At 36.3% G+C, this 102,630-nt stretch overlaps 8 protein-coding genes and 1 long non-coding RNA gene across 20 annotated transcripts; 5 read left to right on the forward strand and 4 right to left on the reverse strand.

Annotated features, from left to right (window-relative positions):
- The first annotated feature begins 20,755 nt into the window (after positions 1–20,755).
- Positions 20,756–21,760, forward strand: LOC113693453 (probable serine/threonine-protein kinase PBL1). Its single transcript, XM_027211990.2, has 3 exons — positions 20,756–20,897; positions 21,269–21,396; positions 21,499–21,760. The coding sequence occupies exons 1-3, from the start codon at positions 20,807–20,809 to the stop codon at positions 21,706–21,708; spliced, it is 429 nt and encodes a 142-aa protein (XP_027067791.2). The 5' UTR covers positions 20,756–20,806; the 3' UTR covers positions 21,709–21,760.
- Positions 21,761–24,089: 2,329 nt separating this feature from the next.
- Positions 24,090–26,476, forward strand: LOC113691801 (3-ketoacyl-CoA synthase 15-like). Its single transcript, XM_027210100.2, has 3 exons — positions 24,090–24,546; positions 24,762–25,346; positions 25,756–26,476. The coding sequence occupies exons 1-3, from the start codon at positions 24,151–24,153 to the stop codon at positions 26,302–26,304; spliced, it is 1,530 nt and encodes a 509-aa protein (XP_027065901.1). The 5' UTR covers positions 24,090–24,150; the 3' UTR covers positions 26,305–26,476.
- A 10,987-nt stretch (positions 26,477–37,463) lies between these two features.
- LOC113692647 (glucan endo-1,3-beta-glucosidase 6) lies at positions 37,464–43,557 on the reverse strand. Of its 2 annotated transcripts, XM_072055964.1 has the most exons (3): positions 43,280–43,557; positions 42,558–42,831; positions 37,464–38,874 (listed from the first exon to the last, which is right to left on the reverse strand). In XM_072055964.1, exons 2-3 carry the CDS (start codon positions 42,761–42,763, stop codon positions 37,761–37,763), a joined length of 1,320 nt encoding a protein of 439 aa, XP_071912065.1. In that variant the 5' UTR covers positions 42,764–42,831; positions 43,280–43,557; the 3' UTR covers positions 37,464–37,760. The 2 variants fall into 2 exon arrangements, with proteins under 2 accessions (XP_071912065.1, XP_027066913.1); XM_027211112.2 differs by having other exon boundaries at positions 42,558–43,557.
- Positions 43,558–48,165: 4,608 nt separating this feature from the next.
- LOC113696949 (uncharacterized) lies at positions 48,166–64,242 on the forward strand. Of its 2 annotated transcripts, XM_072055966.1 has the most exons (25): positions 48,166–48,405; positions 48,967–49,090; positions 49,197–49,259; positions 50,565–50,666; positions 50,765–50,933; positions 51,048–51,146; positions 51,259–51,408; positions 51,792–51,831; positions 52,047–52,104; positions 52,215–52,297; positions 53,842–53,940; positions 54,124–54,239; positions 54,314–54,432; positions 55,096–55,166; positions 56,910–57,015; positions 57,302–57,441; positions 57,598–57,756; positions 57,842–57,945; positions 58,219–58,394; positions 59,726–59,915; positions 61,120–61,219; positions 62,643–62,811; positions 63,170–63,252; positions 63,367–63,443; positions 63,751–64,242. In XM_072055966.1, exons 1-25 carry the CDS (start codon positions 48,352–48,354, stop codon positions 63,920–63,922), a joined length of 2,823 nt encoding a protein of 940 aa, XP_071912067.1. In that variant the 5' UTR covers positions 48,166–48,351; the 3' UTR covers positions 63,923–64,242. The 2 variants fall into 2 exon arrangements, with proteins under 2 accessions (XP_071912067.1, XP_071912068.1); XM_072055967.1 differs by lacking the exon at positions 48,166–48,405 and having other exon boundaries at positions 49,011–49,090; positions 49,197–49,255.
- A 194-nt stretch (positions 64,243–64,436) lies between these two features.
- LOC113695631 (organic cation/carnitine transporter 7-like) lies at positions 64,437–69,506 on the reverse strand. 6 transcript variants are annotated; one of them, XM_072055971.1, is made up of 8 exons: positions 69,355–69,506; positions 68,476–68,549; positions 68,059–68,206; positions 67,443–67,711; positions 66,948–67,185; positions 65,668–66,187; positions 65,372–65,574; positions 64,437–64,895 (listed from the first exon to the last, which is right to left on the reverse strand). In XM_072055971.1, exons 4-8 carry the CDS (start codon positions 67,709–67,711, stop codon positions 64,659–64,661), a joined length of 1,467 nt encoding a protein of 488 aa, XP_071912072.1. In that variant the 5' UTR covers positions 68,059–68,206; positions 68,476–68,549; positions 69,355–69,506; the 3' UTR covers positions 64,437–64,658. The 6 variants fall into 6 exon arrangements, with proteins under 6 accessions (XP_071912072.1, XP_071912070.1, XP_071912071.1 ...); XM_072055969.1 differs by having other exon boundaries at positions 68,059–68,351; XM_072055970.1 differs by having other exon boundaries at positions 69,077–69,501.
- A 2,441-nt stretch (positions 69,507–71,947) lies between these two features.
- Positions 71,948–74,431, forward strand: LOC140009707 (uncharacterized). Its single transcript, XR_011817232.1, has 2 exons — positions 71,948–72,692; positions 73,746–74,431. It is a non-coding gene; the product is annotated as an uncharacterized lncRNA (long non-coding RNA).
- LOC113696988 (organic cation/carnitine transporter 7) lies at positions 73,492–79,437 on the reverse strand. 4 transcript variants are annotated; one of them, XM_072055973.1, is made up of 8 exons: positions 79,337–79,437; positions 79,041–79,212; positions 78,842–78,927; positions 77,718–77,986; positions 75,709–75,946; positions 74,929–75,439; positions 74,572–74,774; positions 73,492–73,999 (listed from the first exon to the last, which is right to left on the reverse strand). In XM_072055973.1, exons 4-8 carry the CDS (start codon positions 77,984–77,986, stop codon positions 73,763–73,765), a joined length of 1,458 nt encoding a protein of 485 aa, XP_071912074.1. In that variant the 5' UTR covers positions 78,842–78,927; positions 79,041–79,212; positions 79,337–79,437; the 3' UTR covers positions 73,492–73,762. The 4 variants fall into 4 exon arrangements, with proteins under 4 accessions (XP_071912074.1, XP_027072177.1, XP_027072179.1 ...); XM_027216376.2 differs by having other exon boundaries at positions 78,842–78,938; XM_027216378.2 differs by lacking the exon at positions 78,842–78,927.
- Positions 79,438–84,813: 5,376 nt separating this feature from the next.
- On the forward strand, positions 84,814–85,704 carry LOC140009221 (uncharacterized). Its single transcript, XM_072054105.1, has 3 exons — positions 84,814–85,270; positions 85,367–85,486; positions 85,620–85,704. The coding sequence occupies exons 1-3, from the start codon at positions 84,827–84,829 to the stop codon at positions 85,683–85,685; spliced, it is 630 nt and encodes a 209-aa protein (XP_071910206.1). The 5' UTR covers positions 84,814–84,826; the 3' UTR covers positions 85,686–85,704.
- A 2,808-nt stretch (positions 85,705–88,512) lies between these two features.
- Positions 88,513–94,043, reverse strand: LOC113696987 (organic cation/carnitine transporter 7-like). Of its 2 annotated transcripts, XM_027216375.2 has the most exons (7): positions 93,908–94,043; positions 93,717–93,790; positions 92,583–92,851; positions 90,577–90,814; positions 89,819–90,332; positions 89,496–89,698; positions 88,513–88,936 (listed from the first exon to the last, which is right to left on the reverse strand). In XM_027216375.2, the coding sequence occupies exons 3-7, from the start codon at positions 92,849–92,851 to the stop codon at positions 88,700–88,702; spliced, it is 1,461 nt and encodes a 486-aa protein (XP_027072176.1). In that variant the 5' UTR covers positions 93,717–93,790; positions 93,908–94,043; the 3' UTR covers positions 88,513–88,699. The 2 variants fall into 2 exon arrangements, with proteins under 2 accessions (XP_027072176.1, XP_071912075.1); XM_072055974.1 differs by lacking the exon at positions 93,908–94,043 and having other exon boundaries at positions 93,717–93,854.
- Between the last annotated feature and the right edge of the window lie 8,587 nt (positions 94,044–102,630).

The following is a 102,630-nucleotide window of genomic DNA, read 5'->3' on the forward strand; positions in this document are numbered from 1 at the left end:
GCTCATTCGGTGGATATTTTATAAACGAGTACTCGCTGATATACGTGGCAAGTAAGCATTAGAAAATTATTGACTCGTAAGGTGCAGATCGGATTAACCAAATAATGGACGAAACGGGTACCCGACCCGCGCCCATTCCTATACAGATTTAGACCCTTTTTTTGATATATGAGAGAGGGAAAGAAGCAGCTTTACTCTTCTCCGGGTAACTCTCTCCAATACAAAGCTGATGACAGCTACAGGCAATGATCCTCTGTTTTTATATTTTTAATTACTTAAATTTACAGTGATTATTTAGGAAAAAAAATCCTATTGTTACTTTAAGGGGAGAAAAAAACTCTTTCGCTAATAGGTCCAATTTCATCGATTATCGCGGGAATGGACTGAAAATGTTTCGTCTTTTCTTTGATCAGTAAAGGAGCTTTACGTTTACAGGTACTTGTCCTTTTTCGCCTTCGTCCCGTCTTCATAATATTCAATTCCGTTTTCGTCCCGAATATTCATTTCTCATTGACTGCTGAAGCAAGTAATATGATGTGGGTCCGTACAGGAAAAATAAAACCCTCTAAATTTTTAATGACATCGATTTGGACTAATTTCGGCTAAAAAAATGTATCTTATTTTTTTCTTGACACTACACAACAAGACAGGTGTAGGGAAAGGGATATGAGGAAGGTCATTCCGACTCGGATGAACCAAGGCCGCATCCTACTCCGGAACATTGGTCCCATCCGTCGTGACCACCTCGGCCTTACCCGGCATCTTGATGACCGAGGTGTCTCTGCCATCCTGCGGTCACCTCGGGGCAGTGTTATGATCAACTACAACCGAGGTCCTGTCCAAGGACCTGACAACTGAACAGTAGTGGACGTGACCTCTGACACATTGTCCGCTGCCCTCTGTCCTTCCCTCCAAATTGTCCTCTATAAATAGCAGATTATTCCACTGAGAAAGGGGATGAATCTTTGGTAACAAAAGCTTGCTCATTCGATGGATATTTTATAATCGAGTACTCGCTGATATACGGGGCAAGTAAGCATTAGAAAATGATTGACTCGTAAGGTGCAGATCGGATTAACCAAATAATGGACGAAACGGGTACCCAACCCGCTCCTATTCCTATACAGATTTAGACCCTTTTTTGGATATATGAGAGACGGAAAGAAGCAGCTTTACTCTTCTCCGGGTAATCCTCTCCAATACAAAGCTGATGACAGCTACAGGCAATGATCCTCTGTTTTTTATTTTTAATTACTTAAATTTACAGTGATTATTTAGGAAAAAAAAAGTCTATTGTTACTGTATGGGGAGAAAAAAACTATTTCGCTAATGGGTCGTATTTCATCGATTATCGTGCGGGAATGGACTGAAAATGCTTCGTCTTTTCTTTGATCAGTAAAGGAGCTTGACGTTTACAAGTACTTGTCCATTTCCGTCTTCGTCCCGTTTTCGTAGTATTCAATTCCGTCTTCGTCCCGAATATTCATTTCTCATTGACTGCTGAAGCAAGTAACATGATGTGGGTCCGTACAGGAAAAATAAAACCTTCTAAATTTTTAATGACTTCGATTTGGACTAATCTCGGCTAAAAAAATGTATCTTATTTTTTTCTTGACACTACACAACACGACAGGTATAGGGAAAGGGATATGAGGATGGTCATTCCGACTCGGATGAACCGAGGCCGCATCTTACTCCGGAACATTGGTCCCATCCGTCGTGACCACCTCGGCCTTACCCGGCATCTTGATGACCGAGGTGTCTCTGCCAACCTGCGGTCACCTCGGGCCAGTGTTATGATCAACTACAACCGAGGTCCTGTCCAAGGACCTGACAACTGAACAGTATTGGACGTGAACTCTGACACATTGTTCGCTGCCCTCTGTCATTCCCTCCAAATTGTCCTCTATAAATAGCAGAATATTTCACTGAGAAAGGGGATGAATCTTTGGTAACAAAAGCTTGCTCATTCGGTGGATATTTTATAATCGAGTACTCGCTGATATACGGGGCAAGTAAGCATTAGAAAATGATTGACTCGTAAGGTGCAGATCGGATTAACCAAATAATGGACGAAACGGGTACCCAACCCGCTCCTATTCCTATACAGATTTAGACCCTTTTTTGGATATATGAGAGACGGAAAGAAGCAGCTTTACTCTTCTCCGGGTAATCCTCTCCAATACAAAGCTGATGACAGCTACAGGCAATGATCCTCTGTTTTTTATTTTTAATTACTTAAATTTACAGTGATTATTTAGGAAAAAAAAGTCTATTGTTACTGTATGGGGAGAAAAAAACTATTTCGCTAATGGGTCGTATTTCATCGATTATCGTGCGGGAATGGACTGAAAATGCTTCGTCTTTTCTTTGATCAGTAAAGGAGCTTGACGTTTACAAGTACTTGTCCATTTCCGTCTTCGTCCCGTCTTCGTAGTATTCAATTCCGTCTTCGTCCCGAATATTCATTTCTCATTGACTGCTGAAGCAAGTAACATGATGTGGGTCCGTACAGGAAAAATAAAACCCTCTAAATTTTTAATGACATCGATTTGGACTAATCTCGGCTAAAAAAATGTATCTTATTTTTTTCTTGACACTACACAACACGACAGGTATAGGGAAAGGGATATGAGGATGGTCATTCCGACTCGGATGAACCGAGCCCGCATCTTACTCCGGAACATTGGTCCCATCCGTCGTGACCACCTCGGCCTTACCCGGCATCTTGATGACCGAGGTGTCTCTGCCAACCTGCGGTCACCTCGGGCCAGTGTTATGATCAACTACAACCGAGGTCCTGTCCAAGGACCTGACAACTGAACAGTATTGGACGTGAACTCTGACACATTGTTCGCTGCCCTCTGTCATTCCCTCCAAATTGTCCTCTATAAATAGCAGAATATTTCACTGAGAAAGGGGATGAATCTTTGGTAACAAAAGCTTGCTCATTCGGTGGATATTTTATAATCGAGTACTCGCTGATATACGGGGCAAGTAAGCATTAGAAAATGATTGACTCGTAAAGTGCAGATCGGATTAACCAAATAATGGACGAAACGGGTACCTAACCCGCGCCTATTCCTATACAGATTTAGACCCTTTTTTGGATATATGAGAGACGGAAAGAAGCAGCTTTACTCTTCTCCGGGTAACCCTCTCCAATACAAAGCTGATGACAGCTACAGGCAATGATCCTCCGTTTTTTTATTTTTAATTACTTAAATTTACAGTGATTATTTAGGAAAAAAAAGCCTATTGTTACTTTAAGGGGAGAAAAAAAATCTTTCGCTAATAGGTCCAATTTCATCGATTATCGCGGGAATGGACTGAAAATGTTTCGTCTTTTCTTTGATCAGTAAAGGAGCTTTACGTTTACAGGTACTTGTCCTTTTTCGCCTTCGTCCCGTCTTCATAATATTCAATTCCGTTTTCGTCCCGAATATTCATTTCTCATTGACTGCTGAAGCAAGTAACATGATGTGGGTCCGTACAGGAAAAATAAAACCCTCTAAATTTTTAATGACATCGATTTGGACTAATTTCGGCTAAAAAAATGTATCTTATTTTTTTCTTGACACTACACAACACGACAGGTATAGGGAAAGGGATATGAGGATGGTCATTCCGGCTCGGATGAACCGAGGCCGCATCCTTCTCCGGAACATTGGTCCCATCCGTCGTGACCACCTCAGCCTTACCCGGCATCTTGATTACCGAGGTGTTTCTGCCATCCTGTGGTCACCTCGGAGCAGTGTTATGATCAACTACAACCGAGGTCCTGTTCAAGGACCTGACAACCGAACAATAGTGGACGTGACCTCTGACACATTGTCCGCTGCCCTCTGTCCTTCCCTCCAAATTGTCCTCTATAAATAGCAGAATATTCCCCTGAGAAAGGGGATGAATCTTTGGTAACAAAAGCTTGCTCATTTGGTGGATATTTTATAATCGAGTACTCGCTGATATACGTGGCAAGTAAGCATTAGAAAATGATTGACTCGTAAGGTGCAGATCGGATTAACCAAATAATGGACGAAACGGGTACCCGACCCGCGCCCATTCCTATACAGATTTAGACCCTTTTTTGGATATATGAGAGAGGGAAAGAAGCAGCTTTACTCTTCTCCTGGTAACTCTCTCCAATACAAAGCTGATGACAGCTACAGGCAATGATCCTCTGTTTTTTTATTTTTAATTACTTAAATTTACAGTGATTATTTAGGAAAAAAAAGCCTATTGTTACTTTAAGGGGAGAAAAAAACTCTTTCGCTAATAGGTCCAATTTCATCAATTATTGTGCGGGAATGGACTGAAAATGTTTCGTCTTTTCTTTGATCAGTAAAGGAGCTTTACGTTTACAGGTACTTGTTCTTATTCGTCTTCGTCCTGTCTTCATAATATTCAATTCCGTTTTCGTCCCGAATATTCATTTCTCATTGACTGCTGAAGCAAGTAACATGATGTGGGTCCGTACAGGAAAAATAAAACCCTCTAAATTTTTAATGACATCGATTTGGACTAATTTCGGCTAAAAAAATGTATCTTATTTTTTTCTTGACACTACACAACACGACAGGTATAGGGAAAGGGATATGAGGATGGTCATTCCGACTCGGATGAACCGAGGCCGCATCCTACTCCGGAACATTGGTCCCATCCGTCGTGACCACCTCGGCCTTACCCGGCATCTTGATGACCGAGGTGTCTCTGCCATCCTGCGGTCACCTCGGGGCAGTGTTATGATCAACTACAACCGAGATCCTGTCCAAGGACCTGACAACCGAACAGTAGTAGACGTGACCTCTGACACATTGTCCGCTGCCCTCTGTCCTTCCCTCCAAATTGTCCTCTACAAATAGCAGAATATTTCACTGAGAAATGGGATGAATCTTTGGTAACAAAAGCTTGCTCATTCGGTGGATATTTTATAAACGAGTACTCGCTGATATACGTGGCAAGTAAGCATTAGAAAATTATTGACTCGTAAGGTGCAGATCGAATTAACCAAATAATGGACGAAACGGGTACCCGACCCGCGCCCATTCCTATACAGATTTAGACCCTTTTTTTGATATATGAGAGAGGGAAAGAAGCAGCTTTACTCTTCTCCGGGTAACTCTCTCCAATACAAAGCTGATGACAGCTACAGGCAATGATCCTCTGTTTTTATATTTTTAATTACTTAAATTTACAGTGATTATTTAGGAAAAAAAATCCTATTGTTACTTTAAGGGGAGAAAAAAACTCTTTCGCTAATAGGTCCAATTTCATCGATTATCGCGGGAATGGACTGAAAATGTTTCGTCTTTTCTTTGATCAGTAAAGGAGCTTTACGTTTACAGGTACTTGTCATTTTTCGCCTTCGTCCCGTCTTCATAATATTCAATTCCGTTTTCGTCCCGAATATTCATTTCTCATTGACTGCTGAAGCAAGTAACATGATGTGGGTCCGTACAGGAAAAATAAAACCCTCTAAATTTTTAATGACATCGATTTGGACTAATTTCGGCTAAAAAAATGTATCTTATTTTTTTCTTGACACTACACAACAAGACAGGTGTAGGGAAAGGGATATGAGGATGGTCATTCCGACTCGAATGAACCAAGGCCGCATCCTACTCCGGAACATTGGTCCCATCCGTCGTGACCACCTCGGCCTTACCCGGCATCTTGATGACCGAGGTGTCTCTGCCATCCTGCGGTCACCTCGGGGCAGTGTTATGATCAACTACAACCGAGGTCCTGTCCAAGGACCTGACAACTGAACAGTAGTGGACGTGACCTCTGACACATTGTCCGCTGCCCTCTGTCCTTCCCTCCAAATTGTCCTCTATAAATAGCAGATTATTCCACTGAGAAAGGGGATGAATCTTTGGTAACAAAAGCTTGCTCATTCGGTGGATATTTTATAATCGAGTACTCGCTGATATACGGGGCAAGTAAGCATTAGAAAATGATTGACTCGTAAGGTGCAGATCGGATTAACCAAATAATGGACGAAACGGGTACCCAACCCGCTCCTATTCCTATACAGATTTAGACCCTTTTTTGGATATATGAGAGACGGAAAGAAGCAGCTTTACTCTTCTCCGGGTAATCCTCTCCAATACAAAGCTGATGACAGCTACAGGCAATGATCCTCTGTTTTTTATTTTTAATTACTTAAATTTACAGTGATTATTTAGGAAAAAAAAAGTCTATTGTTACTGTATGGGGAGAAAAAAACTATTTCGCTAATGGGTCGTATTTCATCGATTATCGTGCGGGAATGGACTGAAAATGCTTCGTCTTTTCTTTGATCAGTAAAGGAGATTGACGTTTACAAGTACTTGTCCATTTCCGTCTTCGTCCCGTCTTCGTAGTATTCAATTCCGTCTTCATCCCGAATATTCATTTCTCATTGACTGCTGAAGCAAGTAACATGATGTGGGTCCGTACAGGAAAAATAAAACCTTCTAAATTTTTAATGACATCGATTTGGACTAATCTCGGCTAAAAAAATGTATCTTATTTTTTTCTTGACACTACACAACACGACAGGTATAGGGAAAGGGATATGAGGATGGTCATTCCGACTCGGATGAACCGAGGCCGCATCTTACTCCGGAACATTGGTCCCATCCGTCGTGACCACCTCGGCCTTACCCGGCATCTTGATGACCGAGGTGTCTCTGCCAACCTGCGGTCACCTCGGGCCAGTGTTATGATCAACTACAACCGAGGTCTTGTCCAAGGACCTGACAACTGAACAGTATTGGACGTGAACTCTGACACATTGTTCGCTGCCCTCTGTCATTCCCTCCAAATTGTCCTCTATAAATAGCAGAATATTTCACTGAGAAAGGGGATGAATCTTTGGTAACAAAAGCTTGCTCATTCGGTGGATATTTTATAATCGAGTACTCGCTGATATACGGGGCAAGTAAGCATTAGAAAATGATTGACTCGTAAGGTGCAGATCGGATTAACCAAATAATGGACGAAACGGGTACCCAACCCGCGCCTATTCCTATACAGATTTAGACCCTTTTTTGGATATATGAGAGACGGAAAGAAGCAGCTTTACTCTTCTCCGGGTAACCCTCTCCAATACAAAGCTGATGACAGCTACAGGAAATGATCCTCCATTTTTTTATTTTTAATTACTTAAATTTACAGTGATTATTTAGGAAAAAAAAGCCTATTGTTACTTTAAGGGGAGAAAAAAAATCTTTCGCTAATAGGTCCAATTTCATCGATTATCGCGGGAATGGACTGAAAATGTTTCATCTTTTCTTTGATCAGTAAAGGAGCTTTACGTTTACAGGTACTTGTCCTTTTTCGCCTTCGTCCCGTCTTCATAATATTCAATTCCGTTTTCGTCCCGAATATTCATTTCTCATTGACTGCTGAAGCAAGTAACATGATGTGGGTCCGTACAGGAAAAATAAAACCCTCTAAATTTTTAATGACATCGATTTGGACTAATTTCGGCTAAAAAAATGTATCTTATTTTTTTCTTGACACTACACAACACGACAGGTATAGTGAAAGGGATATGAGGATGGTCATTCCGACTCGGATGAACCGAGGCCGCATCCTACTCCGGAACATTGGTCCCATCCGTCGTGACCACCTCGACCTTACCCGGCATCTTGATGACTGAGGTGTCTCTGCCATCCTGCGGTCACCTCGGGGCAGTGTTATGATCAACTACAACCGAGGTCCTGTCCAAGGACCTGACAACTGAACAGTAGTGCACGTGACCTCTGACACATTGTCCGCTGCCCTCTGTCCTTTCCTCCAAATTGTCCTCTATAAATAGCAGAATATTCCACTGAGAAAGGGGATGAATCTTTGGTAACAAATTCTTGCTCATTCGGTGGATATTTTATAATCGAGTACTCGCTGATATACGTGGCAAGTAAGCATTAGAAAATGATTGACTCGTAATGTGCAGATCGGATTAACCAAATAATGGACGAAACGGGTACCCGACCCGCGCCCATTCCTATACAGATTTAGACCCTTTTTTTGATATATGAGAGAGGGAAAGAAGCAGCTTTACTCTTCTCCGGGTAACTCTCTCCAATACAAAGCTGATGACAGCTACAGGCAATGATCCTCTGTTTTTTTATTTTTAATTACTTAAATTGACAGTGATTATTTAGGAAAAAAAAAGTCTATTGTTACTGTAAGGGGAGAAAAAAACTATTTCGCTAATGGGTCGTATTTCATCGATTATTGTGCGGGAATGGACTGAAAATGTTTCGTCTTTTCTTTGATCAGTAAAGGAGCTTGACGTTTACAGGTACTTGTCCATTTTCGTCTTCGTCCTGTCTTCATAATATTCAATTCCGTCTTCGTCCCGAATATTCATTTCTCATTGACTGCTGAAGCAAGTAACATGATGTGGGTCCGTACAGGAAAAATAAAACCCTCTAAATTTTTAATGACATCGATTTGGACTAATTTCGGCTAAAAAAATGTATCTTATTTTTTTCTTGACACTACACAACACGACAGGTATAGGGAAAGGGATATGAGGATGGTCATTCCGGCTCGGATGAACCGAGGCCGCATCCTACTCCGGAACATTGGTCCCATCCGTCGTGACCACCTCGGCCTTACCCGGCATCTTGATTACCGAGGTGTTTCTGCCATCCTGTGGTCACCTCGGAGCAGTGTTATGATCAACTACAACCGAGGTCCTGTTCAAGGACCTGACAACCGAACAATAGTGGACGTGACCTCTGACACATTGTCCGCTGCCCTCTGTCCTTCCCTCCAAATTGTCCTCTATAAATAGCAGAATATTCCCCTGAGAAAGGGGATGAATCTTTGGTAACAAAAGCTTGCTCATTTGGTGGATATTTTATAATCGAGTACTCGCTGATATACGTGGCAAGTAAGCATTAGAAAATGATTGACTCGTAAGGTGCAGATCGGATTAACCAAATAATGGACGAAACGGGTACCCGACCCGCGCCCATTCCTATACAGATTTAGACCCTTTTTTGGATATATGAGAGAGGGAAAGAAGCAGCTTTGCTCTTCTCCGGGTAACTCTCTCCAATACAAAGCTGATGACAGCTACAGGCAATGATCCTCTGTTTTTTTATTTTTAATTACTTAAATTTACAGTGATTATTTAGGAAAAAAAAGTCTATTGTTACTGTAAGGGGAGAAAAAAACTCTTTCGCTAATAGGTCCTATTTAATCGATTATCGTGCGAGAATGGACTGAAAATGCTTCGTCTTTTCTTTGATCGGTAAAGGAGCTTGACGTTTACAGGTACTTGTCCATTTCCGTTTTCGTCCCGTCTTCGTAATATTCAATTCCGTCTTCGTCCCGAATATTCATTTCTCATTGACTGCTGAAGCAAGTAACATGATGTGGGTCCGTACAGGAAAAATAAAATCTTCTAAATTTTTAATGACATCGAGTTGGACTGATCTCGGCTAAAAAAATGTATCTTTTTTTTCTTGACACTACACAACACGACAGGTATAGGGAAAGGGATATGAGAATGGTCATTCCGACTCGGATGAACCGAGGTCGCATCCTACTCCGGAACATTGGTCCCATCCGTCATGACCACCTCGGCCCTAACCGGCATCTTGATGACCGAGGTGTCCCTATCATCCTGCGGTCACCTCGGGGCAGTGTTATGATCAACTACAATCGAAGTCCTGTCCAAGGACCTGACAACAGAACAGTAGTGGACGTGACCTCTGACGCACTGTCTGCTGCCCTCTGTCCTTCCCTCCAAATTGTCCTCTATAAATAGCAGAATATTTCACTGAGAAAAGGAACGAATCTCTGGTAACAAAAGCTTGCTCACTCCTACATAATTCTCACATTTTACCCTAGACTAACTTAATTTTCGGAGGAAAACCGGGAGACCTAGCCCCACCTCTAACAATCCAAGCAGGTGATCCTGGTGTAGGTACCTCTTCAAGTAAGGGTACACTCCAGTTATCCGAGGCAGCTCATCGGTTCGGAAATCACCTCTTCAGGATACAAATTCAAGTGAACTATTCGAATCGATGGAAATTGAACCACTATTGGACTAGTGATCGAAGCACTTGTTGAATTTAGAAGAAATCATGTATTAAGTGATAAATGATGGGAATCAAGGTTCAAACCCTTGAACTTCCCCTGACAAATAAATTTAAGGCCTTTATGGTGGCTAACGGCGGCCATTGGTTACACCAAATATACCTACACTAGTTTTTTTTGCTAATTGCTCCATGTTAGATTATCAATTTGTGTAAAATAGGATTGGCTATAGGCTTGTAGCTGAAGTTTAAGGGACTTTTAGCTGAGTGAGTTTGTTATAGCAAACTCATGTAAGAGAACTTAGGCATGGATAAAGTATTTCTGAAGCCAATCTGGAAATAAAGTAGACAGTGGAATTTGAAGCCCAGAAGTGGAAAACTGAATTCTTTTTTTTTTTTTTTGTGTTTTAACTCGAGCTCGATGTCCATACACAGTGCTCGAGCTCGAGGTTGACTCGAAGCATTGTATTTCAAGCTCGAGCTCGGCTCGTTGGAGATCGAGCAGTACTCGAGCTCGATTATTTAAATGACTCATTCAACCTTCACAAATTTTATAACGAAGCTAGTTATGGTCGTAATTATTTCAAACAAGCAACCCAAAAAAGTTAGTTGTTTATTCCTAAAATAATAATTAAATATTTGCGCGAGTACTCTTTAGAGCTCATCGAGCTCATGAGCACATATTATTCCTGCTCGAGCTCGACTTGAGCTCGGTCCTCGAGTTTGGTATTGTTCGACCTCGAGTCGAGCAGCTGACCGAGCTACTCGTGAGCTCGAGTCGAGCAGCTCGCATGTGCTGCAACCCTAGTTTAACTTGTAAAAAATATTTCTCAAGAATAACATAGTGCAAATTATTGATCCCATGTGAGAAGACTAAAAGAATGGTGAAAAATGGTGAAGTGCATTGAAACTTCTAGCAAACTCCTTTGAGAATCTGAACTTTCAGTTCAAAACCCCAAAATCCTTATCTCCTATTTGGCATATGTCTGCTTAAGAACTCACTCCCCATTTTCATTGTCCAGTTTAGTCCTCTAGAGCCTCTATGTTGATGACTATCATGACTATCAGAATTGTGTACTAGTTTTCTTTCTTAACTATGGCTTTTCTTTTTTCACACTTCACAGTAATTTAAGCTACATTTATATTTGAGTTTTATGTTTGGTTAAAAGTTTCAACACTAGTGATTAATGCTGCAAATACTTAGACAATTGAAGATTTGGTGTGGTTAACAAATCCCATTCCAGGAGCAAAAGTAAAAAAATCAGGGCAACATGATCAACTTCACCAAAGAAGAACTGAATGCCTATACTGGCAATTTTGAAGTCTACTTAGGGGAGGGGAAAAACGGACGAGTCTACAGAGGACATGTCCCTACCAATAATAATCATGAGTTGAACGAAATGTCAATTGCAGTAAAGCTCTCAAAGAATCATGATTCATACACAATCACCCAATTGGTATCCACGTAATTTAGTCACACATGCAAACTACTAATACATAAAATCTAAATTCTTTACCCTACAACTTGTCTGAATGAAGTCGAATGGATGCCTCAGTTGAACCATCCAAATATTGTTCAAATGGTGGGGTTATGCAGATCCCCAGAAGGAATCTATATCGTCTACGAATGGATTTTATGTATAGAGTCCATTTATTTGCTGTTTTGGAACTTGTAATTTCATTTGCTTGCTTTTAACTCTTTGATGCAGCTACTAGTATTTTCTTCCTTCTTCCTTCAATAGTTACTCTCAAGGAAATTCTTTTAAGGGATTTGGACTTATCATGATTGTGACGAGATGCACATTTAGTATAAAAATTATTCACAAAAATAAATATATTGTGTCTTACATAATCATTCGTTATTTGTTTTGCAAAAAATATATTTTAAACTCATTTTAGAATACATTGATATCCATTAATTAAATATTTCTGTAGGTCTCAAATATCACCAGGTAAAGAATTGTTACAAGTTTCTAATTTTTTCCCTTATTTTTAACTATAGGATGTTAATTTGATATTTAAATAATTACTCTGAATCTCAAACCACATCAATTATCAGGTAAGCATACTTTTGTATGTGCCATGTAGTTATAATCAAAATTGTAAGAGGAGCTCATAAATATATTTTAAAATATTTAAGGGTCATGACATAATATTTAAAAAGTTTTAGTTTTCATAGTCAATTCTTTTATATTTCTTACTTTTGTTCTAATTCGTACATATTCTACTTTTGTTGCCGGAGTCCAAAAATTCAACTAATTCAAATATCAATATGGTACTATGTCAAACACAAAAGGACATTAATATAAAATTTAAATTTGTTTGTGTATAACCAATATGTCTTTAATCTTCATGGCATTAACTACGATTGAAATATCTTTATCAACAAGTAATCTAGTTATGGAGTATAATATATTTTGATTTTTTAGTTTCTTACATATTTATCTCTAATTTAGAAATTTTTTTCCTTTTTGTTGTTATATTAAACATTATTTTATATATCTTAAAGCGTAGAAGAATTATGAATGGTGAAATTCAATTGATTGATCCAGTTATTTTGCAATTCTTGGTCATTTGTGTCCCTTCTTATGTTTTCTTAATTTAAAAATTTTCTTTGAGGCCGCTTTGACTTGTTTTGTCTCATCCAACATGATTATATTTGAGCTTTTTTCCCTTTTTACCTTTTCATCCTAGTTATCACGTTATTTGTACATTTATTTTACTGAACTTTTTATGCATCAAATAGCTTGGTTTAGGATTAGACTTGGATGGCATTTGATAAGTTTTCCGCCCTATTTAAGTCTTTTGACATATGTAATATATGTTTTTTGGGTATTTAGAGGCTATTTATATTCCATCGATGCCATCTTCAAATATTCGACGTGAATATTCTAACATTTTCTAGTTTCTTTCTTAAAGGTGAAAAAGAAGAAAATAAACTTCATCTATTTCTTTTATCCTTTGAAAATATTCATTCTAATTTGTTCTTCCAAATTTTTGCCTACCATCATCTCCATCTGTTGTGATAATCACGACTATTGTCATTTTTTATGCTTTATTTTGGTTTTAATGTTAGATAAATCTCCTACTAATTCTTATTTTGTTCATTTTTTGTTCTCTTTTATTTAGTCTATAAATTTGATTAGGGATCAACAAAAATTTAGAAAAAATAATATCCAATGTCTGATTGTCTTTATGTATAGTTTTAGACATTGTTTTGAAAACTGGACAAGACCAATCGATTCGACCGATCGAATCGTAAGCTGTTCATAGCTCTGGTTTGATTCATACTTTGGGTTGATTGGATTTAAAAAGTGGTACGAATCATTCGAACCGTGCGAACCGGCAGTTTTTTTTGTCTATTAAATTGAAAAATAAAATTTAAAAAAAGAATGGATTTTCCTTAACCCTAAAGACTAATTATTAAATGCCACAAACCACATACTTTCCTCTCATTTTTTGCCTCTTATTAAGTTTGCATCTATATTTTCTATTTTCCTGACTTCCTTCTAACTCCTAACTTCTTTTTTTTTTAAGTTGCAATCTCTAAATCTCAAAAACGTGAATTAAAATTTAAACTCACAATGTCTAATTACCATAGACGTGAATTTTGTATAATTTCATAATATTATGGTATTTTTTGGGTGGATTTAAAATTATTTTTTTGGTAGATACAATTGAGATTGAGATGAAATTTATTTGTTTCAACTTATAATTAAAAAAAATATTTGTGAAAATCCAACTTCTTTGAAAATATTAAAATTTTCATCATTTAAAGTTTTAAATTAATCCATTACATGTCTTATTTTGTGCATATATATTTATATAAATTATTTTTAAAAAAATTCATTGGACTAATCGGTCCAATCGATTGAAACTCAATCTGAACATCTTACCGGTTCAATTAACGGTCTGAGTTTCAAAACATTGGTTTCAAATAGCTTTATATGCTGGACTTTTGGTATTCTTAGAGTGGTTTTCTCTAATTTCATTTACAATTGATTCAATTTTGTAGGATGTACTATTCATCATCATCGAACTTTAACTTCTTCTTCCTATGATAACTTCGTTGCTGTCGAAATGCTTGTGATTATATTATAATTTTATTACTATTTGTATTGAAGTTTTTAATAACTGTTTTCTTGTAACTAACATGTTAATCACGGTTTTGATTGTCCTTCACTGTTTTCATTGAATAAGAATTTGCATGTATTCTTTCCAATGTTGACTAAGGGTCTGTTTGATAACATAAAAAAGTGCAAAATCTGAATTTTTTCAGACATTCGGATGTTTTGAGTGTTTGATAAATGAAAATCTATTTGCTGAATTTGTTAAGCAGTGCTGAACCTGTGTGTATTTTTTTCAGCACAAGAATCCTAACTGAATGCTTAATTCTGATAAGAATCAATAGAATTACTTCAGCTACCTTATCTTATCTACCAAATCTACCCTTGTTTGTTAATTATGTTCAAAATTCTTATCTAATTAAACAATATAATATTCTCTATCTAACGATTTTTAGTTTCCATTTTCTCCCTTTTTAATGACTTTCACATCTTCTCTATACTCCTCATATAATATATTTCACATTTTATATTAATTTGATTTAAAAATAAATATTGTCATTTTCATACCTAACAATTTTAAACTAATTAAATCATAGATTCTATTTCTTTTTTGAATGAAAGGATATAAGGGTAAAATTGTCAAATTAAATTTATTAAGCATTCAGCTATAAATATTTATCAAACAATATAAATAGGTTTAGCATTAAAATTCAGACATTCATATATTTTTTTCTGTGCTTAAAATTCAGCAAATTAATTGTTTCAGTATTTAGATTTCAGAATTCAGACTTCAGAATTCAGATTCAGTTTTATCAAACGGAACCTAAGTCCAACTTTACATTTTTACCAAATTTATCTATCCGGATGAATGATCGTCTTAACTCTTGAAATACAATAAAAACTTTATACACTAGTACTCGATGAATTAATTATTTCTACTAAATAATAATTTTTCTCGATCTCAACTTCGGATAATGAGCTAAATCAATAATTTTAATAGAAACAATATGATAATAAATTTTTTGAAAACCTTACATAAACTTTGATCCCATTCATAGCATAAATTAATAATTCACTAATATTACATATAATATCTTTTTAAAATGTGAGTCAGTTTGTTATTGTTTGTACACATAATATTGTGAATCTGATTCACTGTATCAATATAATAAAATGAAAATGGACATTTATCATTTATTGTTTGTGTATATATTATTGTTAATCTCATATAATGTGAGTCAGTCTGTTATTGTTTGTGCACATAATAATGTTAATTTGATTCATGGTATCGATTTAATAAAATGAAGTAGACATTTATCATTTGTTGCTTGTGCATATAATATTGTTATTCTCATTCATTTAATAAAATGAAAGTGGATATTTATCATTTAATAGTATAATTTATTCTGTTATAGTTTGTGTACGTAAAATTGTTAATTTGATTCCTTGCAAGCCCTCTTATACGCATACGCACGGAAGAACGCACATAAACAAACCAACGCGCACACAAGAATGTAACTTAGTTTACCAGTAAAGAAGGGATTGATTCATTGCGAATTTCTTGTTTCCTCTCAGGGTTAGGGTTTCCTTTTAGTTCTTTACTTCTTTTGATTATCCTCTTGTTATGAGAAACTAATGTACTTCTGCCAGTATTACTGGGTTCGAATTGAAAGAAACACTGACAAAATTTGACCTGAAATTGCCATGATTGGGATTCTTATCGGACTCCTTGAAACTTGTCAACGTTGTTATTAATCCATATTGAGAAATTTTGGGTTTTCTGATGCATTTTATAGTACTCTGTTTTTGTTCTTGGTGTTTTTGTGTCTGTAGGTTTGTAGTACCATGTGAAGCATAGTCCATGTGTTGGGTATTAGAGCAGAAAAAGGTAGAGCAAGAGTGAATACGTATTGCAGAAGTCTGATTTTATTGAGGCATAAGCCATGCTTTTATATAGCATAAAGAAAACAGAATTAGAGAAAATCTGGAAAAAAATCTGCTAGAGATAAGATCCTACAATCAGAATCATATCACGTACTTGACTTATCTATTGCCTAAGAATAGCAAAGTGAATAACTAACTGCTGCAATCTGTTAGCAGTTCCACAAATCATGCTTCTCAACACTCCTCCTTGGTTTTGGAACTGCATACTCCTAGTTTTTGCCTCAAGAACTCAAATCTTTCCTTGGGAAGAGCCTTTGTGAAGATATCAGCACTTTGATCTTCTGTTTTGCAGAAAATCAGCTGCACTTCTCCCTCCTTTTGCACTTCTCTCAAAAAATAAAGCTTTATCTTGAAATGTTTCGTTTTGCCATGGAACACTGGATTGTTGGAAATAGAAATTGCAGCCTCGTTGTCAACAAATATCTGAGTGCAATCTTCCTGTTTCATGTGTAGATCAGTCATGAGTTTTCTTATCCATAGTGCTTGATTCACAGCAGCAGCGGCAGCTACATATTCTGCTTCTGCAGTGGATTGAGCTATGACATCCTGCTTCTTTGAACACCATGAAAAAATTCTAGACCCAAAAGTAAAACAGTAACCTGAGGTGCTCCTCATATCATCAGCACATCCAGCCCAATCACTATCAGAAAAACCATGAAAATTGAAATCTTTAACTTGACTGTACCTTATTCCATAATCAACAGTACCTTTAACGTATCTCAAAATCCTTTTTGCTGCTTGAAAATGAATTTCACTAGCACAGTGCATGTATCTTGATAACAGACTCACTGCCTGCATGATATCTGGCCTGGTTGCAGTCAAATACATTAGACAGCCTATTAAGCTTCTATACAGCCCTTCATCAATTTTTCCAGCTCCATCTTCTTTGCAAAACTTCTCCTTTTGATTCATTGGAGTCGCAGTTGATTTGCACCCTTCCATGTTAAATTTTTTCAGGACCTCCTTTGCATACTTTTGCTGGCATATAAACACTTCATTTTGCTTCTGTTGTATCTCCATACCAAGAAAGAATGACATCATACCAATATCAGTCATTTCAAAGACATCTTCCATCTCCTTCTTGAACTTATCAATCAACTCCTTGCTGCTTCCTGTAACAAGAAGGTCATCAACATATAAAGATATCACAAGTATTTCACCATCAACCTTTTTGATATATAAGGTAAATTCACTCAAACTTTTTTCAAAGCCTAAGTTCATCAAGTGTGCATCAATTCTGCTGTACCAAGACCTCGGTGCCTGTTTTAAACCATACAATGCCTTTTTTAGACGATACACCTTATTTTCTTTTCCTTGAACAGCAAATCCTTCAGGTTGCTCCACAAAGATTTCTTCCTCCAGGTATCCATTTAGAAAAGCTGACTTAACATCTAATTGATGTATAAGCCAGCCCTTTTGTGCAGCAAGAGCCAACAACATTCGTATGGTATCCAATCTGGCAACTGGAGCAAATGTTTCGGAGAAATCTACTCCAAACATCTGAGCATATCCCTTAACGACGAGTCTTGCCTTGTGCTTGTTTATAGAACCATCAGAATTTAATTTGGTTCTATAAACCCATTTGACACCTATCACCTTTTTGTGTGTAGGTCTGTCCACCAACTCCCAAGTTTGATTTTTATCTATCATTTTGAGCTCCTCCTTCATTGCAACTATCCATTTCTGATCAGTTGTAGCTTCTTTAAATCCTGCAGGTTCCATAACAGCAACATTACATCTCTGATAAATATCAGAGAGTAATCTGGTTCCTCTAACAGGTTCTTCATCGACATCATCATTCTCTACCTGCATTTCAAATTTATCTTCATTTTCCCAACTCCAGCTGTCTGACTCAAGGAATTTAACATCCCTGCTCACAATTATTTTGTTGCTTTGTGGTGAGTAGATTCTGTAGGCCTTTGAAGATGAGCAATAGCCTACAAAAATCCCCGACTCTGCTTTCTTGTCTAACTTGTCTCTTTTAACCTGAGGAATATAAGAGTAACACAAACAACCAAAGGTCTTTAGATAAAGCAATTTTTGCTTGTAGCCATGCCATGCTTCAAATGGCGTCTTTTTCAATAGAGCTTTTGTTGGCAATCTGTTTAGTAAAAAAATTGCCTTGTTCATAGCCTCTGCCCAAAATTTCTTTGGCAGCCCTTTATCATGCAACAAGCATCTTGTCATCTCCATAAGAGTCCTATTTTTACGCTCTACCACTCCATTTTGCTGGGGAGTGTAAGGGGCTGTCAGTTGGTGCTCTATGCCTGCATCTTCACAAAATTTGTTGAATTTTTTTGAGGTATATTCAGTTCCATTATCAGACCTGATCACCTGCATGCTGCAACTACTTTGATTTTCAACCCACGCTTTAAACTTCCAAAAGATGTCAGCAACCTCAGATTTGAATTTCATGAAATAAATCCAACACATTCTAGTGTAATCATCAATGAAGAGAATATAAAACTTACTACCATTCAAAGATGGTGTTTTTTGAGGTCCTCCAACATCTGTATGTATCAATTGCAGCTTATGTGTAGCTCTCCAAGTTGTACTTTGGGGAAAAGAAAGCCTTGATTGCTTCCCGTATTGACAAGCAGCACATGTAGGAAGCTCTTCATCTAACTCTGGCATACCTTCTACTAAGTTGTTTTTCTTCATTGACAGCAGAGCAGCATGATGAAAATGGCCCAATCTCTTATGCCAAAGCGTTGCATCGTTAATTTCTTTGTGTACAGCCGCTTGCTCCTCTCCCATCAGATCCAAAACAAAACTTTTGCCTTTCATTTGAATTCTGAACATTTCTCTTCCTTCTGGATCTTTAATTATGCAGCTTTTATCTTCAAATAGCACCTTATAATCTTTTTCCAACAACTGAGCAATACTCAAAAGATTTTGATCAATTTCTGGAACATATAAAACATCAGAAATTAATTTCAAACCTGTGTACCCTTCAATTGCCACTGTTCCTATGCCTTTTACAGCAAGGTAAGCTCCATTTCCAATCCGGACTCTAGTGGTAGTAGTTTTATCAAGCTTTCTGAAAAGTTCTCGATCATAAGTCATGTGGTTTGTAGAACCACTATCTATAAGCCAGCTTTCCATGGAGCTATTAGTAGCAAAACATGAAGCTGCAAACAATTGCTCTTCCTGAGGTTGATTTTCAGCAGCCTTGGCTTCTTCTTGTTGCTGTTGAGACTTGCATATCTTTTCCACATGCCCTAACTGACCACATTTGTGACATCTTACATTTGGGTTCCACCAACACCTTTTCTGCGGATGATTGGTTTTTTTGCAATAAGGGCAAAGTGGATATACTTGAGATTTGTTATTTCCAGGCACCTTTTTGTTGTTTTTCTTGTTCTTGCCCCTGTTGTTGTATTGTGATATGGCTTGAAAGGCACCTTCCACCGATCCTTCTTGCCTCATCAGCCTTCTTTGTTCTTGTGCCTGTAGTGCATTTAACAACTCTGCCAAGGTGATACTTGACAAATCTTTTGAGTTTTCCAAGGCCGCGATTGTAGCCTCGTACTTTTCAGGGATTGTAACTAGAATTTTTTGAACTATTCTAGAATCAGAAAAATCAGTACCAAGGAGTCTTACTTTATTGACTATGTCAAGGAGTCTGTCGGAATAGACCTTGATAGTTTCTGAATCTTTCATCTTCTGCATCTCAAATTCACGAATCAAGTTCAACACTCGCATCCCTTTGATTTTTTCATCTCCTTCATATTCTTTCTTCAAGAAATTCCAGATCTCATGCGCCGTTTTCAACGTCATGATTCTGGTAAAGATTGTGGATGTGACAGCTGCATATAGACTTGCTCTGGCTTTCGATTTCCTTTGTCTCCTCTCATTATGGTGTTTCATTTGAGCAACTGTTGGATTGTTTGGAAGAGGAAGTACTTCATAATCATCCTCTACAGCCTCCCACAAATCATTTCCACCAAGATACGCTTCCATTCTGACAGCCCACATTTGATAATTTGTTCCATCAAATATGGGAGGTCCAAGTTGATAAGTAGAGGAAAATTCTGGATTCATCGTAATAAGGGTAAGTGTTTAAACTCTCTCAATCCTCACAGATCCCTCAAGATGAGAGCTCTGGTACCACTTTGTTGGGTATTAGAGCAGAAAAAGGTAGAGCAAGAGTGAATACGTATTGCAGAAGTCTGATTTTATTGAGGCATAAGCCATGCTTTTATATAGCATAAAGAAAACAGAATTAGAGAAAATCTGGAAAAAAATCTGCTAGAGATAAGATCCTACAATCAGAATCATATCACGTACTTGACTTATCTATTGCCTAAGAATAGCAAAGTGAATAACTAACTGCTGCAATCTGTTAGCAGTTCCACAAATCATGCTTCTCAACACCATGACCTGGAATTGTTCACGGATAATTTTAGTCATTATAACAATCACATTGCCAAGGCCCAATACTGCGAACTGTATCATGGAAGGATTCCTCAAGATTGGAAAGGGTTTGAAGCCCGTGATGTTACGGTTAAGGTGTGGGTAAAAGCTGCTGAAATGAATTTTAAGTATCGGGTGGAAGCTTTGTATCAAGATCTTCTCGGGAATTTTAATGTATGTTACTCTGCTTTCTATTCTTCATCAATTTCCTTTCAATATCAGCTGTTTGACAATGTGTCAACTTCTGGAAAATTTCACAAGTTACTGTGCTTTTAGCACTACGAGATAACTCTTCTGAAGCATCATAATTCGACCACTTCCAACTTGCCAGTGTTGATGGCATTTTGTCAGGTTGATGAAAAGGAGATGCTGGGCGTTGTTTATGATCTTAAGTCCATGAATACACTTCGCAACTTTGTTGATAAAGGTATACATTTGCCTTTATTTGGACCCTATCTTAGTATTTGTGTTGATATTTTAAAAATGTGATACCTTGGGGAGTGGTCATACGGGGAAAATCTAACCATCGATTCTTTTTGAAGCTACGTGAGCTAAGCCTCAAAAGTTATAACTGGGGACTTTTAGTGCTCAAAAGTTGAAGATAGGATATTGAAAAAAAATCATTTTAATGCCGTTAAATAGCATACCTGAACTACCTAAAAATTGCATAATTTTGAACTAGGCTCATGTAGCTTATTGCATTTGACATAGGAGCAATAGAACAGGGATCTGTGCATTTTTTTGGCCACAACTTGTGCATTTTGACTCATGTCACAATCTCTTTGCATACGCTCCTAGGAGAGTTTAAATGGCTTGACAGAATCAAAGTAGCTGTTCGACTTGCTCATCTTCTGGAACTTTTGCATGGTTATCAGCCTACATATTTGGTCCGTGATCTTTCAGCAGCCCACATCATGCTTGACCAGGTTAGTAAATTCTTGAGACACGAACTACTTCGACCATAAGTTCCCTGAGTAGTATGGCTGTTTGGTTGCTATTTTGATGTTTACGTCTCTTTTGGCAACTAGGATTTGAACCCTGTCTTGTTCAATTTTTTCATGCTGACTGGTGGAGTTATTGGTGAGAAGAAGGATGACACGCCGTTTCAACAGAATCGTACTCTTTTTGGATCTTATGGCTACATTGATTTTGCTTATGTTATGACAGGTATGCTCATTTGGGTCTTAAAAGTAGTCGATGAGTTTGAATTTTACTGTAGATTATGGAAGGACAGATGAGGATTTTAAACACAGGATTAACCAATTCTTTACTGCTAATGTAGTTGTCTAGGTTTGAAAAGAATTGGTACCAGTTATTGATCAGCCTTTGTAAATAATCACTTGAAAGCATAGAAATGGAGGTTGCAACTAAGTGAAGCTCTGTCTACGTCCTTAGGAGCTTATTATTATTTTTCTTTGCCTTTTTTTAACATTTTTTTTTTTCAAAAATTAACATTTCTTTGCATACGCTCCAAGATTGCCTTGTCATACTGTGATTTGAATGTTTCATTCTGTTTTTGCTTTGTGGTTGAACTGTACCCTTGGAGAGTTTGTAGGATCACGACATTTCCTTCAATGAGCTTTTAGAGGAAAGAGTGCATGCTTTCTTCTTCTTGAGAAACTATTGCTTAAATGTTTGTGAGATTAAAACTTCATATTATCCTTCTCTGCATTGGACTTTAGATATGTAGGAACTTAATATTAGTCTTATATTGAAAAAGTTCAGGCTATTCGATATCAAATCAGAAGTTGTCTTCTTCCCTCCATGCAAAAGCTGGTTTTCATGCAAATCTGGAAAAGGCTAGGTGTTTTGAGGATCTGTTGAATTAATTAATGAATCATATCGATCTCCCCTACATTTTCCCCCCATATTATGTTCATTTCTCTCAACATTATGTGCATGGGAAGTTTCAATCCCTTCTTCCTGACTAAAGCCACTCTTCTTTTTCTTGAAGTGAAGACTTGAATCTACCTTTCTATCTTCGACGTGGTTCCGTCTGAGCCCAGAGGTTCGGAACTAAACCCAAATGACTTGTATTTGCACCATAAAGTATTTGATCATGTTTCGAGAATCTAACTTTTTAAAAATAATGATTTAATTGTGATGTTCATATTTTTTTTTATTTTTATGCATGTTTACCCTCATAAATTTAAAATTTGAATTTAAATGATAATATGCATATGATTAGAGGGTCTAATATCCATATGATTGAGGCCATAAAATCTTCTACCAATATGCAGTAAGCGGGTCTAAGAGCTATATAGTTTTTTGAGGTGTAGAATGCTAATAATACTACCACGTATCATTGGTAAGTGGTTAATTACGTGGAGGGAGCAATGTTCTATGACTTGATCACATCCACCAATTGTACTAAAACTGATCATCAAGAAAAGGCAAAAACTCGCAACGGATCTTCTGTTCCACACTCTGTGTCATTCTCTGTCCCATTTTTTATTATATTATTATTTCTTCTTCATAAATATCATGTTTTAGTTCTTTTTTGTTTCTTTAAGATCCAATAACTATTAATTTAGTAATACACAAAATTTAACAAACTCAAAAAATCAAAATGCATAAAAAATGAGATCTTTTATGCATTTTCTGCTGTATTTTTTAATTTTCTATTATACATTGCTTTTTTGAAGCTGTTAGATTTATTTTTTACTGAATTAATAGTTATTGAATCATAAGGAAACAAAAAAGAACTAAAACATGATGTTTATGAAGGAGAAATAGCAATATAATAAAAAGTGAGACAGATAATGACACAGAGTGTGGAACAGAAGATCCGTTGCGGCAAAAACTTCATGAGTCATGGTGTTCACAATCAAGATTTCACAAAAAAAAAAAAAAAAAAATAGAATCTTAGCATCTAAAAGATGTTATATCTTGGCTAATAGTCACGTACGTGATGTATTATTAGTAGATTTAGAAGTGGTGAAGAAATATTAGTTACAAACCAAAATTAAAATTTTCAAGTAAAAGTAAACATTTTGTTAAAACCAGAATAATATTAATAATTAATAGTTCCACGCAGTTAACAATCTGAACTGGAAGCCATATTAACTGTCAGCACAACCAAAAACTAACTACAAGAATCTATCCTACCTACAGTGCATTAAGAAATTCCAATGTATACTCTTGATATGGATGAAAAAAAAATTTACAGTGATTAGAAAAGAAAGACAGAAAAACCAAAAAAAGAAAAAGAGTAACAGAGAGGAAACAGAATGAGCTTTTCGTCCATTACACCTTGGATATCCTGTCCATGAATATGGTTGCCTGATTAATGTCTTCGTGGCATCTCTGATCAGATCCTAAAATCAGGAGACATTTTACCCAAAAGGGAAATCCACTAGATCATTCATTCGATTCAACACGTAAATTACAAAGGGAGTGCAACTCGAATTTCAATTTCCTTTCCATGCAATCCAGCCAGCAAAAGTTTTGCTCTGCAATAAATCCGCTGCTCCCACGCTTTCATGCAGACAAACACACTTTTTTTTCTGTTATACCACAGAAATTTAGAATTAAACGCCATTCTCATGAATTCTCTTCTATATATCTTTATTTGAGTTTTCTTGGACTTTCCCTACTTAATCAACCTGGTTGGTGCCAGTACTTCTTTGGCTTTGAACAAAATTAATGCATTATCATTTTTAAGTACTCAAATACTATATATGGCGAGGAACGCAGAGTATCTTTCGCCGGAAATCGTGAACTGGGGTGTCGAGGATTCCGGTCCGTATGCTGGTTCTCCTAGTTTTCGTGTCAAAGTCAGGAGAGGGCTGCCGGATTTTCTTAATTCTGTGAACTTGAAATATGTGAAGCTTGGTTACGGCTATCTTCTAAGCCATGGCATATATTGTGTGGCTGCTCCTGTTCTTTTAGCCACATTTGGAACTCAAATCTGGAAGTTAACTTGGACCACCTCATTCCTGGATTTTACTAACTTCTTGAATTTAATTGCTCTCTTAGTATTCTTCTGCTCAGTTCTGTATGTCTATCTTGATTTAACACCTCGTGCAACTTATCTAGTCGATTTTGCGTGTTATCGTCCTCCAAATGAACTCAAGGTAATTTTCTAATCCTCTGGTGACAATTTCTTCAGCATTTCAAGTATGTTCTTAGCAGGCTTTATGATAGCTGATTATTGGTTATTTCATTCACTTAATGTTCCTCAAAAAGACTAGAAAAGGTTAAATTTAATTTTTTTTCAATCATATCATTGTACATGATAATAGAATAATGAAATGGTAACATGTGGTACTACTTCCTTGACCATTGGCAGATATCTAAGGAGGAATTCACTGATTTGGCGAAAAGATCAGGAAAATTCAGTGATGCAGCAATAGAATTTCAGCAGCGTGTGCTCAAGAATTCGGGCTTAGGCGATGAGACATACCTGCCAAGAATAATATTCCAACCTGATCATAAAATAACCTTAAGGGATGGTAGGGAAGAGGCATCGATGTTAATGTTTGGAGCAGTGGATAATCTCCTTGCTGCAACAAGAATTCGCCCAGAGGACATCAGGATCCTTATCGTAAACTGCGGAGTTTTAAATCCCACCCCATCTCTCTCAGCCATGATAATCAATCACTACAAGCTGAGCTATAAGATTCAAAGCTTCAATCTTGGTGGAATGGGCTGTGCTGCTGGTGTTACAGCTATAGATCTTGCCAAAGACCTCTTGAGTGCCTATCCTGGATCATATGCATTGGTAGTCAGCATTGAAGCTACGACCTTCACTTGGTATGCTGGAAGAGAACTCGATATGCTTCTCCCTAATTGCTTCTTTCGTATGGGATCTGCCGCAATTTTGCTTTCCAATCATCTTACTGATAGATGGCGTTCTAAGTATGAACTAAAACAGGTAATTCGTCAAGTTCTCCCAGTCAAATTGAGTCTTTTGTGGCCCTCAATCACCTCAAGTCAAATGCATCTAGTCCTTTCTAGCCTAAGTCCTAACCATTTGCCATGTTGATCTGCCATCAGTGTTGAAATCAACAAAATTAATTACCGTTTCTGGTCATTATGGATGCCATTTTTAGTTGGTATCAATTTGCATCACAGCATAATATTATAGAGCAGCAGATGACATGATTACCATAAAATTAGTCAAGGTTTAGTTTCAATTTTATTAAAGGCTGCCTTGTGTACTTATTTCCAAAAATGAATTTTGATCTTGATTCCAAATTCCCAATCCTGCTTGACAATTACCGAAAAAACGATATACTTTGGACGTTCAAAAGTTGTTTTGATGAGATTACTGAACATTGCAGCTGGTCCGGACTCATAAAGCAATGGATAGCAGAAGCTTTAAAAGCATACATCTCAAGGAAGATGCAGAGGGTAAGAAAGGACTCTCAGTGAGCAAAGATGTGATTGAAGTTGGAGGTCATGCACTCAAAGCAAACATAACTACCCTTGGCCCTTTAGTCCTTCCTGTGTCTGAACAATTCCATTTCTTCACATCTTTGCTGTTCAAGAAGAAGTCCAAGCCTTATATCCCTGACTACAAGCGGGCATTTGAGCACGTTTGCATACTCGCCACAAGCAAGAAAGTTCTTGATGAAATACAGAAAAATTTGGATCTGACCAATGAATATATGGAAGCATCAAGAAGGACACTGGAGAGATTTGGTAACACTTCAAGCAGTAGTGTCTGGTATGAATTGGCTTACTTGGAGGCTAACAAGAAGATCAAAAGGGGTGATAGAATTTGGCAAATTGCTTTGGGTTCAGGTTTCAAATGCAACAGTGCTGTTTGGAAGGCTCTCAGAAATGTTAAGCAACAGAAAAGAAATCCATGGAATGATGCTGAGGATTAAGCCAGGACTAGAAAAATCAAGCAGACCATATCTTTTTCTGCTTTCTCTACTATTTGCTGAAATAGAATGTAACTTGTTGATTTTTTTTTTCTCTTTAAGAAAACAAAAACATTTCATGTAATTACCATAAAGAAGTTACTTGAAGAAGTAGATTACAACGTTTTTACTGTCATCCTCAATGCCAAATAAGTAGGTTAGCCAGTTCAGCCCTTTTCTCAAGAACTGGATATATGATTTAGAAAGCCACTTTAAAATTGCATGTCAAATGGAGTACTAGTTTTAAAGTAGGAAACAAGAATTCATTCAATTATTTTACTCGTGAGAAAATAAGCAACAAATATTTCATTTGGATCCCTCGTGAATAATACTCAAATAACTTCCCTGCGACAGATTAATTACACATTGATCAAGAAAACCAAGAAATTTAGGCCAAGAAAAAATGTTAAAGAAATTGTTTTCTTGCTTTGGCAATGGTCGAAAGCGTGTTGTTTATTAATCTGCGTAGTTTGTGGTGTAAGTATAATTAATGACTCTTCGATAGTTTCGCAATTAAAATATTTCCTGGCCCAGATTACATGGATCCACTTTTTTCTGGATAAAATTTTGGATAACGACAAGTTCCTCGATTCGACCATTCCGGTTTATGTAAAGTTGGATTTATCATGAGCTGATTTATGGGTTAAATGCAAAAAAATTCCCCACGAACTATTACACTAGTTGCTTTTACATCTAAAATATTTTAATAGGCACTTTACATCTTTGGTCAACTAAAAAATTCATCCAAGTAATTAATGAAATGATCAATTTATCCTCCATTAAAAAACTTAAATGGCAAAAATATCATTTTGATGGTAAAGTTTTCTACTTTAAATAGATTAATTTTTACTTTCATAGCAAAAGAGTCTATTTTGTTAACACATAAAACATATATATATATATATATATATACTACTTCGTTTTGAATGAGAATTAAGGCTATTGGGGTCAAAATAGGGGCAAAATATGGAAATATTGAGCAACTACTGTTGTAATTTTTAAAATCTAGAATCAGTAATGCGTTTGGAGTAGAATCCAAACGCATCATAATGCCAAAACTTCCTACAATCAGTAAAATTTCACTTGAAATCTTCACAAGAATAAATTGGAGTAGAACCCAAAAAACTTTCATATGAATTTAGCACAATAGCTGCAACAAAGATTCAATGCCGAACCGAAATCAAAACCCACATATTAGTAAAACAAAATATTGGACTTAGAATTTTCAATAAAATAGTAAAATAGGGTTGTAATTGTCAAGCAGGATTGGGAAATATGTAGTAATTGTCAAGCAAGAAAATTTCAAATTCTTACCTAGCCTAACTTGAAATATGTAGTATAGTATAGGGTTGTTGAGATTTTTGAATTGAATTTCTTCCCTCTCTTCTTTTTTTTCCCCTACTTTTGTTTTAATTGTCACTCAAAGTGATCATATATTTTATTGTTATATGTTTTTAATTAGAATTTTATTATGAATTCAAAATTAATCAATTTAAAATGACAATTTTTTTTTATCTAAAAGGTATGTTTTTTTGTCACTTATAAGCTTTTAATGAAGGATAAATTGATCATTTCTTCAATTATCTTGATGGAGTTAATGTTCTTATTATTTTCTAGTTGACTAAGTGGGCAAAGTGCCTATTAAAATAGTTTAAGGTGCAACGTGTAATTTTTGTAATGGTTCGTGAGATTTTCTGCATTTAACCCTTGATTTTCTGCATTTAAGGATGTCCAGTTACCCACTCAATGGCCATGAATTCATAAAATGGTAGCTTCTACAAGAGTAAATTTTGAACTTTAGTTTAGAAACTCATCTGTAATTACTCTAAGAGAGAGAGAAAGTCGCAAAAACTGGAAGAAAATTTACCTCTGCCAGGGCCTGTTTAGCTAACCCAATGAGCTTTTTTTCCAGTTCTTTGTCTCTCTTATGAGCGGTAGCCTGTAGCCCAGAGTAGGTCCCGGATTAGTAAAAACGTCAAAAGCCTGTTCACCAATCATCCATCCGAGTTATTAAGGCGTGGAAATTAGAACAGAAGAACACCTTTTGTGAACTGACTATCGAGAAGGCATAATTTATTATTTAGAAGGGAAAAAACAAAAAACGACAAAGCAGAAGGATTAGGACCCATCTACTAACCTCGCTTTCTTTAACCTCTTGCACGTACTTGTCCCATACTTGAGGGACGACATGGGGGACAACGTAACGCCTATTTTGTTCAAATTCGTTCAAGGAAGTACATAGCGCCCTCAGCTCATCTTCAGTGAAGGTCTCCAAAAGAAAAAGAAAGAAAGCAACGGGGAAACTCCAGAAACCAAAAATGTAGGTGAAAAACCAAAGAAAACACCAAAATTTGAGACAAAAAAGAAACGTTTGTGTGAGGTAGAGAGGAAAACAGCAAGAGATAAAGAAAGACAGATTTGAGGCGCACTTACTCTTCCAATCTCATCAGTATTGATTAGTACAAACTCATATTTGTTATGTGAACCAGCAATAAGCCTCCCTTTGGTATCCATAATAAAAAACACTACACACGTGTTAGGGTATCAGGCCAACTATTTGAAAAAAGAAAAAGACCAATAATTTAATAAAAAATAATATTTAGCACGAATGATAAGCAACGCACAAGAATTAACATGGTTCGGCTTAATCACCAAGCCTACATCCACGAAGAGAGAAACTTATTCTTATTATGAGAGGAAAAACACCATAAGATTACAACTTGATTCCCAAGCCCCAACTATTGTATAACCCTCTCACCCACTAAGAACTCTCTTACTCCTTTCTTGTGTGTCTTTGTAGTATGCCAACCTACCTATTTATAGAGAACATTACTTGGCCAAAAACCAAATAACAATTGGAAACCAATACTAATTCCTAAACTCAAATAGAGTAGGAAATAACATCTAATTCTAGCTAAATAGGACTTTACTTGACCACTATTTCAAGTAACTGAAACCAAGTAGGAAGCTAGTTACTTTCCACACCAAATAAGGATCTTGACTAAAAGAAATTAAGCCAATTTTCTAACAAATCTCCACCTTGGCGAATATTTCTTTTAGCAAACATAGCAAACCATCCAAAAACTCCATTTGCCTTTTCCCACCAAGTACCTTAATGCCTAACTACACACCCGAATCAATACAGTCTTGTTTTCAATTGATTCAATTGGCAAATAAACGTGTGTAGCTAACCGAGTCCAACATCTAGTTGACTCGCGAGAGGGGCCTCAATTCACCCTCTCCCATAGCAGGATTTTTCCTCTCACCACCATTTATAATTTGAGTCTTGGATCCCCTTCCGCTCCCAATCCATTGAGGTATTCAAATGGTACAGATTACCATACTTCTTCCCCATCAACAAGATCGTTTCGCCATGTATGATTTTCAAAAATCTACCTGCAGCGAAAAAATGGTAACCCTCGGAGTCCAACTGGCTCAAAGAAATTAGATTCCTTTGTAACTTTGGGACATAAGCCACACCACCCAAAGAACGAATCTCTCCATTCAACATTTTGATTTTCACCACTCCAACACCTTTGACTTGACAAGTAGATCCATCACCCAAGGACATAAAACCTGTCTTCTTTCTTTGGAGAGTATCAAAATAATCTAACCTGGAGCAAACTTGTGAAACACATCCAGAATCTAAAATCCAACCATTACGAGAAGAAGTATTATTACCTTTGGAGATTGTGAGAATATCTCCACCCGATGCATATCCAGCAATATTATCATAGTCATTCTCATCATTTTTCTTCCGATGAGGGCAATATCTTTTGATATGGCCAAACTCATGACAACCAAAACACTGAATTCCACCCTTTTTCTTGGCTTTTGAACCACCTACCTTAGATTCACCGCCAAATTATTTTTCTCTTTTATTCTCACATCGAGCAATTAAAGTAGCTTCTTGTGTCACATCTTGGTTTGTCTTCCTTTGTTTTTCATGATCCAACAAAGAAGACTGCACATTCTCGAATTCTAAAGTGTCCTTCCCATACAACAGGGTCGTCACGATACTTTCGTAAGAATCAAAGACTGAGGTAAGAAGTAACAAGGCCTTATCTTCTTCCTCAATATCCATGCCAACCTTTTGGAGTTGATCCAAAATTTCGTTGAACGTATTCATGTGATCCATGAGACTGCCACTCTCCTCCATCTTTAGTGCATAAAGTTGCCGCTTTAGATGCAACTTATTGGATAAGTTTTTAGTCAGATAAAGCTTTTTCAATTTTTTCCAGAGGTCTGATGCAGAATCTTCCTCATCTATCACATTATTTATGATGTTGTCCGCCACATAGAGCCGAATCGTGCTCGTACACCTTGCGTCCAACTCCTCAAACTCATCATCATTCATGCTCTCTGGCTTCTTGTTCTTTGCATTCAACTTTTTTGCCAAACCTTGTTAAACTAGAACATCTTTCGCTCTTCTTTGCCAAAGAGTGAAACTTGTAGTTTCATTAAACGGTTGAATTGAAAACTGTATAGTTCCAAACCCCATGGTATACCACCACCCACTCAATTTCAAATAATTAACCAAAACCCCAACGGAGCTCTGATACCACTTGTTAGGGTATCAGGCCAACTATTTGAAAAAAGAAAAAGACCAACAATTTAATAGAAAATAATATCTAGCACGAATGATGAGCAACGCATAAGAATTAACGTGGTTCGGCTTAATCACCAAGCCTACGTCCACGAAGAGAGAAACTTATTCTTATTATGAGAGGAAAAACACCACAAGATTACAACTTGATTCCCAAACCCCAACTATTGTATAACCCTCTTACCCACTAAGAACTCTCTCACTTCTTTCTTGTGTGTCTTTGTAGTATGCCAACCTACCTATTTATAAATAACATTACTTGGCCAAAAATCAAATAACAATTGGAAACCAATACTAATTCCTAAACTCATATAGAGTAGGAAATAACATCTAATTCTAGCTAAATAGGACTTTACTTGACCACTACTTCAAGTAACTGAAACTAAGTAGGAAGCTAGTTACTTTTCACACCAAGTAGAAAGACAGATTTGAGGGGCACTTACTCTTCCAATCTCATCAGTATTGATTATGTCAGGATCAAGCGCTTACCATTGCACCAAAAGCTATAGCTGTTAGTGAAGGCGCAACTTTATTTCCTTAACCACAATGGCAGCGCAAAGCACCGTACCACGCTCGGCCAGCATGAGGGTCTGCACTCCTGGGTGCCACGGGCTGGGCGGTTAGTCCCGTCGAACCGGGATCTGAGGGATGTTGCTGATTAGGCCAACAATCCCTCCCCCAGCAACAGCTAGGGAGATTCGAACCCGCGACCTCGCTCTGATACCACTTGTCAGGATCAAGCGCTTACCATTGCACCAAAAGCTATAGCTGTTAGTGAAGGCGCAACTTTATTTCCTTAACCACAATGGCAGCGCAAAGCACCGTACCACGCTCGGCCAGCATGAGGGTCTGCACCCCTGGGTGCCACGGGCTGGGCGGTTAGTCCCGTCGAACCGGGATCTGAGGGATGTTGCTGATTAGGCCAACAGATTAGTACAAACTCATTTCTGTTATGTGAACCAGCAATAAGCCTCCCTTTGGTATCCATAAAAAAAAACAGTACACACGCTTACACAAACAGTGAGAGCGTTCTAAAGCACCACCTCCTCCTCCTTCACAGTCAACAAGAAAGAAAGAGAAGACTATCACCTCTCTCTCTCTCTCTTTGTCTCTCACAGACTTCCACACACAGTGAGAGAGAGCAAAAAATCAATCACTCAAGAACAGAAGACGAAGAAGAAGAAGAACCATTTGCCTGGTTTTTTCTTTTTTTACCCTCTCTTCCTTCCCTCTTCTCCTGTCTGCCTCTCTATGCTCTTCTCTTAAAACTTAAGAACCCCATCAGAAGAAACACCAACCCCACATTAAAGAATCAGTGAAAATGATATATTAACACACACCTCTCACTCACTAATGTGCTCCTGCCATTAAAAAAAATGCAAATGTTACTGCTACAATACAAAAAAAAGGGATTTACTCTATTCAGTAAATAGAGTAAATTCTAGAATTTGTTTACAGTAAATTAACAATTTTTACATGTAAATAAGAAAACCAATGACAACCCTTTTATGGGTTTGGAAGTTTTAAAATTCTTTTCTTTGAGAGAAATCCCAAGTTTGGAATAAATATCAGTTCTCTGCCTCTTCTACCCCTTTTTCTATAGCTGTAGTCAGCAGTGGCTTTTAGTGAAAGAACTGTGAGATTAGGAATCAAAATACAACTAGTACTCTCCGGGGATATAGCGGTGAACCGAGCAGGGGGTAAAGCGGTGAACCGTGGAGTTGGAGCAGGGATTTGGACAAAGAAAAGAAAGATTACAAACCACTAGTTTTTTTTTTTTTTTTTTTTTGGATTTGGTTTTACAGAGAGAGAGAGAGAGAATCAAGGGGGTTGAAAGTTCAACGCGTAATACAGAAGGGACAGGGATCTAGGGGTGTGCATCGAATTTGAATTCGGTAATTTGGAAGTTTGAATTCGGAATTTTGATATAGCAATTACCGACCGATTTCGATTTCAAATTCACCAGTTCCGATTTCGATTTCGATTCCGAATTCAATTCGGAATTCGGTAAATTCCAAATTTATCGAATTCGGAAACCTTTTTTCCTTTTTTTTCTTTTTTGTTAGATGTATTGTTATATAATATAAATTTTATATTGCATATATTATAAAAATATTATTATATATAAATATATTATAAAAAATATTGTTATATATATAAATATATATTAATATACATAATATAAAACGAAATTGAAATAAAAAATATTATTATATATATAAATAAATAAATATTAATATATATATATTATAAAATGAAATTGAAATCGGAATTTCCGATTCCGATTTCAAATTATGAATTCGGAATCAGAAATTTCGATTTCAAAAACTCCATTATCGAATTCGAACCAAATTCACATAATTCGAAATCAGAAATTTCGATTTCAATGCCGAATTCCGAATTACCGATTTCAAAAATTTCAAATTCAATTCAAATTCGGTCAGTAAATTGGAATTTTTCGATTTTGCACACCCCTACAGGGATCGGTGTGATGAACGTTTTTTCTGTATTTTTATCCTTTTACGTTTTGGGGTATTTTGGGGATTTTACAGGTTATGTGATCAGTGAAGTAGGTCCAAGTGAGGTTGGACGTAAGCTGGGTTTAGATGTTTTTCTCTTAGAGTGGGGCCCCCTTGTGGCTGTTGGACAGTGACGGTGGTGGAAGCCTATTTTCACAACCAACTGCTACAGCGGGTTTAGGGTTTTAAGGTTTTAGGGTTTAGGTTAAGGGTTTGGAGATTGGGGATTTATGATTTAGGGTTTAGGGTTTTCTCTTGTATAATAATTTGGTGTTGTTTTACATCAAATATTGCAGCAGATACGAGAACTAGGTAAAACTGGACCAAAGCACCAGCAACGGTAGAATCAATCCAAGAGTGAAGTTACTACTTAACAGGCATAGCTTGGAAGGCTTACAAGTACCCTTTGAATTTGAACATTTATTTGTCCTACAATTCAATCTCTCAGCGAGCTTCCTTCAAACTTCCAATATTGGATTTTCAATATTTTCAAACGTGCATGTATGCATATGGTGTTCCAAAATACTATAGGTTATAGTTGGGGGACAGTTTCCAAATACTAATAGCTTGGCGGAAGGCCATTTAAATCAAGATTAGATTAGAACAAAACTGCAGTAGTATTTTATTTTTTATTTTTTTTTTTGGGAGGGGCTAAATCCACACCCCGCCATATTAAATTCACACCTTATACACTTATTAGACACTTGTGCCCTAAGATTTTAATTTCATTTGATGCTTCATGTAGCTTCAAGAAACATATAATTATATAAAAAAAAAGAAAAAACAAATGGTTAAATTGTAAAAGAAATTTTTTTTGAATATTTTACAAGGGCTTAAGAATATTTAGTAATTTAACATTTAATTTAGCAATCCAAAATTTTCAATTACTAATAAGCAAGTAAATAGAAATGTTCACATATTTCAATTTCCGTAAATTAAAATCAAGCAAGTTTCAGGGTGAAATATGCAATCAAATTGACTTCATACTAATATTTACTATTTGAGTACATTTAAGTACTAAAGAAAGTTAAATTAAAAAAAAATAGTAGGTCATAAGAGGGAAGAGAAAAAAAAATTAAAACAACTTTAGATAAACATAAATTTTGGAACTAGAGAAACAAGAGAAGAAATTTTTATATAAGGGTTAAACAAAGATTTAGGCGTGAATTTGTTATCTGACAAATGATGTTATTATTCCTTCTCTTTATTACATAGCAAGATAATTAAATATCATAAAAAAAGTGTTGATTTAATGTAGAAAAGTCAAGGGTATAAGAGTCTAATAAGTGTATAGGGTGTGGATTTAGTATGTAGGGTTGTTTGTATTTTTCTTACCCTTGTGCTAGATAGTTGGGTTTTACTCTCTTTTTTTTTTTTTGTAGTATTCTTTTATTACCTGAAATAAATTGTTTTGGTCCTTATTAGGAGTATGCAATGTTAGTATTAATGCTATGATATGGGGAAAAAAAGGATACTAATACTCAAAAACTTTATTAGGAAAAAATAATTTCTGTTTTTTTTTTTTTGGCGAAAAGTGTCAAAGAGGTTTCAAGCTTCTTGCATTCACGTCATCCCCTCTTTACTTTTTACAAATGGATTAAATTGAAAAAACTGGTTAACATTAACCAATGATAACTTGGTTTTCTAAAATAATTTTCAGTCATATGCTCTTAACTTTTATATTTGATAATGCATTAGTTTTCATGTAAAAACTATGAATAAAAGATCTTTTGTTTTCAAAAATATTATATCTTACAAAAATATTATTTTTAAATTATTTGACCAATTTTTAAATAAAAATTTCTTAGTTTTCTTGATCAATATGTATAATTATATGCCATCGAGAAGTTGTATGCGTATTAATCATATGTACAATTATACTTCGAGATGCGATTTTGAACTTACCCAAAAACAAAATGCAAATTTGAAACGGTTTTCTGAATCACATATCCAGTTCTTGAGAAAAGGGCTGAACTGGCTATAACCTATTTGGAGGATGATTATGAACATGTGGTGATCTACTTCAAGTAACTTCTTTATAGCAATTACAGGAAGCTGTTTTTATCTTTTAGAAAAAATAAAAATCAAGAAGTCATATTCTATTACAGAAAAAGATATCTTGCTTGATTTTTTATAGCATCATTCCATGGATTTCGGTTCTGTTGCTTAACATTCACAAGAGTGTACCAAACAGCACTGTTGCATTTGAAACCTGAATCCAAAGCAATTTTGCTAAATTCTATCACCCCTACTGATCTTATTACTGGCCTCCAAGTAAGCCAATTCATACCAAACACTTCTTGAACTGTCACCAAATCTCTCCAGTGTCCTACTTAATTGATGCTTCCATACATTCATCGGTCAGGTCCAAATTCTTCTGCATTCCATCAAGAAGTTTCTGGCTTCTTGCCAGTATGCAAACGTGCTCGAATGCGCACTGGTAGTCAGGAATATATTAGGCTTGGACTTGTTCTTGAACAGCAAAGATGTGAAGAAATGAAATTGTTCAGACACAGGAAGGATAAAAGAGCCAAGGGCACGTAGTTAGGTTTGCTTTCAGAGCGTGAACTCCAATTACATCTTTGCTCATGAGAGTCCTTTCTTACCTTCTGCATCTTCCATTCCATGAGATGTATGTATGCTTTTCAAGCTTCTTTATCCATTGCTTTATGAGTCAGGACCAGATGTGATGTCTGGCAATCTTATCAATACTGTTGTTGAATGACCATAATTTTGTTAATTGCAGATGTCTAGCAGGATCAAAGAAAACTTCATTTTGACAAAAATAAAGGCTGCCCCTTTAACAAAATAACTAAACCTTGACTCATTTTGTAGTAATCATGTCATCTGCTGCTCCATAATATGGCTTCATGCAAATTGATACTAACTAAAATAAGGGACATCTATAATGACTGGACATGGCAATTAATTTTGCCGACTTCAACACCGAGGGAGATCGACTTGGAAAACGGTTAGGACTGAGGCAAGAAAGGACTTGATGCATTTAATCTGAGGTAATTACGGGCCCAAAAAGACTCAAATTGAAAGGGAAAACTTGATGACGTGCATGTTTTAGTTCAAATCCAGCACGCCATCTATCAGTAGGATGACTGGAAAGCAAAATCGCAGCAGATCCCATACTAAAGAAGCAATTAGGGAGAAGCATGCCAAAGTTCTTTTCTAGCATACCAATGGTTGGTCATAGCTCCAACGCTCACTACCAATGCATATGATCCATGATAGGCACCATGCCTCTTCCATGCCTTTTCTTAAGGTTATTTTGTGATCAGGTTCAAATGTTTTTCCTCGCAGGTAGATTCAATGTCTTCTCGAATTCATCCATTAATGCAAAAGATTTCGTAGTAATTCAGTTTATGTACGTAATTAGACATTTTTGGTGAAATGAACGTTCAAATTCGGAGACTCGAATTTACAACTTTGATCTAGTTTTAAAATTTATTATTTTTTGGCCAATTTTATTATATCCAGAATATGGAAATACGCATCAAACTTTCTTTTCTTGCATATTAACGATTTTCACGTTCATTCTTATCTTTCGTAAGAAACAATGAACAATCTTTCGAGAAACACCTTTGTTTGGATTACCATTTTTCTCTAAAAAAAAAATTTGACGTTTTCAGTGAACACAGTTTTCAATTATTTTTTTTATTTCACATACATTAAATCATCTTTCATGTGCATCAAAGGCTAGTGTGAAGTAACTAATTCTTGTTTGCTATGTGCAAGACATGCTGAGCCTGTTGAGCATTTGTTTTTCTAGTGTAATTTTTCAGAATATGTCGTTTAGCACCATTGGGCCATACACAGGGGTGTCTATGGTTGGAGAGATAAATTGATTCATGGTGTCAATTTATTCAGTACCCCAAATATGAGTTCGAAATATAAAAGGCCATCAGCTAGAAGCACTGGATATTCCAGGAGAGTACAATCTAGGCAGTCTAGGTTACCACAATAAGGGAGAACAAGTAAAATAAGGATGCAAAGTAAAACATAACCTAGGCTGCATTAAGAAGAAATTCGGGAATGGATAAACATCTGTCATGGAAAGTAGACCCGAGAAAGCAGATAAGAAGTTGGAATCAATGCTAGCCTTCATGCATCTGCCCAAAACAATGATCTTCTTCTTAACAGTAGCTAGCTGGAATTTACTTCAAACTAGAAAAAGTGCACCAGAAAAAATTTACTTCTTAACGGTACATTTTTGCTGATTCGCCAACCAGCTTCAACATCTACTCCTAAGAAGTCAATAAGATTGCTAGAGATTAGGTTAGAGCTCACTGCGTCGTCCACAGAAAGAGAACTAGAAAAAGAATCGAACAGAGTGTTTTCTCAATGCTGCTTAATCTGTGTGCAGCAGCCCCATAATATGGCTTAATCTGTATGGAAAATTTGCAACTTCCAACTGATGGATCTGATCGTGTGACGGTCGCAAGACCTTGGAATTTGCAGGCACTATCAAGCTGGTTGTGTATCTGATAGTAGCTGTTATATGCATATGAAATGTTACCCTGAGAATCTAAACTTCCACAAGATGTCTGATATCCGAGGCTTGTGCAGTCTCCAAGTGAACATGCATAGCTCACCGTGGGAGCCACTTGTGGATCAGTAAGCTTGGCATCCGGCTTCAATATGCACCACTTCTTTTCCAGTTCCTGTACACCTCTTGCAGGGACCAAACCTGAATTTGTTGTCCCAAGGTTAAGAGAGTATTTTGGTTGACCATCAAAATAAAACACTCCCCAGTGACGTTCAAAGTTCCCTGGTTGAATACTCTTGGCGTCCTCATCAATCAAACTAAAGAGATATGCATCAATGGGTCCAGGCCTCATCGGCGTTCCTTTTCCACCTGACACATGAGACATGAAACCTTGGTTGAACCGTTGTGCATAATTTAGGTTAGCATTCCGGTCTCCGTCAGTGGGCCAACCAATTTCTCCAATTATAACAGGAAGGTTGCCAAACCCATTTTTCTGTAAAGCCCACACAAGAGTGTCATGATTTGCATCAAACATGTTGTAGTAGTTTGTGCCCCCATCATTCACAGGTGATGCATTTCCATCAAAGAAGGCATAGTCAACTGGGAAGTTGGGGTCAATGTAAAGGCTAATGAATGGATAAATGTTGACAGTAAAGGGGGCACCATTATCACTCAACAACTTGACTATCTGAAGCACAAAATCATGGATATCAGCTCGAAAATCACCAGCAGAAGGTAAGCCATTTGGACTTTCATAGACGTCAGCATTAAGGGGAACCGTGGCCTTCACTTGATTGCTAATACCTGCTTTTATCAGGGCAGCTTGAATATTTTGTAAAGCAGGGTAAGTTGTTCTTAGGAAGGTTCCATTATACGTGGACAAGAAAGGTTCATTTCCAACAGCAACATACCTGCAAAATCACCAAAATCGGTAAACAGCCCAAAAGACTATTACATTCAAAAGAGATACAAGGGTCAAAGTGGAGACTAGTCTACTCCTATGCTGAGCTGCCATATCATACCCTGTAATAATATACACTACAAAATCAAAACAGATTCCGTGAAATCAAAACAGGTCTTTTAAAAAGGCAACGTCATGACTTACAAGTCATGGAAAGTCAAGAATTTTCAGTTTAACACAACATGACCATGGTTAAGCAAATTGCAACTATGACTCAACAACACCAACTGAATGACAAACAGTAATAGGATGACAGTGGAATCTACTGTAATTTTCCACATCACTGGCATCGTGAAGCTATAAAGAACACAAAGATGCGCTGCAAATCGCAATTGTCCATCAGAACCAGATTCATCTCCAAGCAAGGATCCAAGCAGTCAGTCTGCAAGACTAGACATCATGATTCTTGAATGAGGGACGCAATAAACTTTTAACCACTTGGATGGCAAATTAGTCGAACCACGAGAAGAGAATGTAAAGTGCAAATTGCAGTCCTACCAAGGTGTGGCATTAATGCAATATTAGAAAGTCTTCTTTATCGCCTGCTTCAATTTTTGGTAGATAAGGGGAGTCAGAAACTTTCCCTGAGAATCTAAAACTCCAAAGATGGTATGATGTTCCCATTGCAATCATGTTTTTGAATTTTTATCAGTAGTAAACAGGCAGACAAATCAATAGCTCCACTGACAATTTTGTTAAAAATTAACAATCAAATTCAAAGCTCCCTTATAAGCTTCTAGTAGACAAGGTTCTGAAATCAGTTATTCATACAAAACCTTACTCCTACGGAAGGTTTTGAAGCACATAACATATCTTCAAGCAGGATAATCAGATCTCTCCACATAAATGTACATACAAGTGCGAATCTTAAGGCCCCTCCAAACGTGGAATTCGGTAGAAAAGAAAATCAAGCTTCGAGATGCAAGAAAATGATCTTCTCTTAGTGATTTCTTAAAACAGCAAGGACATCAAATTATGGAGAAAGGTGCTGAACTTAATCCTAGAATTTTTTTTGCTTGTCTTGAATTGGAATTGACACTTTTTAGTTGAGTGTCATTCCAGTCTAGCAAAGCAAGTAGACTGATCATTTTCTTTGTGTCACCTATTTTCATTCTTTCTGACTTTCCTTTATAAGATCAGTTTCCAGGCTACTTAAAGCGAGTAGAAAAGATTTAGCTTGTTGATGAACCAAAGGTCTTTGTTAAGTGGCAGTGTCAAGCTTTGCCTAGATAAGAACTATCTGGTTTGAAGCTCCTTCAGCCTTCCCCTCACCCCACCTTAGGGAACAAAAAGGGTTGTTGATGGCAGAAAAAATTCTTGGAATGAAGTGTGGGCAAAAATTTTCAGGTATCAAACTAAACCAGACAGTCAACTGAATGTTGAGCCTGAAGTTTTTGCTGTGCAAATTCAGGTAGACCCAAGTCAATTTGTCATGCCAACGCTTCACCCAGAGAGACCAAGCTCAGGGGTCAGAGAAACAAAGTCTTGAATATCTATGGTAGCCCAGGTTGACAATGTTGAATGACTTAAGCAGAGGGAAAAGGTACCAAGTATCGACAACAGATTCCAGCTCTCTGCACATCCCGAACAGAAAATAAACTTCATGTATGCAACAAATTTCTAAAGCAAACCAGAGCACAACTCTAGCCAGCTATTTGTCCAAGAGGCTGATTTGCTGGTAAAATCCAGTTATAAAACTATGAACTTAATAAAAGTATATGTCTATCTGCCTCTTTTTCTACAATTCAACTTACCACACATTCAGGAACCTATAATAATGCTATTTGCCTGTCAAGTTATTGAAAGTGCTAAACATGCTCATTGTACCATTCAAACATCTAGAAATATTCTCTTAAAATACTTCATAAAAACTTCTCAATCAATTAAACTTCTTCATTACAATGATCAACAAGCCTACCATTGCATTATTCACCAGAAAAGGTTTCAAGATGTTGGACTTCTTTTCTTTTGTGCATGACTTTGTCTGGGCTTATTTTTGGGGCTTGGTAAACGGCAGCTATGAATCCATTTAAGGATGATACTGAAACTAGCAATTTGAACTTGTCAATCAAACAGGAGTATCATCCTTAGCAACCTAATAGAGGATTATCCTTTTTTTACAAGTATAGTTCCCATGTCAAGAACACTAAACAAGATAGGGTTAACAGAAGGAGGGAACAGGTGACAAGATTTTCTTTGTCTTTTATCACATCTGAACCAATAACTGCTTCATTTTTAGAGCTCAATACTCTATAGTTTAGGAACAATATGCACCGTTTTTACGTACTTCAGTTACCATGAAAAGGCTTATAGTGGTATGACAGTTTTATTCAAATCATATTGTTCTTTCAATTATTTCCCTGTATATGTATTTCTTTTGTTCTTGAGTGACAATAATTCTCCACAATTTTCACAGCAATGATTCAACTATAATCCCCAAATGGCAACCTTCAAGGATTGAAGCATGAAAGCTTCACCCACATCTCCTCGAGGAAACGAAGAAATAAGTTGAACAGAGTCCAAAGCCTGTGCTAGTAGGCCTTTCATTAAGAAAGAGTTTTTCAAAAAGGCTTGCCTCCACCTTCAGGCAGTGACCAGTTCCACCCTAACTGCCATTTGCACCACGAATTGAACTCTGCATGAGCACTAAGTTGGAAAGTTCTACTTCATTCTTGAAAATCATTTCATTAAGGTTTACCTTTCATACAACATGGCAACTTTAACCAGATAACAAAAATGACATACCACAAACAAAAAGTTCCTTCAAAAAATTGTAACTTAAGTTCATCTGATATGAGTCACACTTCTGAAAAATGATAAATCTGAACAAGCAAATTACCTATCCTGAACATGAAAGCCAGATATACACCGACAAAAAGTCACATAAGCAAAAGCTTTGGAACACATAATGCTAGCTCTCTATCAATTCCAATTTCTCAAGGACTCAAATGAATCAAATAGAAGCACAAACGAATCATTGTGAGAACAAGTTCCTGAAGAAGATTCAATATTGTTATGTTACAACTTCTCATGAAATTTCCTTATCAGATTCCACAGGAACTTCTGGTAGCAAAGCAAAACTAGAACATACTCAAGCATACAGAAAGTACAGCAAAGAGAACATCGTTTGAGTGATTTAACTTGTTAACAAGCAACAACTATTGCTTTTTTGGAAGGACGCCCCACAACTTTTTTTTTCCTTTTTTGGGATATCTTGAGGTCATGTCCCCCAGTTTTCAACATTGAGCAATCAGAAAAGGATAAATGCTAAACCAACCTAGCACTGTCAGTGGCCAACATTTGGACCTTTAGATAGAAGACACAAAAGGCAAGTGATTTGGCGTCTTAATCTCGTACCTTTTTACCTCACCAATCAAATAGTAAGAATATGTGGAATAAAAAAAACTGAGTTGGTTTAGCATTGCTCACCGGACAGCTCCTCAACAAAAGCACCTTCAGTAATCAAAAACCTCATTTTTCTCTGGGGAACATTAATTTTCACAACAGAATCAGCATTCAACATGAGAAACACACAATTAAAGCACAAGCAATGTCTGAATCCAAGAAAAGATAAAAACTTTTCCACGTTGCTTCAGCAGAATCGAGCAATGCCAGGTATTAGCATAGGTCTACCTGATGTTAACATTGCTGGTGCTGAGATGGGATGAGACATTTTCTGATACCCATTTTTCAGCTGCCTTCATGCTACCAGCAATAGGTGCGAGCATGTCATTAGGCATGCCAACCATGACTTCAATCCCAGACTTACCCAAAGCTTTCAATGTATCATAATCAGCATCAAAAAGCTTCACTTTTTGAATTCCATTCTCTCTCAGCATCCTCACAACTATATCAGGTGGCAGCCTGTGAGTTGCCTGCGTGCCCCAGTTGGCACCTATCCCATTCACTGGAAAGACCATGGGAAGCAATGAAACCAGCAATACTAACATCGCACGTGCCCTAGAAAACCCCATTATTTCCTTTGAACCAGGTGTATAAAGAAGTAAAAACTGGAGTAGACTTAGTTTCTGCAGCTCAGATGACGGGGGATACTTGAAGCAGAACAACTGAGATTTAAAGCTCAAATCTTGACCCCCTAAATAGGGTGCTCAGATGGAGAAAGAGGTCAAATAATGGCAAGAAACACAATACATATCCAACATCTGATCTGAAAACTCTAGGATTCCAGAATAGTGACACAGTAGGAAAGAAAGGAATTTTACATCAACAAGAAATGAAATTAACCAGCTTGGTTAGAGCTAAATTACTTCATATACTAGCTTTAATCAGATAGAAACCAAGAGAATACGAAAAAAAAAAAAAAGAGTTCACAAGAAAGCTATAGAGGGCTTAACAAGTTCAAGAACCAGCTAAACAGCACGGTAAGTAGTAGTGATCCAGTCCAGATTTGAATTCTTGATATATGAAACTTTTTGGGAAAATGGAAAAATGGGTTTTGGAGCAGAGTATCTAAAAAGTGAAGTTAATGCCTCATTGGACCATTATGAGGATTACATAGAGTATTTATGCGAAAGGGAAAGTTAGTGCTAAAAGTGCTCTGCCTAGTGGTAACGGTATTAATATTTTAAAAGATTTCAGACCAAAACGAGACAGAGAAAAGAGATTTAGTGCCTACCTGTAGTAACATGAATGAGAAGTAATGAAGGGGGCTAATGAAGAAGGCGGTTTTGGTCATTATCAACTGCGCGATTTTGGTCATTATTAACTGCGCGTAACTTTTTTTTGCACATCGCGTAATTTTTTTGCACATCGCGTAATTTTAGAACAAATTTTTGTGAAACCCACACGTACCGTAGAAATCGAGTTACAACTTATAATCTCAAACGCACAAAATTTTGAGATCAAATCATGGCCATTAACCGCTGTTGCATCCCTGCCCCATTTCCGGAAGGATATGTTCTGGAGTACGACATGACGACGTCAAGAATCTAACTTATGTGCTGCAACTGTTCGGCTGTCTACTCAAAAGCACTTCTTGACAACAAGGACAGAAGAGAGAGAGAGAGAGACCGTGTGGGTACTACTGAGTATTTTCTTTTATGTTTTTCTTTTTGGGGCCACAAATAAACTGGAATAAGTTATAAGTCCGCATCTTTTAAGAAAGAAAGAAGAAAGAAAGAAACGTCAGCAGCTATCTCTTCGGTCATGGAGATCTCTGATGAGGATAAGTACACTATTTATTTCGAATAAAAAAAAAAAAGGAAAGCCAGGTTAGCTTGAGATTAACGAGCATGATGGAATATTCTCTGTAAAAATTTACTCGTTTGAATTAGCTTTTTTTTACATGTTTTTGAAATATTTTACTATTTGTTTATATTAACATTTTTAGGGATATTTTTAAAATATTTTACTGTAGTAATATAGTTGAAAAATTTTTACTGTAGATGAATTTAGGTTTTTTTTTTGTATTTTTGGTATTTTTTTAAGGTTTTTTTTTATGTTTTTGGTGTTTTTGAAGTTACTTTTTATATTTTTGAGACTGCTTTTTTTTTGTATTTTTGATATTTTTGAGATTGTTTTATTTGTAGTTCAAAAATTTGTTTCTCAAAAAATAACCAATCCAAACAGACAGGTTCTCTTTCTTCAAAAACTTGTTATTATGACCAATCCAAACTGTAGCATTTGTAGTTGAAAAACTTGCTTTTCAAAAAAACTGTTTTTTAAAATATTTGATATATTGTATGGATGAGATATTTTTTGAATTGTTTTCGTTTGTCTATTACTGTAACATTGTATTTGAAAAGCTTATTTTTAAAAAATAAGCCAATCCAAATAGAGCTATTTAATAAGTGTTCGGATCGCAAAATTTTTTTAAATATAGTTTTGCTTATCTCACGGACGCGTTTTTCAATCAATGCGTTAGATGTACAATTTATAGACATAAACCAGAATGTATACACACTAACGCAAAAAAAGTTTTACGAAATGATGAATGGAATCCATCAATATAAAGTATCATCAATGTATAACTTTCAACTTCGAATTTCAGCTTATGTAATCACACACTACTGGCCCCGCGTGAATGGTCCAACGGTAGCCTCCTCTCACAGGGACCGAGAGGTCCCGAGTTCGAGTCTCAACTCTGCTAGGGTCGGATTGGGGCACCGAGCCCGGGCCGCAGGGGATTAGTCGGGACCCGTAAGAATTGACCCGGACACTCCTGTATCGAAAAAAAAAAAAAAAATCACACACTACTGTTAGTTGTCTGGTGCAGGCCAAGCATCTATCCTCCACAACAGGTAACAGCAACCTATCTTTCTATTATTGTCATAAAAACAACAAAGTTGCTGAGATAAAGCAAAGTAAAGGTGGAGATGAAGAAATGAGAAAGAGGGTTGTGGGAGAAACAGATAAAAAGAAAATGTTTAAAGTTGGTATAAAAGAAAGTGAGAATAACGTAAAAACAGAAAGATGCTTTGTGCTGCAGAGTCTGAAGAAGACTGGTTGGAGCTTTCGCATGATTTTTCTTGACAGGTTTGATTGCTACCGCGACGTCGTTATTACGGAGTACTTTGCCTGATTATGATTTTTTTTTTTTTTTTTTTTTTCAGTTGGGGGTGTCCGGGCCTACACCCGACTAGTCCCCCAACCCCGAGGAGAGCGGGCCCCACCGATCCCCAGGAAGATACCCCGGTTGCTCAAACTCAGGGTCGAACCCCAGACCTGTCTCACCTAAAGAGGCTACACAGGCCACCCGAGCTAACCGAGGGGGGCCTTTGCCTGATTATGATTTGCGAAGCCTTCTTCGTCCCGTTACTGTTGGAGAACGGATGGCTTTTAGGTTTTATGCCAATTTATGATCCTATTCTGGAAAGAGTGTGTAACGGTAGATACGCTTTAAATCTCGCTTTGTTTTATACTCTCTCCGTCCCACTTTGATAGTCCTATTTCTTTTTCCACACAATTTAAGAAAAAGTAGTTAACTTTGTTAGAAAAGTAAATTTAGATTGCTATTTTCCTAAAATACCCTTACATTAAATAGAGTACAACTTTATGGGAACTTGAATTGATAGTAAAAAAAGAATCAACTCTCATTAAATGTGGTAGGTTTATAGTAACAACAACTTACATTGAATAAGGGCATTTTAGGAAAATTAAAATACAACTACATTCTTCAATTGGAAAGTAGACTACAATTTGGGACAGACGAAAAAGGAAAACAAGACTATCAAAGTGGGACGGAGAGAGTATAATTTTGTTTGTTTGGAATGAAAATTATTCAAGAAAATATTTTTTAGGATAATACTGTAAGGGATATTACAAAAAAAAAAAAAAAATGGTTGAACAGTTCAAAGATAAATACGCAAAACAAAGGATTCAAATCGTGATTCGAAATCTCTTTCTTTAGGCTTTATTTGTTCAATAATTGTGTACAATAGAACTTGGACAAATATGTTTAGGATAATTTGAAATTTGTTTTGTCTTTTACTCTTGCATTAAGTAATACAAACCCTGCTTGAACTAGAGTGTTTTTGTAGAGAATTCTAGAGTGTAATAAAGCGATTTTCTGTAACAAATCATCCTCTTACACGATTTTTTATAGATGGGACTGGCACGAACTAAGAGTTGCAACTTTTGTCCAAAGATTCCATGTTCATTCCTTGATTTGTGTTATCCAAAAGATTATTCTATACTAACACAAGTGTTCAAACATTATCTGATGTTTCAAACACCATTAGAAGGGGTGATACTAATCACCACCAAAAGAAACGAAAAAGTGCCAAGTAGCAAATTTTGAACATTTTGTTATTAAGGTTGATAGTTTCTCAATTCCCAATTTGCATGGAATTTGAGCTTCAACTCTATATATATATTCCAAAATGCTTCCACATTTGCTTTGATTATCAACCATTTTGATTGCAATAGGATTGCTGTGTCCTTTGTTCAAAGGTTCCTGCTTCCCTTCCCCTCAATCTTGCAGCAGCCGTGTTGATTTTTAGCTCACATGAGTGGAGGTAAATCCATCCTGCCTTGCCTGTTTCAGCCAGTGCTCAAGCTATAGTAGCGTTATCATCCGCTACCTGAATTCTGCTCATTCTTGTTTAGCCATCTGAGTGACCACTTGTAATACTCTCTTGTATTCATCTAAAATTCCATTCATTACAGTCTTTTTAAAATCTATGGTAAATGAGGATCTGTTGTAAATGCAATGTGATCTTGCAATTCCCATCTAATCTGTCTGTGGCTTCTCTAGTTCTTCCCAACAATTGCAAAAATTTATAGATTGAATTGAAGCTGTTAAAATGTCCATCATCAAGGCCAGACAACAGCATTGTTGCAGAAGGTTAAAGTTCATATCCCTATCACTGAGCTGTGGAAGGAGATAACTGAAAGCAAGACTAAGGGCATCAGAACGGCTACTATAATTGATGACATTAACGACCTGAGGTCCTTATTCCAGAAATGCTCCTTTTGTTTAGATAGGAGTCTAGATTCTAGATGTAAATTGATTAGTGATTACGCCATAGGTATCTGTCAAGATGAGGTATGGATCAATCCTCAGTGTGTCTAGCACTATTGTATAGAAATCACTCGAGCGTTTGCTCATATAAGTATACATCTTTTGTTCTTCAATACAAAGTCTATCATTGCTGAAAAAAAATGATTATAGCATCCCACTGAACTGGTGAGCACATCTAGATATCCTCCGCCCTTTTGCAGAGGCAAGAACACATGATTTCCTACGCTTATATCTCCTCTCGACACCATTTATAGTCTGAATGACCATTTTGTGCTAGCTAAAAAAACATATTTATAACTGTACGGCACATTTTTATAATGGTTTCATATAAATATCTCCTGTGAAGATCTTGTGAAAAATTAGATATGCTGGTCCACAAATTTTGCTCAAACTACTTCAAATGTGAAAGCAGAAATTTGGAATGCGCCTCTCTTTCTCAAACAAATTACCGCTTGATATGTAATTATCCTTCTGATTATCCAAAAAAACTAAAGAAAGAGCTTTGCTGAAGTCTTTTGTACAATCTTACATGCCTGTTTACTAGTAGGGCTGTATACGATCGCAAGCAGTTCGAGTCAAAAGTCGAATTCGATAAAATTAAGTTGAGACTTAGATCAAATTTCAGACTCGACTTGACTTGTTTGCAGTTTTATTTACTCATTTAAAAAAAATGCTCAATAATTTTTTTTTTCAAAAAAAGAGAATAGTTCAAATTGGGCACCTTATATGAGCCTTAGATTCCAAAACAACCCGTCCGGCTGTCTCCCGGAAGCCCAACCCAATCCTCCAAACTAACCCAAAAACAATAATAATTTTTTTTTCCCTTAATCTATTGCCGTTAGTCTCCGGTCGTCTTCAATAGTCTCTTCTCGCTTTTCCCTCTCACATTGACAGAAGCCGAGCACGCATTTCAGTGTAGCGGAGAGAGATCCACAGCCAAGCCTGATGTTTCGACGTCGTTTCAATCGATCATTCTCTTTCTTCTTCCTCTTGATTTTGGTATTAATCCAATTCCTTCGTCTCTTAATTTCGCTTTGAATTGCTGGCTTTTTCAGCTCCGTTTTGCTTGCCAAATCACTGATTTTCTGCGACCTTTTCTAATTCCGCCCGACCTATTTCTATTTTTGACTTTTATTAGTTTAATTCTGATTGAAAGTCTCATGTTTTAGAGTTTTTCTTTTTCTTTTTTGGTGATTGATGAAGTTGTATCTGTTTTGCTGCTTGTAGGGTGGTAATTAGGTTCCTGTTTTGCATTAGTTGAAAGCATGTATATTTTTTCCTCTGTTTTTTTAGAATAATTTCTGATTTTCACTTCATTTATTATTGGCGCCGTGCTCGACTTTGTATGTTGTTAAATATAGGATTATGGTGTTACTGATAGTTGATTATGGAAACTCTGGTTGAAAATCAATTTAAGTTTACATTGGAATTCAATTGATTTGAATTAACTTTACAACAGAATAGGATTTTGTTAAGATTTTAGAATGTTATAAGTTGAGAATTTTCTTCATCGTGTGTATGGGTTTTACTGATTGTTTGGGGAAACATTTTTATTCATAGTTACTGGGGAATGGATCCTATGGGTCACGAGTTGGGCAGCGTAAAAGTGGACGATCATCTGTGTTTTCATTGTTCAACCTCAAAGAGAAGAGTAGGTTTTGGAGCGAGTCTGTTTTACGTACTGGTATGTTGATGTTTCTCGGATTTTGTGTAATTTTAGTTCTGGAATTGGAAAATGGCCTTTTCTTGAATGCTCTTTTTTTTTTTTTTTTTTAATTTGATGAGCGCAGATTTTGATGATTTGGAATCATCTAAACCTGACAAAGAGAGTGCTGCTAATTACACCAAGGCAGGTACTTGTCTTTTCTTTTACCTTTTTTTTTTTCTCTTTTTGTCTGAACTTGGCTGTCTTTCTTTAGGGTTTATGTGATCGCATACCATCCTGTGTCCTGCACGGTTATTCTTTTGTCCTGTTTTACCGATTAACCGATTAACGTATCTCTTTCATGTTCTGCTACTCTTCCCTCATCCATAGGGTTATCAGTACAACCGGCTTCTTGTGGCTAGCGGAGTTTTTAGTTCATCTCAGTTGACTTGTGACCTTTTGTACAGTTACAGCTTTAGAGGTCGAGTAGTTTACATAGTATTTTTCTATAACTGGGAATGAGTAGAAATTTTTTGTTTTTCTATAACTGGGAATGAGTAGAGATTTTTTGCTTGATAACTAAATTCTCTTGTAATCTAATATCATTTAGAAGAATTTACATACCCACATAGATAAAATTTTAGGAGGCAACTATTCTAGCTGTAATTAAAATGCATGGAGTTTCAGTTTGAGGAAATACATTCTTTCATGTGTTATTCTAAGCTCTAGTGATCTTTCAGAGGTCAGAGTTGAGGCCTTTTTTAGTCAGATATGAGTAGTACTTTCCCCATCTTTCACATAGTGTTTGTATGATCTTTACTTAAAACCAATCTTAGAAAGATGGATTGCAGTTGTAGGAGAAACGAGAAGGATGCATGCTAAGTCTGTTTATTTAAGTTTGTAGACGCATCTATTATTTTCTATCTTTGTCTCATATAGGAGACTGATACATGCTGAACTTTGAGATATCAACACATAGGTCTTCCTGAACGTATGCCTTAGGCTATGCAAATTATTAATGAGTTCCTTGTGGTGCCTTAGAAAAGTTATTGAGCGCTAAACTGTTTTCTGACTGACTCTGTACCATTTGATCAATTTTTTTACTGTCAGCTGCAAATGTGGTGGGGGAGGGATGGGAAGTGATATGAAAGTTGGTTGTCAAGCAGTTTATTGCCTTATTAGTACAACTCTAGAACCTGTTTTTGGTCACTTTGCTTGCTTGATGGATTGAAAATTTGCAATACTTTGCTTGAAAGCGGCATGCTTTTTGGAATCTTTGCCAGCATTGGTTTCTCTGAAATTGTATTGCTATACAAAGTGAGTCTGTTGTCTTCGTAGTCCTGCAAAGTAATTTGTGTTTGCATCCTAACTGACAGTACTCTCTTTTTAGAGGGCATTTAAAATATGCAGCTACGATTTCTTACTGTGCATAGGACCAAATTTCACCTACGAATTGGTTATGCTGTACCAGTTGAATATATTTGGATAAGCTTCTTTCCTCTTTATACCTCAGGCACTATTGGACACTATCTGAAGCTTTTTGAGGTTGATGCAATGTACTTTCCTGTCCCTGTGAATTTCATTTTCATAGGGTTTGAAGGGAAGGGGAATCAAGGTAAATTTTATGAACAACTGATTATATTAACATGGTCTCATGGGTAATTTTTGCAAGAGCAGTGGTCTTATACATCAAATTTTGGTTTTCTAATGTAGCATTTAAGTTACATGCTGAAGAACTGGAGCGCTGGTTCACAAAAATTGATCACGTCTTTGAGCATTCGAGGATCCCTCAGATTGGTGAAGTTTTGACCCCATTTTACAAGATAAGCATAGATAGAGAACAACGGCATCATCTTCCTCTAGTCAGTCGTATAAACTACAAGTATAATTTCTTCTTAATTGTTCATTGAAATATTAGCACTTATAGGATGTAATTAAAAGATTTTAATTTCATGATGTTTAGAAAATCTAGTGATTCTTTTTGATTCTTGTGTAGCTTCTCTGTTCATGGCATTGAACTGGGTGAGAAAGTCACGTCTATATTTGAGCATGCAATAGATGTCTTTGGACGCAAGGATGATGTGCTGGATACAAGGTATCTATTCTTTTCTTCAAATTTAGGTACACTTAACATTACTTTTGGTTCCATAGTGATCTTTCGTCATGTCTATTCTTCTATAACCTTTTTGTTCTTATCTTTTCCATAGGGATGATGTAGCTGGTCTTTGGCAGGTCGATGTGGATATGATGGGTGTCCTCTTCACTAGTCTTGTGGAATATTTGCATTTAGGAGATGCTTACAACATATTTATCTTGAATCCTAAGCGCGAGGGAAAAAGAACTAAATATGGCTACAGGCATGTCTATTTCTGATTTGGAGATTATGATGGCTTTTGACAGTTTAGAAGGCTAGTAAATCCAGTTCTAAGTTTCCTCTACAAACTATGATGTAGCCAAACTGGCTCATACTATATCTTACTAAATATTTTTGAAACTCATGAGTCATGAACTTAAAATAATCTAAATTGACCATAGACGTATTGGCTTTTCCTGTTAGGTGTTGCATCTAGATGACCTTTGTACATAGAATGAAGTTACACTTGCTTAGTGATGTTAATTTCTGCTCATAATTTTCTTGACCTGAATATTGGTTACTCTGAGCTAAGTGTATTCCTCTTTTAGGAAATTAGAGCATGTTTAATATTCTTATCCTAGGTTATTTACTTTATTAATTATGCAGGAGAGGGTTATCCGAGACTGAGATAAACCTTCTTAAGGAGGTAATTTTAGCTCTGCTAGTTCTTATGAATCTATTTTTAAATTTTTTTCCAAAACTCCAAGTTCTGTAACTTATGGAGTAGAACTTGTTATTCTTTGTTGATAATTCTGCTGATGACTTTGTTTTAAATAATTTGAAATGTCATGGTTTTGTTCTCAGTCCTTTTTGTTGAGTAAATTTGTTGAAATGCATGCTGACAGTTATATGTTCTAACAGAATAAGGCCTTGCAATCAAGAATTTTTCAGTCAGGAAGTGTCCCAGATAGTGTTCTTGGTGCGTGGATCATGCACTCTACCACCTTCTTTGTTGTTTTGGAACCCGAGCTTTTAAGTTCCTACTCTTTTTTGTCCGTAATAATTGTGTTGTGTTTGAAAAATTTTCAGCTCTTGAAAAGATCGAAAGTCCTTCACATGAAAAGCGTACAATGGCAAAATTTTCCTGGACAATTACAGAAGATACCGATACGGTTTGTCTGCTTCTGCTTGAGTTTGTGAAGTTAATATTCTGTACTTTAACATATGCTTGCCTTATCAGTTAAAGGGAAATAATTGTCCTATATAATAACCTTGCCTATGATGGATGTGGTTTTCTCCGTCGCCTCCCTTTGATCAGAATGAGCTTGAGAGTTTATGTATCATCTTGAAATCAACAATAGTGCTTGTTGGAAATAGACCTACTGTTCATTATAACTTGTCTGTTGGTCGTTATGTGTCTGCCACTAGATTGAAAACAAGTTACCAGTACCTGTTCGAGTCAGAAGTCCTCCTAGAAATAATGTCATGGAGCTTAAGCAGATTGCTAGGAAATGTGGAGAGCTGACTTCTGTGGTGGAAAAGAAAAAGAATGGGGATATGACACCCTTTTTATTTTTGTAAACACTGGGCTTGTTACAGCAGATTCACCTATGATGATTTTTGCAGCTTAGTACTTGTGGATGTCGTTGACTTTTTTGGATGGTTGATTCCAATGAATATCGCATTCTTATTAGTACATGAAAAGATTAGTAGATCCTAGAGATGAGCCACTGTTCTGGCTGCACTAATCTGAATTTCTGGTGACCTAGGTTCCGTTTGATAAAATTGAATCTGAATATTGAAACAATAAATTTGCTGAAATTTAAGCACTGAAAAGAAATATATGAATGTCTGAATTTTAATGTTAAATATATTTATTCTATTTGATAAATATTTATAACTAAATGCTTAATAAGTTTAATTTGACAATTTTGCCCTTATATCTTTTCATTCAAAAAAGAAATAGAACCTATGATTTAATTTGTTTAAAATTGTTAGGTATGAAAATGACAATATTTATTTTTAAATCAAATAAATATAAAAGATGAAATATATTATATGAGGAGTATGAAGAAAATGTGAAAGTCATTAAAAAAGGAGAAAAGAGAAACAAAAAACCGTTAGATAGAAAATATCAGGTTATTTAATTAGATAAGAATTTTGAACATAATTAACAAACAAGGGTAGATTTGGTAGATAAAATAAAGTTGTTGAAGTAATTCTATTGATTCTTATCAGAATTAAGCATTCAGTTAGGATTCTTGTGCTGAAAAAAATACATACAAATTCAGCACTGCTTAACAAGTTTAGTAGATGGATTTTCATTTATCAAACACTCAAAACATCTGAATGTCTAAAAAGGTTCAGTTTCAGCACTTTTTTATGTTATCAAACAGACCCCTATTCTAGATTAGGGGATAAACATTGTAAAAAGGGTTACGAGTAAAATTGGTGCACATGGATTTATTGGTGCAACTGTATGCTGAATAGAAATGCTTTCACTAATAGAAGCCCATGTGTAGGTTTTATTCTTAACATGGCAACATGAAGTCGAGTCTTCGTGAAAAGTGTACAATATTAGACCTGGTAATTGTGTCAGCACAGTAGATATTCCTTTTGTCAATTGCTTATCCATTTTTTGTGGGCAAAACAACACATTCCTGGAGGGTAGTAAGCTTTTTAGTGATTCTTCCTTGGTTCTGCAACAAATTTTCAGGTGGAATGGTATAATCATTGCCTAGATGCACTCAACAATATTGAAAGGCAATATCAAGGGAAGGACGCGGCTGATATCATTCAGAGCAAAATTTTGCAGGTATTAAGTTTGTTGTCTTTAAAAATCATGAATTTTAAGAGAAATTGAAGCTGCATTGTTTCTTTGCAACATCTCATATCTTGGATGTTTCATGCCAAAAAGGAAAGCTGTTTGAAAACAGGTTTCAAACTTACTTCAAAAATTTTCTCCAACTGTTATTCTAACTAATATTGCTGTTTCTAGTCCTTGAGGGGTAAATATGAAGATTTGAAGCTTCTGTTTGAGAAGAATATTAAGTCTGGGGATTTTAATGGCTTTCATGCAGAATGCCTTACAGATGCGTGGATTGGAAAGGAGAGGTTTGTCCTTCCCCCTGCCTCTCTCTCTCTCTCTCTCTCTCTCAAGTCTTCTTATTGATTCATTTGCGTATCAGGTGGGCATTTATTGATTTAACTGCGGGTCCTTTTTCATGGGGTCCTGCTGTTGGTGGAGAAGGTGTGCGGACAGATTTGAGCCTACCCAATGTTGAAAAAACCATTGGCGCAGTTTTAGGTAAAAGTTGGAGACAATTATTTATGCAAATAGTCTCCAAGGTCTATTAAGTGGGTGTGATTAAAAGTTTAGAAAAAACCGTTGGTGGAGTTTTAGATAAAAGTTTGAGGCAATTATTTATGCAAATATTCTTCAAGGTCTACAAGTGGATGTGATTAATGATAAGTGCAACAGAAGCATTTTCGACAATTTTTTTTAAAATGTCATTCTTAACTTTGTAGTACTATTATTGCTGTAAGGCATGTGACATCGTGCACATGTTATTCCAAGTCATGGAAGGTCCCTGTTCTATTTTCTGTAGGATTTGGATATGGAAAACATAAACAAATATCGTTTTGAGCTATCTCCATGTTTAGCATCTTATGTGCGTCATATACTTGAGTGGCATGTGACGTTTGAGCACAGCATACGTGGTCATATATAAAGTCCCTGTCTTAACTTGCTGTAGGATTTGGAAATCCAAATCATAAAGGATAGATTTTGAAATGTTTCCATGTTTGTAGCAATTTACGTAATACAATAGGGTAGTTACCTGCGATGCTTTAATTGTCCACTTTGGTTTTGATGTGTCATCAAGCGACTATGTTTGCATAGTTGATTGTCAATCCTTCTATTTTTTAACTATTTTTAGGTTTCTTTGTTTTGTTCTTTTTTTTTCCCCAGAAATTTCTGAAGATGAAGCTGAAGATCGCTTGCAAGAGGCAATTCAGGAAAAGTTTGCTGTATTTGGTGATGTATGTGCTGTCAAAAGATCTTTCACTTTAGCATATTATCCTTTTCTTGCTTTAGTTCATCTAATCAACATTGCTAATTCCGCATGTTATTGTAAAATTTAAGTACAGATTGCCTGGATTAACTCTGGCCTGCAAAAACTGAGATCTAGAATTGTGCTGCATGATTTCATGCAAAGAAAAGATTGGCCGTTTTAAATCATATTTGAACTGAAGTACTCAAAGTGCCAGTTTTCGCTTCATGCTGCTGTTGTTCCATCTTAGTGGTTTCTTTTTGTTCATTGTAGCCATTGACAAACTAGTCAGTTCTTTAGTTTTTAAAGCTGCTTGATTTATGTGGTTTGACTGGATGCTTCTTAGTCAACAGGAGTACTGGTCCCTTTTTTCTACACTTTAGTGTCTCTATGACGTTCTGATTCAAGACATTCGCTAATAATTGGGGAATATATGACCTACTTTGGACAAGAATTGTGGTGTCTACTCTGGGGATGTGATGATGAACCAAGGTTGAATGATGGCTATATAGAGATGTTTATTGTAATGTGGTTATACAAATTGTTTAGGTTTTGTAGTTTAGTCTGTTATCTGATTGAAGACTTAGAAAGGTTGAAATTAGGATGAAAGGAGTTGGACAGACTCCTTTGTGGGCTGAAAGCTGTTTGGTCAACAGTGAATGATGTCTTGAAAGCTATGATCTTTTAATGAATTGAAGTGCAGGCAGCTTATGAGGATAGCCTAGATCTTTCCACTCCCATGGAAGTATGATGTCTCCTAAAAATTTAGTGGCACTAACAATGAAGTTAATTTAAAACTACCAAAATGTCAAACACAACTTCTGGAAATTAGAGAATGTCCTGGCAGTGACCAAATACCGCACAGGGAAAATTAGATCACAAGTAATTCTTAATGTACCTGGAGTAGTCCAATTTAACAGGTTAGGAGTTATCAGCATGATCTAGTGGCATGTGGAACTCATATAACCCGTATAAGTTGACCTCCTAGGAGAATAGATTGCTCATCTTATCTTGAAATAGGTGTTTATAGCCTATTGTACTTCCTATGTTGGCTAATGCAGCATAGTTCACATTGGACCCATTGTTTCTGAATTAGCCTATTGCATCATGCTTCGATTTGAGTTTTTAGACTCTACTTGTGGTCATTTAGCATGAACAAAATCCAGTCATCATTATTTTGATGCTTCCATCTGTTGGAGGTTGGATTTCATGGTTTATTTAAGTCATAGAGCATAGAAAATTGATACATGTGGTGCATGAACTTCTGTATAGATACTTATCTAATGCTTACTGGCAATTAATTTTCCTGTTATCTTCACCTTTGATCAGAATTCTAAAGGTCCAAGAGAATTATTTGCAGCATTCTTGTGGGTAGGAGAACAATTGTTATGTTATCAGTTAAAATGTAAACTGAATTTGAGTGGTTTTTATGTTGAACTAATTCTTCCTTATCCTCTTCTGAGAAATTGATCTTGACTTAAGAAGCTGATCAGTGGTTATTACCCCTAGCACTGGTGATCTGATGTTTTTGGATTGGTATTGGTGTTCTCTTTGGTGACTTCTTTTCTATCTCTGATTGAATATTGCTGCACTTGAAGGAAAATGTGCATCTGTGAGAATTTTTTTTGTATGCATGTGTGAGATTTATTTTGTCTTTCAAATTGTATGGTTGAATGGGATATTCTATCTTTGTCTTGAACTATTATACAATTTATTTCTGCAAATGTTTCAGAAAGACCATCACGCAATTGATATCCTTCTTGCGGAAATTGATATATATGAGCTGTTTGCATTCAAACATTGCAAGGGAAGGAGGGTTAAGCTTGCTCTTTGTGAAGGTAGCAAATCTGCTTCTTGCTCGTGCTAGTCCTTTACTGCGTGATTCTAGCTTCCCTTATTTTCACACCTAATTAGCATGGTGGATTGTTGGGATGTTATTTATTAGCGTCATCCTCATTCAATATTTTGGAGATTATCCTTGGTACTTTTATTGTTAGAAAATATCCATTGTTTTAGTTTCACAAATTGAAGATGTAACTTCGAACCTTATCCTGTAGCAGTGTTAGCTTTCCTGTTTGTGTATCTACTGTGTATGAACATTTGGCTGTTACATTGGCATGCCAGAGCTTGACGAGAGAATGCAAGACTTGAAAAATGAGCTCCAATCTTTTGAGGGAGAGGAATATGATGAAAGCCATAAGAAAAAGGCGATCGATGCCTTGAAGCGAATGGAGAACTGGAACTTGTTTAGTGAAACTTATGAGGTTTGTTCCATTTGCTTGTGACAAACTTTTCGATCATCTTTCCTTGTAGAAATTAAAATTACTTCTATAGTGAGGTAGAGTTGTTTTGGTAGTGCACTATTTCTCTTCCTTTTCATCTGAATACAGTTGGTTTAAAAAGTGATGTTTGGTTTTCAGGGTTCCCAGAATTACACAGTCGCGCGTGATACCTTCCTTGCACATTTAGGTGCCACTTTGTGGGGTTCCATGAGACACATAATATCTCCTTCCCTTGCAGATGGGGCTTTCCATTATTATGAGAAAATATCTTTTCAGTTATTTTTCATCACGCAGGAGGTATGAGATGCTCTAAGAAGGTTGAAATGTTGCAACTTTTTTTGAAACAAAAAATTCATCATTGTTTTGCAACTTCTTTATGCAGAAAACAAGGAACATCAAGCTGTTACCTGTTGATCTTAAAAGTCTTCAGGATGGCCTTTCCTCTCTGGTCGTGCCTTCTCAGAAAGTGATGTTCAGTCAGCAGATGTGAGGATTTTTTGTTACCTGTTATCTATTTTATGTTTTCTGTTGTTCATGTCTTTTTTTTTTCTTTTATTTGCATTGATCAATTTGTAAATCAGTGTTGTGACTCAACCACAATTACTGGTCTTTATTTTCTCCATTTTTATCCTCCCATTTCCACCTTCCTGTACCACCAACATGCATACAAGGTGAAACTTTCTCTTTGTCAAGTATGGTTGATTAGGTGTTTAGCGTGCTTCTCTTAAGTTTCAGTACTTTATTGTGGTGATTTCACAGGTTGCCACTGTCTGAGGATTCTGCATTGGCAATGGCCTTCTCTGTTGCTCGTAGAGCAGCTGCTGTCCCACTACTGCTTGTTAATGGAACCTACAGAAAAACTGTTCGCACCTACCTTGACTCTTCAATTCTTCAACATCAGTTGCAGAGGTTGAATGAACATGGTTCCTTGAAAGGTGTGGTTTCTTTTTGAGTTTTTTAAGCATCTTCATTTACATGTTCTATAGTAACCTAATTCATCATCTGAGGATCTGTTCTCGTGCAGTGTTTAAAAAGTTGAATCATTTGTAGGCTAAAAGTTATACTTTGGTTTTATCTTCTGTTTTATTCAATACATATTAAGTCTACTTAATAATCATTATAAAAATTCTTTTGCTACTTGCTATAGTGGTTATTCATGGGGGCTACTCATTTGATAGTTTAAATGTGATTTGCATTTTAACTTAGGCTATTCTTAGTGCTGAAGGGGTATTTTTTGGCACTGCATGCCAGTACTGACTGGTATCGAAAGCCAAGGGATGAGTACCCAAAAGTGTAAAATCATTGTTCCCTGAGGGCAAAATCAGTATTCCCTAGTGGTGTGTGCCCATGTGGTGAATGGTGGGTGATCTTCTGCATTGCCAAATTCGCAATATACTAGGACTCTTTAACCTAAAGTGACATGTTATGAAATGTTGTAAATTGCATTATGAATATCTGTGGGGTCCATTTGGATTAAGGAAATTTGAAATCCTCATCTACTGAAGTCGCTGTTTGGCCGGGTATCATCACAGGACAGAGAATTTACAATGAACAGAAACAGTGGTAAAATGGGAAACTGAAGATGTTCTGGTGTAACATCAGCTTTAATGTTTGAAGCATTAATGTACTTTGCTTCATATTCACAACGTCCGGATCACCTAACACAACCCAAGATTAAGAAAATATCTCTCTCTCTCGTTTATCATGCTCATCGGCACTCGGACAAAGCAGCAGGGTACACTCCAAAATACAATCCTTAGATGCATTACTCTGTAGACAACAGTTGATTCATACAGAAATAGGGAAGTAGATGTGAGGCAACGGTTGGAGAGGGGGAAAGAGCTAAAGTCAGAGAGGGTGTGAAATTAATGATTTGAAAAACTAGACAATTAGAGGGAATTTGAAATTCACTGGTTCTGATGCCTAAAATGCATCAATTCTGTAAAGTGATGTCAATTCGATATCTCTGCTAAGTCGTCCAAACATTTGAGGGGAATTGAGCTGAGGATTTCATTTCCATGTCAGCCTAAGTCCCTCAATTCAAATGGATACTTAAATAATGGGGAGACAAAGATCTTTACTGCATCCCGGGGTCGACTGTTCCATGGGGGTGTTTCTTAGCTGCAACAGAGGAATTTGTTATGTTTGAGTTCTGGTTGTCTTAACAAAAGGAAAGAAGTATAAGATTTGAGCTTTTGCTAAACACCCAATTCATGACCTGTTCTAGGATGGGTGAGTTTTAAGTGAAATAACTTTGGTGATGCAGGTTCACATGCACATAGCAGGTCCACACTGGAGGTTCCCATTTTTTGGTTTATCCATGGTGATCCAGTGTTGGTTGACAAATATTACCAGGCAAAGGCACTTTCTGATATGGTAATTGTTGTTCAGTCAGAAGAATCATCATGGGAAAGCCACCTACAATGCAATGGACAGTCCCTTCTATTGGACTTGAGGTAAATTATATAGCCCTTGCTGTTGATTATTGACAGATTATTGTTATGATGTTATCTCAAGGTTAAGGCAGTTATAACTGCAATTAAAATTCTTTCCTGGAGTGCTTACGTGAATAAGTCATTTTGATATGTTCTGAAAAACTTTGTTCCTCAATTTTTGAATACTGTGTTAAGTTTAGCCGTTGAATAGAAGTCTAGTTAACTAGAGTTGAAGTCGATTTCACATATCATTTCAACCATATTATTTTGTCAAAACCATCAGTAAAACTTTCCTCTCTCTTTATCTTCAACTATAAACAAAGAAGTTTCAGTAAATGAGGTTCTCCTCTTGCCAGCAATTGCGTGCTTTAACTGTTTCGTAATATCATCGCAATTGCAGCTTGTTCACTGTTCTTGCTAGCAGAAGCATCAGTCTTACTTTCCGGTCATCTCAAACTATCCTGAGATCTTCCCTCATCAATGATTGCTTTGCTTGTTCAACTCGGGTTGAAATGCTAGCTCTTCCTTGCTTTCTATTTCTGTGATATAAAGTCAGCTGTTGAAGCAAATTGGCATAAGCTCATCTCTTGCTTTGACTTTCTTTAGTTCTTGCCATGTGTCAACAATCTTTGATTAAGCATTTTGTAGATCATCGTACAGTATAGGACTATCTTCCACACTCTTTCAGATTCTCCAAAGAAAAATAGTTTGTGCTCTTGGAAGTTCTTGCAGAAAGTGATACTAAGAAGCTATTTCATATAAATTCAACAGGTTTCCTCTGAAAAGCTGCTATAAGTTAAAGTTGCACAAAGAACATGTACTAGCTTCATTTTTACAACCATTTTATTTTGCACTTAAGTGCATGGGTCAGGTGTCATGATATGTTTTGCTTAACAGTTTTAACTTCAACTCATTTGAAAAAAATGAGGAAAATGCCCTTGATCTGTGTAAAGAGACCACTAGGTGTATAGCTTGAGACACCTTTTTGTTGAGCATGGTTTTTGACAATAAAAGATTGTTGAATACATAAAAGTTCTCTTGGCTTTAAATGTTGATCTCGAAATTGTTAAAAACACAGCACTTATGAGCTTTGATTCTAATTAGAGACTCTGGGGAAGAAGAAAACTCCAATATTAGTTTCATTGCCTTTTTCTCACTGAGCAAAATGCTGGCTAGTTTCTGCACAGATGCTAACAGGACCTATGTTTGTACCTGTAATTGACAGGAGGCCCATAAAAGCTGCAATGGCATCTGTTGCTGAACATTTGTCTGGGTTACTTCCTCTTCATCTTGTATATAGTCAAGCACATGAAACTGCAGTGGAGGTATGTCACATGTGCTTTGAAGTTTGGGTCTCCACTTAATGGTTGGTCTTACCTGTGTCTTGTATATGAGATATGCTTGCTCTCTGTTCAATGCTCTACTATCCTATTTTGTTAGTGAAGTGAGTGTGTGCTCTTCATTTTCCAATGCCTTCCATGAAAATCTTATTGGGTTTGCCCATCTCCATGCCAGCTGCTGCAACTGATAAAGTAAGGGTGCATTTAAACCTCCAAATTTTCATGTTATTGTTTGATCATTATGTAAAGAAACCACTTTAAGTCAATTGCTTCTTCATGATTTTTTGGTTGTGCCAATGTTGAAGCTTTTGGCAATGTTTGAGGTTATTTTTTAAGAAATAACCTGACAAGACCATCACATCACTTGGAACTGTGACTTGCAACTAGTTTGTCAGAAGATCCTGGTATACGATTCATAATTTTATCTTTTAGTACTGTATCGTTTATTCAGGATGGCAGTATTTTGGCTAACTTAATGAGTTAAAACATGAGAGTTTTCAGTGTCTGGTGAATGAAAATAATGTGTTGTAATGTTCTGATGACCCGATTCCCAATGGTTATTTCCTTTTCTGTCGTTACATAAAATAGCCTTCCAAATGTAACATTCACAATACGCTGTTTTCTCAAAGTCCCATGATTTGGCAAAATTTCCAGTTAGTAATCAAGTTGTGCATCACTATATTGAATGTTGCCATGTAGTTCATTTTCCTGCTATAAAATTTTGTTTAACAAATAGTCGTGCAGTTAAGATACTAGTTGTGTCACTTGAATGACTTAGAACTTAGGAACACATTATCCGAGAAATGAATATTTTTTAAATTTTGCATAATGAAATTGTTGTCTGGAATAACAGAGGTGAACCATAGCATCTATATTTATTCTGTGATGAATATCCATAAAAATTTATGGAATGCTGAAGCTCTTCTAAGCTCAGTATTTGGTTGAAGAGGCCTGGATATTCACTCTTTTTTGCTAGGGAATAAACTTTTTCTGTCACATATGAACAGTTAAGAGGACTTAAAATTGTCAGCGATGAACAAGGAACTTGATCCAGATTATAATATGATTTTTGAAGTCGAATTGCTCTAAAGCTCTTGCCGCTATCTGAAATTCTTACCTTTGTTTGAGTTTGATTTTTGCCTAATGGTTGTTAACCTCTACTGCCTACTTGTGTTTACATGTTTATTTGCATTAGGGGATTGAGGTTTCCAACTATCGAATGTTTTAATCCTTGTGCTCAATAAAAGTAATTTGGCTGTGCAAGCATCAATTATATTTCCTCTTTAAGAAGTGGAAAGAAATTAAAACTACTTTTAAGGGGACATTTTTTCCATGACTCACGGATTTTAGTGTTGGAGCCGAGACTTATAAGACAGCCTGTATTCACATGTTTCCTTTTCTGCCACAGGACTGGATTTGGTCAGTAGGTTGCAATCCTTTATCCATCACCTCTCAAGGTTGGCATATTTCTAAGTTCCAGTCTGATACCATTGCTCGGAGCTATATACTCACAACTCTTGAGGAGTCAATACAAATTGTTAATTCTGCAATCCATCTTCTTGTTGTCGAGCGTACATGTATCCTTTCTTCATGGTAATGTTTAGTTCATATTAATCCAACAAAATAAATTCATTCGTTAAGATCTGCCTGGCAATAAGCTTTGTGAGTATAGCCCGCTATGCCTTCAGAGAATTTATTGAAAAAGTTTTTTTTTTTCTTCTGCTACACTGATGTCTTATTATTGCAAAACGGGACTGCTGGCTATAGTTTGCAGGTTCTTTTTTCTTCATTTTCGTGTCAGAATGGGCATTTTGGAACTTGACAAAAAAGCAGAAGCCCTGGAATTCTGCTCAAATAACTTTTTCCTTACTTTTAGTGTGAAAGATTCCTGTATTATCGGTTACCCAATTTGTTGAACACTTAACAAGCAACCAGCGGAACAGACTTTCAAGGCCTTTCAATCTATGGAGCGTGAGTTGGTGAACAAATATAACTATGTCGTTAGCCTATGGAGAAGAGTATGTGCCATGCAATTTAATTCAGCAATATCGTCAATTCTATTTCTAGTTTTCTCAAAGCCAAGTATTTAGGACCGTTCTCAAAGTTACACATAATTTTTTTTTTTTTTTCAGATTTCAACCGTCACTGCAGAACTACGGTATGACAATGCCATGGGACTACTTAATACACTGGAGGATGCATCAAAAGGGTGAGCATTGATGTTGAACGTCTTAATGATGAACTGTGAATGGTTGTTTGAGTACATACATTTCAGCTTTTGAAATTGAGATTTGCTTGAGGGAGGAAATGGGCTGCTGCTATGGATGGAATTCACTGAACACATAGATGTCACTGTTATAAACTTTTTCTCTTTCTAAGCTAGCAAAAGTTTTTGACAGCTAATGGATTTACACAAAGGAGGTTAAGAGTTTTCACCAGAACGTCGCACATTTAGATTTTCTCCTCTCTCGTTCATGTTCACTGATTCACTGAATATGATATTCCTCCTCTTGCAGTTTTGCCGATTACGTAAATTCAACTCTTGCCACTCTCCACCCAATTCATTGCACAAGGCAGAGGAAAGTTAAGGTTGAATTTGACGTGACAACCGTTCCTGCTTTTTTGATCGTCCTTGTCGTACTCTGGGTCATTTTAAGACCAAGAAGACCAAAGCCCAAGATCAACTGAGCTTTCTAGGATGTATCTTAACATTGTATTTCTCAGAGAGGGATTGCTCTACTACACCAGGTGGGATTGAGAGTATAGGCTTTTCTTGTACTTTCATTTTTCCTTAAGTACTTTTAGCCAGGCTTAGAAGTGTCTACACACTGTAAGAGATCAGGAAGAAACCAATTGCAGTAGAGCAGAGGCCGCAAGGTGATGCACATCTGCTGTTAAGAGCATCTGAAACGTGTATAATCTTTGTAAGATTAGATAATGATTTTTGAATAACAGTAGCTGCAAAATTTTGAACTTTCTTCTTTCTATGATAGCGCTTCTTATATGTTCTTCTGTTGTATGCTCAAATGATAACAGAAAATTTGCTCTTCTTTTTCGGTTTTGTTGTTTTTTGGAGGAAGGGGGGGGGGGGGGGGGGGGGGGGGGGTTGGGGTTTGGTCGTGGTCGTAGCTGGGCAGTGAGGATTTTGTACCAGGAATAAGAACATTTACCCTGTTTGAGAAGGAAAAGTACTGCAGACGTATGAATTCTGAACTGCTTTCAAGTCTCAACGTTATGGTAGTATAGAAAGACGAGAACAAACAGGGATCCAAAATCCTAAACTACTTTCAAGTCTGAAGTAATAGGAGCACAGGGAGATAACAGACAACAGGGACTTACTGATGGCAACTAAGAAAAACATATTTTGCCCAAATGAAAATTTATTGAGGCTACAACACCACACATTCTTAAAGAGTTCGGCCATCTATTCAACTACGGGCTGATGCACGGACTCAGACAAGTCTCTTCCCCCTGTTTCAAATGGCAAAAATGCGACAGAGAGTGCTGAAAGAAATATCATTGCCAAGATCAGAAAAACTGCTGCTGTTTGATGGCAATCACTGACCAACGCAACGGCAACAAGAGGGCATAGCATGCCACCAATTCTTCCCATAGAAGTTGTAAGCCCGACGGCACTTGCTCTGATATCAGTAGGATATACCTGCCAACAAAGAAGGATTGTGAACAATAATATGGATTGAACTGTAATCAGGATGTGAAAAGATGGCAATTAGAACCACCCAACTATTAACAAGAACTACCCAGGATTGTAGTGTTTATGTTGCAATGGCCAAGAACAGCATAGATTGACAAGAAGGGTATTAACAAAATGTATGAATCGAGAAACTTTATATCAAAATTTCACATGGATCCATGCAAAAATCACTACCAAATACTTGTTTCAATGTACCCTTCTGCGAAACGAGGAGTCGAAGACTCATATCAGATATCATCACCATGCCATGCCCCTCACAATGAAATGTTACTGATATGAAATCAAGAATAAGAGCGCCCTGAAAGGGCATTTGATTTGCTTGTGTGTTTCTTAGTGTGCTTAGCAGAACATTCAAGGGGACAGAGATACTTCACATGGAATAAATATGCATGTTTACAGAGGGAGGCTGGCCAAAGACTTACCTCCGGGGCATAAACACAAGCAACTTCAAAGGTAGCTGAAACAAACATGCGTGCTCCAAACAACAAAGCTGTAGTCAATACTCCATTTTGTTGGGCTACTAGTGGAAATAGGAGTATGAAACCTAGAGTAAACATGATCACCATGGAGACTTTGCGACCGACTCTGTCCACTATAAATGCTGCTAAAACAAGTCCAGGAACCTCTGAAGAACAGAACAACTTCAAGTCATGATAACCCCCAATTGCCAACTATTAAGCTAATCATAAAAAATGTGTGGTAAAATCAAAATTTCTACCTGCCAAACTTGTAAGAAAGACATTTATATAAAGGCGAGAATCCTGGCTTCCCACTGAAAGGAAGGTGATTGATCCGCATTTATTTGTCATGGAGCTGAGCTGAGAAGTCAGCAATATAACGCCATAATATGAGAATGTGTTTGCAAAATATAAAAACCACAGTAGAAGAGTTGTTCTGATATATTTTTGTGAAAAGAGTGAAAGTAGGGTTGGCGGCCGGCATCTATTTCTAGGTTCAAGTAGTTCGTTCTGCGAAGAGGAAAGCAACTGTGTCTCTTCCACAAGAGACAATCCTTCATCCAAGTTCTGTACTTGATCAGAAACAAGGGTATCAGAGGGAAGTTTCATTCGGTTAAGCTGTGCTGCTTTCTCCAAAATTTCATGTGCTTCTTTCAGTCTACCTTTTGCACTTAGATACCGTGGAGACTCGGGTACACATTTGTAAAACAGAAGCACAAGAAAATATGGCACAGAAGACAGCACAAGTAGCAACCTCCATCCCCATCTTGGCAAGACAAACTGCAAGAAAGGAGGTGAATACACATCAGAACTTTAATACTGTAAAGCCTGATTAATCCACAACTGATGAAGGGGGAAGTCTATATTCTAAAGGTCGTTTTTATTTATTCAGAGATCATGCATTGCCCTCCCTTTCTTTTCTTTTTTGAGGCGTGTAATACTTGTGGCCATAGATAGGATTCAAGGAGCATTGGACATTAGCAAATCAAGTACTTTGAAGCTTAGGCACCTTTGTTAGATTTAGGTCAAGTTTCCCTCCTAATGTAAAATCAGGATACTGGGAAGAAAACTTTTCCCACTAACCTTCTCAATCTTGCAAGGAGAGAACAATTCCTTGGTGGTTATAGGTTGTAAGGTTAGAAGGAGAGTATAATACATTTCACCCAATCTAAGCTTGTCACAGCAAGTAGAATATAGAAAATCGTTATGTTTAACCTCAAACAGATAGAACGTAAGAAGGTAAACAACAAAAGAGAAAAAGCATTTGACTAAAAGAATTTAGAAATATAGGCACACCCATGCAAGAGAAGCTTCAAATATTGTTCCAACTGTCCAGAAACTTGAGAAAATCATCATCACAGCAAGTTATAGGTTGTAAGGTTAGAAGGAGAGTATAATACATTTCACCCAATCTAAGCTTGTCACAGCAAGTAGAATATAGAAAATCGTTATGTTTAACCTCAAACAGATAGAACGTAAGAAGGTAAACAACAAAAGAGAAAAAGCATTTGACTAAAAGAATTTAGAAATATAGGCACACCCATGCAAGAGAAGCTTCAAATATTGTTCCAACTGTCCAGAAACTTGAGAAAATCATCATCCAAGAACCTCTGTTTGAAGTAGGGACAAACTCTAAGAACCATGATGTAAATAAGTATCCAGCTGCTAAACCAATCCCAGCAAAAAATCGACAAGTGACGAATGTTATGTAATTTGGTGAGAAAGCGCTCAACAGTCCAGCACCGGCACTAAGTATAGCTGCCCCAAGAAATCCCTTCCTAGAAATGGTAGAAAAGGCAAGCAAAGCCGAAGGAAGTGAACAAAATCAAAGTTTACAACAAACAGTACATTGCAAGATCTATAGCACACTGCGAATTGTTGGTATTAAGTCAACCACTATTGGAAGACTAAATGCTTTGCCAAAAAAGAAAAGAATATAAAGGAACAGAAATCCTATCACTTCAGGAATGAAGCTCAGAAGTAGTATAAAATTTTGAGACTCGAAGAGATAGGGAGGGGAGTAAAGAATGCCTACTTTCTTCCCCAGTTGTCTGATATATGACCCCACAAATATGCGCCAATCAACATGCCAGCAAAAACAACTGTTGATATGAGGCTTTCTTTACTAGAAGAGAGTCCCCATTCAGACTGAAGTACAGGTCCAATGAAGGAGAGAATCATCAATTCCATTGCTTCTGCAACCCATCCAAGTGCACCATAAAGAAGCAAAACCGTCTGGAAATTTCCGAAACCAATAGTCGAAAGGGCTTCATCCACTGTATGTACAGAGCTTGGATCTCCCATCTAAAAGCCAATTAGCATAGAATATCAGCAGTACACTCGGCAAGAGGAAGAAACAAATTGAGAATTTTTCGTTGCTGCATGCAAAGCTAGGCTAGCTTTTCTTTCAGTGCTTAAGAATCAGTAGACTTAGCTGCTGAAATGTATATTATATGAATGCATTATGTTGTTACAGTAGTTCAGTGTGTATACAGAGGTCCAGTGCCGCATACTTGAGCTTGAAACTGTACCCTAAAATGTTGCAACACATTTTGAAAAATTTGATACCACTCATGCACATTTCAAGCTGATGACTTTTTGCCCTTTACAATGACAATATTTAAGGCATCATTTCTGTTACTTTTTAACACCTGAGGGCCGGAAAAAGGTGCTGCAAGTCAGCAACAAAAGTTCAAGCTGTTGATGAGTTAAACCGTCAGTCGCTTGACTTAAAGATGTACAACTTGAGCTTGGTTTATGATCTTACAATTTGGGCTGCCTACCCAAAGCACTGGCAATCTGCACTTGGAACTCAAACTATTTTTCTGTAAAAATATGCTTGGAAGTTGGAACGAGATTTCAGGAAGAAGAAAAAAATTGAAGCTCCATTGTGTTACTTCAGTATCTGTGGTACTAGTCTGGAATTCCTCCATGTACTGTAAAGCTTTTACAATTCAAAGTAAAACAATAACAAAATAGAAACAATTTTAAGAAGTGACAATTTCAGGTTAGGTGAAAACTACGAAAAGAAGACTCCAAAAGCATCATCAAAGTTGCAACTTCTTTACCGTGAAAAATTTATTTTCTCTGCATGCAACACCACTTAGCAATCAGGAACGGGCCTCCAAAAATTGCACTAAGCCTGTAAAGATTAGAAGCAATAATAGCAGTAATGAGAGAGACAATTTACGTAGCCTCAAATTCTTTTCAAGTAATAATCCTCCACAACACCTGAAAAGAGATAAATCTGTAACTATACAGAAGAGAGGAGGAAGCTTCACATTTTAAACTGGTTTAAATAGCAAATATAGAATCCTACAAAGACAAGAAAGCAGAAGTTCAATCAAGTCGTTCAAAAGCATATTTTCTGACCTAAACAGCTGATTCAGTTGTCAATATTAATTTGTTCAATAGCCTCTTTGACCTTAACAATTCATGAACTGAACAATGGCTTTAGAAAGATAATATGTACTTGTCTACTAGGATTCCAATGCAACAGTTTCAATATTCATGATATATCCACCTAAAAATATCTAACAGAAGCCATTACACAGGACATGTTACAGAGCTCCTGAACATCACCAGAAGTAATAGATTGTTCGTTCTACTGGAAGCATTAAGGGAGGAAATAAAAGATCGAACTGCGGATGCATCGATAGATGCTATTACCAGGAAAAAAAAAGCAGCTGAAATAGAATCCCACTTAAACTTAAAAATCAATGTTCTTGACTCGAGTCTCTTGAACCCTAATAAATCTCTTACTTGAAGTTCCCAAAAAAAAAAAAATTCCCTCCCTTCCTCAATAAACCGATAAAGAATGAATCTTGGAGAGAATGGTCCCAAATCTCTAATGGGTTGACCAAGAAAAGCCAAGAGTAGCAATTTTTATTCAAGAGCGTCTCAATTCAATTGCATGTGGAAGAACAAATTTCAGGATTTTGGCTCACCCTTCTTGACAAATGGATGGAAAAAGAAGAAGGCAAATTAACAATTGATCAGTCAATTCTGATTCTAATGCTTTCGTAGCAAATTTGTTCTTGAATACATAAATTGAACAAAGATCAGGAGCTGTCCTTCTCTTACAGGTTGTCCACTTGTACTTTGCCAAATGTGTGTATCATTGGCCAATAGAGTCAGGGAGTCATAGGCCCATAAGAGCGTACGCGACTTTTTGTTTTCGGGAGCAGAATATTCATCATGGACAAAAAAACAAAAAACAAAAAAAAAATCATAGACATTCACTGCCTTGGGACCCATAACTTTCTAACGAATGGCATGAAACCAACGAAAGTCATTGATTGCTATCACGGGAGTTGCTAGCTGTGGAGTTTCCGTAGAAAAATGTATAATAATAATTTGATGTATACTGAACTGTTTGGATAGAGTATTATTTAAAATATTATTTGAAATAATTACTGTAATTTTTTTTGTGATGTGATGTATGTGAGATAAAAATATAATTAAAAATATAAAAAAGTAAATTAAAAAATATGTATATGATACAAACAAAATATTAGATGAAATAATTCAGCAATCCAAACACATTATTGTTTCCATCACGAAATAATAGTAATTGGAAAGATCCACCATTCCAAAAATAATCACGACGTGCAGAAGTTTAAATGCTAGACGGAACTTATGATTTGTGAGACTTTAAAATTTAGTACAAATTTCTAACTAGTTGTGAGAGTCTCAATCTTATCCTTTTATCACTACTGCTAGTAATAACTCATGTGTTTTGCACGTGAATATATCTTTTTAAGATATAATATATTAAATTTCTGTACAAAACTATGATTCTTGGCATAATATAAACTAAAGAACTATGTAATGAACAAAATTAAATAAATGATAACTGTACAAAATGTTTATTGTGCATTTTACACAGTTAAAAAATTTCTGAAAATGGAAGATTATTATATTTAAACTAAGTTGTTGGTATAATATTGACTAAGAAACCATATAATAAAACAAAATCAAGCAACTGTTACATGTAGAAAATGTTTATTATATACAAAGCAATTAAAAGTTTATTGAACTCTCAAAATGGAAGATTATCATATCTAAACTAAGTTGTTGCATATTTTTCTTGGATTGTGATAATAAGGGGAGGAAATTTTCTATGTTGTGTCAAACTAGTATATACAACAAAACCTGAACAAAATACATACTAAAACATTATGATTTGGATACAACAAATTTTGTTCAATTCAAGTAGTTGTAAACCTTTTCTGTTATATTTTTTTATAATTATCCATAATTTTTTTTGAAGTTTTCTTAGTCAATATAACATATTATAGTGAAGTTAATCATCAATTTAACCTTTTATTTTCTCATTAATTTGTTATAATGTTTTGTCTTCTTATTAATATCATGATTTTCTTCTAAACCAATATGTATATCAAATATAGTTAACTTTAATTATCACGCATAGGAATATAATAATTGGAGATAATTTTAACACATACAATAATTGGAGATAATGAAAATGATTGGTAAATATAGTTGTATATGGACAGCCTTTAATTTTAATTAACAACATTTTTTAGATGTAATTTCTTGAAACTTTTCAATTTTTTATATCAGTGTCATGGTTGAAATGCAATAACTCTAATTAAAAGATATGAGGGTTATTTAGACATAACAAAAACTAAGATCAAAATATGTTTACATTTACACCCCCTATTGCCAAGACTCATCATACCTTTTATATAGTAATGATGGGTGCCGAACCTGTGCAATAATAATTACTAAAAAGTCCTAATTACCACCACAATTAATTATAGAACAAATCCAAGTACTGGAGCGGGACCTTAGGTGTGCAATGGGTTATTTGATTCACCATATTTCCGAAGAGTTTGCTTGATCCGATATACCAAAATTGTCTATAAAAATACTAAATTCGCATACAATGGTAAGTAGGGTCGATTCCACAGGGAACGGGTATGAAGTTGTTTCTTTCCAAGTCAATATAATAAAATTGGGAGATGATTAATGGGATGAAAATGAAAATAAAATAAACAAAATTCAAAAGATAACTCCACAAGTACAATTTACTAAAAATAGCAATCAATAAAATTCTACCCAAAGGATCAACTTTTCAGGCACGGTCCAATTAAATGATCATCGATGCAAGGATATTTCATTCATTCGTCACTAGGTTGGTTATAGCTATCAACAAGTTCTGACAGCCAATTCTTCCTTACTTTTTCGACAGTCAAGGTACGACCATTGACTGCTTCTCTAACCAGAAAACAACTCTGGGTACGACCGTAGGAATTTAATTATCCAGTTGCATTAAGGCTAGAAAAATCCAACCCTAACCAATAAACATGCTAAGAGAGTTTATTTAAATTAGATCTTGCATTCCCCCAATATAAAGCCAATTATGGTGGTTGTCACTAGATACCAACTAAACGAACAATTACGGATTCAATTTAGTTAATGTGACAGTAGGCTATTAAATTAAATCAAATACCCGGCCGTTGATATTCAATTAATAAAATACCCATGAACAATTAATCCAGGAAACACAAGAATCGCAACAAGTTGGAAGAAATAATAAAGATTCGATTAGATTTTACAGATATTATGAATCGCGTCTTCGCATCGACCTTTGGGTAGAGGAGAAAACTACCCGCTCCTCATCGTATCAATTTCGCGTGATTTGATTGATTCCATCCGCAACAAACATCAAAGAATTTGGAACGATCAAGAAAAAGGAAAAAGTCTTCCTTTTCCCCGCGTTGGTGTTCGGGCTGAAGCCGAAAAGTACAACGCAAAAGCCAACGAAAATTGTATAAGGCCAAAGCAAAAGCAAAAGAGTCAAAAGCGTGAAAGCCAAAAAGCAAACGGAAGTCTACAATGTCTGACCGCTATGGGAAAAGAAAATTAAAGCTAATGTATCAATTAGACGTGAATTGGCTTTGCTAATTGCTGCTGAGAGAGAAAAAGCAAACGTCTGACCCAAATTGAAACTCAAGCTAGAACTAATTGATTGCACGTGATTCTGGCTCTTTAGCCGCCGCAAAAGAAAAAGAAACGTCTGATGCCTAAGGAAGCTAAGAGCTCCTCTCTTTATTAGACGTGAATCTGGCTTTTAGCCTTCTTTGAAGCCGCCGAAAAGAAAGGAAAAGGCTCTGCACTTTGCTTCCCCTTTAAAAAGGGTTTTGATCCTCTGCATCTCCGCGGCCCACGCGATTCACTCTTGATTTTCCGATGTTTCACTTGTTTTACCAATCTCCCGGTCCGGCTTTTAGGTATAGCTCTTCGGTTTCTGTCGCAGGTACGCCATGAAATAGAGAGTTTTCTGAAAATTTACCTCGTGAAAGCACTTTTTACACCAACCACCTACAATTCATACAAATATGAAATATGAGCAAAATCTCAATACTTAGCACAGTAAGTAGCCAAAATTAGGACAAAATAACAGTGCAAAATATGCCCAATAATTGCTCTATCAATCAAGTAATGATAATGATATTTAAGCCTTAAGTACCTTGATTATGTGTAAGGATAGTAGGCATAAAATACATGCCATGTGAATGCATACATCAATATTAATTATTTTTCACTATTTAAACATTCTTTAAAATTAACTTTACTTAAAAAAAAAAAAAAACTTAACTCTGTCCCAGAAAAACTGCAAAATTTTCAACAATCGAGCAATGAAAACTGCAAAATAATGATAATACAGGGGTGCAAATTACAATTAATCCCAGAAAAATTGTATCATTAGTCAAATATATGTAGTGGTTAGTGTCCATAACTGTTTTAGTGTCTACAATTTTAGAAAAATTTTGGGGAAGATTGGAAAGGTAACTAGTTATTTTGGATTTGATTTTGTAGAAAAGAATGTTCATTCTTTTAATGGTTCTTTAATAATTATGGAAAAGTAAAAACCACATCTTTTTGTGTTTTTAACAAAAATTACGAATAACAAGTTTCTTTTCAAACTTGTGAGGACATTTTTAGCAAATTGCTTTTCGCAAGAATAAGGTGAAAGATCACTGAAATTCTATAGACAGAATGTTGCAGTCAGCTGCAGACATAATCCATCTTTCAGATCAAATTCCTAAACAAAATAGGCAAAGCAAATTGTAATGCGTGTTTATTAGGTGATGAAAAATGGAACAAATACATGTTTTACCAACATGGGATTTTAACAGAGAACAATAAAAGCTAGGGTGGAAGTCAATTTGGATCGTGCTCAACTTTGGAATCCATCATTCATGATGAGGGAAAAAATTGTCATCTTTTTCTTCCATCAATGTCTGTTGCCAGCAGGTATGCAAGTGGTGCATTTACCAATCTTTTGTGATATTATGAACTCTTGCAGTCATGGCAAAGGATAATCTACTCCTCATTCAACAAACTTGTGGTGTCACTCAATCCTTTTCCACCAGTCTCTATAGGTAAGAAAAGCATACAGAATCCTGTGAGAAGTATCACAGCCTCAAAAAGAACAATTGCTGCTGTTTGATGGCAATCCCTGACTAAGCCAACCGCTACAAGAGGGCATATCATTCCACCAATCCTTCCAATAGATGTTGCACTTCCAACACCAGTTGCCCTCACTGAAGTTGGATAAACCTGTAAAATGCAAACAGATTTTAAGTGTCATTTTCTGTTCATTGAGATCTATTTTCTAACCTTTGCTTCCAGGTCAAAGTGGCCCAAACTAAGGGAGGAAAGTTGTGGAAGTAAGAAGAACTTGCTAGAGCCCTTTTTCTTTACGTTAGTCCGAGCTAAACTCAAGTGAAGTTACTTTTTTTGTTTTTTCTAGGTGCTAGTGTGCTACGAGAAGCTGAGACACAATTCTTTTTCTCTGCTTCAACTTCTTGTAGATAATTCAGCTCCATTCAAGAAGGAAGGGTTCGTGTTAGTAAAATTTAAAACTAGGAAATAAACTTCTGGTCAAAGTTCATTATTTCTTTGCCCTTGTTTCTGCAGATTATGAGTTATTGAATTTCATGAAATATCTGCTGTTCACTTATAATGTATTTGATATTACTCTCCTTCATTTATCTTCATTTAAGCAACAGAAGTCAAATTTTTGATAGATAATGTTTGCAAATGAAGGCTTAGTCTCAAGTCCAGTCTGCTGCGTATGAAGCAACAAAAAGAATGAGCAATGTGAAGAAGAAAAAGGTTTTGATGTTTACCTCCCTTGAGTATATAACAACAGCATTGGATGATGACATAACAAACATGCGAGAGCCAAATAATAGAGCTGTTGTCAGAATCTCATTCTGATGCACAACCAGTGGTAGAAGCAGAATAAAACCTAAAGAACATAAAATCTTCATGGTGAGCTTCCGGCCTAATCTGTCAAGAATAGCTGCAGATATAACAAGCCCGGCTAAATCTGTTTAAAAAAAAAAGGGAAATGTCATTACGATGTAAGCATATTCACAAATCACAATACAGGTATTATAATGGACAGGCAACAGCATTAGTTCTTAATGTTGTTCAAATTCTAAGGAGCAAATGTAGGATAAAAACGAATTCCAGAATGTCACCTGCAAAAGATGTGATAAATACATCTCTGTAGAGGCTAGCATCCTTTGCACTCTTCAAAATGTTAATGGTTGAACTACAATTAATTTGGTTACTACTCAGCTCAGATGTCAATAATACAATTCCGTAGTATGAAAATGTATTAGAGAAGTATAGAAACCATAGGAGAAGAGTTGTCTTCCTTAGTTTTGATGAGAATATCATAAACAATGATGATAAGTAATTATCTGAACTACACTTCCTTTCTCTTGCTGAAGACAGAAGAGAAGTATCTAATAACGGATAATGTTCATCTATCTTTGCTGTTCGATCTAAGATAAGCATTCCAGGAGGAAGTATTGTCTTGTTCATGGCTGCTGCTTTTGCCAATATCTTCTGGGCTTCCTCCATTTTTCCTTTCACACAGAGATACCTCGGCGACTCAGGTGTAATCCCAGAAAGGAGGAGTACAATGAAAGATGGTAAACAAGATAAACCTATTAGCCATCTCCAACCAAATCTTGGCATGATAATCTGCAAGCAAGGAGGGAGAACTTTAATGGGAGTAATATGTATGTTAAAGCAGAACAGTAGAAAAATTCTTCATTCCTGGAAAAAAAGGAGTTTTTATGCTTTGGGAGCTATAATAAACTACCTGCACTAATTAATAATTTCAATGGCCACCCAAAGATAGCTACTTTCTTCTTTCAACAGTGAAATTAGAACTCAGAAGTGCAATTGAAACTAAGAGGAAAACAAACTATGTGACAAAATTAAGCTTTAGCAAAAGATGCAATATATACCCATGCAAGTAAAGCTTCAACTACTGATCCAAAGGACCAGAAACTCGTGAGTGCGATTACCCAAACACCTCTATTAGCTGTGGGAATGAACTCCATAAACCAAGCTGCAAATACTTGTCCCCCTCCTACACCAAAACCAAGCATACAACGAGATACCAAAAATAACTTATAACTTGGGGATAAAGAGCTACAGATTCCAGCAACAGCCACTAATATCATTGTACCAATAAAGGCTTTCCTGTAAAAGGTGGGAGAGAGAGAGAGAGAGAGCGAGAATCCATTAATGATCAGAAAGACCATAAACTGAGGTGAAGGAGAAGAAATGCCATACTATGCAAAGAAAGGAAAGCACCTAAAGCCAGAAAGCTAGGAATTTCACACATGTTTGGCTAAGCATGATTCAGCTAGATACCTTGAAGAAGGTTATGGTACTTTTGCTAAATCACATCATTACTTTAGGACGCTTTGTTTAGGACGGATGTGATATAGAAACACCAGAGAAGCCAAAATTTTGACTCCATATTCCTTAGTAGTGTAGTTTTGATTCCCTTCAAACGGAAATACCAAGAAGCAAATTGCAGACTGAATTGAAGACAATAATCAACTGAAAATAAGAGAAAAGCACATTGGTGCATTGTTGCAGTATGTTAATGGGAACTCTGTCCCATCTGCATTTGATTTGCTATATGAATGCTTCAAAATAAGTTTTCAGGACATGATGAAACATGTTTCACATGCCAAAACATATTTAGTGGATTTTATGTTGCCATCAGCTTCTCTCTTGAATGCAGGCCAAAAAAAAAAAAAAGATTAGGAACACTTTGTGCTTCCAAAGGAGTGCTGTGCCTATGAAAATCCACTTTATGTTATGAAGAATCCCATTAAATAACAGATAAGAATTACACCACAATAACAATACTAGGCACAAGACGATATGTGATACAAGCCCTCATACTCTATAAAGTGTTTTCCTGTGATGTTGAATCAGTATAAACAGTAAGTTTAGCTTTTGATCCACAAAATTCGCCTTACTACAGGGTAATTTGTATATACCTGCCAAATCTGTGCCTAATTGTTTTTGAGGTTGTAATCAACTAATCGGAAACTGGCCACTGCAGGACATGTTCTGACCCATGTCTAGCATTTTTTTAACTCCTCCATCTGGTTTATCCTGATGCTGCTTTCAGCAGGTCTGACATACTATTTTTGTTGTCTTGGTGAACCAATGCGTTTAGTCCCAAATCAGCTCAACTGGTTCCAATGTGTATTTTATTTTGTAGGTATTCTCCTTTAAACTGGTGGCTTTCACCCTTATGATATATTTTAGTTGGGAAAAATGTATTCCTTCCTTAATATAATCTTTTACAGTTATTAATCAGAAATTGAATATTCTTTGTACCAGAGTTCTTCTACCTATAAGGAAATTTGCATTTAGTAAGAAATGAAATCTGCAGAAGCTTCACCAGGATTTGTTGACTTCACAACCACAACATTGTTGATTTCTTCTGTTTTCTTTGGGCTTTAGTCGAACAGAAATTAAATTCATGAATTCATCCCAAGTTGAGAACCAACACTAACATCTATGGTACAGCAGTAGCTCCTATGCTTACTGAAGTCTGTGTTTCAGTTCTGAGCAAGAGCATCTAATAGGTTTCTCATCACTTGTTAAACAAAATCAACTCTTCTGTAATTTCACCTCAAGTAGAAATGTTTCCAGATATGTAAAGTGTGTAGAAGGATCCTACCCCAAAACAGTGTGAGGAGGAGTTTTGTCAGCTGTTGCAACAGCTGAAAACACCGGCACATTGTAATTATTGGTGGGAACTCAGAAATTAGTTCAACAAATTTTAGATAATTTTCCTTGTATTGAAGAAATATTGAGGCAGATATCCATTAATACAACTATTACTCATAAGTTAAGCAAGAAGCAAGTTGCAACATGTGTCGCTTTCTGTCAAACATCAGAGACACTTGTATCTGAAATTGTGAAAAGAATTATACAAAACTACCTTCTTCCATATGCATCAGATATGATGCCCCAAAAGGAACATCCAACTAGCATACCAGCAAAAACCACAGATGTTATCAAGCTTTCTTCAGCAGGAGAGAGTCCCCACTCAGATTGGACTGCTACTCCAACGAACGAGAGAATCATCATTTCCATTGCCTCCGAAATCCAACCAAGTCCAGCAAAAACCAGTATGAGCCCCTGGAACTTCCCAAATCCGATCACGGAAATTGCTTCCTCTGGAGTATAGCCAATGCTCTGATCCCCCATCTAAAGAACCAAAGAAAAGATAATTAGTGATACGAAGAGAACAGCAAGATTTACTAGTCAGATAAGGCAGAGCCAAGAACTCGAGAACAAGAGTTTCAATCCCCTTTTTCTAGTTAAACTATAAACCATGTAGATGTGCTACTCAGGTTTGAGGTCATATCAACACCCAAGTGATACACTAATTCAATGTTTCTGTTGCATAAAATGAATGAAAGGATAGTAAGAATCACCCTTCCAAGGGTGCCAAACTACTCCAAAGCCATAATCGTTATATGCATAACCACCTTAACAATTAGTTCATGCTGACCATGTTGCAACTAAAAATTCACCAGATGCTTAACAGACCATTTAATCCCATATTTGGTGCTTGATTTCTAGACTCTTTCACTAATCCAGATGGTGCTCGCACCCACCAAACAGCAGAGAAGCTCAGGCTGTCTACCCTCACAAAGGCGATCCCATTATTTAAAAATCTTGCAGGCTTTCTGCTGGCAAGTCTATGAATGATTTATCGTACAGGTTAAGAAGGATGAAAAAACGTGAAAACCTAGTAAACTAAAACCTAGTAATCAGCAGATTCTAGTGCTGATTCGCTAGTTGCAATTTAAACAAAACCCTGGCAAAGCAGTTCAACCTACCAAGTATTTATCATGTAGTACAAGAACATATGACTTCATATACATATTCACCATGGCAAAAATCCTAGTAAACTAAAGGTAAGAATCATCATTCTTTACCTCAGCTCCGTAATCAATTCGCAGAAAAGAATACGAGCAGAATTATAAATGTACCATGCTCCCATTCAACAGGGACAAATCCATAACTTGGCTAATCCTCAACATGCAAAAGCATTACCTCAATTTCTCCGCCTATTGTTGTTGAGATTTTCTTTAATGTAGCAGTTGCAAACTGCGAAACCTGGGATTCCTCACAACTTACAACTGCAATCCCACTAATAAATATGCATGATCATTCAATACTAGATGCAATTCAATAACGTAAAGATAAAAGTACTACTTATAAAACATCTCAATTCAGGCCTACAGAATTCTACCTCAATTTGTAGGATGGCCCTTTTTGCAGCTCCACCTACTGAAAGCGTTTACATGACCAGATACTGAAGAGGTCGCCATCATCAGATTGCTGCATAATCCAATTGCTTGAAAGTTTCAATCGAGACTCATTTGACCAGTTGTAGCGTGTAAGGAACAACAACTCCTTCATTGCTACAGACGAAATGATCAGAGAGTATGAGAAGTTAACTGATCTTTTAAAATACTTAAATCTGTAGAACTTTGTAAATTTAAAATAACCCTTTAATAACGAAAAATAATCCATGATTTTTCTCACCTTAGACAATAGAATCAATTATTCTTTTCTTGTTTGTTTGTGTCAATGTAGCATCGGTTGCCAAATCAAAGCCAGATAACAAAGTTAATTCGAGATCATAATTATAAGGCCTAACGTTTCAATGAAAAACATAATATCAGTAATCAGTATCATTCATGAGTAATGACAAGTCTTGACTTACAAAATTCACGGGGGCCATCATTAATATATAATCAGAAAAAAGTACCATGAATTTTGTCCATTTTTTTTATAGGTGGTTTCTGTCTTTAGTTAGAATTCGTGTATTGGACAACATATAACTTGTATCAAATCAGTCCCTCACTTCTTTAATTACAACAGCCAATTTGGCTTATATTAGTGGAATTCATTTTTCTATCAGTTGGGCAATTCAATTTGATCAAGAGATATATACAACTGAAAGATAAAAGGTTAAAATCATTGCGATAGTATTGTACATATTTCACTTAAGTCTATATAATTCAACTAGTAAGATTCGTTCACCTTACAATTGTCGAATTCGAGCCCGTCATCATCAGTTTATCATGGATAGATAATTTGTAAAAAAATATGCAAGTAGCCCTCCTTCCTTGAAATAAAATAAGATTTCCTCCTTTCTAAGCTATTTTGACCAAAAAATATGCATCTCACTTGTGCAATCAAATTATTCTACAAGTAACCCTATTCAACTAAAGAAAAATGAAACAACAAGAAATTGAAAATCCTTCCAGCTGACTAGCACTTCAAGTACATTCTGATGCCATGAGAAGATTTTGGATTCACTAGCATGGCAAAGTAGGAATCTGATAAAAAAGACATTCGTTGTATTGAAATGAATTAACACATGTTATAATGTCTTCATGTGTATTAACGAATAACCAAAAAAAGAAAAAGAAAAGGGAAAAAGCATTGGGACGTGTTTCTGCTGTCTCGTTTTCTTTTCAGACTCTTTTCCGGTGAATTTGTATGATCTTATCTTGGTCTCATATATTTGCTTGATCGTCTAGACTAATTTGATTTTAGCTGTTATCTATACGTGAAAACCAACTCATCAATCTTTCCATCTTTGTGTTCAATTAGCAGAAAAGAATACGTATAGAACAAACTACGATCATAAAAGACCGAAGACCGAAGAGAGAAATGTAAGATCCACAGACAACGGGGATCAATCCATAACATGGCCAATCTTCAACTGAAAGAAAATCTGACTTGGAATCTTTTGTTACACGATTTCTTAAAATGATAAGTGTCCGAAAATTTAAAGACTCAAGAGATGTTCCCAAACTTGGTTTTTTATTTATCATTAGATTTGATTTGTGTCGATTAGATGATGGGTGAGTTTGGATCATGATTCATGAAGTCAATTAACGTAAACATTTTTCTGAACACCAACTCCAATATCCATATCCTAAATATAACGTAGACCATATCTGCAAAAGCAACACGTATAACACAGCAAGCAAATGCTTTGAACAGTCTCCCAAATACTACTAATAGCTGATCAAATAGGACCAGGGGAAGAATAAATGGGAAACAGATTCGAAAGTAGAGGAATAAGCGAGAGGTGTAGGAACGGTTGTCTCTTCTTTTTTTTTTTTTTTTTTTCATTCGATACGATAGCTTCCTGCACTATAGGGAGGGGAGGGCCTGAAGAGGTCTTGGAATAATTCGAAAGAGACTGACACCCGTTTGGATTTTTTTAAGCAAGGCCACATTTAATTGTGGCCAAACCTTAATGCATTGGTGGTGGCCACCAGCCCAAATGCTGTCATTACAACCATTTTTGAACGTTGTAACATTCTTCGAGCAATTTGTAATTCTACGTGAGCGAGTAAACTTTATAACAGACACGTAATTACTATACACGAGACACTTCTATTAAAAGGTTATATAAGCAGTTAAAAAAGAATGGGAGAACTGCACAAATAGTCCCTCACATATTGCAAATGTGAAAATTTCGTCCCTCAGATCGAAAATGATCAATTTTAGTCCTTATCAAATAAAAAAGGATCAATTTGAGTCCCTTTTCACTTTTCCGACTGATTTTTGCCCGGAATATCTCACGTGCACACCACGTGGCCAACTTTTCAAGGGTAAAAATGCCAAACCACTTATCTGTTGACCAAAACCAAAATGTAAAGGACGAATACTGCCCAAAAAAAATCTCCATTTTGGTACTAACTCACCGTTCCATCTCCGATTCCTCTCAACCCAAACAAAAAAACTTAATTATCACTACCCACTACCCAGCAGTGGACTGATGTTGATGGAAAGGAGTGTTAGTGACTAAAGCGAAGAAGAAACAGGCATACCAGAGTGATGGACGAAGAAGACATTCAATGGATCCCAAATTACGGTATGTTTTTCTAAACCTTAAACTGTAAAATTTATGGAATGATGTCAGATACTATGTGAATAGTTTAAATACAGTTGAAATAAGCATGATTTGTGCAGTTAAGAAGCATTATTATATTGATTAGGGTTGCTGGTGGTCAATTTTATGTATTAAATTGTTGTAAGTACATGTGGTCCCTTGTATTGTGCTGTGTTGTCGCTTTACATAGATGGGCTGTCGGTCCCAAAACAATTTTTTTGTTGTTAACTGTCTCCTAAATGGTTGGCAGATGGTATGAATCGATTTTCTATTAGGGTCCACTATGGAGGTGAATTCACTGAGTTGCCGAACAAAGAATACCGCGGGGGTAGTGTAAAAATTGTTAACTGTTGCAATCCTGACAGATGGTCTATATTTACACTTGATAGGGTTGCAGAAAAACTGGGTTATCCTGAGTTTACTGTAATATACTATTACTTAATACCCGGGAAGAACATGGAGGATGGGTTAGTGTATGTGTTATGTGAAGATGTTGCTCAGGATTTGGCTAGAGACGGAGTGAAATATGGTTTGGTTGATGTATACTTTGTGCACTTAAAAACCTACTCCATAAGTGAATGTGAAGCTGGACCATGTAAACCAAAAGAGGGGACTAATCCTAAGGAAAATCAACAGGGTAGTAAGGTGCATGAAGAACCTTCTGATGTAGAAGAAATAATGTTGACTAATATTCCTGTAACTCAATCAGAAAATGAGGGTGAAAAGGATAGCATAGGTGCTGGTGAGTCAGGAGTTAATAAACACATAGAGGAAGCAGCCATAGGAGAGAACTTAGGTGAAATGCTTTCAGAAGTTGACATTAGAGTTGCTGATAAAGGGGATAGTGCAGCAAATATAGGAGGGCCTGATCAGAATTTTAGAAAAGAACAAGATTGGACAAACTCAGAAGTACAGAATACAGGAAAAAATGCACCTTCTACTAACAAATCACCAAAAGAGAAATCATTAAAGAAAAAATCCTCAACAAATAAAGAGCAGGCTGAAAAAGTTGAGAAAAAGAAGAAGAGTAAGAAGGAGACACATGCTGAGGAAGATGAGGAATGTGCTGATGGTGACAAGTTCATTGATAGTGACTATGAGTTCAGTGATGAAGAAGACATAGTAAAATCTGTTAAAGACAGAAAAGCTGAATGGGAGAAAATTGCCAAAAATTGCAAATCAAATAAGAGTACAAAGGAAAGAACATGTCAAGTGGAGAATGCTGAGATGGAAGAAGATGCTACTGACTCAGATGAATTTGATAGTTGGTGTGACTCAGAAGTAGAAGAAGATCAGCCAAGAAAAAGAGCTAAGTTTCCAAAATTTAACCCTGAAACTGATATGATTGATCCCAAATTTGAGGTTGGGCAGATTTTTACTTGTAAGCAGTTGTTCATGAAGGCATGCAAGAGCCATGGAGTGGTTCACGGAAGGAAGATAAAATTCAGTAAAAATGATGGCAGAAGAGCTACGGCTTATTGCAAGGACTGTAGCTGGAAAGTTTCTACAGCTGTTATGCTAGACAAAAAGACTTTTCAAATCAAGAGCATGCAAGGTAAACACAGTTGTGGGAGGACATTTGACCACGGACTAGCAAATTCAACTTTTTTGGTTGATAGATACAAAAAGGAGCTGGCTGCCATGGCCGACATGAAGGTGAGTACGCTCACAGATAAAGTGAAGACTGATGTTAATGTCAACATCTCTAGGTGGCAAGCTTATAGAACTAAGAAAAAGGCAGAGAGTTTAGTTAATGGTGAACATGAAGCCCAATACAACAAACTAAGAAACTATTGTAGGGAAGTAAAGAGGGCTAATCCTGGCTCAAATGTTTTCATGACCACTGTTGAAGATGATGAGGGAGAAGATAGGTTTGAGAGGTTGTATATTTGTCTCAATGCATGCAAGACAAGCTTTTTAAGTGGTTGTAGGCCTGTTGTCGGGTTAGATGGCTGCCATCTTAGAGGGCCCCACAAGGGTGTGTTGCTTACAGCTGTAGGAATTGACCCCAATGATCAGTTGTACCCCATTGCCTATGCTGTGGTGGAAATAGAAAACAAGCTGACTTGGAAATGGTTCGTAGGTGAATTGCTGAATGACCTCCAAATCAGAGATGAAAATCATTGGACAATTATTACTGATAAACAAAAGGTATGTTAGTGTATTTTTCTGGGATTTTTTTAAACTGAGTTTGCTAGTTTTAATTTGATGATCTGGTTTCACCTTTTTATTTGTTGAAGGGACTGATTCAAGCTATTCAAGAGTTGCTTCCAGATGTGGAGCATAGGATGTGTGTGAGACACATGTACAATAACTTTAAAAAGCTGCATGGTGGTTTGGCATTAAAGGAGAGAATTTGGGCACTTGCAAGAGCTCCTTACAAAAATCTGTTCAAGGCTTTGATGGAAGCTTTGAAAGCAGTTGATGAGGGTGCATTTCAATGGTTGGTTGACAACACAACACCACAGCAATGGTCCAGAGCTTACTTCAGAACCTCCCCTAAATGTGACATTTTATTGAACAATCTTTGTGAGAGTTTCAACTCCAGCATTTTAGAAGCAAGGGAGAGGCTTATACTAGGTATGTTGGAAACAATACGACTTTATTTAATGGTTAGAATGGAAAATAAGAGGGAGTGGATGCAGAAGTATACAGGAAAGGTATGTCCCAAAATTTTAAAAAAGTTGGAAAAGGTAAAAACTGCTTCTAGTGCATGTATAGCTACACCTTCAGGGGACTGGAATTATGAGGTGAGATGTATGTATGGGGATAGGTACACTGTGAATTTGGCTAGCAGAACTTGTAGTTGTAGAAGGTGGGAATTAAATGGCATTCCTTGTGCTCATGCAATAAGTGCCATTGCTTTGACAAAGGAGTCTCCCGAGAACTTTGTTCATGAATGCTACTCAAAAGAGGCCTATATGAAGGCATATGGGCCTATAATATATCCTCTCAATGGTGAGCATTTGTGGAAGGATTTGAAACAGGGGCCTGTCCTACCACCTGAAACCATCAAGCTTCCTGGCCGGCCAAAGAAGGTAAGAAGAAAAGAGCCAGATGAGCCACCAGCTACAACAACTTCTCAAGGACAAACAAAGAGACTGTCTAGAGTTGGTCTAATGGATTATAAGTGCAGAAAGTGTAAACAGAAGGGCCACAATAGTAGGAAGTGTCCAAGCAGTCATGATCAAGAGAATGTCCAGCAACAAGCTGCTGCGGTTACAAGTAGCTCTCAATCACAACAGCAGACTCCCAACACTATGAATCCTGGTGCAAACAAGCAGTCCCAACCTCAGCAGTCCAATTTCACACCTGAAGCAGTTTTTGGTGCAAGTGGCTCTCAATCACAACAGCAGACTCCCAACACTATGAATCCTGGTGCAAACAAGCAGTCCCAACCTCAGCAGTCCAATTTCACACCTGAAGCAGTTTTTGGTGCAAGTGGCTTGGAGACTGATACAAATGACCAAGTCTTGTTTGATCTCATCAGTCAAATCCCGGATCAACCTACAACCAGCCAACCACCTACTTCAACATTGACAACAAAGAATGCAACATCTCCAGTTCATGTTTCTCTATTTGTTCATACTAATAATAGCATGTTGACTTCTTTCTATACTATTATTTATTTACTTGAATTTCTGGTTGCCAATTGTCAGGGTAAGAAAGTCAAGTACAGATGTGGTGTATGTCGGAGATTTGGACACACTCGAAGTAGTTGTGATTCAACATTGGCCTCTCTCTATAAGAGACACCCATGGGAACCACCTGGATTGGCTGTAAGTATTGTCTACTACGTGCATAGTCTAAAGAGACTGCAAAGATATCTACTTTTAAGACTGCAAAAATTGCTATTGACTGTAAGTAATTGACTGTAAGTAATGACTTCTTCATTGTTTTTTTTTGTATCAGAGGCCCAAGAATACTGCAAATATATCTACTTCTAAAAGTGCTGCAAAAAGGGCTAAAAAGGCCTAGATGACTGGCCTGTTATTGCAAAGAGGGATGACTGCAAAGATATCTACAAAAGAGTGCTGCAAATGGTGGATATAATAAAGAATCCACAAAAGAGTGCTGCAAATGGATTATTTTTCGCCTTTTTGTCTTGTATTTGACTTCAGCAGACCTTTTTTTGGAGCAATGGAATTGACTTCTTAGTTCATTGCATTTTTTTTATAACAGGCGTATTGTAATGAATGTACTTGGCTCGGTTATGTACTGTTTTTTTTCATTGCAATGGAATGCATGCTCTTCTTATTTTTGAAGGGACTGATTATTGGTTAGTTGAACCCTCAGCAGATGACATTGGCAGGACTGAAGAATGAATATACAATTATGTTGTCTCCAATTTTGTTTACTGACACAAATATTGAGTAGTTAGTTAATGTTGTTGAAACCTTGCCAAGTTCTGATATGGCTTAATCCTTAAAAAGTTTTTGGCAGGGCAGGTTTTAATGTTGTTGGTCTCATATTTGGCTGACTAGACATGGTGGACTGCAATATGAAATCTTGTGTTAATGCCTTCTTCCCCTTTCGGCTTTCTTCCCTCTCCTGCTGCTGCTGCTTCGGTATAGCAGCAGTTTTGACAGATTCTTTTACCTACCAACTCTGCAATATCGCCATTATCATCTGCATTATCTTTCAAGTTAGACTTTTATTCCATCTTATGCTGTAAGCTCATATTCAAGAAAAAATCACAATATACCAGAAAGAACTTAAGCTTCATAATTGCATTCCAACTCCCATTTGTACAATCAACAGGGCCACTAAACGTAACCCAACCTAAGTACAACAAATAAAAGCCACCCAGTTCCCAGTTCACCACCTGCACCACAAATGCCAGTTACAACTCAATCTTTGCTCAATAAATTCTGCACTATGAATACAACAAAGGCCGCAAACAGGAACAATTTCATCATTTTCTCCTTGCGTCTTGTTTCTTCCACCTTTGCCTCCAACTCTCTTAATCTCTTCGCCAATCTTCTTGTGTGTCTCACTAATTTATCGCACCTCTCGCAACTGTTTGTATCATACCACTTGAAATAGACACAGCCGCCACCACCATTATGCTGTTCAAAATTACCTCTTCAAATTTCACATTTTCTAAAAGAAAAAAGAAACAGAAATCGGGCACACTTACTTCGTAGTAAGCGCAACCGTAGAACCTCTTTCCTGGATTTTCAGCTGTCCACGACGTCTTCACCCTAGCTGGTACACCGCAATTACAAGTTGGTGGTTCTGCCATGGAGATGAGGCTCAGCTTTTGGGTTTGGTTAAAATGAAGAAGAAGAAGAATTTTGGGCAGTATTCGTCCTTTACATTTTGGTTTTGGTCAACAGATAAGTGGTTTGGCATTTTTACCCTTGAAAAGTTGGCCACGTGGTGTGCACGTGAGATATTCCGGGCAAAAATCAGTCGGAAAAGTGAAAAGGGACTCAAATTGATCCTTTTTTATTTGATAAGGACTAAAATTGATCATTTTCGATCTGAGGAACGAAATTTTCACATTTGCAATATGTGAGGGACTATTTGTGCAGTTCTCCCAAAAAGAATTATAATTTATTGAAACAGTGTTATGTTGTTCAAGGACAGTTGAACTGGCCATTCCTGCACTTGGTCCGAGGAACAGAGCCCACAAGCAGGATCCCCTTCGATGCCCCAAGAACTATTCCTATCTTTGGTGCCAAGTCTCTTTCTACACGCAAGCCGAAGAATATACATAAGAGTGCCTGGCATGGTTGACAAAGAAAATGTTTGGTTGTTCAATTATTTTCGTGTCATTGACAAAGATTCACGAAGTCATTGGCGAACTTAGCTCAGGAACCACGAAAGTAATGGTTCCTACCTATTTCCCAACGAAAACTTTTGTGGCTTCTTTCAGCATTGTTTTGCAGATATGATGCACTGTTAGGTTAGTTAATAAGCTTGCGAATGTGATTAATAAAGATCCTTAACATACATGAAACTAGAAATGAATAGAAATTAAGTCAACAATTTTTTTTATAACAAACTTTAGTTCATAATTGACTAAACTTTTCGGTTTACATAGTTAGAGATGTAAATGAAAAAAAATCATAAAAAGGGCGGGACAAAAGAATAATTTGACCAATAATGTGCAAACGGGAAACAATTTCTTGATAAACTATGGACAAAGTCATAGAGTGAGACAACTAATTATGTGATCCTTTAAAATATATTGAGTTTGTTTGGATAAGAGTTTATTTGGATGATTTATTTGAAATAATTATTATAGCACTTTTTGTGATGTAATATATGTGAGATAAAAAAGTGATTGAGAAGATAAAAAGAGTGAAGGAAATTAGAAAAAAAAAAATTTTGGGGGAGGGCCAGGCCGCCGGGGGGGGGGGGGGGATTACAAGATAAAAGGAGTTTTTTATAATATGTAAGACAAATTCATAGAATTAAGAATATATATAACCACATTTATAATTTTAAAAGTTGAGGTGAGGGGGAAGGCAACATAACTCGCCAATGCCTAGGGCTAGAGAATGAAGTAAAATTTTTCCTATTTGATTTCATCAGTGATCTCAGGTTATATTTTTCAAGAAGAATGTGTGTTCAATAAAAGCTGATTACATGTGTATACTCCCATAACTTTAGATTTGTTCTTTTTTACCTTAGATTTTACAAAAGCTGATTATAGAAAAGTGATTGTAGAGAATAATGAGAATCATCAGAATCAGCAAAAGTTACTCTTTGATAAATTTTGTTTTTTAGCTTTTTTGCTCATAAAAAACTTTACAATCCAAAGACAAAAGCAAACAAGAACATCAAAACAATTGGCTATTCAAAATCAGGATTTATAATTAGCTAAAATAATTGACCAAGAGAATCTTATTAATTTACACCAATTTAATACTATATTGATATAATTATGCTTCTAAGTGTATATCGTAGCTTGAAAGAGAAACAACAACAACAGTACCTAATTGCACTTAAAGGGAACCATACATGCCCTAATCAGGTGTAATCTACTCCTCATTGGACAGGCTTGTAACGTCAGTCAAACCTTGTCCACTGGTCTCTGAAGGAAAGAAAAGAGTACAGAATCCCGTGAGAACTATCACAGCCTCAAACAGAAGTATTGCTGCTGTTTGATGGCAATCCCTGACTAAACCAACTGCTACAAGAGGGCATATTATTCCACCAATTCGTCCAATAGCTGTTGCACTTCCAACACCAGTTGCCCTCACTGAAGTTGGATATATCTGTAAAATATAAACAGGTTGTAAGGATCATATTTTGTACAGAGAGATCTATTCCTAAACTTTGCTTCAAAGCTCAACTGGCCAAAACGAAGCAAAGTTTCTCTAGGCTTCACAAGAGGCTGAGACACAATTCTTCACTTGTGTGTTAAATTCTTGTAGATGATTCAGTTACATTCAAGAAGAAATGACGCTTGCCTCAGCAAAATTAGTAACTAGGAAATATATCTTTCCTATGCTTGAGAGGGTGTAACGAAAGTGTGACATCAAGTGGGGGAATATGCTTGGCTTCTAAGCATTTGAACCATTCTATTTGTCAAAGTTTCTTTCTTCTTGTCCTTTATTCTTCAGATTATAAGTTACTGAATTCCAGAATGAACCTTCTGTTCATTTGTAAGGCATTTCATGTTACTCTTCTTGTAGTTCTAGCTTCACGTACTGAACCAATAGAAGTCAAATTTCTGATAGATAATGTATTAATTAGAAAGGCCCAAAACAAGTTTGGTCTGCAGCATCTTGATTGAGAAAGAAATGAGCACCATAAAGAAGACAAAGCCTTTACCTCCCTTGAGTAGACAACAATGACACTGTATGCTGACATAACAGACATGCGTGAGCCAAACAATAGAGCTGTGGTCGCAATCTCATTGTGATGCACAACCAGTGGTAGAAGCAAAATAAAACCCAGTGCCAAGAAAATCTTCACGGTGAGCTTTCGGCCTAATCTGTCAACAACAACTGCAGACACTGCTAGCCCAGCTAAATCTGGAAAGAGTGGAAATCTTGTTATTCATAAAACAGGTATTATGATGGACAGGACTAGTTGTCAATGTCGTTCAAATTCTAAGGAGCAAATGTATGATGAAAACATAAAGAGAGCATCACCTGCAAAAGATGTGATAAATACATCTCTATAGAGGCCAGAATCCTCGGTACTCTTCAAAAAGTTTTTGGTCGAACCACAATTACTATGTTTACTACTTAGCTCAGAGATCAATAATACGATACCATAGTATGAAAAAGTACTCGCAAAGTATAGAATCCATAGAAGAAGAGTTGTTTTCCATAGTTTTGATGAGAATATCATGACGAATGATGATAGGCAAATTCCTGAGCTACGCTTCTTTTCTCTTGCTGAGGGGAGAAGAGAAGTATCTAATAATGGACAGTGTTCTTCGTCCATGTTTCTTGTTCGATCTAAGACAAGGACTCCGGGGGGAAGTTTTGTCTTGTTCATGGTCGCTACTTTTTCCAATATCTTCTGAGATTCCTCCATTTTTCCTTTCACACATAGATACCTTGGTGACTCGGGTGTAAAGCCAGAAAGGAGAAGTACAAACAATGATGGTAAACAAGATAAAGCTAGTAGCCATCTCCAACCAAATCTTGGCATGATAATCTGCATACAAGTGAGAAATTTAATGGTTTTTAGTATGTTAAAGCAGAATAGTTTACAGTTGTTCATTCCTTAATAACAGGGAGTTCTTATGCTTTGACTGCTGAAATTAACTGCTGTGCTGATAAGCTTGATAACCATTCAAAGATACTAACTTTTCTTCTTTCAACAGAGACATCAAAACTAAGAAGTACCATTGAAACTTATATAACAAAACAATTGGTTCACCAAAAGATAAAATACATACCCATGCAAGTAAAGCCTCGACCACAGATCCAGATGACCAGAAAGCTGTAAGGGCGAATATCCAAGCACCTCTATTAGCTATAGGAATGAACTCCAGAAACCATGCTGCAAACACTAGGCCACCTCCTACACCAAATCCAAGCAAACAACGCGATGCCAAAAATAAAATATAACTTGGAGCCAAAGAGCTACAAATTCCAGCTACAGTCACCACTGTTGTTGTACCAATAAAGCCTTTCCTGTAAAAGGTTAAAAAGAAGTTAAAGATCAAGAGACAGAGAGGTGAACACTCACTAATGCTTAGAATGCAATATTATGCAATGAAGGAAAGCAAAGATGCCCTCTTATGGAGGTAGAGTACAACTAATCCAATCTGTTTGACCGGAATTTAATGCAATTGGATATCCATCTTCAAACTTCCAGCATCAGTGAGAAAGAAGTCAGAATTTCAAGAATTTAATACATGTTTGGATATGAATGATTCAGCTAGATAGTTTAAAGATGGTTCCAGCACTTTTTGGTAATCGACGTTTAGTTCAGGACTCCTTGTTTGGTATGAATATGATCTGCAAACACCAGAGGAGCCAAATTTTTTGTCTAAATATTCCTTGGTAATGTGTTTTTGGTTTCCTTTACATGGAAATACCAAAAAAAGTGTGGAATAAATTGCAGACAAGAATCAAAAGAAAATAAGAGGAAAGTACATCATTGCTCTGTCCATTATGTTAATGGAAACTGGACTATCTACACTGAAATTGCTAGGTAGTAATTCAAAATAATTTACCAAGAAATGAAGAACTGTTTTCAAGTATAAACATATTTACTGGATTTGGTGGTCCTTCGTGGTATGAAAATGATTAAGGACATTTTCTGCATCCAAAGAAATGTTGTCTGTGAAAACGCACTTTATGTATGAAGGATCCCATTAACGTAGAGATAAGAATTACACCATAATACCAAGACTTGGCACAGAAGTTATGTACTAAAATACTAAATCCCTCATCCTCTTCAATGTAGTTTCCTGTGGTGCAGAATCAATATAAACAGTAAGTTTAGCTTTTGATCCAAGAAGTCCGCCATATTACACAGTAATTTGTATTTCTGCCTAATCATTTTTGAGGTTCTGATTTACTGATCTGACACTGGCCTCCGGAGGAGATGTACTGAGTTCCTGCATTTATTTGGTTTCCTCCATCTGGTTTATCCTGATGGTGCTGCTAACTGGTCTGACCATTTTGGTAATCGAACTGTCTTGGTGGACCAGTGCATTTGCTCACAGATCAGCTCAACTGGTTCCCAAATGTTTTATTCTTTTTTATAGTTATATTCCTTTAAACTGGAGGATTTCACCCTCAAGACATGTTTAGTTATAAGTAATGTACTTCCCTCCCTAAACAATCTTTTGCAGTCATTTTTTAAAAGATTCAAAATTGTATGGACCAGAGTTATTCTACCTACCTGGAAATATTTTTACTAAGCAATGAGATCTGCAGAAGCTTCACCAAGATTTGTTTACTTCATGTCACAGCAAATGTCGAATGCTTTTTTTTTCGGTTTTAGTCCAACATATAATTTATGAGTCATATCCCAATTAGAGAGCCAAAACCACATCAATGGTACAGGAGTAGATTTTATGCTTACTGAAATCTAAGCAAGAGCATCTAATATGTTTTGCACCATTTGTTAAACAAAATTCATTTATCGTGTAGTTTAACCTCAACTAAGAACTTTTCTAGATACGTAAGGTGTATAGAAAGAGTTTTGTCATCTGCTGCAGCAGCTAAAAACACATGAATATTTAATTATTATTGGAAACTCAGTAATTAGTACAAATTACATAATTTCCCTATAGTTAAGAACTATCAAGGCAAATATCTATTACGCAGAAGTCAAGCTAAAATCAAACTGCAACTGAGTTACTTTCGACGAAACATCAGAGACACTTGTAACTGGACTTGTCACTTGTGAGGGATCCTATAGTAAGATGAAAAGAAGTTAGAGGACTACCTTCTTCCATATGCATCGGATATGATGCCCCAAAAGTAACATCCAGCTAGCATGCCAGCAAAGACCACAGATGTTATCAAGCTTTCTTCAGCAGGAGAGAGTCCCCACTCAGATTGAACAGCTACTCCAACAAAAGACAGAATCATCATTTCCATTGCCTCAGAAATCCAACCAAGTCCAGCATAAACTAGTAGGAGCCCTTGGAATTTCCCGAATCCCATCCCGGAAATTGCATCTTCTGGAGTATAGCTGATGCTCTGATCTGCCATCTAAAGAACCAAACAATTGAACGTTAGTGGTATGAAGAGAATGGCATAATGTACAAGTCACAGATTTGCAGAACCTGCAACTGGCAAACAGTAACTTTGATCCTGTTTTTCTTGTTGAAGTATCAACCGTGTATATTAAGCACAAAGGTTTCAGGTCAAAAGTACACCCAAGTGAAACCTAAAATCAAAGTTTGTACTGCATATAGGAAGTAAAGGAAAGCAAAAATCTTTATATGCAGAACCACGTAAGCAACTAGTTCATGCTAACTATGTCGCAACTAAAATCCGCCAGATGCTTGATATATCATCTAATTGCATTGTTAATGCTTGATGCTAGACTCTTTCCCTGATCCTGATGGGGCGGAACTCCGCCCACCTGGCAGCAGAGAAGCTCAGGCTGCCAACTTTCATAAATGCCATTACACTATTTAAAAGTCTTTCTGCTGCCAAGCCTCTAAATGATTTACTGCACAAGTTAAGAAGAATGAGAAAACTTTAAACACGATAACCAGCTGATCATGTGCCTGATTCAGCATAAGCATGCTGTAAGAATTCTATATTCTCGAAAATAAGACTTTCTATATATATATATATATATATATATATATATATATATATATATATATAGATATATATATATATATTCACCATGATGAAAGGCCTGGCGGCTAAATGCAAGACCATAGCTGAGCATCTGAACCAATTCATCAATTCTTACCCCATCTCTCTGTCCAATTTAAGGAAAAGAATACATATAGAATATACTACATCTTAAAAACCTGAAGAATGTAGAAAAGCAACATTCTTATGGACAAACAGCAATTAATCCATAACTTGGCTAATCTTCAACCGTCAAATGGATTACCTCAATTTCTCCGCCTCCTGTTGCTGAGATTTTCTTTAATGTAGCACTTGCAAGTAATAACAGCTGGGATTTCCCTGCACACACAACAGCAGCCCACTAAGATGTATGCATGATCTTGAATGCAGATGAACTCGGAATCTTGAAGACAAAAATAGTATAAAACATCCCAATTCAGGCCTACAGATTTCTACCTAGGAAGCCCCTTATGCAGCTTCACCTATTGAAAGCATTTACATGCCAAGATTCTGAAGACGGTAGCTATCATCAAATTGCTGCATACTTTTGATTAACAGTGTATAAGTGAAAATAGTACAGTTTCTTTACAACTTGTTAAATTTAATATAACCATTAAATAAGTAAAACAACTGGCCACGATTTTTCTCGCCTACGACAAGCAAATGAATTTCTTTAAATTTAATTTATAACAAAAATGGCCAAACATTAGAAACCAAAAATTGGACAAGACAAACATCAATATGATTCATGAATGTGACAGGGTCCGACGTACAAACATCATGGGGCCATCATTATTAATATACAACCAGGGAACCGTACCATAATTTATGACCCTTTTTTTTTTGAGATAATTGCAGAAACCTCCCCTAAAGTTTCTAACACTAGCAATCACCTCCCCTATAATTTCTAAAATTGCACTAACCTCCCCTAGGAGGAAATTGGACCTATTACTAACAATAAATTGTATGATTTTACTTTTATACCCTAACTAATTGCAGAAACTTAATGAAAGAATTTTAGGAAAGAAAAATTATTTTTTGTCAACGAATTGAGTGACTAATTAAATTACATTACTTGTGAGTTGTAGCATCATTAGCCATTGTAATCAAAACTAAGGAATTGTGCCAATTGAGGGGAGAAAACGGCGTACATGTTTCTATATTATGTTCTTTAAATCAGTCAATTTAAGTCTAATTTTATACAACTGCAGAGAGGAAGGTCAATAAGCAATTCTGAAGTTTCTACTAAAGTGAGTATAAAGAGAACTTGTATAAATATATCTGCTCAAGTTATTTCTATTTCAAAATCTCTTCTAGTTCAGCCCACTACTACTTCTCGAGTTATTACATCTCTTTCCATTAATACAGTTATAACCCTATAATCTGGAAATATCAATAGCAGTAGCAATTTTAGTACGTGATTCTAATGTACTTACTGCAGTTTTCATTTACTATAGACAACTTTATCTTATTAGTATGTACTTCTAATTACTTGTAACTAGACTTATCTCATGATCAGTAACTTTTAGTGATGCTTAAGTATGCTGTTAATTAGCTGATTGTTCAACGATATTTTTTTTTTGTACATGATTGGTGTTGACAACATAAACAGTTGTGTTATCCCTACAAATAACTATTCATATTACTAATAGAGAATTTTAAAAGTGACTTGTATACTTTATAAATTTTGCTATAAAAACCTGGATGTATAGTCATTTAACTAGTCGTTAGTATCCACCGTTACTTCATGTATTGTTGGTAAACTTCATTCAATTGCACTTACACCCCTTGAATTTTGCTAATTCTTAATAACTTTTCATATTTTGTCATTCCTTTGTTAATACAACTTGGCAAGTAGTATGAAGGGCAAATTTCTCATCTCAATCCTTAAAAAAAAATTTAATGGTAACTTTTCTGGTATAGACTGAATCTGCAACACAAACCTTAAATTCAAGGATGGTAAGTATTATTTTCTAAAACCACAAGGGAGGTGAGTGCTAGTATCAAAAACTTCAACAGAGGTTTCTGCAATTATCCCATGTTTTTAGGTGGTTTGTGTCATTGGTTAGGATTCCTGTGTGTACTTGACAATGATTAGGCTATTTATGAGGCTTGTGGTGATGTAAGGAGCGTCAAATATCTCACATCGGTTGATAGTTTTTTTTAAAAAAATTAACTCATGAGGTGGAAGGCTCGTTGCTACTAGGCATGTCAACGGAGATCTTATCCAAATTCAATTCATATCCAATGTAATTGGGTAGAATTTGAATTTAATTTCTCAAACCCAAATTCAGAACCTGTAAAAAAGTTATGGGTCTATATAGGGTCTGATTTTCTATGATTCATATCCAAATTCAAACACATACCATATCTTATCCAGACTCATGAATATATAATTAAATTATATATATACACACATATATATTAGTAAATTTATAAAATATTCTAATATTCTATTATTGGATCGAATATAGTAAGATTTCATGATTGTTTTCTTTTTTCAACCTAATCCTAGCTATCATTGAAATTAATACAAAATTTTTCATAAAAAGAAGAAAAAGTAAAGACAAATAAATGAAAGTTTTGACGTAGATGCAGTTGAAGTTTTAAAAATAAATAGAAGCAATTGATAGTAGTAATTTTTTTGAGTTCATAATATTGCATTCAACTTCTTGAATATTAATTTTATTGTTTGAAAATAAAGATTGGATGGTATTTATATATATTTTTTGAAATCTATATATTTTTAATATATTTTTATTTTAGTGCGTTTACAAAAACACCGGATACTCATTGGATACCTAGATCCAGAAGAATTTGGATTTGGACTTATTTTTTCATATCCATAAGGATCTAGGTCTAGATCTGAATCTAATTAAATTTAATAGGTATGGATTTGGATCAAAGGGATCCAATCCAAACTCTACTCATTGATATGCTTAGTTGCTACCATGTAAAGTGTCTTTTAAAGAATAAAATCGTAAGGCATAATGGATCAAAGCAGATAATGAACTTTAAAAAACGTTTTACCATATGAATTAGGCATTTTTAGGATTTTTTTTAAAAAATTTTACTGTAACAATGTATATAAAAAACTCTTATTGTGAATTGCTAGGTGTTTTTAAGAGTATTTTTAAAAATGTTTTTGAAGATATATTTTGGGAAATTTTTAGAATTTATAATATTTAGAGTATTTTTTGGAAATAAAAAATAATAACACCACCACTACCTTCTACCACTAACACCACCCTCTCCCTCTCTCCTCTTTTTCCCTCTTTCTTGTCATCCTTTCTCCTCCTCCCTTCCTCCCCTACTTTTCCCTCCTCCTGTCCCATGTCTCGCTACCCCCTGTCCCTCTCTTCCTCCTTCCAACTTCGCCGTGGTCAGAAGGTCACATCTTTTAGTCGCAATCTAGGGAATGGAAGGAAGGAAAGGGCGGGGAGTGGCGAGGGAGGAGGAGAAAAAAAGAAAGGAGGGTGAGAAAGAGAAAAGAAAGAGGAGGAGAAAGGAGGTGGTGGTGGTTGTGGTGGCGGGTGGTGGTGTTGTGTGGTGGTATTGTGTGGTGGCGGTGCGTGGTGGTTGTGAGTGGAAGAAAAAAATATGGTATAATTTTTAAAATTTTTTTGTATACTTATGAGTTGTTTTTGAGATGTCATATGGATTAGATGTTTTTAGAATTACTTTTATTTGTGTGTTATTGTAACATTATATGTGAAAAACGAGTTTATGAAAAAACTATCCAATCCAAGTGGAATGTGTGGATGGGGGATTGCATGATTCTTGAAAGGATTTGAATTGAAGTTCATGCAAATGAAATTCTTAAATTTTATTTGTTAATAATTAGAATAAAATTGATATCTTGACACAATAAAAGCTTACTACTCCTACGTACACCTGGCAATTGGGCAGATTGGATGGATTCTGGATGGTTGATGTTGGGTTATACCCAACTCGTCCAATTTTAAATTGGGTTAATTTTGAGTTGGGTTGTATTAAGTCATCTCAAATCCATGACCCAAATATGATCCAACACAGTAATTAATACATTTTGATACATAAATACTTTCGCATACATTTACACACACAAAAAGATTTTTTTACACACACAAACACATTTTCACATACATAAACATATTTTCACACACACTCATTTCTTAAACTCTTTGGAAACACATCATAAATAGAATAATATTTCATATTGCTTATATTGTGAATTTGAGATCATAAATTATACATTTAGATAGAGTAGCTAAAAAAATTTGTTTATTTTATATTTTTTAATACTACTAATTGATTGAAGTTTATTTTTGTCACAACTTATTTAATACTTTTACTATTCATATCTGCTTTATTATAAGCTGTAATATTCTATATATTTAAATTATTGAATGCTACTAATATTATGCTTGAAAATGTAATTAAGAGACATATAATTCGTTATATTATAATATTGGTGAGGAACTATTAACAATGAAATAAAACAAGCTAGAGAAAAGTAAAAGAATGCGATTAGAACAAATTTAAAATTCTATTCTCGGTATACAAAATATTAACAAATGGAAGCAAGTAGCAACCCATCCTTTAAAATTTGCAGACAAAATCAAAGGAAGAAAATCACTTTTCTTTCGTTTTATTGTTAAAAGAAGAAAAAAAAAGTATAAAGGAAATTTGACACCAAGCTCTGAATCAATTTCTTGGGGAAAAAATAAAACATTTGATCATGGATGGTTATATTCATAAGTTATAATTGCATCTTCAATCCAAAATGGAGATTATATATCACTTCATCTTTAACGGTCCAACAAATCGGAGAACAACGACCAAAAAGAAAGGAGGAAAACAACATACTTTTAAAAGGCAGAATAAATGATTATAGAAGTTGAGCAAGTTTAATTACTATTGTAAAAGCAAAATAAGCATGAGCTTTCATTTCAAATTTTTTTTTCTTTTTAATAAAATTTATAAATAATTGATTGAAAACGTATATATGAGGATTTTGAATACAAATAGGTCTATGAATCGTTAACACGTCCAAATATAAGTGGTTACACATGTGTGTTGAATCTTGTATTTATTATTTTGAATTTTTTAAAACAGGTTCGGTATTGAGTACCCGAATAAAAATCTAACCCGTCCAATCAATAAGTTGGATATCTCTAACCCAACCCAACAAAATCCATAACTCAATTAACCCAACCCATCACTGCTAACGCAATTAACCCAACCCATTCTGGATAACCAACTTCTAGTACTAAAGCCACGGAGTGAAGGAATTGAAAAAGACCCGAAGATGTTCAACTCATCACTGCTATGGATACAAGTGTGGCATCTTCCAATCCTCTGGCTATGTCATGCAACAGGCTTCAAAATTGGAGAAGTGTTTCACTCAGTTCATCAGGTCATTATACCACCAGGGGATGGAAAGGAAGGAAAACACATGAAAATATTGATGAATGTGGATATATCACAACCGCTCATCAGAGGAATACCTATGAAGCATAATGGAATTGAAGTTTGGGCAAAATACAAGTATGAAAAATGCCTGAATTTTTGCTACAGATATGGAGTGATAGGGCATGAGGACAAGTCCTGCAATTTTGAAGAAATAACAAGAAAAACACTTAGAGAAGGCCAATATGGACCATGGCTCAAAACAGGAAACATCATGGCTTCACATCTGAAGTCACAAAAGGAAAAGAATGAAACAACAAAGAAGTCAAGGTTAGGAAAAAACCAGTAGAGAGCCCTTACACTTAAAGGGCATGCTCAGACAAACATTTTGAAAGAAAGAGGACTGGAGTAGCAGGCAAAATACAGTAGTCCAAGTAGAGAGGAGAGTAACGAAAAGCAAATGAAAAATAAAAAGAAAAATCTGGTAGAAGCAAGTGTCAAAGGAGAAGGAATAAAGATAAGGGGAGAGCAGAAAGAGGGAAGTACAAAGGAGGGAGGAAATGAAAAGATGATGCAACAAGATCAGAATATGTTGGAAGTTAAGAAAGGAATTGAACAGGAGAAGGTGACTGTAGAAGTAATGTTGGCGGATAGTAAAGGATAGAGAAAGAGGGGGACAGTGAAGAGCATTAAATAAGCAAAGGAGGAGCAAAAAGTAAACCAGAATCAAAAGGAAAGGAAAACTGAAAAGATAGTCAACAAAAACAGAATATAAGGGCTCAGAATAAAAAGTGTAGAGGGCTCAGAATAATCCCAAGAAGTATGAGAAATCCTGTAGCAGAAATCAACTCACTAAGGAGGGTGGAGAAACTAGGAGAAAAAAGGAAGTTCCAATTAAGAGATGAACCTGATGACGTGTAGTGGACACAGACTCTATGAAGCAAAAAGGAAATAAACTACCTAGCGTAGAACAGCAAAGGGAACTGCAGGAAAGGGTGATGGAGGTAATCCCTGAAAGGCCTCCACAGTGTCAATGAAGGTTGTGGTGAGGAATTGTCGAGGAGCAAGAAGCCCATTGACAGTTCCCTAGCTGAAGAAGGTTCCAAAAAACCTTCTCTCCCCTAGCATCATTTTTCTAAGTGAAACAAAAAAACAAAAAAAGTTTATGGATTCTGTAAAAAATAGACTGCAGTTGGATGATAACTATATAGTAAATTCAGTTGGTAAATCTAGGAATTTAGCTTTGTTTTGGAAGACTGTGTTAGAATTATAGACATAGAGGCAGACAATTTCTACATTGCTGCATGCATAATGGACTTAGAAGCAAGATATGAGTGGTGCTTCATTGGAGTATATGCAAGTCCAAAGGATGGAATTAGGAAAATGCAGTGGAAAGAACTGGAAAGGAAAATAAATGGATGGGGTGAAAATGGATTATGGCAGGAGATTTCAACGACATTGTCTCAAATGACGATAAATGGGGAGGAAGACTAAGACTAGAGGGAAGCTTTCAAGAGTTCAGAAATTTCCTAAAGAAACATTAATTCAATTGATAAAGGCTATGAGGGGAAACCTTGGACTTGGATGACTCACTGGGAAGGAAAGGAAATAACACAAAGGTTGGATCGAGTGAGAGTAAGTCTAAACTGGCACGAAGCTTTTGAAAGAGCAAAGTGTATCCACATTGAGAAAGAAGCCTCTGATCACTCCTTACTCCTGATAGATACAACTCTTGCACAAAGAAAAACTGAAGGCAGATTCTACTTTGATAAGAGATGGGGACAAAATCCAGAGGTGAAAGACTTGATAACAAAGGCCTGGAGAGTACAACAGAAAAGATCTCCAATGTTTAGGATAACAAGGCAAATAAAGAAATGTAAGTAGAGCCTAATGGAATGGAGGAGAAAGAACAACAGGAACTCAAGTAGAGAGATCAAACTTCTGAAACAACAGATTCAGGAAGCAAGGGAAGGAGATTATAACTAGAACAAAGGAAGAATTGCTAAGCTGAAATTGAAACTGGGATTGGCTATAAGGAAGAACAGATTTACTGGGCACAAAATGCAAGGTGCAGATAGCTGTCAGCCTTCTTCCATGCAAGGATGACAACACGAAGGAGAAGAAATAAGATAACAGCCTTGCAGAATGAGAAAGGGGAATGGTGTGAGACTGAGCAAGAAATAGAAGATGAAATTTGTGGTTTCTACAAAAAGTTCTTTACATCAGCCCAACCAACAGATTTTGAAGCTATTATTGAAGATGTTCCTTGCACAATCACAAATGAGATGAATGTAGTGCCGATTAAACTAGTTGATGAGTTAGAGGTAAAAATTGCTTTATTTTCAATGCACCCTGATAAAGCTCCTGAATCAAATGGTAAGACCCTTATTTGTTTTCAAAAATTTTGGCATGTCATTAAGCATGATACTGTGACTGTTATCAGAAGCTTTTTACACAATGGCTACTTGCTTAAATCTATAAATGCAACTATAGTGACCCTGATTCCAAAAATAGAAGCTCATGTTAACATGTCCCAGTACAGGCCTATCTCTCTATGCAATGACATCTATAGAATAATTGCAAAAGTGTTAGCTAATAGATTGAAGAGATTCATTCCCAAGTATATTAGCTATGCCCAATCTACTTTTGTTCCAGGTAAACAAATTCTTGATAATGTCATTTTAGCCTAAGAAATCAGCCATTTTCTGAAAAATAAAAGGAATGGCAAGAATGGTTTTATGACTCTTAAGTTTGATATGTCTAAAGCTTATGATAGGATAGAATGACAGTTTCTAGGAAGAATGATGATGAAGATGGGTTTTTGTCCTATATGGACTAGATGGATAATGAATTGTGTCTCTACTGCCACTTATTCCTTTAACATAAATGTGAGCCAAACTGGTTTTGTTAAGCCTTCCAAAGGGCTAAGGCAGGAGGACCCTCTATTCCCTTACCTTTAGCTTATTTGCGTTGAAGGAATATCAAATCTGATGAAGCACAAAATGAACAACAGATTAATCCTACGGGTGAAAGTTGGAAGAGCATGTCCCGTGTTGTCCCATTTACTTTTTGCTGATGACTCTTTTTTTTGTTGTAAAGCTAGTATCAGGGAGGCAATGCAAATGAAGGACATGTTGGCTACTTATGAGAAAAACTGTGAGAAATCTACAGCATTTTTTAGTGCTAACATTTGCAGGAGCCTGAGAAAGAAAATCTGCGCAACACTAGGGAACATGACTGAAGCTCTAAGTGAAATATACCTAAGCCTGTCTATGATGATAGGAAGATCAAAACAACAAGTGTTTGGCTACATAAAGGAAACCTTGCAAAACAAAATGCAGAACTGGAAGAGGAACCTACTTGGTCATTCAGGAATAGAGGTGATGATTAAATCAGTGGTCATGGCACTCCCAACATACACAATGGCATGATTTAAACTTCCAAAAACTCTATGTAAAGACATATGCAGGATCGTGGCAAACTTTTGGTGGGAAAAGGAAGAGAATACTAAGAAAATGCACTGAGTCAGCTGGACTAAAATGACCCCAGTAAAAGAAAGGGGAGGTTGGGTTTTAGGGACCTGGAATGTTTTAATAAAGCTCTACTAGCAAAGCAATTTTGGAGAATCAAAACTCATCCAAATCTGTTGGTCAGTAAATTTTTAAAATCCAAGTATATAGGAGGAGGGCAAGACTGGAAAATAGAGCCTCCAAAGTCTATTAGCAAAGCAATTCTAGAGAATAAAAACTTATCCAAATCTGCTGGTCAGTATATTTTTAAAATCCAGG

The sequence above is a fragment of the Coffea arabica genome, chromosome 6e (assembly GCF_036785885.1).
Source record: "Coffea arabica cultivar ET-39 chromosome 6e, Coffea Arabica ET-39 HiFi, whole genome shotgun sequence".
NCBI classification, from domain to species: domain Eukaryota; kingdom Viridiplantae; phylum Streptophyta; class Magnoliopsida; order Gentianales; family Rubiaceae; genus Coffea; species Coffea arabica.

What these genes read in the sequence shown, in the direction of transcription:
- LOC113692647 (XM_027211112.2), bottom strand. Translation starts at nt 42,898, where the DNA reads ATGGGGTTTTCTAGGGCACGTGCGATGTTAGTATTGCTGGTTTCATTG. An exon ending in ACCAGCAATGTTAACATCAG is followed by an intron (nt 38,875 to 42,557) that starts GTAGACCTATGC and finishes GTGATTTTGCAG; the next exon opens with GTATGTTGCTGTTGGAAATG.
- LOC140009221 (XM_072054105.1), top strand. Translation starts at nt 84,827, where the DNA reads ATGGATTATAAGTGCAGAAAGTGTAAACAGAAGGGCCACAATAGTAGG. An exon ending in CAAAGAATGCAACATCTCCA is followed by an intron (nt 85,271 to 85,366) that starts GTTCATGTTTCT and finishes GCCAATTGTCAG; the next exon opens with GGTAAGAAAGTCAAGTACAG. An exon ending in GGGAACCACCTGGATTGGCT is followed by an intron (nt 85,487 to 85,619) that starts GTAAGTATTGTC and finishes TTTTTGTATCAG; the next exon opens with AGGCCCAAGAATACTGCAAA.
- LOC113696987 (XM_027216375.2), bottom strand. Translation starts at nt 92,851, where the DNA reads ATGGCAGATCAGAGCATCAGCTATACTCCAGAAGATGCAATTTCCGGG. An exon ending in TCCGATGCATATGGAAGAAG is followed by an intron (nt 90,815 to 92,582) that starts GTAGTCCTCTAA and finishes AACCTTTTACAG; the next exon opens with GAAAGGCTTTATTGGTACAA. An exon ending in ATTTATCACATCTTTTGCAG is followed by an intron (nt 89,699 to 89,818) that starts GTGATGCTCTCT and finishes CACTCTTTCCAG; the next exon opens with ATTTAGCTGGGCTAGCAGTG.
- LOC113693453 (XM_027211990.2), top strand. Translation starts at nt 20,807, where the DNA reads ATGGCATTTTGTCAGGTTGATGAAAAGGAGATGCTGGGCGTTGTTTAT. An exon ending in TCGCAACTTTGTTGATAAAG is followed by an intron (nt 20,898 to 21,268) that starts GTATACATTTGC and finishes ATACGCTCCTAG; the next exon opens with GAGAGTTTAAATGGCTTGAC. An exon ending in CCCACATCATGCTTGACCAG is followed by an intron (nt 21,397 to 21,498) that starts GTTAGTAAATTC and finishes TTTGGCAACTAG; the next exon opens with GATTTGAACCCTGTCTTGTT.
- LOC113691801 (XM_027210100.2), top strand. Translation starts at nt 24,151, where the DNA reads ATGGCGAGGAACGCAGAGTATCTTTCGCCGGAAATCGTGAACTGGGGT. An exon ending in GTCCTCCAAATGAACTCAAG is followed by an intron (nt 24,547 to 24,761) that starts GTAATTTTCTAA and finishes GACCATTGGCAG; the next exon opens with ATATCTAAGGAGGAATTCAC. An exon ending in CTAAGTATGAACTAAAACAG is followed by an intron (nt 25,347 to 25,755) that starts GTAATTCGTCAA and finishes TGAACATTGCAG; the next exon opens with CTGGTCCGGACTCATAAAGC.
- LOC113696988 (XM_027216378.2), bottom strand. Translation starts at nt 77,986, where the DNA reads ATGGGGGATCAGAGCATTGGCTATACTCCAGAGGAAGCAATTTCCGTG. An exon ending in TCTGATGCATATGGAAGAAG is followed by an intron (nt 75,947 to 77,717) that starts GTAGTTTTGTAT and finishes CACCTTTTACAG; the next exon opens with GAAAGCCTTTATTGGTACAA. An exon ending in TTGAAGCTTTACTTGCATGG is followed by an intron (nt 75,440 to 75,708) that starts GTATATATTGCA and finishes CCTTGCTTGCAG; the next exon opens with ATTATCATGCCAAGATTTGG.
- LOC113695631 (XM_027214755.2), bottom strand. Translation starts at nt 67,711, where the DNA reads ATGGGAGATCCAAGCTCTGTACATACAGTGGATGAAGCCCTTTCGACT. An exon ending in CTTTCTTACAAGTTTGGCAG is followed by an intron (nt 65,575 to 65,667) that starts GTAGAAATTTTG and finishes TCTGTTCTTCAG; the next exon opens with AGGTTCCTGGACTTGTTTTA. An exon ending in CTTGTGTTTATGCCCCGGAG is followed by an intron (nt 64,896 to 65,371) that starts GTAAGTCTTTGG and finishes CTTTGTTGGCAG; the next exon opens with GTATATCCTACTGATATCAG.
- LOC113696949 (XM_072055966.1), top strand. Translation starts at nt 48,352, where the DNA reads ATGTTTCGACGTCGTTTCAATCGATCATTCTCTTTCTTCTTCCTCTTG. An exon ending in AGAACTAAATATGGCTACAG is followed by an intron (nt 51,409 to 51,791) that starts GCATGTCTATTT and finishes TTAATTATGCAG; the next exon opens with GAGAGGGTTATCCGAGACTG. An exon ending in TATTTTTCATCACGCAGGAG is followed by an intron (nt 57,757 to 57,841) that starts GTATGAGATGCT and finishes TTCTTTATGCAG; the next exon opens with AAAACAAGGAACATCAAGCT.